The 140,728-nt window shown below is 45.5% G+C and overlaps 8 protein-coding genes, 8 non-coding genes and 1 pseudogene across 25 annotated transcripts; 9 read left to right on the forward strand and 8 right to left on the reverse strand.

Annotated features, from left to right (window-relative positions):
* Positions 1–3,430: 3,430 nt before the first annotated feature.
* On the reverse strand, positions 3,431–10,222 carry LOC114696005 (angiogenin-like). 3 transcript variants are annotated; one of them, XM_037208566.1, is made up of 3 exons: positions 8,668–8,845; positions 4,713–4,793; positions 3,431–4,052 (listed from the first exon to the last, which is right to left on the reverse strand). In XM_037208566.1, the coding sequence occupies exon 3, from the start codon at positions 4,027–4,029 to the stop codon at positions 3,532–3,534; it is 498 nt and encodes a 165-aa protein (XP_037064461.1). In that variant the 5' UTR covers positions 4,030–4,052; positions 4,713–4,793; positions 8,668–8,845; the 3' UTR covers positions 3,431–3,531. The 3 variants fall into 3 exon arrangements, with proteins under 3 accessions (XP_037064461.1, XP_037064462.1, XP_028729354.1); XM_037208567.1 differs by lacking the exons at positions 4,713–4,793; positions 8,668–8,845 and adding an exon at positions 10,102–10,222; XM_028873521.2 differs by lacking the exon at positions 4,713–4,793 and having other exon boundaries at positions 8,668–8,843.
* Positions 10,223–27,758: 17,536 nt separating this feature from the next.
* LOC114696006 (histone H3.3A-like) lies at positions 27,759–28,207 on the reverse strand. Its single transcript, XM_028873522.2, has one exon. It carries the CDS (start codon positions 28,182–28,184, stop codon positions 27,774–27,776), a length of 411 nt encoding a protein of 136 aa, XP_028729355.1. The 5' UTR covers positions 28,185–28,207; the 3' UTR covers positions 27,759–27,773.
* A 4,445-nt stretch (positions 28,208–32,652) lies between these two features.
* On the forward strand, positions 32,653–32,755 carry LOC114696067. The gene has a single exon (XR_003734955.1). It is a non-coding gene; the product is annotated as a U6 spliceosomal RNA (small nuclear RNA).
* A 674-nt stretch (positions 32,756–33,429) lies between these two features.
* On the reverse strand, positions 33,430–50,347 carry Rnase4 (ribonuclease A family member 4). Of its 4 annotated transcripts, none has more exons than XM_028873525.1 (2): positions 49,994–50,347; positions 33,430–34,572 (listed from the first exon to the last, which is right to left on the reverse strand). In XM_028873525.1, the coding sequence occupies exon 2, from the start codon at positions 34,553–34,555 to the stop codon at positions 34,112–34,114; it is 444 nt and encodes a 147-aa protein (XP_028729358.1). In that variant the 5' UTR covers positions 34,556–34,572; positions 49,994–50,347; the 3' UTR covers positions 33,430–34,111. The 4 variants fall into 4 exon arrangements, with proteins under 4 accessions (XP_028729358.1, XP_037064468.1, XP_028729359.1 ...); XM_037208573.1 differs by having other exon boundaries at positions 50,031–50,118; XM_028873526.2 differs by lacking the exon at positions 49,994–50,347 and adding an exon at positions 49,882–49,955.
* Positions 39,459–50,118, reverse strand: LOC114696007 (angiogenin). Of its 5 annotated transcripts, none has more exons than XM_037208569.1 (3): positions 49,994–50,080; positions 46,160–46,280; positions 39,459–40,077 (listed from the first exon to the last, which is right to left on the reverse strand). In XM_037208569.1, exon 3 carries the CDS (start codon positions 40,058–40,060, stop codon positions 39,602–39,604), a length of 459 nt encoding a protein of 152 aa, XP_037064464.1. In that variant the 5' UTR covers positions 40,061–40,077; positions 46,160–46,280; positions 49,994–50,080; the 3' UTR covers positions 39,459–39,601. The 5 variants fall into 5 exon arrangements, with proteins under 5 accessions (XP_037064464.1, XP_037064465.1, XP_037064466.1 ...); XM_037208570.1 differs by lacking the exons at positions 46,160–46,280; positions 49,994–50,080 and adding exons at positions 40,746–40,826; positions 44,759–44,817; XM_037208571.1 differs by lacking the exon at positions 46,160–46,280 and having other exon boundaries at positions 50,031–50,118.
* A 184-nt stretch (positions 50,348–50,531) lies between the features above and the next one.
* On the reverse strand, positions 50,532–50,603 carry Trnap-ugg. Its single transcript has one exon. It is a non-coding gene; the product is annotated as a tRNA-Pro (tRNA).
* A 996-nt stretch (positions 50,604–51,599) lies between these two features.
* On the reverse strand, positions 51,600–51,686 carry Trnay-gua. Its single transcript is given in 2 exon segments — positions 51,600–51,635; positions 51,650–51,686. It is a non-coding gene; the product is annotated as a tRNA-Tyr (tRNA).
* An 836-nt stretch (positions 51,687–52,522) lies between these two features.
* On the reverse strand, positions 52,523–52,595 carry Trnat-ugu. Its single transcript has one exon. It is a non-coding gene; the product is annotated as a tRNA-Thr (tRNA).
* Positions 52,596–57,491: 4,896 nt separating this feature from the next.
* Positions 57,492–57,573, forward strand: Trnal-uag. The gene has a single exon. It is a non-coding gene; the product is annotated as a tRNA-Leu (tRNA).
* A 4,212-nt stretch (positions 57,574–61,785) lies between these two features.
* LOC114695952 lies at positions 61,786–65,953 on the forward strand (annotated as a pseudogene).
* An 18,224-nt stretch (positions 65,954–84,177) lies between these two features.
* On the forward strand, positions 84,178–85,335 carry LOC114695965 (olfactory receptor 6S1). The gene has a single exon (XM_028873482.2). The coding sequence runs from the start codon at positions 84,178–84,180 to the stop codon at positions 85,171–85,173; it is 996 nt and encodes a 331-aa protein (XP_028729315.2). The 3' UTR covers positions 85,174–85,335.
* A 12,535-nt stretch (positions 85,336–97,870) lies between these two features.
* Trnat-ugu lies at positions 97,871–97,943 on the forward strand. Its single transcript has one exon. It is a non-coding gene; the product is annotated as a tRNA-Thr (tRNA).
* Positions 97,944–98,236: 293 nt separating this feature from the next.
* On the forward strand, positions 98,237–98,308 carry Trnap-agg. The gene has a single exon. It is a non-coding gene; the product is annotated as a tRNA-Pro (tRNA).
* A 1,550-nt stretch (positions 98,309–99,858) lies between these two features.
* Positions 99,859–99,940, reverse strand: Trnal-aag. The gene has a single exon. It is a non-coding gene; the product is annotated as a tRNA-Leu (tRNA).
* A 6,798-nt stretch (positions 99,941–106,738) lies between these two features.
* Positions 106,739–108,507, forward strand: Rnase12 (ribonuclease A family member 12 (inactive)). Its single transcript, XM_028873483.2, has 2 exons — positions 106,739–107,612; positions 107,868–108,507. Exons 1-2 carry the CDS (start codon positions 107,579–107,581, stop codon positions 108,341–108,343), a joined length of 510 nt encoding a protein of 169 aa, XP_028729316.1. The 5' UTR covers positions 106,739–107,578; the 3' UTR covers positions 108,344–108,507.
* Positions 108,508–113,853: 5,346 nt separating this feature from the next.
* Positions 113,854–115,924, forward strand: Rnase11 (ribonuclease A family member 11 (inactive)). Its single transcript, XM_028873485.2, has 2 exons — positions 113,854–114,046; positions 114,519–115,924. Exon 2 carries the CDS (start codon positions 114,541–114,543, stop codon positions 115,105–115,107), a length of 567 nt encoding a protein of 188 aa, XP_028729318.1. The 5' UTR covers positions 113,854–114,046; positions 114,519–114,540; the 3' UTR covers positions 115,108–115,924.
* An 8,437-nt stretch (positions 115,925–124,361) lies between these two features.
* Positions 124,362–128,744, forward strand: Rnase9 (ribonuclease A family member 9 (inactive)). Its single transcript, XM_028873475.2, has 2 exons — positions 124,362–124,477; positions 127,903–128,744. Exon 2 carries the CDS (start codon positions 127,910–127,912, stop codon positions 128,480–128,482), a length of 573 nt encoding a protein of 190 aa, XP_028729308.1. The 5' UTR covers positions 124,362–124,477; positions 127,903–127,909; the 3' UTR covers positions 128,483–128,744.
* Positions 128,745–140,728: the final 11,984 nt, after the last annotated feature.

The raw sequence follows: 140,728 nt of genomic DNA on the forward strand, positions 1-140,728 counted from the left end.
CCTCTAGAGAGAGATTTTGGACCAGCTGTGAAAGCGTGAACATCACGGCTGGGGCGCACAGACACTCGGTAGCCTTGCGCACCCATCCCCCCAGCACAGGTGGCTTTGATTTGATCACTTGCCAGCTCTCAGAGCCATGGGGACACTTAGTGGAAATGGGTCACTGATGAGCCTTTCTCACAGACATCCACACTTGCTATGGCAGAGCACTTCCCATGTGAGCCCACATGCAATTGGTGAGGCCACAGACCTGGACAGTGGGGGTGGTGTGAGGGCAACTCTTACTAAATTGCTGGACCTGTAGGGGAAAAAAAAAACAAAAACAAAAACAGAAAACTCTCTCTCCAAGATCGCAGACACAGATCCTGCAGGGACTCCCAGTACTTACGTTTTAGCTTCAGCTGAAAGGGGTGCTTATTTGCCACCCCCTCTCATTTTACCTGGGTCTTATTTACTTTCTCTACTCATGCTGTCTTTTAAACTTAAAATCTGGATTAGATAATTGGCTCCACAGAAAACCTAAGGTATTCATGCAAAAGCAAACACACACTTCAGATACACTAACCAATGAGTAAGTAAGACAAAGTACGACATCCTAGGGGAGCAGTCCAACGTGGACACGCTTAGGTGCATCTCAAAGGCTCTCGCTATCAGAGAAAATGAAGGAGCTAGAGATAAAGCTGTGATGGTCAGCAGAGGGCTTGCCTAGCATGCATGGAGCCCTGGGTTCTATTGCCAGCAGCACACGCAGCCAGGCACGGTGGGGCACACCTGTAATCCCAACGCTTAGGAGGTAAAGGCAGGAATAGCAGAAGTCCAGGCCAGCTCTGGCTCCAGGAAAGAGAGAAGCTTTCCTATTTAGTATAGTTTTAACCAGGACTCTCCCCGAAGGCTCTCCCGCTGTGTCAAAGATTCTCAATAAGAACTTCTTTTGACTCCATGAGTCTCCTGTGCTATATGCTACACAGTTCAGAGTTTCAAAGTTCCTCAAAGGCCCATGTGTCCAAGGTCCCCGGGGAGGAAGTGAGGTCACTGAGGGCATGCCCTTGAAGAGTCCTTACATCGACCTCAGCTCCTTCCTCCTTGTTCTCCTGATGCTGTGAGGTGAGAATCCACTCTGCCATGCTCTCCTGCTATAATTCACCATCTCTCCATAGGTACAAGAGGAACGGGTCCATGTGGTAGTATTCTAATTGTACTGAAATGTGATTTTGATTGTATGTTAATAAATAAAGTTGCCCGGGGTCAGAGATATTAGAGCCATAGACAGAGTGTGGCGGTGGTGGTGCACGCCTTTAACCCCATAGATCTCTGTGTGTTCAGGGATACAGCCAGCATTGGAGACATATGCCTTTAAGACCTGGGGGGCTGTACATACAGACAGTGACGAGGCAGTCACGTGTTTGGGTTTACAACCAATGAGAAGACAGAATGACTATGAAACGACTTACACACAGGAAAATAGCTCTCTTTCGGGAAGCTGGGACACCACAGGAGGAAGGGTGAGATTTTAGCTCTGAGCTCTGACCTCTCGGCTTTCTCTTTTACATTGGTTCTGTGTTTCTTATTTAATAAGACTGTTGGATACATCTACAGGTCCAAGTGTTCTTTCCTCTTTCTAAGCTGATTAGCTCAAATATGTCATCCTAGCAATGGAAAGAAGACTTTGGAAGATTCCTCAACTTCTCTCAGCGTATCACTTTGTAAGTTACACAGCCATCATGACACCTGTCTGTTGCAATATTGTGAGAAACAAAATTTAAACAGTTTAATGGGAGGTCTTATCACAAAGCCTAGCACACAGTAAGTGGTCAGTAAAGGCTGGCAATGGCTTCTCATGTGTCCAGTTTTATCCTTGAGCATGTATCTATGAGGAAAGGAGTTGAAAGCAGGGTCACTTTGGGATGGAGGGGGACAGGTCCACTGCTTCCAGGAGGCAGAATAACTACATAGTAATAGGAAGTGCATAGGAAGAACAGGGAAGAAGAAGGCCGTGGGTGAGATGGGCCAGAGACCGACTCCTGCAGAACAGAAAAAGGAATGCCAGCTTGGTCTTCAGAGCCAGCTGTCTTCCCTTTCTTTCTTTTTTCTTCCTCTACTTTCTTCACTTAGCAGAAAATAGCATCTGACTACAGTGTGTTGCGCTCAGTATTATTGACTCTCTTTATTTTAAAGAGTTGATCACACTCTGAAAAAATCGGAGGTCTAGTTATTCTTGTTGTGTCCCCTGGGAGAATTTCCTCTCCAGTTGCATGAAATTTTCTCCTTCACATGGTCACCATTCTGTGAAATTTGAGAGTGTTTCTTGTCTGTTCCTTGCACAGCCAGCAATCACCTATGATTCCATCTTCTGTTTCTCAAATGTCTTATTGAGACACAATGCCTTCCCTGTAAATTGACATTTCACTCTAAATAGCTTTGCATTATGATAGAGCAATAGACTCAGTTCAAAAACACCAAGACTGTGTTGGACTGCTTCTCCATCAATGGGTGAGAAAGACCCATGTGATTTTTATTGTTATTATTGTTTGTTTGTTGCAGGATGTCTCCTTCTACCATGTGAGTCCACGAAAAACCTTGGGTCATCCCTCTTGGTGGCCAGCACGTTACCTCACTGAATGACCTCACTGGCCTTTGAATTTTTATTTAAAGATAATTTTTGTAATGAGAGACATAGGGAAACTTCCTCTTGTTTTCTGAAGAGATGGTGGTGATTCCTGGGCTGAGCATCAGCAGCCGACTCCCGCACTTTGAATACTGTCAGGAAGGCTGGGCTCACTCAAGTACTGGTCCACAGCTTGAGGACTGGAAAAGCTGGACTTTGGGCCCAGTTTAGGGCAACTCGGCTGGGAAGCCCATACCCACATTTGGGATGTTTCACTTTCTGAGTGCCTCTCTCACAACCTTTATGTTGATAGTCTATGTTAAAATTATCCTTGATAAAAATCCCCAACTCTGCTTCATACAGGCTAGTCTTGAAATTCTTTTCTGTGTGTGAAACCATGAATCTGCTTTGGCCAGAGTTGAGGTCCTTAAAGAAATGAATGGAACTCATTAAGTTGCTGAGGATGGGCAGCATGAAGCTGTGTCTGCCCCCCAGTGCTCACATCTCTGCTGGTTTGTGTGCTGTGTGTAAGAGAAAGGAGGAGTGGGTGGGGAGGATATCTTTGGTGTGCCAGCATTTAACTGTAACTCCTTTCTCTAAAGGCTCCTTTGGTGACCTATTACTTGACTCTTTCAAAAATTCTCATCTGTCCCATCTGTAAATCAGTTATCATCCTCACCACCACAGAAAGATGAAGTCCACAGTCCCACTGACTGGCAGGTAAGGAAGAACATCTCTGCTCATGCCCCTCCCCACAGGGAGCAGCTGAGTAGAAAATATACGAAAAGGTAAATTATCTAGGAACTAGTGATTCTTCCAGACGGATTGTTAATGGCTTTAGAGACATCTTTATTTATGTGCATCATCAATCTGAGACCTAAGTTTCAGATACTTCATTTTCTGGCCATTGACAGTGAAAGTTGCCATCATTGTTCTGGGTTAAGAGGGGATAAAAAGGAAGCAGAGCCATTTCTGGGTGAGGGGCCTGCCTGTCTTGGACTGATGATAGACTCGTCAAAGTGGACAGGCAAGCCGTTTTCACAGGCAATAACAATGCGTCTGAAATCTTTGGAGGCTCGGTACCGGCACGGAGGCCGGGGAGACCCTCCTGTATGCCTGCAAGTGGTGACCTGGAATTCAGAGATGCTTATTCTTAAGTTATTTTCGTAAGGGTTTCCGTTTTCTCCACAGACGGCCTTGATGCTGTTCTTGTTGCCATGAATAAAGGTGTTGCGTTCTTTGCAGGGAGAGGTCAGGTGTCGATCCGCCATCACACGATTACAGTATCTGTCGTCCCGGCCCTTTGGATTGGCATCATAGTGCTGAGTCAGGAATTTGATATACCTGGCGTCATTTTGAGCCAGAGTTGATGGGGTCACAACGAGACCCAGCACAAAGACCAACAACAAGGGGCCCAGACTCATGGTCGTCGTTCCAATAGAGATTCCTGCCAAAAACAAAAAGGTAGGAATGGTAGGGTCTTGGAACCACATTCTAACTTAGGCTAGAAGTGTGGGGACTTCCCCTCTGATAGGACATGATAAATCAGTCGTCCTCAGTCATCTAACTCATCCTCTGCTTGGGCCTTCCTAATGGACTGCAGGACCCAGTCATCTTCCTCTGTCTTTCAGGATCCGCCATAGCACAGTTAAAAACTAGTTATGTTCTTAGTCACTTATTACTTAACTTGATAACTACTATTCAACTCCCTGTTGGGCCCAGGAACTGTGCTAGATCCTGGGACACAAAGACCTTTAAGATATACCAAGGACAGGGGCAGTGGTGTGTGTCTGTAAGTCCCAGCTACTTAGGAAACTGAGGCAGGAGGATTACTCAAGCCCTGGAGTTCCACACAGGCTTGGGCAACATAGAAGACTCCCTTTGGGGAAGACAGAGAAGAACGGAATAGAGATGTGGCATCCAGGGGAAGCAATGGGGCCTCCTGAGGTGAGACAGGTGCTAACACAGGAGCTGAGAGCCATGAGGAATGACATCCGAGGACCATGAGCACAGGGGCAGCCGATCCCCAAGGCTACAGAGATGGGCTTCCGGGCACTTGGGTCTCCCAGTTCCACACCAATGAGGAAAACTGTTGAGAGGAAGTCACCCTGGTGTGAAGGGGGGCAGGTCTGCTTCTCCCAGAGGGCAGAGTTGCCATTCAGTGCACAGGAAGAATGGAGCAGTGGACCTGGAAGAGAAGCTTAGGAGTGAACGGGGGAATTCCGGCTTGTTCCTCAGTCTCTTCAGAAGCCCTTGGACGACTCGGGAGAACAGTTTCTAGTCTGCCCTGGGTTTGTAATGTGGTCAACACAGACACAAGACCTTCCAGTGTGGTAAAACAAACCATGACAAAAGGAAACTGAGACCTCTTCATGAAGCCAAAGGACTTACAATATGCTGTAAGATCTCTCTGGAAAGAACAGAGCGAAGACCACTGCCTTCATCTTCAAGAGCCTCTCAGTTCACCTGGCACCACATGCGTCCATCACAGACCACACACCTTAGGGCCAAAGGTACCTCTGCTGGAGCTTGACCCCCTTGTGGGCTTTGAAAAGATGTTATTTCTCATGAAATTTGGAATTCAGAGAATCAAGAGGCATTAGGTTGTCTGTGCTGAGCAGTGTCTGATAATACCCTTAGGTCTTTGGAGAAAAATGTAAAGATCACCCCAAAACCTAACAGCCCTCCTCATAGTGGGTCTGCAGAGATGGCTTGGCAGTTAAAAGCACATACTGCTCTTGCAGAGGACCTGAGTTCGGGTCCCAACACTCACACTGAGCAGCAGCTCACATCTATCTGCAAACCCACTCCAGGGGATCTAATGCTTCTGGCCTGTGTGGGCACCTACACTCTCTTACACATACCTGTCCACAGACACGCACGCATACACTTAAAATAATATTAATAATAATAATAATAATAATAATAATAATATATTTTTTTAAAAGCTCTATAAGGAGAAAGTGGTTCAGTAGGTAAAAAGCTGAGCTTGAGGACCTGCTGTGAAAGGGAAACATGGGGTTCCCCTTCTCCCCGGCCCAGTAACTGGTGAGTTTAGGGTCCTAGAAAACATGGTAGATGGCTTCTGAGGAACATATATCTAAATATGCGCCTCACTACAAAACCCATATAGGCCTATACCCCAATATACAAATGCCCCCACATTTAACAACAACAACAATCAACTTTTAAGTTTTGAATATTTTTTTTTTGTATACAGGGTCTTGCTCTGTAGCCCAGGCTGGCCTAAACTCTTGATTAAGAACCACCAGGCCCAGTTAACGTAGTTCTGGAGAAATGGAGGTAGGAGAATCGTAAGTTCAAGTTCATCTTGGTTCTATAGCCAGCTCAAGGGCAGCTTGGGATACATGAGACCTTGTCTGTAAACAAATAAATACCAAGAACGTTGCATCTTTCAGCCTGAAGATATGTTACTGAAAGGGAAGATCAGCCCACCAAAAAGTTTTTTTTTCTTCATTTCCCTATAATGTACATTTCAGCTGCTTTGAGTTAATCATTAATTTTATTTTGTGTTTTTCTTGCTTGTTAGTCTGAACAGTTTTACTTTAACCGTGTGTGTGTGTGTGTGTGTGTGTGTGTGTGTGTGTGTGTGTGTGTCTGAAGAAGGCACTCAGTATGTATGTAGTGCAGGGCCAGGAAGGTGGCGGAATCTCGAGGCCAGGGTGTCTAAGACCTTACTGAGCATGTGGGAGACAAGTGATGGAGAAGGAAATGTGCTGTCTTCCTAATTAGCCTCTGACGCTAACCCACCCTATCTGTTTCACGATAACTGTAGACCATCTCGGTACATGGCTAAAGAACACCAACTTCTTGTGATTTCACAGTCCTGAAATAACAAGCTTCCCTTAAGCATGCAGATGATAATCTGTAACAGAATCAAACTCGAGTGTGTTTTGTTGTCTATTGAGAAAAGATGGTGCCCGAGTGTAGAAGGGACAGCCCCCCTGAAGAATATCCAGCATTCACGTGCAGCGGCTGCTCTAGCAGAGCCGCTTGGCAGAGAGAAATCCAGCTGCTGGAAACCCGCTTGCTGAGCTCTTCACGTTTGTCTTGGGGTTATCTTTCCTGGAGTGATATCTCTTCAGAAATTAGGAAGAATATATGCATGCAAGCAATCGTAAAATAGGCAAAAAGGGCTGATGGAAGATTGGGGCTAGCCTGGCTACCTAGTGAGCTCCATGCCAACCTAAACACATAAATTAACAAATGCTGGTAATACCTGAAAGAATCAGCAGGTGGAAGCAGTGGCTAGGATGTTGCCATTTGGTAGGAGGACAGTTGACCTTTGTGGAGGCCCCAACCTGTACTTAAACCCTTGTAGGAAGGAGTACAGGTTGTGGGGAATGTGAACTGGCAAGCAAACTTGCCAGGCTTTAGGTAGTTAGGACACCAAAGCAAAAGCCATATGGTGGAGGATCCAAACGCTAAGGAGATCACAAAGCAGATATTTACTGGCTATCAGATTTCATGGCCTCTGTTTCCAAGCACACCATTACTCATGTGATCTTGGGCAAACAACCATTTTCCCGTCCATTTCTCCTGATGCTGTATAATCTACAATTGAGCGGTATTTGTATTCTTTACCTTGAATCATAGTGCTGGCTTCACAGCAGACTCTCAATAATCCCCTTGGTGAATTACTTCCTTTTCCTCTTCAGGTCTTTTACCTTCATAAACATGAGGGGTTCTAGCTTTGAAAGCCTGGGAGTCTATGGTTCTCACTAGGCTAACAGATCCTTTATCACGATTCAGCAGTGTTGGAATTATGGAAGAAATTTATATAAATTAGTTGATGGTACAAGACACCCACTGAAGGAAGAGGTGATGGGACAACCTTGGTCTAGATGGCAGAAACACATCTTCCATGAAGGTTGTCTGTGTAAGCCAAGCCCAAATATCATCTGTAGACTAACACTACACGGGAGGCTTTACCTCCAAAAAAGACCCTTGCTTTTTAGACTTCTGAAAGCACTCAGGTCTATGTGGCCAGGTAAAGCGGTTACTTGTTTCTAATTTACAGAAATTGCACATTAATTTTTACCAACTCACCTAACGCAGTTCTCAGGCTTATTATAACTTCATTTCTCTAAAAGATCCAGAAACCGAATCCCAGCGGCACACCATCACCACCAATGTCTACTGTCCACTCTTGTGACTCTCTCGCTAACACAGTAAATTTCCCCCAAAGCCAGGTGAAGTATAATAGTGAGAAAACAAGTGACAGCTAGATTATTTGGGGTGCAGGTGTAAATCTGCCAAGGCCAAAGGTGCTGAACTTAGTCCCATCCACAGCACATGACGGTCATTCAGATTTCTGACAGGAGAACACCTTCCCACTCTTCTCTAGACTCATTCTATCCGTTCTTAAACTAATCTCACAGTCCTCACAAGAACCCATGTTCCCTGCTTCTCCCCATTGGCAGCGCTTTGTACCCAAGAGCTGCAGCAGCGTTGACAGTCCGGGGGCAACCTTTCCTAGCTGCACCCTCACTGACTTGTGTATCTCCAGCAACACTCCCAGAGGGAAGCCTAACACCAGATGCCTAGTCTTCCTTCCAGTCTTTCCTCCTTCCTTCCCCCAAGCTACGGTCTTTGGATCTTGGGACACATTCCACTTTGTTTTTAAAGAGCATCCTTCATTTTTGTAAAGGAAAGAAATGAGTAAAAAACAGTGCTGAAAGCATACTTCCTGGTTCGGGGTTTTTCTTTTTATTCCTGCCAAGCCATATGCTTGTTATGGAGGGTACAGGACAGTTCAGATACCCTTGGGCAAAGGGTTTCCCAAGCCTTTTGGAAATTTATCACAACTGAGGAATCCCTCCTACGCCTCTGTCAACTGCTCTCAATTCCATTCACTTATCTTCACCCAGGTCCAAACTATCCCCAAAGAAACCTGCTTTCATATTAATTAGGCTCTGACTCATTTTCTTTTTAATGCCTGAGCTTGGGTCCAGAAGTCCTAAGGAGGGATGATTGGTTTCATTAAAATAGATGAATGGCTAGAAATAGAGTAGTCAAGTACCCAGGAGGAAGAGTCTTACCAAAGCTGGCCAGCTTTCCTCCCACTGGAGTGGAGTCTGGCTGTTTGCTCCTGGAGACCAGGTCCAGCAGTGTGAAGCTAGAGGCTCCTCTCAGTCTGGTTATATAGAGGGCTCATGAGAGGGGGTTGGGGAGAGCATTTCTAAGGACGTACTTTGTCAGAGAGATGTAAACCAAGACACCAATAGTGGACAAACAAGGAGTCATTCCCTTTTCCTGGGCATGCCCGGGCCAAATATTGACCACCTAGTGGATCAGATGTTTGCTCAGAGATGATGTTTGCTAGGCATGGTCTTCTGTTCCAAAGCTGCCTCTTCCTAATGTGCATGGTCCTTACCCTTGCTCACAGTAGGACTGAGGTTCCACTCTTCATATGGCATATGGTAGATGCAAAACCATTATCTCTGATCTTAAGGTCAATCTCAAGAACTTCTTGGAAGAAGTCTAGAGGAAGGAGAGTGGCAGCTGTGCCCCCACCTCTGGAAGCCTCAGAAATACCTTAACAACATTTCCCGGGCTTGACTTCCCTTCATCCACCCAGAAAACAAAACCTGCTACCAACCTTCTGTTCTTCAAAGTACAATTATAAAATCAATAGCCTACATGTAACCATCACCGAAAGTATGTAAAGAAAGTATTGTGTACCTTTGCTCTGCTTATTAGGAATCGCCAAGACTACACAGTAGATAAACCACAGGGTCAGACTTCTGACATAGAAAGCAAACAGGGAGGTAGTATGGAAGTTCACTAGAATTGTTACATATTAATCTTCAGGGCTGGGCAGATGCTCAGTGGTTATGGACACAAGCTCAATTCTCTGCACCAACATGGCAGTTCACAACCATCTATAATGATGCCTTCTTCTGGCTTCCCCAGGCATTGCATATGCCTGGTACACAGACATACATGCAGACAAAATACCCACACACAGGAAATAAATAATATGTAAAATTGAAAGAATTGTTACACATTTATCTTGTATGGAGGGCAAGATTGAAATATTTTAGCTTTTTGTCATTTTCTAGATTTTGCTCCATCATTCTGTCTAGATATTTGTGGGTAATTTAAGCAGCACTAATTTTTTTTAAATAAATAAATAAATAAAAAGTGAAAAAACCAACCCACCTCCAGGTTGATAATGAGGGGGTAGAGGCAGAGGCGAGGACAAAGCGCCCTGCCCCACATGAGAACCCTGGTGGGGATGTTGAGTCTGGGCACAGGAACAAGGGCATCATTGACTGACTTGCTCTAGCAGGAGGAAGAAGACAGCCTGTCAGCATCCGCAGACGCCCTCTGCAGGGCTGTTCCTCTGTGTAGCAGGAAAAGAACTCCCTCAGAAGCTGGGGCAGGACAGATGCAAACAGGCAGCCCTGGGGCGCTGACTTGCAGGCTTGTTCACACCTAGACAGGGCACACTTGGAGAAGACTGCTCTTACCTAGAGTTCCCACAGTGTGAGGGGGATGGAGCTGGTTTCACTTCAGGTTGGTTGCACTGAGGACACAGGCTGTCAACTCTGCTTTGGGAGTTAATCTCATTGTCTCTCCATTAGGGGGAACCTTTCCAGAGAAGACTTGCTTACTCATGTCTGTATTCTGAGTGATTGACACCTAAGTCCTCATCAACTGACCTAGAGCCATGAAACTCTCTGGGCTTCTCTTGAAAGGTTCAAAGATGCAAGATTTGTTAGCAGTTATTAAATAAAGCTTGATCGTTAAGGAGAGCAATCTGGCTAGAGGGGTTGGCTGATACTGCCCTGGGGACTGATGGGGCCATCCAGGTGTTGCAATAGATCCGGGAAAGCTCTGCTCTTCCTGCAAATGCTGCTGAAGTTGGCTCATTTGCCTTTGTCAATGAGCTATTGTTCCCGACTGCAGTTTAAGATCTCTAGGAGTCTAATCTCTCTCTCTAAAAATAAATAAATAAATAAATAAAATAAAATAAAATAAATTGTACCCCTTTAATCCCAGCACTCGAGAGGCAGAGGCAGGTGGATATCTCTCAGCCTGGTCTAGAGAGCTAGTTCTAGGACAGCCAGGGCAACACAGAGACACCCTGCCTCAAACAACCAATCAATCAAATGAACAAAAAGAAGCTGCCCAGAATGTGCACATCCTGAGGGATGCCCTTCCAGTGAACAGCCTTGCAGCTTGAGAAGGATGGTGGCATGGGGACCTGGAAAGGACAAGCCTCCACACTTCAGCTTTGTTGAGGCACAGCCCTCCTTGGAGTTCCCCTTTGTCCTCATCCCTTCCCCTCCCCCTGCACTCCTAACCCCACTGTGACTGAAAGGGAAAGGGTGGGGTTGAGCTTAGCTGACTCAGCCAGCTCTTGTGGCCTGCCTTCCCTCTGCATTGGTGACTTGAGGGTCCTGGAGTCTCTGGAAAGGAAGGCACAAGCACACTTTCTGGCCCACGTGACCAGTGCAAACTTTGTTCTGCCAAATGCCCAAATAAATGTAAAGGCTTTCCGAAGTCCAGAGAGGCAAGAGCACTGAGGACCTTCAGTGTGAGTAAGACCTCTGCTGGTACCCAACTGGGCACCAAAATGCTTGGTGTGCGGACACACTGTGTGTGGTGGGGTCTACTTTAAATGAATCCCACATCACTGTTTAAACAAATGTGGAAGAACAGAATTCCAGAGTCGTCAATCACCCATTTGTTAGAAGGGAACAGCCAAGTTCATTGCCAAACCTGATGGCCTCATCAGTCGCCAGGGGAAGTATCAGCCAACTCCCTTAGGCAGAGATGACCTGTCAATGCGAGACTGCCTCCCCTTCCTCTACATCTATCAGGAAATCATAGACAGCCTGGCTACAGGAAATCTTCCCCTTTCTCTGATACCCTAAGAAAGGACACCCCACTCTGTCCCAGAGCTTGATCTCTCCTCAGAGCCCCTCCATGCTGCCCTCTGTCTGTGTGTCCACCCATGTTGTTAATAACTCTTCTAATGAATCTCTTACCAAATGTGCCCCCAGGTCCCCCTGAACTCCAAACCACACACTAGGGATCTGAAAGCAAGCCTTTCTGCTTGTGTATCAAGTACTTCACCAAGTAACCCATCTCTCCAGGTCCTAAGACAAATGTTCTAGTGAGTGAGTCAGTAAATGCTGTCTGTTCATCTGTGATTGATGCAAGAAAGGTTTTAAGGGTTTTTTTGGTGTGGGCACCATGGGCCCTGGCCCCCGACTGTGAGTGGCTGCCGCCTTGCTTGCTGACCTCGATCAGATGTCCTCCCTATTCAGATTCCCTGCCGGTATCCACCCTTCTGAATGCTTAAGGGAAGTTCCTGTTTGTGTATCCTGCATATTGGGCGTTAACAACTTAGATGCAAGAATGTAGAACATTGGGTCTGGAATGTAGACCATTGGTAGCGAACTTTTGCCCTCCGGGGGTTCCTCCATTTGTGTTGTAAGCCTGTATTTAAGGTTTCTTCCCTCTTTCAATAAACGGCATTCGGCATTCAGTCGTGGCGAATGACTTGCTGTCTCTTGTCTCTATTTTTAATCCGCAGCCCTTCGATCGGACATGGTGAACGGGTATCGGTATGCAGGCGTTACCGCTACAAATGGAGGTTCCTACCGAGATCTGAGAATGAAGGACCGAGCTGACGGACACTCTTGGAAGTCCGGCCGGCATTTTAAAGAAAAAAGAAAAAGGTAAGAGTGAATTGAAATGGGTGCAGCTAGCTCATAGTCAGTTAATTGGACTGTTGAAGCAGGAAGGCACCAAAGTTAAGTAAGGGCAAGACAGCTAAAGTTTTTTTTTTTTTTTTTTTTTTTTGGTTTTTCGAGACAGGGTTTCTCTGTGTAGCTTTTTGCCTTTCCTGGAACTCACTTGGTAGCCCAGGCTGGCCTCGAACTCACGGAGATTCGCCTGCCTCTGCCTCCCGAGTGCTGGGATTAAAGGCGTGCGCCACCACTGCCCGTCCAGCTAAAAATTTTAAATGAAAAAGGAAATCTTTCCAATTAAGAAGATGGAAGGAAAGGAAATTTCCCGTTAGAAAAGGGAGCAAAAAAATTTAATCAAGAAAAAAAAAAGAATTTTCCCGGTAAAAAGGGGAAAAATTTTTGAAACTAGGCCTAAAGATTGGTGCCCTGTAGAGGAAGGATGAAGGAAAGAGAGAAGCCTCTTCCCAGTGGTAATAGAAGATGTAAAGACTTTTTCCAGTTGTAGAGTTTTCAGGATAGCTGAAAACTCTTGAGTTTTTTCTTCCTGCCAGTGCAGAGCGGCAGCATCTGAATTACAAAGAATCGGCAGGTAGGCCTTATTTCTGCTGGCTGAACAGCAAGGGAGCCCAGAGCTTAAAATTTGCTGTCTGTTTGCTTAATTGTGGTTCAAATGTTTTTTATTTTTTCCCTCAGAGTGGGAATAATTCAATATTTAGGATCCCTTCGTGGGAAATGTTTTTCTGTTTTTTCCCTTATGGTGGGAATAACTCCTTATTAGGTAGTCCCTTCATGGGAGTAGGAAGTTTAAACGTGAGTTTGTGTGTGCGGGGCACGCCCAGCGGCTGTGGCGGACAAAGGCATGCATGAGATAGCCCGAAGCAGCGGGCGGACAGGTACACGCCGGTGGGAGCCAGAGCCATGATGGAGTGCGGCCCAGGCAGGTGCTGGCAATAGAGCCCAAGCAGTGGGCAGAGCAAAGCTAAGCTGCAGCCTCAGCTCTCACCAAGCGAGCAGAGGCCGGGAAGGGACTAGCACTAAAATTTTAAACCGGGCCTAACTTCTGGTGAAAAATGGTTTCGGTCAGGACATTGAATGCTAAGTCAATGCTGTTTGAATAAAGGATGTTCTGTTCTTTTGATTGTCTTGATAAATGTTTGGATTTTCATGGTAGATAAACTAAAGGAACAGGATTCATAATTTTGAACTATATATTAGGTGTGCTCTTGTCTGTTGATCATTACTGAAAATTTGGCTCTGCAATTTTAGTTGCTTTCTAGAAATTGTTGGTTTAGTTCTATAAAAATATAACACCTGAAATGGTTTGGGTTGTTAGCTTATTAAATAATGTTGCTAAGATAAACCCATAAATGATAATCTCTTCCTGATAAAGAGGTTACAAAATTATTTTTCCAGTAAATAAAATACAGGTAAATTATTTGGTCCACATTGTTAATAATTGGCTATTTGTGTTAATGTATTACTTGAAATCTATAAAACAAGAATCCTCTTTTTAAGATTTTATAAAAATACTCGAGTATTACCTAAAGTTTACCTTTTCAAATCCTATAGAGATTGTATTTAATGCTTTTATAATTGGTATATGTAATAAGGACCATGAAAACAAAAGCTGGTGATAGAATTGCTCAATTACTATTTCTTTCATATTTTAAATTCAATATGGTGCCGATATATAGAACTGGAGGCTTTGGAAGTACAGGAAAAAAGGTGTTTTGACAAACAGTTATCAATGATAACAGCCTAAATTAAAAATAAAATTATATGGGATTGAGATTGGAAGATTATTGGATTCTGGTGCTGGATAAATCTATAATTTCACAAGAATCCTGAGATCCCAATTGGCCCCTTAAAAATTCTACCTCTAACCTACAAGGTATCAGCACAGCTCAGACGCCATTGCAGAGCAGGCTACTTTTAAATTGGAAGGATGAGGAAGGTCATACAGGAACTTTTCAACCATTTGTACTACCTGACATTCCAGTGAACTTGTGAGGACGGGATGTGTTAGATGGTGTGAGACCAAAATGAGCCATCTTAGAAATAAGACCAAAATGCTTTCACCCTAAAATTAAGGCCTAAGATTTCTCCTTTTGAGAACAGGCCAAAAGTTACTGAGACCAGTCAGTTCAGATTCCAGAAACCAGGAAGTGTAAAAGTACAGAGTCACAAGGTAGTCAGGAGGTAATGGTTGCCGGACTATGGAATGTCCTCTCCCTGGCCCCCTAGGCAACTGCTTGACCATAGAATGTCCCAACCCTAGTTTCCATAGTGACTGTGTAATCACCAGATGCCCCCATCTGGGGCAGCCAATGAAAAATGGTGGTGGGCAACTACTTCCTTAGAAGGAAAACTGAATTGTGATTTCTGGAATTCCTAGACACAAGCCAATCAGAATTGTACCTGTACTAGCACCCCTAAATGATGTAACCTTGTGACTTTTCCCTTTAAAAACTGAGCTTGCAGACAGGTGGGCGCTTCCTCCAGCCTCCACTGCGTTGGATGTATTGGACGAAGTCCCTGCCTAGGCTTGTATTGCTTTTGGATATCCAAAATTAAACCTTGCTTTTGCATTCCGGCATGCTCGTCTTTGGTGGTCTCTCTGGGGGTCACGATCTGGGCACAACAATGGTATGGGAGCGGTGCTTACTACACAGCCTGTACAACAGATGCTAAAGAGACAGGACTACTGCCCAGACAAAGGCTTAGGGAAAATGTTACAAGGAGGCCCACAACCTGTGACAGACAAAAACTATGTCACTAGAGGTCCTGGGGATACTAGAAGATTAGGGTCTTTTCCATAGAGGTCACTACACAACAGCCTTCGATTATGCAACCGATAAAAATCACTTGGAAAAATGATAATCCTGTGTGGATGGAACAATGGCCCCTTACTAAGGAAAAACTGGAGGCTGCGTATGCATTGGTTAAGGAGCAGTTAGATGCTGGACATATCATTCCTTCCACTTCACCTTGGAACTCACCTATATTTGTTATTAAAAAGAAATCAGGAAAATGGAGGCTGTTACAGGATCTTAGAGCTGTAAATAAAACCATGCTTCTCATGGGAGCAACACAGCCTGGCTTGCCTGCCCCTGTGGCAATTCCTAAACATTGGCACTTAATTGTGGTTGACTTGAGGGATTGTTTCTTCACCATTCTTTTACATCCCGAGGACAGTCCTTGCTTTGCTTTCAGTGTTCCTTCAGAAAATCTTAAGGAACCTTATCAGAGATATCAGTGGGTGGTATTGCCTCAAGGAATGGCCAATAGCCCTACTATATGTCAAATTTATGTGTCTTTGGCCCTAGCTCCAGTTCGAAAAGCTTTTTCAGGTGTTTATATAATTCACTACATGGATGATATATTAATGGCTGCTAAAGATAAAAACTTGTTTTTGATGCCTTTTCTAATTTACAAGAGGTTCTTAGCCTGGCTAATTTACAGATAGCCCCAAAAAAGGTACAGGTATCTTTTCCCTATCATTATTTAGGTCATGAATTGTTACGCACGGGCATACGCCCACAAAAGATTACTCTGCGTATGGATCAGCTACGCACACTTAATGATTTCCAAACCTTTCTGGGAGATATTCAATGGCTTCGGCCCACTTTAAAAATTCCAACAGGTCAGCTTCGCCCCTTGTATGATGTCTTAAAGGGCGACCCTGACCCTTCATCTCCCCATAAATTAACAGCTGAAGGACGTGTAGCCCTACAACGTGTGCAAGAGGCCCTGGAACAGGCTCACGTATAGTATATAGATCTTAATTCTCCCTTATTGTATTTGATATTTTGTTTTACTCATTCACCTACTGGAGTGTTTTGGCAAACAGGTCCTATTTTATGGGTACATTCCCCAGCTTCTCCAGCAAAAATCATCACTCCTTATCCACAGGCTGTCGCTCAGATTATATTTAAGGGAATCAAGATCAGTGTTCAAACTTTTGGTAAGGAGCCAGATATTGTGGTGACCCCATACACCCAGTCTCAAGTAGCATGGTTGCAAGCTAATGATAATGATTGGGCCATATTGACATGCTCCATGCAGGGTCGATTTGATACTCACTACCCCTCCAATGATGTGTGTCAATTTTTTAAATTGCATCCTGTTATATTTCCCAAGATAGTACAAATGACTCCTATTCCTCAGGCCCGCGTGGTATTTACTGATGGCACTTCACGTGGTTTTGCTGTGGTGGTTTCTGGTAACATAGTAAAGAGAATAAAAGTCCAGGGCTCTTCTGCCCAGGTGGCAGAGGTACAGGAGCTGTTGCTTGCTTTACAAATGTTTTCAGATGAGAGTGTAAATATTTATACCGATAGTCAATATGTGGCACATGCCATTATGCCTTTGGAGACAACAGCCTACATACCATCCATTTCTTCCATTCATAAATATTTACTACAAGTACAAGGACTTATAAAGTCCCGCTCACATAACCTTTATGTGGGCCATATTAGAGCTCATACTCAATTGCCTGGACCTCTAAGTGAAGGTAATCAGAGGGCTGACGCCATTACTCGTATGGCTGTCACATTAGGCTGTTCTGCCTTTGATAAGGCTACTCAGTTACATCAACGTTGTCATCTTAATGCTGTATCTCTCTGTTATCATATAGGCATAACCCGGGAACAAGCCATCCAGATAGTTAAATCATGTCCTATTTGTGTGGAATTTTTACCTGTTCCTCATTTGAGAGTTAATCCTCAAGGACTTTTGCCTAATCATGTGTGGCAGATGGACATCACACACATGCCTTCCTTTGGAAAATTACAATATGTCCATGTGTCTATTGATACATATTCTTCTCTAATTTTTGCTTCTGTCCATTCAGAAAAAAAGGTTAAGGATGTAAAAAATTATTGTCTTCATGCTTTTGCTTACATGAGAGTGCCAAAATGCATAAAGACTGATAATGGTCCCGCCTACAGTAGTACAGGATTTTCAAAATTCTGCCAAGATTTTTCTATTGTTAATAAGACTGGTATTCCTTATAATCCTCAAGGGCAGGCTATAGTAGAACGCTGCCATCGTACCTTAAAAACTTATATTGCTAAAGTAAAAAGGGGGGAGCTAGGGGCTCATCTCTCCTCTCCACATTCTATTCTTTCCCTTGTTTTATATATTTTAAATTTTTTATTGGTGGATTCTGCTGGAGTATCCGATGCAGATAAGCACTGGAGGGCTCCTGTTGCAAATCATCCTCTGGTTTGATGGAAATATCTTTCTACTGGCACTTGGAGGGGACCTGATCCGGTGTGGGCCTGGGGATCTGTTTGTGTCTTTCCGCAGGACAATTAAGTTCCTCTTTGGGTTCCTGAATGCTGTGTGCACCCTGTAGCTGCTTCTAAATCCCAACATTGCAGAGACCTATTGGGCCTTCGTAAAAAACTCTCCCCTTCTTTTGCCAATGGGGATTGAGAGCCCAATACGGCCAGTCTTGGCAAACATTATTGTAAGCCTAGGAACTGTAGCCATGTGGTTGGATTCTTCAGAAGGTAATGTATGGTAACTTTTTTTCAAAAACGTTGAGAATGTATCACACCTTGGAGATTAAGGATAACTCTGAAGGTCAATGAACTTCATTTGCTAACAGTAGCATGCCAGCTAAGCCTTTTTTGCATTTTGCAACACCCCTCAAGCTGGTGTAGTACCTACTTTTCAGGAATGGCTCTGTGCAACATTTATTGGCCTCCTGAAATTCATCTAGCCTTTTTGAAGATACCTCAAAATTTGTGAGCCTGAATGTAGCCATTATTGAGACCATTAGTTCTGCTCCTTGTTTGCTGTTTTTGTTTTTTGTTTTCTTTATGTTTCTCAGTTGTTCTCTTGCAGACCTGCCAGCCTAAGTAGTGCTGGGATCAAGAAAAATGGGCCTTGGTGGTTCGTGTTCCTGGAGCCGTGTCCATGCCACTGGACCATGGCAGCTAGACACAGATGATGCTCACATGCTCCAGAAGAGACTCTGACATCGCTGTTGCCATTAGGCTGTTATAGCAGTGGTGGCCACTGCTGCTATTGTTTCTGGGATTGCTATTTCATAATTGGTTACTACAGCTAGCACAATGGAGACCCTGGTAGCAAAAGTAGCTACCACAGTTAGTTAATCTTTCTTCTTATTGGGCATGATACATTTAATTCCACTATTATATATTAAAATTGGCTTTGAAAGTTGTAAATTATTAAAACTCAAGTTCCATTTGCTTATGGGATACCACCTTACAGGACTCCAATTTGCAGTAAGGCTCGTTTAAGTAGGGAATGGTTCAATTGCCTTTAGCCTCCTGGCTATGGGTGGGTTAGGACTTCTGTTGGTCTTTTCTGTGTCGCACAGATTGCAAGCCCAGTGCCACTTTGAGATCTTTGGCAGCAGTCACTCTACAGCTCACGTGGTTGAGTCTGTATGATAATGAGTATTCAGAGACAGGTAATTCTTGGGGGGCAGCCATCAACCTAAGATAGAGCACTTGTGTGGCCTGGACAGGTGTCTCTATGACGGGTAAGGTGGTCTGCTGACGTCCCTCGCAACCTAAGTCAGAAGCTCATTTAATAAAAAGGGGGGACCTGTGGGCGCCATGGGCCCTGGCCCCCGACTGTGAGTGGCTGCCGCCTTGCTTGCTGACCTTGATCAGATGTCCTCCCTATTCAGATTCCCTGCCGGTATCCACCCTTCTGAATGCTTAAGGGAAGTTCCTTGTTTGTGTATCCTGCATATTGGGCGTTAACAACTTAGATGCAAGAATGTAGAACATTGGGTCTGGAATGTAGACCATTGGTAGCGAACTTTTGCCCTCCGGGGGTTCCTCCATTTGTGTTGTAAGCCTGTATTTAAGGTTTCTTCCCTCTTTCAATAAACGGCATTCAGCATTCAGTCGTGGCGAATGACTCGCTGTCTCTTGTCTCTATTTTTAATCCGCAGCCCTTCGCTCGGACATGGTGAACGGGTATCGGTAATGCGGGCGTTACCGCTACATTTTGGTTTGTTTGTTTTATTTTTTAATGTTTTTATGGATTTGAGAGATTCATCAGTGGTTAAGCGTACTTGGAGAAGACCTGAGTTTGGTTCCCAACACCTATATTGAGTGGCTCACAACCACCAGTAACTTTAACTTCTGGGGATCCAACACCTTTTGGCCTCCACAGGCACCCTTCCACACATGCATACACCCCCCCACACACAATAAAAAATTTTAAAATTGTAAAAATGTATTATTTTTATTATTTATTATTATTGTTATTATTTTGTGTCTATATGTGACGTGCATGTGTGGTGTGGTGTGTGCATGGCATGACATGATGCATATGGAAGCCAGAGGACAATTTTGTGCCATTAGTTCTCTCCTTCCACCTTTGGGGTAGTTTTCAGGGATCAGCCAGGTCACTAGGCCTGTGAGCACTATCCCTTACCTGTTGGATTAGTTACTTTTCTGTGACTGTGAGAAAAGACCATGACCAGAAGCAACTGATGCAAGAAGGAGTTTATGATGACTATGGTTTCCAGGGAGAGAGTCCATGAAGGTGGGGAAGCATGGCTGCAGGTAGGTGGAGCAGGAAGCTGAGAGATCACAACTTCAACCACATTCAGAGAGCAGAGATCAAACTGGAATTTGATGAGATTATAAACTCTCCAAGACTGCTCCAATGGTGTGGTTCCTCCTGCAAGCTCCACAGTCTAAAGGTTCCACAGCCCGCCAAAGAATACGCCAACTGGGGACTAAATGTTCAAGTATGTGAACTCTTGGGGACATTCTCATTCAACCCTCCTTATCTGCTCCTAAACCACACAGACTTCTTGTAGGGACCTGGCTCCCATTTTGGGTAGCTGTTGCCTTGGTTGTTGACCTTGAACTTGATGTCCTCCCTTTGCTGATCCCCTGCAGGTTTCCTCCTTCCTGAATGCTTACAGGAAGGTTCCTTGTCTGTGTATCCTGCATATTGGGTGTTAACAGCTTAGATGCAATGATGTAGAACATGGGTAGCAAACTTGTGACCTCCGGGGTTCTCCCATTGTGCTGTAAGCCTGCATTTAAGGTTTCCTCCCTCCTTCAATAAATGGCATTGGTCATTCTGCTGAAGCGAATGACCCGCTGTCTCTTGTCTCTGTTTTTTGATGCACAGCCCCTTGCTTGGACATGGTGAATGGGTGGGGGTAGTGGGGGTGTTACCGCTAAAAATGAAGGTTCCACCGGGATCCGAGATAGAAGGGACATCGATGATGTACACCCGAATTTTTTTTTTTTTTTTTTTTTTTTTGGTTTTTCGAGACAGGGTTTCTCTGTGTAGCTTTGTGCCTTTCCTGGGACTCACTTGGTAGCCCAGGCTGGCCTCGAACTCACAGAGATCCGCCTGGCTCTGCCTCCCGAGTGCTGGGATTAAAGGCGTGCGCCACCACAGCCCGGCTTACACCCGAATTTTAAGGCTGGCCAGCATTTTAAAGAAAACAGGGTTGGGGATTTAGCTCAGGGGTAGAGTGCTTGCCTAGCAAGCGCAAGGTTCTGAGTTCGATCATCACTCCAAAGAGAGAGAGAGAGAGAGAGAGAGAGAGAGAGAGAGAGAAGACATGTGCCACCAAGTCCACCTGAAGATTTTATTGCTGGGCGGTGGTGGCACACGCATTTAATCCCAGCACTCGGGAGGCAGAGGCAGGTGGATCTCTGTGAGTTCGAGGCCAGCCTGGTCTCCAAAGTGAGTTCCAGGAAGGCCCAAAGCTACACAGAGAAACTCTGTCTGGAAAAACCAAAAAAAAAAAAAAAAAAGAAAGAAAGAAAGAAAGAAAGAAAGAAAGAAAGAAAGAAAGAAAGAAAGAAAGAAAGAAAGAAAGAAAGAAAGAAAAAGAAAAAAGAAGGTAAGGGTGAATTCTCATGGGTGCAACAGGGCACCACCAGTAAGAGCAAGACAGCTAAAGATTTCATGAAAATAAAAAAGGAAATCTTCCCAATAGAGAAGACAGAAGGAAAGGAAATTTCCTATTAGAAAAGGGAGAAAATTTTAATCAAGAAAAAAGGATTTTTCCGGTAAAATAGAAAATTTTTTAAACTGGGCCTAAAGATTTTGGGGCCCTGTAGAGGAATGAGGAAGGAAAGGGAAAAGCTTCTTCCCGGTGGTAATGGAAGAAGAAAGGCCTCTTTCCGATATAGAAGTTTCAGGATAGCTGAAACTCTGAGCTCTTTCTGCCTGCCAGCACAGAGCGGCAGCCTCTGAATATAAAGAACCAGCGGGTAAGCCAACAAGCAAGCGTACCCAGGGGTTAGAAGTTTTGTTGCCTCTTTGCTTACCTCTGGTTTTAATGTTTTCTTATTTTTCCCTCAGAGTGGGAAAAATTCAATATTTAGGATCCTTCATGGGAAATGTTTTTCTGTTTTTTTGCCTATGGTGGGCATAATTCATTATGAGGTAATCCCTTCATGGGAGAAAGAGGAAGCTTATATGGGCACGGGCAGGGAGGGCACCATCGCTAAGAGCCCGAACACCAGGTGGAGCTGAAGCCGCAGCCGCAGCCTACACAAAGCCAGCAGAGGCCTGGGGAGGGACAGGAGCTAAGAGTTTAAACGGGCCCAACAGCTGACAAACAATGGTTTCGGTCAGGACACGGAACGTTAAGTAAATGCCGTATAAATTTCCAGGGATATTAATCACTCATTGTATAAAGGATGTTCTGTTCTCTTGATAGTCTCAGTAAATGTTTGCATAAATGTTTGATTTTCACGGTAGATAAACTAAAGAAACAAGATTCATAATTTTAAACTATATATTAGGTATGCTCTTGTCTGTTGATCATTACCAAAAATTTGGCTCTGCTCTTTAAGTTGCTTTCTACAATTCTATAAAAATAGAACACCTGAAATGGATTGGGTTGTTAGCTTATTAAATAATGTTGTTGCTAAGATTAAACCCATAAAATATAATCTCTAACTGATAAAGAAGTTACAAAGTTATTTTTCCAATAAATAAAATACAGGTAAATTGTTTGGTCCACATTGTTAATAATTGGCTATTTGCACTAATGTGTTACTTGGAATCTATAAGAAAGGATCCTCTTTTTAAGATTTTATAAAAACACTCCAGAGTATTACCTACAGTTACCTCCTCAAATCCTATAGAGATTGTATTTAATGTTTTTTATAATTGGCATGTGTAAAGAGGACCATAGAAATAGAAGCTGGTGATAGAATTGCTGAGTTATTATTGCTTTGATATTTTAAATACAAAATGGCGTGTATATGTAGAACTGGAGGCTTTGGAAGTACAAAAAAAAGTGTTTTGACAAACAGTTATCAATGATAAACAGCTTAAATAAAAATAAAATTATATGGGATTAAGATGAGAAGAATATTGAATTCTGGTGCTGGATATATCTATAATTTCACAAGAAACCTGAGATCCCATCTGGCCTCTCCAAGAAGTCAGGACAATGGAGGCTATCACAAGATCTTAGAGCTGTAAATAAAACCATGCTTCTCATGGGAGCAACAATACCTGGTTTGCCTGCCCCTGTAGCAATTCCTAAACATTGACATTGAATTGTGATTGAATTTTATGGATAATATTTTATTGGCTGCTAAAGATAAAAAACTTGTTTTTGATGCCTTATCTAAATTACAAGAGGTTCTTATCCTAGCAAATTTACAAATAGTCTCATAAAGGGTACAGGTATCCTTTCCATATCATTATTTAGGTCATGAATATTTTGTTTTTCTCATTCACCTACTGGATTGTTTTGGCAAACAGGTCCTATTCTATGGGTACATTCCCCAGCTTCTCCAGGAAAACATTACTCTTTATCCTCAAGCTGTTGCTCAGATTATATTTAAGGGAATCAAGGTCAGTGCTCAAACTTTTGGCAAGGAGCCAGATATTGTGGTGATCCCATACACCCAGTATCAAAGAGCATGGTTGCAAGCTAATGATAATGATTGGGGCATATTGACATGCCCATGAGGGTCAGTTTGATACTCACTACCCCTGCAATGATGTGTGTCAATTTTTTAAATTGCATCCTGTTATATTTCCCAAGATAATACAGATGTCAAGCCCATATGGTATTTACTGATGACAGCTCATGTGGTTTTGCTGTGGTGGCTTCTAGTAATATATTGAAGAGAAGCCTGAATATAGCCATTATGAAACCATTAGTTCTGCTCCTTGTGTGCTGTCTGGTTTTTTTTTGTTTGTTTGTTTGTTTGTTTTTTGTTTTCTTTGTGGTTCTTAGTTGTTCTTTTGCAGAGCTGTTAGCTTAAGTCATGCTGGGATCAAGAAAAGTGGGCCTTGGTGGTTCATGTTCCTGGAGCCATGTCCATGCCAGTGGACGGTGGCAGTAAGACACAGATGGTGCACACATGCTCCGGAAGAGAATTTGACATCGCTGCTGCCGTTGTTACTATTATAGCGGTGGTGGCCACCATTGCAACTCTTTCTGGGATTGCATTTCATAATTGGTTACTACAGCTAGCACAATGGATACCCTGGCAGCAAAAGTAGCTACCACTGTTAGTTAATCTTTCATTCTATTGGGCATGATAATTTTGATTCAACAGTTATATACATTTCGATTGGCTTTGAAAGTTATAAAATTTATAAAACACAAGTTCCACTTGCTTTGGGGATACCATCTTATGAAGACTCCACTTTGCAGTAAGGCTTGTTAAGGAAGGGAATGGCTCAATTGCCTGTAGCCTACTGGTTATGGGTGGGTTAGGACTTCTATTGGTCTTTTCTGTGTCGAACGCACAGATTGCAAACCAAGCACCACTTTGAGATCTTTGGCAGCAGTTAACTCTAAAGCTCACACTCGATTGAGCCTGTATGATAATGAGTCTTCAGAGATTGGTAATACCTGGGGGGCACTCGCAAACCTAACACAGGGTGCCTGTGTGGCCTGAGCAGATGTATCCATGACGTGTAAGGTGACCTACTGACATCCCACCCAATGTAAGTCAGAAGCTCATTTTTTTAGTAAAAGGGTAGATTTGTAGGGCCCTGGCCCCCATTTTGGGTAGCTTGCTGACCTTGACCTTGATATCCTCCCTATGCTAATCCCCTGCAGGTTTCCTCCTTCCTGAATGCTTACAGGATGTTCCTTGTTTGTGTATCCTGCATATTGGGTGTTAACAGCTTAGATGCAAGAATGTAGAACATGGGTAGCAAACTTGTGCCCTCCCATTGTGCTGTAAGTCTGCATTTAAGGTTTCCTCCCTCCTTCAATAAATGGCATTGGGCATTCTGCTGAGGCGAATGACCCGCTGTCTCTTGTCTCTGTTTTTTGATGCAGAGCCCCTCGCTTGGACATGGTGAACGGGTGGTGGTAGCTCGGGTTTTACTGCTACAACTTCTGTCTTGGTCAGGGTTACTATTGCTTGATGAAACACCATGACCAAAAGCAAGTGGGGAAGAAAGGCTTTATTTGGCTTACACTTCCACATCACTGTTCATTATTGAAAGAAGTCAGGACAGATACTCAAACAGGGCAGGAACCTGAGGCAGGAGCTGATGATGATTTCATGGAGGAATGCTGCTTACTGGCTCAATCTACTTGTTTTCTTACAGAACCCAAGACCACCTTCCCAGGGGTGGCCTCACCCACAGTGCACTCAGCCCTCCCACATCAATACAATCACTAATTAAAAAAATGACCTAAAGGCTTGCCTGCAGCCTGATCTTAAGTAGCCATTTACTCAATGGAGGCTCCCTCCTCTCTGATGACTCTAGCTTGTGTCAAATTGACACAAAACTAGCCAATCCAACACCCCAGGAAAGATTATTTTTGATCAGGCAGTGTTTATGGCTTGCACACCAACGACAACCTAATATCTGTCTTGTTTTTAAGAAAAATTCATTTTTATCATTTTTACCTTGTATAGGTGTGTGTCTTCATGCAGTGATGTGCACAGAGTGCAGGTGTCCTTGGAGACTGAAGGTGTTGGATGCCCTAGAGTTGGAGTCATAGATGGTTGCAACGCCCCTGATGTGGGTGCTGGGAACTGAGCTCGGGTTTCCCGGAAGAGCAGCAAGTGTTGTTATCTACTGAGCCATTTCTCCAGGACCCCTAATATTTGTTTAGTGTTAGAAATCTCTGCAGTCGGGGAGAGCAAATGATTGGAACACCTTTTATGTATGTTTTATCAAAGCTAAAATTAAAATCCCAAGCCAAAAACTAAGAGAGAAAAAAAAAAAAAACCTAACTTCCTGGACCACCGCTTATGAGCCAGAGACCTACCATGTTACTTGACCGAACATGTTAGTTCCCTGTTCCCCTCTGCCCTGATTTCCCATTTGGGTAGAGCCAAAGATGCCACCACAGTCACTGTCCAAGTCAAGACTTGACTCTACACATAGGTATATCCACATGTATGGAGGTGCCTATATAAAATGCACCTTGAGTCAAAGTATAAAATATTCACGTCTAGTCATACTTCATATGACATTCAACTTCACTGCTCACACCAATACACACCACAACTCAACACACATGATGTGTATATGTCCGACACACAGTGGAATAACAATTTATTTGTGGAAGGGAGGATCATGGGGTTTGGATAGGCATAAAGATGATGACTTGGGGGGGGGGACACCCTGACTGCGTCAAGAGAAGATGCTGTGTGGTTTGGCTGTCCAGTGTCCTCCCACAGGCTCCTTTGTTGAAGGCTTACTTGCTGGCTGGGTAACGAAGGCTGTAATTAGCTTTGGCAGCGGGTTAATCCAATGATGAACCCATAGCTGGGTGGGTTCGAGGACACAGTTGGAGGGGGCAGGCCACTGGAGCCACAATTGTCACATCTTGTCCCCATGCCCTTTCCTGTCCTTCTTTCTACTTCCCAGGCTCTATGAAGTGAGCAGCTCTGCTCGTCCACATTTCTCTCATCATGATGTTCTGCCTCACTCTCCCCCACGGACAACAGAGCCAACAGACCACAGACTGAAAGCCCAGAGACGAGGAGGTGAATCGCTCCTCCCTTGAGTGGGTTCTCTCAGACATGTTTTCCCAGCAGCAGAAGCCGTGTGAGCCGAGTCATGAAAAAGGTGAATAGAAGTAAGTAGACAAGGGAAGAATGTTATTTTAGGCAGAGATCAACATCAGCATGATCATAATACTGAGAATCAACATGGCTGGGAAACACTGACATTCAATTGTGAAGTGGAGTAACGGTAGCCATCGTAAGCAGGGGGTTGACGTTTGAGAATTACTAACGGCTTGCCCAGAGCTGGCCAGCTGGCGAGACTTTCTCGTCAGTGATGGGCTCCAAAACTGTCACGTCCTCTATTCTGTCGACATAGCCCTCATCACCACAGTGAAACAGAACGTGGTTGTAGCTCTTTGTGTCTTTATAGGTATACCTAACCCAATTGCACTGCAGAACCTTAATCCGCACCCGAGGCCAAAAATAGGGTTTTTGAGGTGATCTGTCAAGTTGCCACTAATGCATACCTGCTCAAGTTCGTACTGTGACATATAAAGAAATGTGTATGAGATCCTTCTCATCAGACGTTTCTCTTTCACGATCTCATCACATCTGTATGCACTGAATGCTCTGTTTGGATTCAGGTGATGGTATTCCATGAACTCCCTCCTGGAAGTGCTCTGTGCAAGCAGGCTGCACTGCAGGCCCAGCAGGAGCAGAAGCGTGCCCCAGGACTTCAGAGAGGACGCCATAGCAGGCACCAGGGCCACCTAAGTGGGCACAGGAAAGAGAAGGGACAGTATTGAAGCACTAACCTGTAGGCTGAGCTGCACTTTACATTTCTATTCCCACATAATTTTGTTTCCCAGTGATATCCCTCTTGATAGTAATGATAATTGCAAAAAAATATATTTTAGACTGAGTGAACCAAGAAAAAATTGCTAAAAAAAAAAAAAAAGATGGAATTTATTTTGAAAACTCTAAGTTCCTTTTATATGCCCTCACTTCTACTCAGTGGAAGGAGTCCATCACTCTCTCACGAGCTCTAGCTAACTCCTCAGCGCTCAGAAGATCGTATATCCAAGAGACTTGTCTTCAGAGTTCACAGACTAATCCCCAGTGAAGGAAACAGAGCTGCCTGGGAGATACTGCCAAGCAGGAAGGCTTTGGTCCCTGAAATTGTAGCCCGGGTTGCATGTCACACTGGTTGCACCATGATGCTTCTCATGTCTTGACCCCCTCAATCAAATGTGTAATATTAATGTCATATTAATATTCAATTAACCAAATGCCAAGACGAAAACTGGCTTCACAGGAGTGAGTCTGGGTAGAAAACAGAGTGTGATGTTTGCAAAGACTTCTGCTTAAACAGAGTCTGCCCTCATTTACAGAGTGTACCTGGTCTTTTGAATCATTCCTTTTACTCACAGCCCTTACCTCATACAGGCCTGATAGATCTTTGAGAGCCAACAATAAGAGGAAAAAAACTTTTGAGAATGAAATATTTCCCCTCATAGTGGACTCTTAAGCACGTTCTCCGCGTATGCGGCGTGCTAGCTGGATACCTTTTGGCATATTTGTTAAACGTTTGGCATGGATAGCACACAGGTTGGTATCTTCAAAAAGGCCAACCAGATAGGCCTCACTTGCCTCCTGCAAAGCACCAATAGCTGCACTCTGGAAGCGCAGATCCGTTTTGAAGTCCTGAGCAATTTCTCGCACCAGACGCTGGAAGGGGAGCTTGCGAATCAGAAGTTCAGTGGACTTCTGATTACATCTGATTTCACGGAGTGCCACAGTACCAGGCCTGTAACGATGAGGTTTCTTCACCCCTCCTGTAGAGGGCGCACTCTTGCGAGCAGCTTTAGTAGCCAGTTGTTTCCTGGGTGCTTTACCACTGGTGGATTTGCGGGCAGTCTGCTTTGTAGGAGCCATGGTATGGGCACCTCCTTACTTACCCCCACCCCCACCCCTTCTCCTTCGGCTGGAGCTCTGCAAGCGAGAGGCGGCGCTGGCGTGAGGGAGCGGCGGCGGCGCGGAGATGGCTGTGAACACAATTCAGGATTTTTTTTTTTTTTTTTTTTTTAATTTTCACTAAACTACAGCTAGAATTCAATAATTGCTTCGATTCCTAAGGGGGACGTGCTGGGTAGAAAGGAGGCTGTCACTGCAAGTCCGGGAGAATTTTCAACCACCATCTCCAGGTGACCTTCTCACCAGGGCCAGGAGTTCAAGGCGGATGTGGGTGTTTGCTCAGGACTGAGGACAGCTGCTGCCAGGCCGTGCTCTGCCCTGTCCCAACTGCTTCAGCCAGGCGGCCCCTGAGAGGACATTGTCCAACAGAGAAAAGAGAACATGCAGGCTGCTCGGGAAGGCTCACATGAACACTTCATTTTGGCCTTCCCAGACTCCATTCCCCTTGAGGCTGGGACACCTTGAAGCTCCATTTGGTTTGATTCACCATGCGCCTTTCACCATCCGAAGACCGGTTCCTCTGGGGTCACTCTCCCGCGGTCGGGTAGTGTCGCTCTTGCCCGGGTGGACTTGGTCTGTTTGACCTAATCCCACATTCAATGGGGAAATCTGGAATAACTATGAATCTCCTTCAAAAACAAACAGAAAACAGAGACAAACAAACAAAAATAGCTTTCGGTCACATCTGAGTAATAAGAGAGCTGGAACCGGAAACAGGTGGGCTAAGACAGGATGGAGTTTATTATTAAATTCAACTCTCTTTCTGCTCTCTGAACACTGGCTATCCTTTCAATGCACTGCCTGGGCCAGTGATGCTGAAGTCAGAATTGGGCTCATAATGTCTGCCGGAATAAACCAATCCTTCCCATCTTTAAACTCTGCTGCTCTCAGAGAGTTGGCTGTCTGGGAAATCAGAGGGAAGTCTGTCTGTCTCCTAAGTGTATTTCCTAGCAAATGAGAACAAAAACCATTCCAAAGTCTAGGCTTGTCCTTCTGTCCACGTCATCAGCCTTGTGTCTGAGATTCCCTTGGTCTTCATTATCTTCTCTTTTTGTGTACTGGAGGTAAGTTCACCTACACCAAGGCCACCGAGCCTCACATTCCTCCTGAACCACTGTCTGGATACCGTCCTAACTGAAAGGCTGAGGACAAATTGCTAGATGTGAGCGGCTGCACTACTTAGAAGGTTTGTGGGAAGCTTTCTTTCCGCAGAATGAAAAACAGATTATACAGAGAAAGAACGACAAGGAATCAGGCTAACTAATCTTGGTAGAGGGAATTTTATCTGGTATTTAGTTGCCTTCATCTCCTACCTTCACCCCCTCACCCCCACCCCCCCCCCCCCCTCTCTCTCTCCTGAAACAGCTTCTAAGTGCCTGTTTCAAAACCATTTTGCAAATTAGGATTGTAACATTGCTATCATTGATGTGCAGGGTGTTTCCCACGTATAATCTCAGCACTCAGAAAGTGAAGACAGAAAGACTGATGCAAGGTCAGCCTCGGCTGCACAAATAAATTCCAGGATAGCCTGGGCTACAGCATGAGGCATTTTCTTAAAGAATGATATAACATATAATAAGTATTATTGTCTCCTTTTTTATTTTAAAATGATTTTATTATTCCGTGCTCATGAGTGTTTCCCTGCATGGGTATCACGTGTGTGCCCGGTGCCTACAGAGGTCAGAAGAGGGAGTGAGTTTCCCTGGAACTAGAGTTACAGACAATTGTGAGCCACCATTTGGATGCTGGGAACTGAATCCCTGAAACTGGTGTTATAAACAGCTGTGAGCTGCTGCTCCGGTGATGGAATCAGAGCTGGGTCCCCTGGAAGAGCAGCCAGTGCTTTTAACTGCTGAGCCATCTCTCCAGCCTCCAGCACCTAGTACTCTTGATTAATAATACCATATATCTATTATATATATTATATGTATATATATTCTATCAGTTCTGCTCCCCTAGAGAATACTGACTAATACAAACACAGTAGAAGGAATTGGGGAAAATAGGAATTTTAAACAAAAGAAATACAGGTGAACAGCTTCAGAAAAGCTCATAGCCAGGCATGGTGGCACACCTTTAATCCCAGCACTCCAGAGGCAGAGGCAGGTGGATCTCTGTGAGTTCCAGGGCAACCTGGTCTACATAGTGAGATCCAAGGCCGCCAGGACTACATAGGTGAACCCTGTCTGGAAAAACACAAAACAAACAAAACCAAAGTTCATTGCCTCAGGAGCACATGGGAAAAGGTGGCGTTGCTGGAGACGGCCATTGGTAGGCAACCATCCTGGCTTATCTGGAATACTGCAGGAGTTCTGGGGCTAGGCCTGTTACAAGATGGCAAGCAAGAATTTGAGGATTCCTCGGAAACACTTGGTGAAGCTGGGCCTGGTGGCACAGGTCTGTAATGCCAGCTCCGTGGGAGCCTGGCGGAAGGTCAAGGCCTCCTGGACTGCAGAGAGAGGAACGTGCATGCAAGCTTCTTGTGCACCTCTGTGGCTCCGCTTGTAGGATCTTGATGTAAGAAGTCCATTGTGTATTGTGAGCATTTCCACTTCCACCGGCAGAAGTGATACATAAGGCAAGGTATAGAGCATGGAATGCAGCTTGTCCAGGTTCGTTTGGGCATGTCACTCATGCAGCATCTCCACATACTCAGTCCTTAGAGGCTCAGCAAAGGGCCTTGTCCAGGAGATTTATAGAGTTAAATCTCCACCCTAATTCCTGGAGACTGGTGGGAAGGGCTGTGTATTTCAACTGTCTCAACAATGGGTGTTTTTCCTGACTTACTTATCTTGAGATTTTTAGGTCTTTAAGTCACTTCATTAGCATAAACTCAGGCCTGATCAGTGCTATTACTCGGGAAACAGCAGGCAGGAACTCTGTGTCCGAACTAAGGTGACACATGAATGACCAGCTCTCATGGCTGCCTGGAGGGTGCCCAGGAGAGGATTTCTCTTCCCACCTTCTCTCCTCACTCTAATGTGTTTATGCAGATATGACATTGGGAGGAAAATCTTCTCTTGTATCAACTGGCATCCCATGCTTCAAGGACCGTGGGTTTATTTACATAATTGTCTTGGCACACTTCCTGGGCTGCACTTCGGGGGAGACTTTCACTTAAGTCAGGGAAGGGAAATTCAGATAAAGTCTCTTTTTCTAGTTGCTATTATTCAAATGTCATCTTTTTTTAACATAATTTCTTTATTTATTCTTTGGGAATTTCACATCATGCACTTTAATCCCGCTCATGTCATACTCAACTCATGTCTTCCCCTCACGAATGCAGCACCCCAAGAGAAAATATAGAAAAATCAAACTTAAACAAAAAAGCAAGCAAACCAATAAAAACAAAAACAAAACAAAAAGCTCTTCACTACTCTGTCATTCCTGCCTCTCACCACCTCTTGTTTGTCCTGGTGAGCAGCCAATATTTGTACACTAATGTCCCGTTAAGTGTGCAAAGTGGGAAGGAACAGGTGTTATTGGAGCGCTGGGCTCGGGGTTTATCTCTTGTGGTCCCAGTATGTGAGGTCCTGCCACTGAATCACCAAACCAGACAGGAAAGGCAACATGGGAACCACAGAGGAGCTCTAAGCAGTGTCAGGGTGCGGAGAAGGCAAGGACCCTGACGTCTTGATCCTGTCTGTGAGGGGCTGCCAAAGCGCTGAGATTACCAGGGAATGGATGGAGGCAGGAAGTAGTGAGCAGTTTCTGTCCAGCTGTGGTCAGGCAACTGTGATGTCTTGATGGTCAGACGCATTGTCTGAGCCAGGGAGATGGCGCGGTGGGGAAATGTTTGCCCTGCAAGCAACAACCTGGGTTCATTCCGTGGAATCCATGGTGAAAAGAGAGCACCAACTCCCAGAGTTGTCCTGTGTCCTCTTGCTAATACCTGCGCACACACTCACCACACACACACACACACACACACACACACACACACAGCACACACACACACACACACTCACACACACTCACACACACACACTCACACACACACACTCACCACACACTCACACACACTCACACACACACACTCACCACACACACACACACTCACACACACTCACCACACACACACATACACACACACAAACACCACACACTCACACACACACACACACTCACACACACACACTCACACACACACTCACACACACACATACACTCACCACAAACACACACACACTCACATACACACTCACACACTCACACACACACTCACACACACACTCACATACACACACTCACACACACTAACATACACACACACACTCACACACACACACACACACACACACACACACACACACACAATCCTGAAGAGGAAAGCCATTACTCTCTACCCATCTGTTGATCTTGGACTCCATTTCACCACAGAAGACTCACGAAGGACAAATCACACTCGGCCAGAAACTTCAAACTGGTTACCTTACTGTCAGGCACACAGTAAGATTGAAATGACACAGAGAAGATTAGCATGGCTTCTGTGCAATGATGACACACAAATCTATGAACTGTTCCACACTTAAAACTGGGTGGTGGTGGTACCTGCCTTTAATCCCAGTACTTGGGAGAAAAGGCGGGTGGATCTCTGAGTCTGAGGCCAGCCTGGTCTACAGACTGAATTCCCGGACAACCAGAGCTCCACAGAGAAACTCTGTCTTGACAAATCGAAAAACCCAAAAACCCCCAAAAACAAACAAGAGAGAGAGAGAGAGAGAGAGAGAGAGAGAGAGAGAGAGAGAGAAAGCTGGGCGGTGGTGGCGCACGCCTTTAATCCCAGCACTCAGGAGGCAGATCCAGGCAGATCTTTGAGAGTTTGAGGCCAGCCTGGTCTACAGAGTGAGTTCCAGGACAGCCAGGACTGTTTCACAGAGAAACCCTGTCTTGGAAAAAAGAAAAGAAAAGAAAAAGAAAAATGAAAAAAGAAGAAAGAAAGAAAAATGCCAATAATGCAGCACTCTGATTTGCCACGTGAAGACCTGGAGGTGTTAAGCAAGGCTGCCTCCAGGTTCTTGTTCCAGGTCTCGTCTTGAGTGGGATCACGTTCTGTGCCGTGAAGGAGACAAAGTTTCTCTGTTGTAATGGATCTGATGAGTATTTGTCTGTGACCAGGTGGATAGGGACACTCAGGGGCAGGAGTGTTCACAGACTGGAGGGTCACTGAAAGAGAGCAGGGAACACAAATCCATGACACAGTGGGTTCCACAGACAGCTCTTTATTATGATGAACACGCGGGAAATCTGTCAGTTAAGGGGAGGGGTAAAAAAATCCGGGTGATCTACTACATTTTTGACACAGCATTTTAAAAACCTTAGTAGCCACATGCTATAATAATACCAAGTAACTCATATCTTTCATTGTGCCAGCATGTTATTTCCAAGTTCTTAAAGGTTTCCCTAAGGAGGACATTTAGGAATGGCAGGACACATACATAGTGAAGAAGGGGGAGCCCTGGGTGAGTAGCCAGTTCAGCTGGATTTTTGTCTGAGATCTTCCACTGTTCTCATGGGCTTCAAATCCCTTAACTCTAAACTTCTGAGCACAGTAACGGTTTTGGCATCAAGGGAGGGGTGAGGGCATTGGAATGAAACATCAGGGACAAAAAAGGCACTTTGTAACAGTTGAAATACTATCTCAATACTTGTCTCGGGTACGTTCCTCAGGATAGAATCTGGGAGAAGCAAGCTGTCAGGGGAGGTTTTCTTCCTCTCTTGGATGTGCTGCACTTCATGCAATGGGTTACAGTGGGTATCTGTGGGTATACGACATGGGCAATGGGAACAAAGCTTGAGGCCTTTCAATACATCCCTCATCACGACTCTCACTGACTCCGAGGTCAATCACCGGTTGGTGACCTGCTGCAGCAGCTGCGGGATGACCTCTATCTGTCAAAGTGCACCGGGACCTCTGGGTTACCCTCACAGGCTATGACCACCCGCCTGGTGCTGGCCCTGGCCCTGTATCTGCAGTTGGGAGCCCGAGAGCCCCCTGTCTCCCTGCAGTCGGTGACCTTCACCACGCCCTCGTGACAGTTCATATTGCCGTTCTTGCACTGGATATTGGCGGTGCTGCAGATGCCGCGGATGTTCCAGATGTCTTCGTGGATGAAGGTGTTGAAGCGCTTGCACTGAGGAGCGGTCATCTTCCTTCTCTGCATCATCACGTTGCAGTACCTGTCATCGCCACCCGTGTCCTGGGGGGCAACATGCTGTCTCAGGAACCTCTGGTACATTCGATCTTGGCCAGAGGAGGGCTGCACAAGCCCTAACCCCAGCAGGGTCAGCACCAAGAGCAGAAGCCAAGTCCGGGTCCTCTGCAGAGCCATCACCACCTAGGAAGGGCCTGAGAAGGAAGCAAGAAGAGGAGGAAAGGGTAAGGACTGGGCACTGGAGATGGTCTCAGAACGGCAGAGTGAAGTCTCAGGAGACTCTTCCCTTCCCCCTTCCTTCCCCTTATGATCTGCTCGCTTTTTCCTGCTCCCACCTTGTCCACCCTTTTCTCTGAGAATGAATAGTTTAGCAACATGGGCCTCCCTGAGAAACGACCCATTCTCTTTACTAAATGACACGTGGTATAGCCAGCCACCAGAGGAAGCCAGGGCAGAACTGACTGGGTGGTTAGTTTAGTTATCCAGGCCTGTGTGACAGGAGTGTAATACAAGGAAAGGTAAATCTGCAAAGAGCTGGAGTTTGAGGTTTGTAAGAGCATTAGCTAGTAGGATCATTAGGGAGTGTTGGGTGTCCCAGAAATTTCCATTCCCAAAGGTGTAGACAGACTGGAGTTCAAGCAAGTCTACCTGTTGCCGATTTGAATGCCCTGTGTCTAGGAAATGAGAAAGATAAAGTAGAACAGACTTCCGTCTTGCCTTTCCTCTCCTGTGACTATTTTGTTAGTGGAGTAAATGAACACATGTTCCAGGGGTGTTTGGGGGAAACGCTTTACACCTCTGTTAAAAACAAATACTCGTCTCTGTGAGTTCGAGGCAGGCCTAGTCTACAGAGTGAATTCCGGGATAACCAGGGCTGTTACACAGAGAAACTCTGTCTCAAAAAACCAAACCAAGCTGGGCGGTGGTGGTGCATGCCTTTAATCCCAGCACTCAGGAGGCAGAGCCAGGCGGATCTCTGTGAGTTCGAGGCCAGCCTGGACTACCAAGTGAGTTCCAGGAAAGGTGCAAAGCTACACAGAGAAACCCTGTCTCGAAAAACCAAAAAAAAAAAAAAAAAAAAAAAAAAAAAAAAAAAACCAAATACCCCCTTCCTCCCAAAGCTCAGGGATCATTGGGAGGGAGGGAAGAGATTGAAAGGCAAGGGGTGACTGCAGTGAAGCAGTGTTTTCTGGGCACAACAGGCGACTTGAACATATGAACTCACAGCTGTTTAGACAGCATGCACAAGACCTATGCAGACTCAAGCCAGACAAAATCCCAACCTGGAGGGGAGAGGTAGGCATGAAGTCTCACCCCTAAGTCAGGAGCCATTGGCAAGTGATATCGGCTTAGAGAAGAAGAGTCAGTTTTCTTTAAGGATGTGTGACTCCTGGTACGTTGATCGCTCCAGAGGATAGTCCGCACCCAAGAGGATTTTGGCAGAACAAACTGGACTCAATGGGTTTAAAAAATAAAAAAAGGAGGCTATGAAGCTGGGTGGGTGGGATGAGGGGGGTAGATCTGGGAAGAGCTGGGAGAGGACAGTGAATAAGATCAAAATACATTCTATGAAATTCTCAAAGAATTAATAAAAAACATTATTTAAACAAACAAAACAGGACCATAAAGACATGGCCAGTACTTTTCATCAAGAATGGTTTAAGGAATGGCTATCAGATGCTGCCCTCTGGCGGTCAGCCCTCAGATTGACTCCCAGGCACATTGACAAGAGCAAATAAAAACCATCCCTGATGCAAGAGAAGTGGACACCTCAAAGTAACAGGACAGTTGTTTAAGATTAAGCAGACTTAACAATGCAAGCACAGCCCAAGAGCTGCCTTCCTCAGAGCTGGTTTGAGTACAGAGATACCATTGTCCTTCTCTTCAAAGATGCGGCTCCAGGATGGCAGATCCCGCACATGGCTGAAATGACTTATGGTCATGTGTACTTCATCCTACCTGAAGCCTATGCTTTGGTAAGTGATAATTACCAGTACCAAATGCAAGTATTACTCTTTAACACTCCCCCCAATTTCACAGCCACGTCTATGCCCTACTTCTGTGCCCCCAGCTACAGATTTGAGACAGCATTACCACAGTTATTAGTGGCCTTGAGGGACTTGAGGTTGGGCCCTCCCTCATGTTTGGTTTGGGGCCTACCTCCTGTTTCTCTGGTAACACTAGACAGGTGAGCATCAGCTGAGCACTCTGTGGGCTTCCTGGTCAAGAGTGGAATATCTGCCCTGGGTGGTTACGTGATATTCTGTTCCACTCCAAAGATTAGAACATAACCTACTATTTTCTCCTCCTTAGGGGTTAATCCAGCTCTACTTGTCAATCACCTGGCCAAGAAACCAACCCTCAGAAAGACTGATGATCTAAAAGCACACTAAGGAGAGGGATGGGCGATTATTCCTTTAATGAGCTAGTGCAGTTAACCTTCCCAGAAGTCCATCCCTCAGCACAACCACTTACCGAGCCGCTAGCCTGCAGCCTGCTAACTCTTCTGGATTACTCAGAAAGCCGTGTTTTCTTTGTTGTCCATTCTATCCCTTTCTTTCAGATACTGGCCAGATTGCTAACCATGCCTTCCTAGAACTCTGGGCTTTCTTACTCTTCCCCTAACCCTCTGCCTCCACCCCTACCTTGTGCTGCTTGCTGAACTCCACTGCTGGACATGGCTGCTTTCCTAGACCCTAACTCAAAAGATATTCTTTTTGTCTTCCTCTTCTCCATCTTCTTCCTCTGGTAGCTGCCAAGGTTTACAGCTTGCCCTCCATTATTTTTTTTAAACTCAATAAAATGTTCTCAAGCTTCCTTCTGAGTCTGTTTCTAAGTTCTTTTTTTAATCAAGGGCACCCAAAAGAGGGAACAGCACATTCTGCTAACACCATGTCAGGCAGAGGGGAATTATGATTCTGTCTTCTGTTTCTCAAATGGCTTATTGAGACACAATGCCTTCCCTGTAAGTTGACATTTCACTCTAAATAGCTTTGCATTATGATAGAGCAATAGACTCAGTTCAAACACACCAAGACTGTGTTCGACTGCTTCTCCATCAACGGGTGAGAGAGACCCATCCGGTCATGTGATTTTTGTTGTTATTGTTGTTTGGTTGTTGCAGGAATAGGATAACTCCTTCTACCATGTGAGTCACTGAATAAACTGGGTCATCCATCTCAGTGGCAAGCACCTTTCCTCAATGAATGACATCACTGGCCTTTGAAATTTTATTTTTCAAGGTAACTTTTCTAATGAGAGACATTGGAAAACTTCCTCTTGTTTTCTGAAGAGATGGTGGTGATTCCTGGTGCTGAGCATCAGCAGCTGACTCCCCAAATTTGAATACTGTCAGGAAGGCTGGGCTCACTCAAGTACTAGCCCACAGCATGAGGACTGTAAAAGTGGGACTTTGGGCCCAGTTTAGGGCAACGACAGCAATCAGAGACATGTTAGATAAAACTGCAGCCCTGATATTCAGACATCCACAGGACAGCCCAAATGGTGGTTTTCATTTATTAGCAACTGTTTTCTAAATACAACATTTAGGTATGTGTTCATACGTCTTCCCTAGCAAGACACCACCTACAGAACCTGTAGGCGGGCCAGTGTACCAACCGCATCCCCCAGGAGGCATTTCACACTTGAAGACAAATTTGGCTGAAGAATGCAAAATAAGCTGGGAATATTTCTATAACTTCCTCAGGACCCCACAGTTGTGCAACATCACTCAATAAATAAAAGATTAATGATAAAAAGTATATAAAGTAGCCAAGTTTTTAAATTTTAAATAAATTAACGGTGACAAAGCAATGTCTTTGGAGTATTCCCTTACCATCAACAATAAAACCATTCCTTAGGACAAGAGGCAGACACTCAACGGATAAAAGGGGAAATTGGATGGGCCATGAGAAGGGAACGCAGTCCCGACTCTGCAGTCTGGGAAGCACGTATTTCATCACAAGTCAAAACTGCTCAAGGTCTACCTCCCTCGCCAGCTGTGAACCCACACTTCCCAAGAATCCAAGAGGAAACCTTATTTCCAAGGAAAGAATGTGTGCTAAATCGGGTGTGCCCCTGGTGGTTCCTGACTCTACCTTTTCAGATGGGAATTCCATTCAGGGCATCTTCTGAGTCACCTTATGACCCCACTTATCAAAAGATAGAGAAAAGGGGCTAGAGTGGCTGGATCAGCAGTTAAGAACTGGCTGTTCTCGCCAGGACCTGGGTTGGGATCCCAGCACTCACAACGACCATCAATAACTCCAGCTCCAAGGTATCCAGCAACTCTTCTGACCTCCCTGGGCACCAGGCACACATGTGGTGCACATACATACATACAGGCACAAACACATATATTAAAAGAAAATACACATAAAATAAAATAAGTCATTTTTTTTTTAAAAGAGAAAAGGGGAGATGTCCTAGCATCCTTTTAAGAAGTGACTTGAGAGGCACCCAAATTGTACATAGGACTAATCCAAGACTCTCGGTTGGGAAGCCCATACCCACATTTGGGATGTCTCACTTTCTGAGTGCCTCTCTCACAACCTTTATGTTGATAGTCTATGTTAAAATTATCCTTGATAAAAATCCCCAACTCTGCTTCATACAGGCTAGTCTTGAAATTCTTTTCTGTGTGTGAAACCATGAATCTGCTTTGGCCAGAGTTGAGGTCCTTAAAGAAATGAATGGAACTCATTAAGTTGCTGAGGATGGGCAGCATGAAGCTGTGTCTGCCCCCCAGTGCTCACATCTCTGCTGGTTTGTGTGCTGTGTGTAAGAGAAAGGAGGAGTGGAGGGGGAGGATATCTTTGGTGTGCCAGCATTTAACTGTAGCTCCTTTCTCTAAAGGCTCCTTTGGTGACCTATTGCTTGACTCTTTCAAAAATTCTCATCTGTCCCATCTGTAAATCAGTTATCATCCTCACCACCACATAAAGATGAAGTCCACAGTCCCACTGACTGACAGGTAAGGAAGAACATCTCTGCTCTTGCCCCTCCCCCCAGGGAGCAGCTGAGTAGAAAATATACGAAAAGGTAAATTATCTAGGAACTAGTGATTCTTCCAGACGGATTGTTAATGGCTTTAGAGACATCTTTATTTATGTGCATCATAAATCTGAGACCTAAGTTTCAGATACTTCATTTTCTGGCCATTGACAGTGAAAGTTGCCATCATTGTTCTGGGTTAAGATGGGATTTAAAAAAAGCAGAGCCAACTCAGTGCCAGGGGCCTGCCTGCTTTGGACTGATGACAGACTCATCAAAGTGGACAGGCAAGCCATTTTCACAGGCAATAACAATGCGTCTGAAATCTCTGGAGGCTCGGTACCGGCACCGACGCCCGGAAGACCCTCCTGTATGCCTGCAAGTGGTGACCTGGAATTCAGAGATGCTTATTCTTAAGTTATTTTCGTAAGGGTTTCCGTTTTCTCCACAGACAGCCTTGATGCTGTCCTTGTTGCCATGAATAAAGGTGTTGCGATCTTTGCAGGGAGAGGTGAGGTCTCGTTTTCTCATCATACTACCACAGTATCTGTCGTCCCGGCCCTTTGGATTGGCATCATAGTGCTGTTTCAGGAATTTGATATACCTGGCGTCATTTTGAGCCAGAGTTGATGGGGTCACAATGAGACCCAGCACAAAGACCAACAACAAGGGGCCCAGACTCATGGTCATCGTTCCAATAGAGATTCCTGCCAAAAACAAAAAAGGAGGAATGGTAGGCTCTTGGAACCACATTCTAACTTAGGATAGAAGTGTGAGGACTTTTTCCTCTGATAGGACATTATAAATCAGTCGTCCTCAGTCATCTAACTCATCCTCTGCTTGGGCCTTCCTAATGGACTGCAGGACCCAGTCATCTTCCTCTGTCTTTCAGGATCACCATCGGCCATAGCACAGTTAAAAACTAGTTATGTTCTTAGTCACTTATTCCTTAACTTGATAACTACTACTCAACTCCCTGTTGGGCCCAGGAACTGTGCTAGATCCTGGGACACAAAGACCTTTAAGATATACCAAGGACAGGGGCAGCGGTGTGTGTCTGTAAGTCCCAGCTACTTAGGAAACTGAGGCAGGAGGATTGCTCAAGCCCTGGAGTTCCACACAGGCTTGGGCAACATAGAAGACTCCCTTTGGGAAAGACAGAGAAGAACGGAATAGAGATGTGGCATCCAGGGGAAGCAATGGGGCCTCCTGAGGTGAGACAGGTGCTAACACAGGAGCTGAGAGCCATGAGGAATGACATCCAGGGACCATGAGCACAGGGTCAGCCGATCCCCCAAGGCTACAGAGATGGGGTTCCGGGCACTCGGGTCTCTCAGTTCCACACCAATGAGGAAAGCTGTTGAGAGGAAGTCACCCTGGTGTGAAGGGGGGCAGGTCTGCTTCTCCCAGAGGGCAGAGTTGCCATTCAGTGCACAGGAAGAATGGAGCAGTGGACCTGGAAGAGAAGCTTAGGAGTGAACGGGGGAATTCCGGCTTGTTCCTCAGTCTCTTCAGAAGACCTTGGACGACTCGGGAGAACAGTTTCTAGTCTGCCCTGGGTTTGTAATGTGGTCAACACAGGCATAAGATCTTCCAGTGTGGTAAAACAAACCATGACAAAAGGAAACTGAGATCTCTTCATGAAGCCAAAGGACTTACAATATGCTAGAAGATCTCTCTGGAAAGGACAGAGCGAAGACCACTGCCTTCATCTTCGAGAGCCTCTCAGTTCACCTGGCACCACATGTGTCCATCACAGACCACACACCTTAGGGCCAAAGGTACCTCTTCTGGAGCTTGACCCCCTTGTGGGCTTTGAAAAGATGTTATTTCTCATGAAATTTGGAATTCAGAGAATCAAGAGGCATTAGGTTGTCTGTGGTGAGCAGTGTCTGATAATACCCTTAGGTCTTTGGAGAAAAATGTAAAGATCACCCCAAAACCTAACAGCCCTCCTCATAGTGGGTCTGCAGAGATGGCTTGGCAGTTAAAAGCACATACTGCTCTTGCAGAGGACCTGAGTTCGGGTCCCAACACTCACACTGAGCAGCAGCTCACATCTACTTTCAACCCCACTCCAGGGGATCTAATGCTTCGGGCCTGTGTGGACACCTACACTCTCTTACACATACCTGTCCACAGACACGCATGCATACACTTAAAATAATAATAATAATAATAATAATAATAATAATAATAATAATAATAATAATTTTTTTAAAGCTCTATAAGGAGAAAATTGTTCAGTAAGAAAAAGGTGGGCTTGAGGACATGCTGTGAAGGAGAAAATATAAGGATCCCCTACTACCCAGCCCAGTAACTGATGAGTTTTGGGTCCTAGAAAACATGGTAGATGGCTTCTGAGGAACATATATCTAAATATGCGCCTCACTACAAAACCCATATAGGCCTATACCCCAATATACAAATGCCCCCACATTTAACAACAACAACAATCAACTTTTAAGTTTTGAATATTTTTTTTGTATACAGGGTCTTGCTCTGTAGCCCAGGCTGACCTCAAACTCTTGATTAAGAACCACCAGGCTCAGTTAAGGTATTTCTGGAGAAATGGAGGTAGGAGAATCGGAAGTTCAAGTTCATCTTGGTTCTATAGCCAGCTCAAGGGCAGCTTGGGATACATGAGACCTTGTCTGTAAACAAATACCAAGAACGTTGCATCTTTCAGCCTGAAGATATGTTACTGAAAGGGAAGATCAGCCCCAGGTAAAAATTTTTTTCTTTCTTTTCCCTAAAGTGTAGTACATTTTCAGCTGCATTAAGTAAATCATTAATTGTATTTTTGGTTTCTCTCATGTGTAAGTCTGAACAGTTTTACTTTTACCTCGTGTGTGTGTGTGTGTGTGTGTGTGTGTGTGTGTGTGTGTGTGTGTGTGTGTCTAAGAAAGGCGAGGTCCTGGCACTCAGCCTGTATGTAGTCTGCTCCTCAGTGCAGGGTCAGGATGGTGGCAGGCATCTCGGAGGTTTTCGGGGGTCTAAGACCTTACTGAGCATGTGGGAGACAGGTGATGGAGAAGGAAATGTGCTGTCTTCCTAATTAGCCTCTGACGCTAACCCACCCTGTCTGTTTCATGATAACTGTAGACCATCTCGGTACATGGCTAAAGAACACCAACTTTTTGTGATTTCACAGTCCTGAAATAACAAGCTTCCCTTAAGCATGCAGATGATAATCTGTAACAGAATCAAACTCGAGGTGTTTTGTTGTTTATTGAGAAAAGATGGTGCCCGAGTGTAGAAGGGACAGCCCCCCTGAAGAATATCCAGCATTCACGTGCAGCGGCTGCTCTAGCAGAGCCGCCTGGCAGAGAGAAACCCAGCTGCTGGAAACCCGCTTGCTGAGCTCTTCACGTTTGTCTTGGGGTTAACTTTCCCGGGAGTGATATCTCTTCAGAAATTAGGAAGAGTGTATGCGTGCGTTCAATTATAAAACGGGCAAGGAGGGCTGATGCAAGTCAGGGGCTACCCTGGCTACCCTGTGAGCTCCATGCCAACCTAAGCACACACAAAATAACAAGAGCTGGTAATACCTGAAAGAGTCAGCAGGTGGCAGCAGTGGCTAGGATGTTGCCATTTGGTAGGAGGACAGTTGACCTTTGTGGAGGTCAACCTGTACTTAAACCCTTGTAGGAAGGAGTACAGGTTGTGGGAAATGTGAACTGGCAAGCAAACTTGCCAGGCTTTAGGTAGTTAGGACACCAAAGCAAGAGCCATATGGTGGAGGATCCAAGCACTAGGGAGATCACAAAGCAGATATTTCCTGGGTATCAGATTTCATGGCCTCTGTTTCCAAGCACACCATTCATTACTCATGTGATCTTGGGCAAACAACCATTTACCCACCCATATTACCTGATGCTGTATAATCTACATTTGAGCAGTATCTTTACCTTGAATTCTTTAGTATTCTTTACCCTGAATCATAGTGCTGGCTTCACAGCAGACTCTCAATAATCCCCCTGGTGATTGACTTCCTTTTCCTCTCCAGGCCTATGTTTTACATGAGGGATTCTAGCTTTGAAAGTCCAGGAGTCTATGGTTCTCACTAGGCTAACAGATCCTTTATCACAATTCAGCAGCGTTGGAATTATGGAACAAATGCATATAAAGTTAGTTGATGGTACAAGACACCCACTGAAGGAAGAGGTGATGGGACAACCTTGACCCAGTCAGCTGAAACACATCTTCCATGAAGGTTGTCTGTGTAAGCCAAGCCCAAATATCATGAGTAGACTAACACTGGGGGGGAGTCTTTGCCTCCAAAAAAGACCCTTGCTTTTTAGACTTAGAAAGCACTCACGTCTATGTGGCCAGGTAAAGAGGTTTCTTATTTCTAATTTGCAGAAACTGCACATTAATTTTTACTAACTCACCTAACGCAGTTCTCGGGTTTATTATAACTTCATTTCTCTGAAAGATCCAAAAAAACCGAATCGCAGCAGCACACCATCACCACCAATGTCTACTGTCCACTCTTGTGACTCTCTCGTTAACACAGTAAAATTTCCCCCAAATCCAGGTGAAGTATAATAGTGAGAAAACAAGTGACGGCTAGATTATTTGGGGTGCAGGTGTAAATCTGCCAAGGCCAAAGGTGCTGAACTTAGTCCCATCCACAGCACATGACGGTCATTCAGGTTTCTGACAGGAGAACCCGTTCCCACTCTTCTCTAGACTCATTCTATCCGTTCTTAAACTAATCTCACAGTCCTCACAAGAACCCATGTTCCCTGCTTCTCCCCATTGGCAGCGCTTTGTACCCAAGAGCTGCAGCAGTGTTGACAGTCCGGGGGCAACCTTTCCTAGCTGCACCCTCACTGACTTGTGTATCTCCAGCAACACTCCCAGAGGGAAGCCTAACACCAGATGCCTAGTCTTCCTTCCAATCTTTCCTCCTTCCTTCCCCCAAGCTACCATCTTTGGATCTTGGGACACATTCCACTTTGTTTTTAAAGAGCATCCTTCATTTTTGTAAAGGAAAAAAATGAGTAGGAAACAGTGCTGAAAGCATATTTCCTGGTTTGGGGTTTTTCTTTTTATTCCTGCCAAGCCATATGCTTGTTATGGAGGGAACGGGACAGGTCAGATGCCCTTGGGCAAAGGGTTTCCCAAGCCTTTTGGAAATTTATCACAACTGAGGAATCCCTCCTACACCTCTGTCAACTGCTCTCAATTCCATTCACTTATCTTCACCCAGGTACAAATATCCCCAAAGAAACCTGCTTTCATTTTAATTAGGCTCTGACTCATTTTCTTTTTAATGCCTGAGCTTGGGTCCAGAAGTCCTAAGGAGGGATGATTGGTTTCATTAAAATAGATAAATGACTATAAATAGAGTAGTCGAGTACCCAGGAGGAAGAGTCTTACCAAAGCTGGCCAGCTTTCCTCCCACTGGAGTGGAGTCTGGCTGTTTGCTCCTGGAGACCAGGTCCAGCAGTGTGAAGCTAGAGGCTCCTCTCAGTCTGGTTATATAGAGGGCTCATGAGAGGGGGTTGGGGAGAGCATTTCTAAGGACGTACTTTGTCAGAGAGATGTAAAACAAGGACAGAAACAGTGGACAAACAAGGAGTCATTCACCTTTTGCCTGGGCATGCCTGGGCCAAATATTGACCGCCTAGTAGATCAGATGTTTGCTCAGAGATGATGTTTGCTAGGTATGGCCTTTGTTCCAAAGCCGCCTCTTTCATGTGTATGGTCCTTACCGTTGCTCACAGTAGGACTGAGGTTCCGCTCTTCATATGGCATATGGTAGATGCAAAACCATTATCTCTGATCTTAAGGTCAATCTCAAGAACTTCTTTGGAAGAAGTCTAGAGGAAGGAGAGAGGCAGCTGTGCCCCCACCTCTGGAAGCCTGAGTACAATTACAAAACCTGCTACCAACCTTCTGTTCTTTAAAGTACAATTACAAAACCAATTGTCTACCTGTCTAACCATCCCCAAAACTATGTGAAGAAAGTATTGTGTACCTTTGCTCTGCTTATGAGGAAATACCGAGACTACACAGTAGATAAACCACGGGGTCAGACTTCTGACATAGAAAGCAAACAGGGAGGTAGTAAGGAAGTTCACTAGAATTGTTACATATTAATCTTCAGGGCTGGGCAGATGACTCAGTGGTTATGGACACAAGCTCAATTCTCCGCAGCCACATGGCAGTTCACAACCATGTATAATGATGCCTTCTTCTGGCTTCCCCAGGCATTGCATATGCCTGGTACACAGACATACATGCAGACAAAATACCCACATACAGGAAATAAATAAGTATATAAAATTTAAAGAATTGTTACACAATTATCCCCTATGGAGGGCAAGATTGCAATATTTTAGCTCTTTGTCAATTTCTAGACTTTGCTCCATCATTCTGTGTAAATATTTGTGTGTAGTTTAAGCTGCACTAATTTCTAAACAAAACAAAACAAAACAAAAAAGTAAAACTCCCCAACCCCTGCCCTACAGGTTGATAATGAAGGGGGTAGAGGCAGAGGCGAGGGACAAAGCACCCTGCCCCACATGAGAACCCTGGTGGGGATATTGAGTCTGGGCACAGGAACATGGGCATCATTGACTGACTTGCTCTAGCAGGAGGAAGAAGACAGCATGTCAGCATCCGCAGACGCCCTCAGCAGGGCTGTTCCTCTGTGTAGCAGGAACAGAACACCCTCAGAAGCTGGGGCAGGACAGATGCAAACAGGCAGCCCTGGGGCGCTGACTTGCAGGCATGTTCACACCTAGACAGGGCACACTTGGAGAAGACTGCTCTTACCTAGAGTTCCCACCGTGTGGGGGGGATAGAGCTGGTTTCACTTCAGGTTGGTGGCACTGAGGACACAGGCTGTCAACTCTGCATTGGGAATTAATCTCATTGTCTCTCCATTAGGTGGAACCTTTCCAGAGAAGAAGACTTGCTTACTCATGTCTGTATTCTTAGTGATTCACACCTAAGTCCTCATCAACTGACCTAGAGCCATGAAACTCTCTGGGCTTCTCTTGAAAGGTTCAGAGATGCAAGATTTGGTAGCAGTTATTAAGTAAAGCTTGATCGCTAAGGAGAGCAATCTGGCTAGAGGGGTTGGCTGATACTGCCCTGGGGACTGATGAGGCCATCCGGGTGTTGCAATAGATCTGGGAGAGCTCTGCTCTTCCTGCAAATGCTGCTGAAGTTGGCTCATTTGCCTTTGCCAATGAGCTATTGTTCCCGACCACTGCGTAAAACCTCTAGGAGTCTAATTGCTATAAAAAAGCGCACCCCTTTAATTTCAGCACTTGGGAGGTAGAGGCAGATGAATCTCAGTGAGCCTGGTCTAGAGAGCTAGTTCTAGGACAGCCAGGGCAACACAGAGACACCCTGCCTCAAAGAACCAATCAACCAAACAAACAAAAAGAAGCTGCCCAGAATGTGCACATCCTGAGGGACGCCCTTCAGTGGAAAGGCCCTGCAGCTTGAGAAGGATGGTGGCATGGGGACCTGGAAAGGACAAGCCTCCACACTTCAGCTTTGTTGAGGCACAGCCCTCCTTGGAGTTCCCCTTTGTCCTCATCCCTTCCCCCCTCCCCCTGCACTCCTAACCCCACTGTGACTGAAAGGGAAAGGGTGGGGTTGAGCTTAGCTGACTCAGCCAGCTCTTGTGGCCTGCCTTCCCTCTGCATTGGTGACTGGAGGGTTCTGGAGTCTCTGGAAAGGAAGGCACAAGCACACTTCTGACCACAAGCACACTTTCCTGCCCACGTGACCAGTGCAAATTTTGTTCTGCCAAATGCCCAAATATAAAGGGTTTCCAAAGTCCAGAGAGGCAAGAGCACTGAGAACCTTCAGGGTGAGTAAGACCTCTGTTGGTATCCTACTGGGCACCGAAATGCTCTGTGTGTGGACACACTGTGTGTGGTGGGGCCTACTTAAATGAATCCCATATCACTTTTTAAACAAATGTGGAAGAACCGAGTTCCAGAGTCATCAATCACCCATTTGTTAGAAGGGAACAGCCAAGTTTATTGCAAAACCTGATGGCCTCATCAGTCGCCAGGGGAAGTATCAGCCAACTCCTCTAACCAGTGAGGCCCTTTTTTTGGTAAACAGGGACAAGGCAGACAATTCACTATAACATACAGCACAAAATCTACTAGTCTCACACAGCACCTTGCCCAAAGAGTGCAGCCTTCCTTTTTTTAGGACTATGCAAGAGTGTGGCAGAGCAGCCAAAGACTCACAGGGGCCATGCCTCTTCTCTGAAGTCACTGGCCCTTCACCTGGCAACTCTGAGGGTTTAGAACCAGCTCAAGTCCCTGATGAAAACCCAGGCCTTTTTTTTTTTTTTTCTTTTTTTCTTCCACGTTGGCACATATTGAAATAGAAATGGATATTTTTAAAAGTTTTGTATTTTATTAAGACGCAAAGAGTTATAGTCTATGAATAGTGAACAGTGTGTGTGTGTCGCTAGGGCTCAAACCCAGGGCCTCACACATGCTATGTAGACTACCACTGAGCAACATCTCTGGGCCTGAATATTATATCTTTGTCGGTAATTTTAATTTATATGTAACAAATGGCAATTTTAAAAAGTCTTCATTTAAAAAGACATTGTTTTAACCGACCAGACAATGGTTGTGCAAGCCTTTAATCCCAGGACTCAGGAGGCAGAGGCAGATGGATCTGTGTGAGTGAGCCCAGGTTGGTCTATAGAGCTAGTTCCAGGTCAGGCTCCTAAGTTTTAACCTCCCAAAAGCATTCCCCTTTCCTGGAATTTTTGTCCGTTCTTTCTCCAAGCCAGTAGTATCTATGGACACATGAGGCATGAAATTCTCCTTCCCAGAATTCTAGTGTTGGGTCATTTTCCCTTTGCATAGAGTGTATGTTTGATTCTGTCCTTAGCACTCATTGTAGAACCAAGTGTGGACGGCTGGGCGAACTGTGTAAATTCCTTTACAATGCTAACTTAACACTTAATCAGTGGCAGAAGTAGCAGCTGAAAGAGAAAAAAGCTCACAGGACTAGAGCTTGAGGAAGTCGGGACACAAGTGGTTGAGGGAGAATGTGAACAAAGTCCTCCCAACTTCCCTGAATCTCCAAACAAGACACAAATTCAACATCCACTTCCCAGCATACTGGGCTTTGGCCTAGTCCTGGCTTCCAGTTTTTCTCAGAATAACTGTTTATAGAGATTGTTCTCTGCTCAAACATAGATACAATGGAAAATCTCAAGAGATGTTTCTCCAGCTTGCATCAGTACACTTTTTAATCTGTAATTGGAGGCAGTAATAATGCTTCCAGAGGAGCTCCACAGAAGGTCCACGGGATGCAGAGAGAAGGATGAGAGAGCTCCCGCAGAGCTCTGCATCCCTACAAAGCGGAGACACTGCTGCTTCACTGATGACTCTTTCAGACCTCGGCTCTGACCCTGGCCATAGCTGGTCCACTTTTTCTAAACACCTCCTGTTAAACTACAGTTCGACTCCACATTATCCGAATCGTGTTACTGATATCCCACCACTCCATGAAATCAAGATGAGAACGGGGCGGGGCGGGGGGGGGGCAGCCTGTGACAATCTCTCGACCTTCATTTTACAGGTGAGGAAATTGAAGAACAAAGAAAGGAACATTAATCGACCGAGGAACATTTGACATTCCTGCGACCATAAGCTTCCTAATGCGCGACACGACTTTTATATCCCATTGGAATGATTTCTAGAGAAATCAAAACTAATTTTTAAAGTAGTACTGAAAATTATTTAAAGGAAACCAACACTGATTATTTCCATTAATCTCCCGGACATTTGACTTCCCCTTTTATTAGCGAAGAGTTTCTTGAGTTAACGCCGCTGTGACTAGCAAACTGGCTCAGCGCTGAGTGGTGCGGCTGCTCTTTGAGCAGCTGAGGCTGCTCTCGGGAGCCGGCCAGCGGCTGTTCCGATAGATACACTGCTGAGGTTTTCAGCGATGGCATGCATGAACTAACTGTAAAGATTACTGCCGTCACAGAGGGAAGATGCTGGCCCCCTGGAGATGTCCCAGTATAAGGACATGGTTCCTACGGTTCTTCCTGAACAAACATGTTCCATCATATTTGCACTGCCACGGTTTGGTGTGCTGTCTCGGAGCAAGAGAATCCCAACCGCCCACTAACAAGGCATGGAGGAGCTTGTTGACGCTTGCCTCCAAAAATTTCACAACACCACTTAAGGGTGAGTTAAGGGCGGGAGACAGGAAATAGAAAACGACAACACCCGTCCTCAAATGTTAAAGTTCCGCGTGCACAAACAACCTTCACAGGACTTTTTCACAGATCTGATACCAACCTAGGAACCCTCAGCTCTTCCTTATCTGAGCAAGCGCGGGCGGGGTTCCTGGAACTCCTCCCTTCGCAGATTTTGTGGTCCCCTCCGAGCCTGGGCTCTAGACAGTGGCCATCCACGCTGGACTCTGCCAAGCTGTGGAAAGGGAACTCTGGAAAGGGTATCGCCGACTCTGGCAAGAGCTGATGCCCGCCTCACCTCACTCAGCTCCGCAATCAGACTCGAGATGTCGTCTCCTCCCAGGAGCCCCACCACCGCCCTCGGTTGGAAGGGACTTCCAAACCGTGGCGGAGCAGGAGGAGGGACCCACCTGGCGCGCAACTGGAGGCGGCGGCTTCGTTTCTCACCCTTGTTTTCCTAGTGGGATGCCGAAGAGTAGAAATGAAATGTCCTTCGGAATCTCGTCCGGGATATGGGTGAGGTCGGCTTCGCCTGGCCACGCAGACAGTTTGGGGCGGGGTGCAGAGGAGCGGAGGGTGGGCGTTCCAGCCTCGGCGGCTGGGACCAACCGCACCCCATTTCTCCAAGGATGCCCCTCCCCGCTGGGCGCTGCTTGCAGAACCCAAAGAAGTGACCCCAGCCTCCAAGCAGGGTACCAGTGTGGGGTTCTGCGCAGAAACCAGACTGGCAGATGTCCCGAGGACCGCCACGAGGAATAGGAGCCGCTGATGCTACAGAGACGCTGAGGGACTCTGGGAGGCCCCCCGGGGAGCTCTAAGAACCCAGAAACTTGGTGTTTTGTGCAGTCCTGTGGTGCCATCCCCTTTCGCAGGATAGTTACAGCACGAGAAAGTTTGCAGACAAGTGAACTATTTCCAGTTACTAAAGAAAGGAAGTGTAAAACTACAGGGCTCGTCCGGGATTTGAACCCGGGACCTCTCGCACCCAAAGCGAGAATCATACCCCTAGACCAACGAGCCGTGATATTCTGATATCATTTGCAGTCCCTCGGTCTACTGCTAACAACTCAGTAGTTGTCAGGACGCGCCCGCAGTTTCTTTTCTCCTTTTTCTTCTCACAGGGGCATTCTCTTGCGTGTTATTTAATTATCTCCTCATCTTTGTCAATTCCCATCTCTATCCACGTCCGGGACAACTCTCGGCTCAGAATGGGATCAGAGGAGGTAGCTTTTCAGATTTCAAGTCACACGCCTCTTTATTCCAGGAGCCAGAGGCGAGCCTGTTCGGCGCTGCCCGCTCCGGGTGGAGCGCGGCTGCAGAACAGTGGAGTCAGGAGCCCCCGGCAGGCGCAGGACGCGTTCCGCACGCTTGCGAACCACCCCTGCAGCCACGCAATACTGGGGGCAGGAGGAGGCTGCGGGTGGCCAGCTAGGCTGGAGGAGAATCCGTTTGTTTGCTCATGCTCTGACAGTCTGCAGACTCCCCCCACCCCGCAGTCTTCCTGCATAGGAATTGCGTTTCCAACCTCACTTCCTTTGTTTGAAGAGTTTGACCCATCTGAACTTTATACTCTTGCAATCTCATGTCCAACTCACGTCCAGTGCTACACAAACACCTAAATGAATAAAGTGCCTCTTTGCCAGTTAGTGGGGCAATCACCGGGGTCAGTTACGGTTGTTTTTTGGTTTTTGTTTTTGTTTTTTTTCTCCCCCGCAAACCAGAGTCCTGCGGGCCATCAGAGGACTGAGAACATGCACACAAGCATGTCCACAAGGTTGTTACCTTGTGGTCTTTGGTGTCTGGGCTTAGGACATAGGGCAGCCAGCGAGGCTCAGTTAGGAACTAAAAATAAACAGTGAGGGGAGGGCCAGGAGCCAAGAGTCTTGTTTTTCTGTTTCTAACGATGCTGACCAGGCAAGGACAACTTATTGTGTCCATTTTCCGGGAAGGGTTGTCAATCAGGACGATCTATGTTCGGACCTTCAACAAAGGAGGAGAACCCAAAAGACAGGCTACTCCTTCGAGCCGGAATCGAACCAGCGACCTAAGGATGGCTATATCTGCCACTACAGTCCTCCGCTCTACCAGCTGAGCTATCGAAGGGAAGCACGACCGCAGTACCCCAGAAAGCCGTATTCAGTGGGTAGGAAACCACCTAGCGGTGGGGACTCGGCCCTGCCGACTGCACCCGCTGTGCCGGACGCTGCAGACACCCCACCAAGGCCGCCGTCCTGCCTCACCGGGCCTTGCCAGACGCAGCCAGGGCTGCGGATGCCCGCCTGCGGGGTGGACGCCCGCCTGCACCCGGGGACGCGCACGCCAGCGATCCCAGAACGCGCGCTCCGCACCCGGACCGCGCGGCAGTCTGCGCACCCCCTCGGCGGGCGGGACGGCGTGGCATGCCACGGCAGCAGCTCGGAAACCCGGGGGCTGGAGGCGTGGCTTGGTGGTAGCGCCGTTGCCCGGCGTGAGGTTCTCCAAGTTCAACCTCAGATCCTAAAAAAATAAAAAAGCTCTCCTTGGAGAAAAAGCGTTCTTCTTAAAAGGAAGCCATACCCACAGCGTCTGTGAGTTCAGAGCATGGTTTAGTGACCAAGGTCTCACCCGCGACTGCAGCAGCGCTTTGTTGCCTGCTCCAGACTGTGCAGTACCGGGGTCCCGCGGCCCGGGAGGAGGCCCGTTCTCCTTCCTCCCCTCCCTCCCTCCCCTCTCTCCCGGCACACCCGGCGCCGGCCCAGTCCTCCCTCCGTCCCCTCCGCTCCCTTTCGCCGTACGCGTAACAGGCTGAAGGCGGAGACCCCGCCTTCCCAGAGTGCAGAGAACTCGGGGGTGACGGACCGCACTCGAGCGCCGCGAGCAGAATTAAAAAGGAACAAAGGGGTTGAGAGGCGAGCAGCACCATATTTTCAGCAAGCCTCCTCAAAAGTTTGCTTAAGCCTAGGCCCCAGCGAGATTTGAACTCGCGACCCCTGGTTTACAAGACCAGTGCTCTAACCCCTGAGCTATAGGGCCACACGGAAAGCCTCGTTCTCTCTTTCCTAGAAAAGGACAATTTTGCTGGCTCTTTGGCTGCCCGACTGTAGGAAAAAAGGCAAATTTGGATTATATTTTAGTCCATTCCCATTCACAATATATTCCCGTATACACTCTATTCCCGTATGCAATATGGGAATTCAATCTACAGACTCTGGACTTGGCGTACTGGTGGATTCTGATGGGGGTCACTACTATCCTCAATTTGTAGAAATGTGACCACTCCGACGACACCACCACCACCACCACCACCACCACCACCACCACCACCACCACCACCACCACCACCACCACCACCAGAGTCTTGCTCTGATGGTGCTTCCTTCACACAGTGAAATCTAGAACAGATATCCAGCGTAAGGAATAAAGCCTATTACAAGTCTGGGCGGAACTGACGCGCCCACATCTGGATTTTCTCCTGGACTCCAAACTTCCGCCGTATGCCTCGTTAAAGATCCTTCCCCTCAGGTCAGAACAAGCAGTCCCTAGTTCGCCATTTAATTCTTTTCTCCATTCAACAGGCTCCGAGTTCTCCAATTCCAATTCTGTGCTAGGTTCTACACTCGCAACTAGACAGGATTCAGATTTTACTACTATTAATTTGCTTCACTGATAATTCTTTTATTTTCTTCCCTCGTACTTCTTTGTGTACCACGTGGGTGCCTGATGTCCACGGGAATTTTTTCTCAGTTTTTGTGAAACCAAAATGAAAAGCAGGTGTACCAGGTGTAACTTGCAAGGAAACCATGTGGAAGGCCCTTGGAAGGGGCGGGCTAAGTCTCAGGCTGAGATTTGTGCAATCCTGGGGTGAGGGGGAAGTCAGATGATTCCTGGTAGAAGAAAATTATGAGTGAAGTCCAAGGAGGACCAATGTTTAAGGGTACACTGTTAGAACATGGTGGGTCCACCCTCCTCCATGCGCCAGGAGCCGACTCAGGCTAGGAGACAGGAATGCCGTTAGACCCTCCGGGAAAGAGGAAACGGAAATTGACGGAGCATGGCGTGCAAGGTAAACTCAAGGGAGAAGAGACTGGAGAGTTAGGACACCAGAGCCGTGCGAGCCCAAAGCTGTAACAGCCGCGGGCTACAGAGGAAAGAATAAAAGACGCGGGGAAGCGAAGGTCGGCTGCCTTTAAATACGGCGGACAGAAAGGAGAGGAGACCCAATCATACCTTGATATTTGCAAAAAGGGGCAGATGTGCAGAGATGCCAGGGTTTGGGTGGGATAAATAGGAGGTGCTCTTCACAGAATACGCCTGAGTTTAGAGTCTATGGGCTAAGGTCATGATGAGGTTAAATTAAGTCTGGGAGTAGAGCTGAACGGTGGAGCTCTTTTCTGAACTGCAAAGTCTTGGGTTCAATTTCCAGGGTCACAAAAATAAATTAAAAAAAAAAAAGTTAAACTGGGAATAGTAAACCTCGCTGTAGGGACTGTGACCTAAGGATCCGGAGATCAAGGCCAGGCAAGGGTACACACACAGAGTGAGACAGTCTCCATCAATCGATAAGTAAAAATTAACTTTCCAAAAGGTAGGGGTTGGGGATTTAGCTCAGTGGTAGAGTGCTTGCCTAGCAAGCACAAGGCCCTGGGTTCAGTCCTCAGCTCTGAAAAAAAAGAAGAAAAAAAAAAAAAAAAACACCTCAGGTCATCAAGCTTGTGTGACGAAAAGAAATCAAAAGGTTACTTTCTGTTTTAATTTTTTTTTCCTTAGGTTACTTTCTGTTTTAATTTTTTTTTCCTTAGGTTACTTTCTGTTTTAATTTTTTTTCTTAGTTTATGTATGCGTTTTTTGTCTCCACGTATGTTTGTCCACCACTTGCTCTCCTGGGGCCAGTTGAGGCCAGAAGACCCTGGGAACGGATCCCCTGGAACTGAAGTTACAGACAGTTGTGATCCATGTGGGTGCTGTGTAGGGGACCAGCCCCCACACTTATTTACCCCAGGAACTCTTGAGGAATGAGGGATAAGAGACTTAGTTAAAAAGCAGAGAGAAAACACAGGATAGACTCGGATGAGCCTAGATCTTTATCCAAATGGGCCCAGAGCTTTATTCCAAAGGTCTATTTATAACAATGCCAAGGGGTGGCGCAAAAGACCTCCCGCTTGCTAGTTAGACCCATACAAACACCTGGTGCCCTGGCGGGTGGTCCAATCAACCTCCCATGCAGTCTTGCTGGGTACAGCCACTAGGAAACCTACGGGTTGCTGATGAGGTACCATCTCTCCAGCCCTTAACTATGTTTTGTTTTTTTTTTTTCAGGTAGGGTCTTTATGTAGTCCTGGCTGGCCTGGAACTCACAGAAATCAGCCTGCCTTTGCCTCTGCCTCCATTACACCTGACTCTACAATTAATTTTTTTTTCTTTTAAATATTTACCTGCTTTATTGTCTGTATGGGGGCCATTGAATGCTGCAGCTGGAGTGTGGAGTCCGAGACCAACCTTTCACCAAGTGAGTCCCACCCAGCCACGTTGCCACCTCCCACCAGAAGTTTTATTATTATTCATTGTTGTTCTGTTTGTGTCTGATAGGTTTGTGGAAGTCAGAACAACTTTGTGGAATCAGTTTTCCTTCCATCTTTATTTACATGACTTCTGGGGACCAAAACTCAGATTGCTGGGTAAGCAAGCCAAGAAAAGACTCAGCAAGCCCTCACAAATGCCCAAAACTTATGGGCTGGAGAGATGGCTGCTCTTCCGGACGACCCAGGTCCTGTTCCCAGCACTCACATGGTGGCTCACAAATGCTTGTAACTCCAGCTTCAGGGAACCCAGTGACCTCTTTTGGCCTCTGAGGGTTCCTGCACACACTAAAGACACATATTCTTGCAGGCTCACACAGGTATCCATAAATAAAAACATGATTTTTTTTTTTTTAAGTTATGCACTCTTGAAGGAAGATAGTAGAAGTATCACCGGGAAAATCTCTGAACTGGGTATTCCCAGGTTCTTGGTGTCTTTCAAAGAACAACCCGCCCTGTGCACACAACGATAGTAAATCCCTTCATTGGAGGAGAACAAGAGATTCAGAAACAATAATAATTTTCTAGTCTTAAAGAAGTGAGGGACTGGGAGCTAGGCAGATCTCTGATAGCCAGACAGATAGGGGAAAGGGGGGGGGGGGCACAGATAGACAGTAAAGACGGCAAACTTCTAGTTTCTTCCTCTTCCCTCTGAGCAGAGACAAAAGCTACCAGCCTGACTCCCCTTCTGTTTGACTGATTCAGGCCGATCAGGATTGTTCAAGGCCAGTCTTGATTACCTGAAGTTCTGGGTCTATCAGCAGCAACCCCGGACCCCCAACCCTCTGTTTAGACCTTTCGATCCAAAACAAGAGGAATGGTCCCATCCCATGCCACCAAAACAACTTAAAATTCCTAGCCCTCCAGGGGATAACAGATTTCAGTTTCTAGACCCCCTTCCCATTTTTGTGGGGAGCCTGTCTCCTGTATGCGCCCCCCGCACCCTGGGGTGTGTGTGTGTGTGTGTGTGTGTGTGTGCACGCGCTCACTTCTTCACGCCTAATAAAGTTTGTTAACTTGTTGCTGCCTGCTGCGTCTGACGTTTTTTTCCTACCTTTTAATTCTTTAATAGGTGGAGAAAAAGAAGTGGATCATGACCCCTAGAAAACAACAGAGTTATGCTAGGTCTGGGTGCCTTTTCTTCAACTTTGCACTGTTTGCAAAAGAGTAAAGCAAGGATCAGGGACATATACAGCCTCCAGGCTTGCTGCCTCTTTGTGGAAATTTGCCTCTAAGTATACTGAATTTAGTCAAATGGAAGATGTAATTTGAATATTACCAGGGAACCACAATTTCCTTTTAAGGAATGAAAAAAAAAATTGTTCAAACATTCCCCAATCCCAACCCCAGCCTTTTTCTGGGATAGTCACCCGTTTTTCTAGATAATAGTAGTGGGGTCAATTCTCAACTACTGCCACGCACAAACAAAAGGGTCAGATCAACAAAGTGATATTCCGTGATTTGCACCAGCTGCAATTAGGAGGCGCGGGACGTCTTTCCTGGGCAGGGAGTATGGAGGCTCGTGTTTGGTGGATCCTACTCCAGAAACTAACGGGTGACCTCTGCGGTGTGGTGGCCACTCTTCCCGAAGTCGGAGGACCTGTGAGCTTCGGGAAGGAGGGGGAGTGATGGGAGGGGGAATGTGACCAGAGCACGCCGACATCTCAGAATTCTGGATGCGTGGAGCACCGATCTGGTTCACTCAGTTTGGGCTGGGTCCGAAGGGAAGGGGGCCTCTGTCATCTCCTCCTGCAGCCACCAGCCAGCACGGCTTCCACGCAGTGCACAACGCGTCTGCAGCCGCCGATGACACACTGGACAAACGCCAAGATACCGATTCTCAAGAAAGGGAACAGGGCTCTTCAGCCTGCAGACAGCCCGGGGCGGTGGGGAGAGGCAGGCTGCGGGCAGGGGCTCTGGCTGAGGCTGGGGCGCGCTCCGCTTCTGCGCGCGGGTTTTCGGGAGCACCCGGGAGCTGGGCTTGCCTCGGACCTTTCGATGAAAGCGTCTCTGGCCCTCCGAACCAAAAAACTCCAATTCCAAGACCAGAAAAACACTTGGAGTCGCCCAGCCCCACCGTGGGGGGCCGCGGGGCTGAGGAGAGCTGCGGCTGCACCCCGCAGCGGTCTGCGTGCGTCGGGAAGCCGCCGCGGTCCAGCTCCGGGTGCGGCCAGCAGGGTGCGGGGCTCCACTCCTGAGTCTAGTCTGTTTCACCCACTCCCTCCAGAGCCTGGCTAGCGGTGTGGGAGCGCAACGCGATAGGACAATCCTCTAACTCCGGATTCCAGGGCACGAGTCAAAGAGAACGGAATAATGTAAATAGCTAGTGTACACGGGAGAGCACGGACAGATTGGTAGTGTGGCCGAGCGGTCTAAGGCGCTGGATTTAGGCTCCAGTCTCTTCGGAGGCGTGGGTTCGAATCCCACCGCTGCCAGTGTTTTCCTTCCCAGGGCTTTGGTGATTTCGGTGCTCTTCCACTCTGTCCTTGCTCTCCCGTGAAAATGCGATTGTATTTTCTGAACTCCTGCCACCAGACCTAATGTGTGAACAGAAAAAGGACTCAACCTAACGAGCCGAAGGGAGCTCACAATGTAATCAAACGCCCAGTCCTCTGCCAGGCACACTACTGCCCCGGAGTGTGAAGCTCTCTTTAAGGTCAGGCAGACGGTAAGGTAAGGCGAGCGGCATTGCAGAGCTGAGAGTGCGCGCGCGGGCTCCTGACTGCCTCTGGACTAAATCGCAGTGTGGTCTTTCTCACCCGCACCTCCCACCTGCCTCCCCCATCTGTCCTCCCTTTCCAACACAAACCATCAGGAAGTGATGCCAAAGAACTGAGCCGAACTAAGAACACCGGAACCAAAGAGTCCTAGGATGAGCACGCCCCCCGTTGGCTTGTTTGAGGTCGCTCGTTTGCTTTGTTTTGTGTTTTCAGAAAGGCAGACTCTCATGTGGCTCCAGCAGCTCTGGAACTTGATATGTAACTGAACATGACCTTTGAACGCCAGCCTGCGTCTTCCAAGCGCTGAGACCAGAGGCCTGGTCCACGGAAAGCTGCCAGAATTGGAGGTCTTTTATAGAAACATTCTCTCATTGTGTCTTTCCTAACCAAATGTGGCAAAACTGTCTCCAAATAGTATCTAACAGGACCTTGAAGAGCCATTTTGGTCTTTATCTTTTTATTTTGTTGGTTTTAGGAGTTTTAGGATGTGGTGCTACAGCCAAACCTGGAAATCACGGAATAGCTCAGGCTGGCCTCTGGCGTACAGTGGCCAGGCGGACACGGACTGGGTGCAGGCTGTGGTGGTTTGGAGAAGCGATGCCCACCACAGGCTCCAGGACTGGAACGCTTGGTTACCAGTTGATGACACTGTTTGGAGAGGAGGTACAGCCTCGCTGGAGGAAGTGTGTCACCGCGAGCAGGCTTTGAGTGTCCATAGTCTTGCCCGCTTCCAGTTTGCTCTCTCTGTATCCTGTTCGCACTCGAGGTCGTGATCGGCCCATTTCCGATTCCATGTGTTCCCTCCTTACTGGGCCCGGATCCCTCTGGAACCGTGAGCCCACATAAACTCTACCTTCTATAAGTTGCCTTGGTAGTGGTGGTTTATCACAGCAGCAGAAAGGTAACTAACACAGGATTAAGAGCCGTGTTTCTTTCTCCCTCTAAGTATATCCTTGTCTCCCCCGCTCTCTAATCTCCTCCCCAAATACGCTTTGTGTTTTCTCCTAATTACTCTCATCTTCATCTTCCTGTGCCTCTGTTTTGACCTCGACCTCTCTCTCAATCAGTTAACCTCCCTCCCTCACCCCTCCACTCACCCTCTGTTGGTAGTTTGAACGACAATGGCCCCATAAGCCCATAGGGAGTGGCGCCATTAGGAGGCGTGCCTTTGATGGAGTAGGTGTGGTCTTGTTGGAGGAAGTGTGTCATTGTGGGGGCGGGCTTTGAGGTTTCCTGTGCTCAGGATACTACCCAGTGTCTCAGTTGACTTCCCGTTGCCTTCTGATCAAGATGTAGCCAGCACCCTGCCTGCCTGCACACCACCATGTCTCATCATGATGATAATGGACTGAACTGTGAACAGTCACCTCAATGAAAGGTTTCCTTTATGAAAGTTGTTGTGGTCACGGTGTCTCCTCACAGCAGTAGAAACTCTAAGACACCCTCCTTCCTAAGACACCCTCCCTCCTCTCTTCTTTCCATCAAACTCTATGACTCTGTGCTTCCTTACCTTCTACTTCTCCTCTCTGCTGTCTTTCCCTCTCCCTGTCCTTCCTCCATTTCCACCTCACCCTCTCTCCTTTCCTCATTTCTACTCTCTTCTTCCCCTTCTGCCTTCCGACCTTTATTCTTTCTTTGTCTGTCTCAGACTCCTTCACTTTTCCTTTCCCTTCCACACTTCTCCTCTCCTCCGTCTCCCTTTTAGTCTTGGGATGGGGATGCTAGTGGTTGTCAAGGGGATCACTGAGCTTATCCTGTGCGATGGACAAAAAAAATGGATATCTAGGGAAATCAGAAGAGAGAGCCATGGAGAAAGCAAAATTAACGGCTTTATTCAAACAACTCCCTTTGGGGTGGGTGGGAGTCCACTAAGTGGGTTCTGAGTTGAGTGTTTTATATGGCCCCTGGGTCCTCCCCTTTCCCTGTTGGTTCTGTTTGGATACTCCCTCCCTCTCCCCTTGCTTTTCCACCATTTTTCCTCATAATGACTTCTGGAAACAAGAAGCTGCCATCTTACTGAGGCTGCTTTCGCTTTCCCTGTCTACCTACATCCCTGTAACTCTCCCCAAGTCCTTTGTCTGCCTCCCTCCTCCCCTGGGAGACCTGGATCTCACTCTGTAGACCAGGCTGGCTTTGAACCCACAGAGATCTGTCTGACTCCATCTCTTTGGGATTACGGTCATGTGCCCATTCTGTCTCTGAATCTGCTCTCCTACTCTCCTCCTCAGTCCTATGTCTCTTTTCTTTTTTTTCCCTCTGGTGCCTCTCTTCTGATGTAGGACCTCCTTACTTGTCTCTCAAGACACCTCTCCAGCCCTGTTTATCTCCAACCTCTCTATGTGTGCATTTTCCCCCTGCCTTTCTCCCTGTCTCGTTTTCTCTCTTCCTTTTGCATTCCTGTCTCTATTTTTTTTCCATTTTGTTCCATCCTCTCAGGACTTGTTAGCCTGTGTATCTTTGTCTCTGACTCCTTATGTGTTGCCTTGCAAGCATGTACCACTTCCCTCCTCCCCCTTTTCTCTTCCCCACTTTCCCTCTCCCTCCCCCATCCTCTCCCATCCCAGTCCCTGTCTTTGTAGTTTATTTATTCTTTCTGTCTTTTTGTCTCATATTATCATCATGTGTGGAGGAATAGAGAAAGAAGGCTCACTCTTGCTATTTCTTGCACTTATGTGAGAGGTCTGTCACTGCTGACAAGATGAGGTCACACCTCAAAGTATGCATGGTGGTATGCCCTTGTTTGTACCTACTGACCTCAACTCGTGTGCCTTAGCTTTGCCAAGCTCACTCACACACTGCTGTGCAGAGGAAAGGACCAGCATGGAGAGCTGAAAGGCAGCGGAAGACACAGCCCAATGAGATCCGGCTGCTGGGTTCTCAGGGGAGCCCTGCTGGGGTGCTAATGCCAACAGCTACTTGGCATAGCCCTCACCCAGCTCCTGCAGCTTGCTCCACATGGTTGCTCCCTGCATACTTTGGAGCATGGAAGCATCCTGGCAGATGACACGTAGAAGCATGGGCTTAGGTGATGCACACTGGCTGGTTTTGTGTCAACTTGACACAAGTTAGAGTCAGTCAGAGAGGAAGGCGCCTCAGTTGAGGAAATGCCTCCTTGAGATCCAGCTGTAAGGCATTTCCTCATTTAAGTGATCAGTGTGGGAGAGACCAAAGTATGGTGGTTTGTGCCATCCCTGGGCTGTTGGTCCTGGGTTCCATAAGAAAGCAGGCTGAATTTTTACTGATACTCATAGGAGACCTGCCCTATCCTGGATGGAGACAGAAGAGGAGGAAATTGAAGGGTGTGGAGGGAAAATGGGGGAAAGGGACAGGGAGGAGATAAAGAGGCCAGGATGTAAAATAAATAGATGAGTAAAAAATAAATTATAAAAAGAAAGAAAGCAGGCTGAGCAAGTCATGGGAAGCAAGTCAGTAAGCAGCACCCCTTCATGGCCTCTGCATCAGCTCCTGCCTCCAGGATCCTGCCCTGCCTGAGTTCCTGTCCTGACTTCCTTCACTGATGAATGATGAAGTGTAAGATAAAGAAACCCTTCCTCCCCAACTTGCATTTTGGTCATGTGTTTCATTGCAGCAATAGAAACCCTGACTAGGACAGGTGAGGAGGCCCCATTCTGCTTGGGGCCAGGCCCAGAACTCTCCTGAGGCACCTAAAACAGGAACCTGGATTAGAGACAGTCTGGGAGCTTGACTCCCAGCTCCAGTCTCCTTGCTGGCCTCTGTGGATGGTGTCACTCAGGTAGCCCTTTTTTGTTTGGTTAGTTTTTTTTTTTTTTTTTTTTTTTTTTTTTTTTTTTTTTTTTTTTTGAGATAGGCTCTATCTTTGTAGTTCTGGAAGTCATTGGATAGAACAGACAGGCTCAAACTCACAGAGATCCACCTGTCTCTGCCTCCTGAGTGCTGGGACTAAAGATGGGTACCTCCACACCTGACCTGAAGGCTGGAGCCTTTTGAAGGCTACAGAATACCAAGACCCTACTGAGGCAGGGGGAATCCCCTGGCCTCCCAGGGACACCACTTTCCTTCAGCAGTGGGATTCTTGGCTTGATGTAGAAACCACAGTATAACACTGAGAGGAGCTGCTTGGAGAAAAAAAAAAAAAATGAAAGCTCATAAGGTATCCTGCCCCAAAAGGAAATGACCCCTCTCTTTCCATAAGCATCAGAGAGCTGAGCTCCTGTGGAAGAGATTTTTCTTAAAGTCCTTTCTGTGGTCAGTTCCATTTGGACACACATGTCTAGGATCGATCCCTGGCGTTCCTGTCAGGTAGCCGTTCCATCTCCTCAGAGGCCATCCCCCTCCTGATCCTGGCAGTGCCCTTGTCCTCCTGACAACTCTCTGGTTGGGCCTCTGCATCTCCCAGCTAGGGTCTACTCTCACCTGGGCACAAAAGCCAGCAAGAGCTCCCACCAACCTGTGAGAAGGATGCAAATTTGGGTGCTTCTAGAAGGACACAGTTGCTGTCCCATCTAGCTTGGCTCCCTGCCCTTCACTCAACAGGCCCTACCATCTCAGGACCCTTGACCTCTTCCCAAGTCCCTGCTTTAATTCTCTGTTCTTCACCCTGGCATGTAGCAAAGCAATGGGAGCCGCTGACTGAAAGCTGGTGGTCCTCACTCTTCCCTCAAGTGTAGTAAAACCACCTGTCCCAACATGCAAAGGTTGGTACAGGTAGGAGCCATGCATCGGGCCAATCCTACCTCCTCTCCCTCTCACCCACCCCTGCTTTCTTAGCAACAAGAATTAGTCTCCTCACTACCAGGAGAAAGAGGCTGCAGAAGGACAAGAGCCTTGCCGAGGGCACCCAGCAGCCGTGGGCAGCAAGCCTGTCCAGAGGGTTTGCTGCCAACTACCCCAAGGGCCTGAGGCATGGGAAGCTGGAAAGGTTCTTTTTTTTTTCTTGCCAGGGGTCAAGTTTCCAAGTGTCCCTAAGCATTAGAATTTTCCAGAGTCCCCAAGGAGGGACCTTAGGGCCTTCCACAATCTCACTCCTTTCAGCCTTTTCCAAGGTAGAGTGGAGTAAATGCGCAGATGGCTATGGATGTTCTTGGGCTGCAGAACAAACCTGCAGCTTTTGCCCACATAGTGGTACCTAATGTCTGGTCTTTTAACTTGGCCTTGTCATGAAAGCTCTGTGCTTTTTCCTTGTGTTTGCTTACTGTTCACTCATGGCTGTCTGGTGATACAGTTACACACTCTTAACTTTATGAGGATTTTAGTGTTAAAAGTCCTCATTGGAAGACACCTTCCAATATGACCCAGATGGGAACCTTGCAATAAATGGATATATTATACCATCTATTGATTGAACCAAGGCAAAGCATCTTCTACTGTTTGGATGTTCTTGTGTGTGAAAAATCCTGTCAAGAATTAGGGAGACTCTCTGGAGGTCCCACCCTCCCTAAAGATCTGTAGGCAAATAATGGTTGATGGGCAAGGGAGGGACATTTTCTTCAGTTCTGTAGCCTTGGGCAAAGTGCCCATGCTACTGTGAATGACCTCTCACCCACGCTACTGTGAAGACCTCTCACCCATGCTACTGTGAGCATTCCTAATGAAACTCCCTGGGTCATAAAGAAATTTTAAAGAGTTCTCAGTTACTTAAATTTTCCTGCTTGTCACTCTACATTGCATGTGGAGCAAGATCTTTGATATCTGATGGCAACACCTTTTTTGTTTGTTTTGTTTTTGATATGTCAATCTCCAAACATAATTTTTTTTTTTTTTTTTTTTTTTTTTTTGGTTTTTCGAGACAGGGTTTCTCTGTGTAACTTTGCGCCTTTCCTGGAACTCACTCTCTAGCCCAGGCTGGCCTCGAACTCACAGAGATCCACCTGGCTCTGCCTCCCGAGTGCTGGGATTAAATGCGTGCGCCACCAACGCCCGGCTCAAACATAATTCTTACTTCAAAAAAAATAATAAAAGAATATTCTGGAGCCAGATATGAGTGACTGTCACAGCATGGCAGCAGTTTTGTGAAGTTTTTATGGTAACAGAACAAAGAGAGCTATCAATCACAAATTGTATAAAGTGCATTGGTGGCAACATCTGGAAGGTGTATCAACAGGGAAATCTCTGTTAGAGGGCTCTGTTCCTTTCTGGGACATTCTTAGCTTTTGGGTTGGTGGAAGCAAACTAGTGGTGTGTTAAGAGTGTGTGTTAGGTCTGGGGAGACATTCAATGGGCAAAGCCTTTGCCATGCAAGTGTGAGAACTTGTGTTCAGATCTCCAGCACCCGAGTCGAGCTGGAAATGATATCATGCATCTGTGATCCCAGCACTTCTAGAGCGAGATGGGAGGTAGAAACAGGAAAGACCTTGGAGAACAATGAGAAATCCTGCCCCCAACAACATGGAAGGCTGGGACTGACACCAGGGTTGTCCTCTGACCTCCACATGTGCACCATGGCATGTACACACACACACACACACACACACACACACACACACACACACCTATAAAATCATAGTCAGAAACCATAATATACAAATAAAAGACCAGTGAAGTAAAAAAATAATACCCAAACAGAGCAATATGAGACAAAAAAAAAAATCAACAAAAAGCACCATTAAGTTAATTTTGTGTTGGCCATCTACTACTGGGCATGGGGTCTCCCTAAAATGTGGTTAATATGCCCAGTGAGACTCCAGTGGAGAAAACTGATTTCTCCATTGAAACTGGTTGTCAATCGGAGATAGCTTCTTGGTTAGGAATGGGAGCACATGTCCAGTTCTCCCTCTCAGTGCTGAGACACCCCCCACCCCATGCAGTTTGAACCTATATAGGCTCTGTGCATGCTTTCTCTGTGTGAGTTCATATGTCCATCAATACTGATGGGCCTGGAAGGCACTATTTTTCCATCTCCATGGGCTCTTACAATCTTTCTGCCTCCTCTTCCACATAGTTCCTTGAGCCTTGAGAGGAGTGATTCCGTGAAGATATCCACTTACAACTGAGTGTTCCCAGGTCGCTTACTCTCTACGCATTGTCCAGTTGTGGGTCTCTGTATTTGTTCCCAACTACTCAGGAGGAAGCGTCTCTGGTGGTGGCTGAGTGAGACGCTGATCTATCAGTATAATAGAATGTCTATAGGAGCCAATTCATTATAACACTCCTTTAGCAGAATAATAGTATTTGGTTCTTCCTAGACCCATTGAAGGGAACTCCCACACAGCAGGGGCTCCCTTCCAGACCCCGGGTTAGGCACAAACCACAACCAAACACCTGTTTTCACAGAGAGATCCTTTGTTAAGTGGGGAAGAAAAGTTAAAGTGGCTGCTTTCTGACTCAGGCAGAAAACAGCAACAAATGGCCTTGCAGGTGCCATTTTTTCTTTTGAATTTTTATTATTAAATTTTTAAAATTTGAGACGTTCTCGCCCCCGCGGTTTCTTGCTTCAACAGTACTTGAACGGAACCCGGCGCTCGACCCTTCCGACCCCAGCTGGCTGCTCCCATCCAGAACCCTTTGCAACTTCGTTGCCCCGCCGCCGCTCCAGCCGCTGCTCCAGCGTCGCCACCGCGCCGCTGCCATGACCACCGCGTCTCCCTCGCAAGTGCGCCAGAACTACCACCAGGACTCAGAGGCTGCCATCAACCGCCAGATCAACCTGGAACTGTATGCCTCCTACGTCTATCTGTCTATGTCTTGCTACTTCGACCGGGATGATGTAGCTCTGAGGAACTTTGCCAAATACTTTCTCCACCAATCTCATGAGGAGAGGGAGCATGCTGAGAAACTGATGAGGCTACAGAACCAACGAGGTGGCCGAATCTTCCTGCAGGATATCAAGAAACCAGACCGTGATGACTGGGAGAACGGGCTGAATGCGATGGAGTGTGCACTGCACTTGGAGAAGAGTGTGAATCAGTCACTACTGGAACTGCACAAACTGGCTACTGACAAAAATGGCCCCCACTTGTGACTTCATTGAGACCCATTACCTGAAGGAGCAGGTGAAATCCATCAAAGAACTGGGTGACCACGTGACCAACCTCTGCAAGCTGGGCGCCCCTGAAGCTGGCCTGGCAGAATATCTCTCTTTGACAAGCTCACCCTGGGACACGGTGATGAGGGCTAAGCTGACTTCCCCAAAGCCACAAGTGACTTTACTGGTCACTGAGGCCGTGCATGCTTGTCGGGCTGCCTTTATCTTTTCTAAAAGTCGCACCAAAACATCCGCTTAAGTTCTTTAATTTGTACCATTTCTTCAAATAAAGAATTTTGGTACCAAAAAATTTTTTTTAAAATTTATTTTGCATATCAACCATGATTTCCTTTCCCTCCTCTCTTCCTGCCCCCCCCACACCTCCTTTCTATCTTCCCCCATCCACTCCTCAGAAAGAGTAAGGCCTCCCAAGGAAGTCAACAAAGCAGGGATATCAAGTTGAGGCATCCTCCCACTAAGGTCCTCCTTGTGGGTATAACCGTCTTATTAAATAAGAAACACAGAGCCAATGCGAAGATGAAAGCCAAGAGGTCAGAGCAATAGCTAAGAGCTAAAAATCTTACCCTTCACTGTCGCTTTTGTCTCCCTCAGCAAGAGCGCTACTTCCTGCCTGTCGTTTTTATAGAGTTTCTATTCTGCCTTCTCATTGGTTGTAAACCCAACCACATGACCTCTTCATCACTGCCTGTCTGAACAGACCTCCAGGTCTTCTATGGTTGGTATTGAGATTAAAGGCCTGTGTCTCCATGATGGCTGTATCCTTGAACACACAAAGATCCGCCTAGCTCTGTCTCCCAAGAGCTGGGATTAAAGGCGTGCATCACCACCGCCCAGCTTCTGCTATGGTTTGCTATTAGCTCTGACCCCAGGCAACTTTATTTATTAACACACAAATGAAATCACATTTCAGTACAATTAAAATATCACCATACCTCCCCTCTGCATCAAGGCTGAGTGAGGCATCCCACCATAGGGAATAGGTTCCAAAAGGCCAGCTCATGTACCAGGGACAGATCCTGGTCCTACTGCTCGGGGCCCCACAAACAGACCACACAACTGTCACCCACATGCAGAGGGTCTTGGTCGATCCCATGCAGGCTTCCTAGCTGTTGGTCCAGAGTCTGTGAGTTCCTACCAGCCCCGGTCAGCTGTCTCTGTGGGTTTCCCCATCATGATCTTGACCCCTCTGGTTCCATATCTTGATAGAGGAGGGCATTATAGGGCTAGGGAGAAACCTGGTGCCAGGGAAAATCCCAGGAATCCACAAAGATGACCCCAGTTAAGATTCTTAGCAATAGAGGAGAGGGTGCCTGATCTGGCCATCATCCTGTCATCAGATTGGTGACGACCCTAATTGTCATCATAGAACCTTCACCCAGTAACTGATGGAAGGGGATGCAGGCTTCATTCTTAGGAAGAGAAAAAGAGGGGGTCTGTGTTAGAGTGGGCTAGATTGTGGTGGTAAAGGAGCTAGAAGATGAGGAAGAAGGGGAAAGGGACAAGGGAAAGGGCCAGGGATATTTGTCCCAGAGGACAAAGGACTGCCTCTGGACAGAGAGGACACAGAAGAGGCACATAGGAAAATGGTTTATAAAGGTAAAGGGGGAAACCCAGTGTCAGGATGAGGTGTTTAGTTTTAATTGGCATGCTAATTAGGTGAGCCAAAGGGGGCTTCCAGTTGCCGGACCTTGGTAGTCAGCCTCAGGAGGAAGAAGTGGCCCAATACGGAAATAGACCTTGGTGGCTAGCTTTAGGAATGTAATTTAACAGTCTTTAGCAAGGCAGAGGGAATGGGGGAGAAAGGCAAGGCCTGCCGGAGCCACATGCTCCAGTGGGTAGAGTCCCTTCACCCATGACCTATCTAGTCTTAGGTTCTTGGCCACTGTCAGGCATGGGTTCCATTTCATGGAGTGGGCGGGCCTTAAATCCAATCAGTGGCTGGTCACTCCCCCAATGTTTGGGCCACTGTTGCACCAATGTCTCATATAGACCAGTCACTGTTGTAGATCCCAGGGTTTATAGCTGGACTGGTGCTTACCTTTTCCTCTAGTAGCTTGCAGAGTGCCTTCCAGTCCTATGAACACTAGTTTGTAGGGATGAAGGTTCTAGTTAGGGACCAGCTCAACTTCTCCATGTTCAATGAGATATGTAAGGGTTGTCTTCAACAATAGGGCCTTACCATCAGTTTATGGAGAGAAACTGCCCTTGGCAATAGCCTGAGATGTTTAGAGATTTCAATAGGGCCCATTTGTCCGATAACTCAACTAGTTGTAACCAATTCCTGGCAGTGGAAGTTTTAGTTGGTGAAGAAAGATGTCTAGTTGGGTCATTGTCTCTCTATAATTTGGTAATTCCATTTATATTACACACACACACACACACACACACACACAAACACACACACACACATACAGAGTATTAAGTTTCCAAATGACCTTTTGGTTTTTTTTTTTGTTTTGTTTTTCGAGACAGGGTTTCCCTGTGTAGCTTTGTACCTTTCCTGGATCTCGCTCCGTAGACCAGGCTGGCCTCGAACTCACAAAGATCTGCCTCCCGAGTGCTGGGATTAAAGGAGTGTGCCACCGCCACCTGGCCCAAATGACCTCTTAAACAGTCCTTAGTGTTGTTTATCCCTCCCTGTATTGTCTCCCTTACCCCCTCGTTCCCTCCTCCTTCCCATTAACCCTCCTGTTCTAGTTTTCCCCTGTCTTTCCATAACTATATATTATTTTTTCTCCTTTCTTGGAAGATTCCCCCCCCCCACCCTCAATTCCTTCACTCTATACCTAATTTCTGTGGTTATATGTACTATATAACATTCCCATCAAATGCTACATCCACATATAAAAGAATCATACCATATTTGTCCTTTTTGGGTCTGGGTTACCTCACTCCAGATGATTTTTTTCCTAGCTGTGTACATTTACTTGTGAATTTCATGATTTTTTTTAACAGTCGAATAATATTGTATAAACATACCACACTTTCCCTTATCCATTCATCTAGGATAGCTAGGCTATTTCCAATTTCTGGCTATTAAGAATAGAGCAGCAATGAACATGGATGAATGAGTGTCTCTGTGGTAGGATGAAACATCCTCTGGGTATATACCTAAGACTGGTGTAGCTGAATCTATTCCCAGCTTCCCAAGGAACCACAACACTGGTATCCACAATGACTGTACAAGTTTGCACTCCCACCATCAATGGATGAGTGTTCCCTTTACCCCACATCCTTACCAGCATAGCTGCCCTTTGTTTTACTGATCTTGGCTATTCTGACAGGTGTAAGATGAAATCTCAAAGTAATTTTGATTTGCATACCCCTGATGATTAAGGATGTTGTACATTTCTTTAAGTCTTTCTCAGCTATTTGTGTTTCATCTTTGAGAAGTTTCTGTTTAGTTCTGTACCCCATTTTTAAATTGGGTTATTTGTTTTCTTAGAGTTCAGCTTTTGTTGTTGATCTTTATATATGTTAGATATTAACCCTCTGTGTGATGTATAATTGGTAAAGATCTTTCCACTTCTGTAGCCTGCTGCTTTGTGTGATTGATGGTGTCCTTTGCCATATGGAAGTTTTTCAGTTTCATGGGGTCCCGTTTATTAATTGTTGGTCTTAGTGCCTGTGCTATTGGTATCCTGTTCAGGATGTTGTCTTCTGTGCCAGTGAGTTCAAGACTATTCCCTACTTTCTCTCCTATCAGATTCAGGGTATCTGGTCTCATGTTGAAGTCCTTCACCCATTTAAAGTTGAATTTTGTGTAGAGGGATAAACAGGAATCTATTTGAATTCTTCTACATTCAGCCACCCAGTTTGACCAGCACCATTTGGAGAAGATGCTGACTTTTTTCTCGTATGTATTTTTGGCTTACTCAAAACTTAGATGTTCATACATGTGTGGACTTATGTCTGGGTCTTCAATTTGATTCCACTAATCAACAGGTGTGTGTGTGTGTGTGTGTGTGTGTGTGTGTGTGTGTGTGTGTGTTTGGTCAATACCATGCTTCTTCTTCTTCTTCTTCTTCTTCTTCTTCTTCTTCTTCTCCTCCTCCTCCTCCTCCTCCTCCTCCTCCTCCTCCTCCTCCTCCTCATTCTCATTCTCATTCTTATTCTTCTTACTATAGCTCTGTAGTACAACTTGAAATTGGGAATGGTGATACCTCCAGAAATTCTTCTATTATTCAGGATTGTTTTAGTTATCCTGGGTTGTTTTTTTGTTGTTGTTGTTATGTTTTGTTTTGTTTTTTTGAGTCAGGGTTTCTCTCTTTAACAGTCTTAGCTATCCTGGAACTCTCTTTGTAGACCAGGCTGTCCTTGAACTCACTGAGATCCACTTGCCTCTGCCTTCCAAGTGGGATTAAAGGCATGCACCACCACCACCTGGCTTATCCTGGGCTTTTTATATTTCCATATGAAGCTGAACATTGTCCTTTCAATTTCTGTGAAGAACTGTGCAGGAATTTTGATGTAGTTTGCATTGAATCTGTAGACTGATTTGCTAGGATGGCCATTTTTACTATATTAATTCTACCAATCCATGAACACGGACATTTTTTTCCATCTTCTGATATGTGCTTCAATTTCTTTCTTCAGTATCTTAAATTTGTTATTATTTAAGTCTTTTATTTGCGTGATTAAAGTTTTCTCAAGGTATTTTGTTATTTTTGAGACTGTTGTGAAAGGTGTGGTTTCCATGATTTTTTTTTCTCAATCTGTCATTTGTATATAGGAAGACTATTGGTCTTTATGTATTAATTTTGTATCCTGATGCTTTATTGAAAGTAGCTATCAGATGTAGACATTTCCTAGTGGTGATTTTAGGGTCTTTTAAATATAAAGTCATATAATCTGCAAAGAAAGATACTCTGTCTCCTTCCTTTCCTATTTGTATCTCCTTGATTCCTTTTAATTTCTTTATTTTTTAAATTTTATGTGTGTATTTTGCCTACAAGTATAGCTGTGTACCACATGTGTGCCTGATGGCTTCAGAGGCCAGAAGAGGGTGTCTGTAGATTTTCTGTAATGAGAGTTGCAGATGGTTGTGAGCTGCCTTGTGGGTTCTGGGAATAGAACCTGGGTCCTCTGTAAGAGTAGCCAGTGTTCTTAACTTCTTAGCCATCTCTCAAGTCCCCTCAGTTGTCTTATTGCTCTAGCTAAGTACGATGTTGAGTAGATATGGAGAAAGTAGGCATCTTTGTCTTGTTCCTGATTTTAGTGAGATTGCTTTGAATTTTCTCTGTTTAGGTTGATGTTGGCTGTGTGCTTGCTGTAAATCACCTTTATTATGCTGAGTTATGTCCCTTGTATCTCTAATCTCTCCACGATTTAATCACAAAAGGATGTTAAATTTTAGAAAATTGTCTTTTCTGCATCTAATGAGGTGATCATGTGCTTTTTGTCTTCCAATCTGTTTCTATGATGGATTATATTTATTTGCATATTTTTATATCAAACCATCTTTGTACACTGGGATGAAGCTTACTTGATTATTGTGGATAATCTTTTTGATGTGTTCTTGGATTCAGTTTGCAAGGTTTTTTTTTTGTTTGTTTGTTTTTTTGTTTTGGTTGTGTGTGTGTGTGTGTTTTGTTTGTTTGTTTGTTTGTTTTTTGTTTTTTTGAGGTAGGATTTTTCTGTGTAACAGCCCTGGCCATCCTGGAACTCACTCTATAGATAAGGCTGGCCTCAAACTACAAAAATCTCCCTGCCTCTGAGTTTGCAAGTATTTTATTCATCAGGGCAATTGGGCTGTAATTCTCTTTCTTTGTTGGGCCTTTGTGAGGTTCAGGATAATTGTGTCCTCATCAAAGGAATTAGGTAATATTCTTCTGTTTCTATTTTGCAGAATAATTTGAGGAGTGTTAGCATTAATTCTTCCTTTAAGGTCTGATATAGTTCTGAATTTAGTCCTTTTGACCCTGAGCTTTTTTTGATTGGGAGACTTTTAAATACTGCTTCTATTCACTAGAGGCTATGAGTCTATTTAAGTTGCTTATCTGGTCTTGATTTAACTTTGGTAGCTAGTGTGTATTGAGACATTTATCCATTTCTTTTAGGTTTTCCAGTTTGATGGGGTTCAGAGTTTTAAAGTGTGTCCTTATGATTCTCTGGATTTCCTCGGTGTCTGTTATGATGTCTCCTTTTCATCTCTAATCTTATTCATTTAAATCTTCTCTATCATTTAGTTAATTTACCTAAGCATTTATCAATCTTATGATTTTCCCAGAGAACCAACTCTTTATTTCATCCAACTGTTCTTGGTATTCTGATTTTTGTTTTGTTTCTATTTTATTGATTTCATTCCTGAATTTGACTATTCTGCTATCTACTCCTCTTGGGTGTTAGTTCTTTTTCTTCTAGATCTTTCAGGTCTGTTAAGGTGTGTTGTTAATATGAGATCTCTCCAAGTTTATTTTTTTATTTAGGCACTTGGTACTATGAACTTGTCTCTTAGAATTGTTTTCACTGTGTCCAATAGGTTTGTTGTGATTTTCTTCTCACTGAATTCTAAAAAGTTTTAAATTTTTCCTTAATTTCTGACTTGACAAGTTTTCACTCAGTGGTGAGTTGTTCGGTTTCCCCAAGTTTGTAAGCTTCCTGTTGTTTCTGTTGTTGTTGGTATCCAGTTTTAATCCATGGTGAGCAGATAGGATGTAGGGTGTTATTTCAGCTTTTTGTATCTGTGGAGACTTGCTTTGTGTGCAAGAATGTGGGGTCAATTTTGGAAAAAGTTCTGTGAGCTGCTGAGAAAGAAGTATGTTCTTTTGTGTTTGGATAAAGTATTCTATAAATACGTTCTAAGTCTATTTGGTTTATAACATTATTTAACGTCAGCATTCGTCTGTTGAGTTTTTGCCTGGACAACGTGTTTATTAGGGAGAGTGGGGTATTGAAGTGATCCACTATTACTATAGCTATCGTAGTGCTTCCGTTACGAGCTTGGGTGCCCTGCGTTTAGTGCATGAATGTTTAGAATTGTGATGTCCTCTTGGTGGATTTTTCCTGTGATGAGCATGTTGTGCCCTTTCCTATCTCTTCTGACTTCTTGAAGTCTATTTTGTCAGATGTTAAAAGGGCTACACCAGGTTACTTTGCTGGTCCATTTGCTTCTCCTATCCTGTTTCCCCAAGGTCATGTCTATCCTTGCTGGTAAGGTGTGTTGCTTGGATGCAGCAGAAAGATGGAACCTATTTTCTAATCTAATCTGTTACTCTGGGTCTTATTTTACTCGGGGAACAGAGGCTATTGATATCAAGAGTTATAATGAGCAGTACTTATTGATTCCCATTATTTTTTTTTGTTATGATGTGCCTCCCGCTTGATTTTATGGCTTGGGATTATTCTTCTTCTGTCTTCTTGGGTGTGGTTAATCTCTTCAGATTGAGGTTTTCCTTCTAGTGCTTTCTGTAGAGTTGGATTGGTCAATAGATACCGCTTAGTTTTGGTTTTATGGTGGATTTCCTCCCTCTCTCTCTATTGTGATTGGTAGTTTTGCTGTATGTAGTAGTCTGGACTGGCATCTGTGGTCTCTTGGAGTTTGTAGAACAGTTGTCCAGGCCTGCATTGTGACTCTGGGTGCTATTCTAATGGATCAGCCTTTGTATGTTACTTGATGCTTTTCCTTTGCAGCTTTTAATACTTTCTTTGCTCTGGACATTAATGTTGTGATTATTGTGTACTGTGGAGAATTTCTTTTCTGGTCCTACTGACTTGGTGTTCTGTATGCATCTTGTACATTGATGGGCATCTCCTTTAGGTTAGGGAAATTTTCCTCTATGTTGAAACTATTTTCTGTACCTTTAACCTATGTTTCTTCTTCTTCCTCTATTCCTATTATTCCTAGATTTTTGTCTTTTCATAGTGTCCCAGATTTCCTTGATGTTTTGTGCCCAGATTTAACATTTTCTTTGACTGAGGGATCTATCTTGTGATTCTTCCATCTCTGGTATTCTGTTGGTGAGGTTTACCGCTGAGGTTTTTTTGCTTGACTTCTTAAAATTTTCATTTCCAGTTTTAACTCAGTTTGGGTTTTCTTTAGCAAGTCTATTTCTACTTTCATGCCTTGAACGGTTTTCATTATTTTGTTCCACTGTTTTTGTTCTCACAGACTTGATTAATGGATTTATTCATATTCTCTTTAAGGTCCTTGGACATACTCGTAACTGCTATTTAGAAGTCTTGTGCTTCACTTATATTGCATTTTTCAGTGTTTATTTTGGGAGGATTTCTGGGTTCTGGTGGTGTCTAGGCATCTGGGATTGGGATGAGTCAGGTGATTGGAAGGCTGATATCTGGTCTTATCACTGTTGGTGGTTACTCTGGTCCTTGTTTTCTTTTGCTCTCTCTGTGGACCTCTGGATCTTAGGAAAGCCTTGGGTCCCTTGGTAGGTGGCAGAGAAGAATAGAGCTGGGCCAGCAGGAGAAGCTGAGAGAGGCCCTGGGGAGGAGCTAAGGGGACCCTGTCCACACCAAGAGGCAGGGTCCCTAGGTAGCTGGAGGTTTGGTGGGAGGAGGGATTCCCTCAGGCAGGCTGCAGTAGGACAAAGAATAATCTAGAGAGACAGGGGTGGAAAATCTTTGGGGACCTGGGTCTGTGCCAAGAGCTGGAATCTCCAATGAATGGAGTTGAGGTGGGAGGAGAGGAGCCTGAAAGCAGTCTGAAAGAGTGAAAATCACCTCTGTGAGTCCCAGCCCAGTGTGGCCACTGGGGGTCTGGGGGCCCTAGAAAGGCAGTGAGTGGACTCAGCAGGTTGTATTTATATGTTGATTCTTTTATATGTACATATAACAACAGTGGTAAAGGAAGAGGAGTCTGTGAATTTGGGAGGAAGCAAAGGAGAGGCAGAGATAGGAGAGGGTGGGAGGAAAGAGAGGAAGGAGAAATGGTGTAATTATATTTTAATTAAATTAAAAAATTAATCATGGAGTATTCGATACCCCTTAAAAAATAACAGCGTTATTTGGCCATGAACTGGAAACCTCTGGAACCATGAATCAAAATTAACTTTTTTTTAAAGTTGTTTGTTTCAGTCATTTTGCTACAGCAACTGAAAGTTTATTAACACAATAACCAACCTAAAAACTAGAAAGATTTATTTGGGATTATAGTTGGAGGGTCTATCCATCGCCAGTCAGTTTGCTGCGTTGGGGCTTGCTGTGAGATCACATGTCACTGCGAGACTATGAGAACATGGTCAGGACTGCAGTTGTGACCTGCTTGCCGAGCAAGTGCAAGGTGCTCGGTTTTATCCTCAACACCATGGAGGCTTCCAAATCCAGGACTAGACTTCAAAAACTGAGCTGAGCCAGGCATGGTGATGCTCACCTGGAATTTCAGCACTGAGGAGGCAGAGGTAGTGAGATTGAAGCCAGCTTGGTCTAAAACCAACCAATCAAAGAAAAACTTGTGAGCTAAATGAAGCTTTTTTTTTTCTTATAAAAGCTTATACATTGATTATCTTAGGTTTCTGTTACAGCCATGGGAAGCCGGTTAACGTAGGGTAGAACGCTCCTCAGTGGAATTAGTGCCTGTGTAAGAGGAGGCCAGAGAGCTAGCATGCTCTCCATCTGTGAGGGCAAGTAAGTAGATGACTAAATCAGAAAAAAATCCTCTACACAGGGAGGACCTGCCTGCTATGACCCTGGCTCCCAGTTTCTATCTTCAATAGTGAGAAAATAAATGTCGTATCACTTTGGTTTTTGCAGTGCTGTAGGCCAAAACTAGAGATTCGTCCATGCCAGGCAAGTGCTCTGTCTCCAACCTATACCTTCAACCCTCCTGGTTCAGGGCAACTTGTCACAGCAGCCTGCACTGAGCTGAACGTCTGTTGTATCATTTTGTGACAACATTTTTTCTTGCTTTCCTATGCTGTTAAAAATTTTAATGGGACAAAAGGAAAAATTTAATTTCAAGGAATCTGTCATAATGAAAAAGAGACTTCTGTATTCCAACCATTATTCTCATTTAGTCTCCGCATTCTAAACTGTGATTCTCTGTGTTCTTGGGCTTCTACCTTGCCTCTACAATGTTTGGACCAGAAGCAGTTGCTTCGGATAAAATGGAATTCCTTTAGGAGTTCATTATCAGTTTGCATTTCCTGGGATCTGTATAACCCACATGTTATTTGACATTCCCCAGAGAGTGGTTGGTTAAATCTGCAGAATTAGTTTCTATCTTTAGGGGGGTATTTCTGACCTTAATTTTTTTAACCAAGGAAATACTTTATTTCTAAAAACTCAATCATCACTCAGATTGCCACTGTAATATATTTTTATTCCCTCTCCCTCTCTGCATTTAGAGCATGAGATGGTCTCAGTGAGAAGCTTCTCCCATGGGCTTGGGGAATTTGATTGATTCCAATTGGTGGCTCCGTTTGGGGGAAGGTGTGGTTAGGTGGTGTACCTGGCTGGAGGAAGTGCGTCACTGGGGCCTGGCTTTGAGATTAAAAGTCTGATGCCAGTTCCAGCCCCCTTTCTCTGTCTCCTCTTTACCGCTGGAATTCTCAGCTTCCTGCTCCTGACACCACGCTGGCCACTGGCTACCGTGCCTCCTCACCACCAGAGACGCCTATCCTTGCCGTGCCTCCTCACCACAACAGCCGCCCGTCCCCCTGGAACTGTAATCCAAACTGTAATCGGTTCTTCCTGAAGCTGCTTTGGTCATGGTATTTTGTCACAGCACCAGAGAAGTTACTAACACAGAGCAGGTGGGAGAGGTTTAAACTAAGGCAACCAGTAGCATGGAGCAGGCATTATTAGTTACTTCCTGCGTCCTTGGGACAAAATACCTCACCAAGCAACTTAAGGAAGGAAGGGTTTATTTATTCTGGCTCACAGTCTGAAGGTGCAGTCCCTCAAGGTGGGGAAGGCTTGATGTCAGGACTTCATGGCAGTTCACGTAAGTATATGGCAGCCAGGGGTTAGTGCCGGGTCTCTTCCTTTATTGCTCTCTACCTACTTTTTGAGGCAAGGCTTCTTTCTTTCTTTTCTTTTTTTTTTCTTTTTTTCTTTATTAAGAAATTTTCTACTCACTCCACATACCATCCACAGATCTCCTCTCCTCCCTCCCCCCCCCAGCCCTCTTCCCGAGCCACCCCGCATCCCCAACATCCCCCAAATTGAGGTCTCCCATGGGGAGTCAGCATAGCCCAGCACACTGAGCCTAGGCAGGTCCAAGCTCCTTCCCACTGCTCCAAGGCTGCGCAAGGCATCACACCACAGGCACCCGATTCCCAGAAGCCTGCCGGTGCACCAGGGACCGATCCCGATCCCCGTGCCTGGGGAGGCCAGGTCTCTTACCGAATCTGGAGCCCACTAATTCTGTAAGTCCAGCTGGCTAGCACCCTCCAGGAATTCTCCCGTCCCTTCCTTCCTGCACTAGGCGTGTGCTACCACACTCAGCTTTTACGTAGGTGTAGGGGATCCGAACTCGGGTCCCCGTGCTTGCACAAGAAGCACTTCACCAACCAAGCCTCCTCCCCAGCTCTACTACCTTACGTTTCTGAGGCTTTTTGTTAGGAAAATTTCGAGACATACTAAAAGTAGCTAGACTACATAATGAATTACAGTGTTAACCAGCATGTAATTCTACAAACTACTAATTCATGGCCAAGCTAGTTTTATTTATACTCCCCGTTTTATTTTGAAGAAATATGTGAATTTGTTGTTATAACTAATTTTTATATAGTTTTTTGTTTATAGTTCATAGCAATAGTTGTTACTGATGAGGAAAACTGCAGGTAAAGGACCCAATAGGCAAGGATGAGAACACCAGTCTAGTTTAAGGAGGTTGCAATTCATTTAACACAATAGATTTGTTGTGATCGCTGACCTCGATGTTCAACTTGATGGGACTTAGAATTCTCATGAGAACAAATCTGTGGACATATCTGCAAAGAAATTCCTAGGTTGAGTTCATGGATGTGGGAAGACCCACCCTAAGTGTGGGTGGCATCATTCCTTAGGTCTGGAGTCCTGAACTCCGGAGGGAGAAAAGGAGCCAGGTGTGGTAGTGCACACATTTAATCCCAGCACTTGGTAAGCAGGGGAGGGGGATCTCTGTGAGTTTGAGGCCAGCCTGGTCTACAAAGTGAGTTCCAGGTCAGCCAGGGCCACACAGTGAGAGGTGAGCCTGGCATTCACCTCTCTCTGCTTCCTGCAGAGTCTTTGCAGAGGTCATGTGACCAACTGCCATGCTTTCCTTCCCATGATAACCTTACCCTCAAATTGTGAGTCAAAATAATCCCTTTCTTCCTTCAGTTGCTTTGGCTACATATTTTGTTCCATAAAGTAACTAACAAATTTTTCACATTAATAATCTGAGTTAAAACATTTTCCACCTGTTTTCAGTCTACAGAGAGGGGAGATTTTACAGGATATCTTAAAAGCAAGAAACAGCAGACTCTAGGAAAATCATGAGTAAGCATAGGAACATGTCTGCCTTTTGCTGTCATATAACAAAAAAAAAAAAAAAAAACATTGGAAGAATCAACACAAAAATAATGAAGTGGTTAATTAGATGACAGGGAATGAGTGGGTCTGGACAAGGAGGGAGTAGAAATTAGTTTCTCCTTGTGTTTCTGGGGATACAAGTGGGTTTGTATGTGCAGTTAGCACACTCCCATTGAGCTACACCTAGCGCTGTTAACCTATATGTTTTTCTTTGTTTTTGTTTTTTGTTTTGATTTTTTGGTTTTTGGTTTTTCGAGACAAAGTTTCTCCTTGTAGTTCTGGAGCCTGTCCTGGATCTTGCTCTGTAGACCAGGCTGACCTCAAACTCACAGAGATTCACCTGCCTCTGCCTCCTGAGTGCTGGGATTAAAGGCGCGCGCCACCACCGCCCGGCCCTATATATTGTTATAGCTTTACTTTTGAACCATGTGCATATACTTAAAGGTGAAATCTAAAACATCATAAGCTTATAAAGCCACAAATATAAGCAAAACTTTTTCTAATATGCTCTACTGTTATATGATCAGTTAGGTTTGACTGTATTATTAGCTGAATGCCAAAGCTATTTTCATACAAGTAGCTCTCTAATTTTAATATTTAATCTTTAACAAAGGCATCATAAACATGTTCTGGCATAAAGGGTCTCTTCAAGAAATCGTTCTGGGAAAACTGTGTGTCTGCATGTAGAAGAATGAAACTACACACCTCTTACCCTGCAGAAAAACGCATTCAAAATGGATCAAATACCTTATGGTCAGACCTGAAACTTTGAGATTGCTAGAGGACGCAGGGGAAATGCTTCAAGAATAGGTAAGAGTTTCCTGGAAAAGATTCTAATTGTACAGGAAATAAACTTAAGAGTTGACAAACAAGATTAAACCTCTTCAGCACCACAAAGGAAGCAGTCATTGGAGAGAAGAAACAGCCTGCTGAATGGGAAAAAAAAAATCTCTGCTGACTCTGTCTGATAGGAGATCAATGTGTGAACACTATACAGAACCCAAAAACTAAATACCGAAAATCATATAACTCATGCAAATGAGCTAATGAATTGAATAGATAGCTCTCCAAGAAACCAAAACACAAATGGCCAATGAAGATTTTAGGATGTGTTTAATATACTTAGCCACCAGGAAACAAATTGAAATTACTTCGAGATTCATGTCACTCCAGTTGGAATCACTAAGCAAACAAATGACAACAAATGCCGGCCAGAATGTAGGGAAAGAGGACTCTTTCTTTACTCCAGGTAAGACTACACTGATGCAACCAATATGGAAATCAGCATGGAGACTCTTCAAATTACTAAAAACTCCCATATAACCCAGCCACACCTCAAGGAGTCCAAGTCAGCACACCACAGAGATCCTCGCACATCTGTGCCCCTTGCCGCTGTATTCGTGACAGATAAGAAATGGAGTTAAAGGACAATCTACAGACAGACAGAAAAGGAACACATGGGTCAAAACACACAATGGAGCTGTCTTCAGCTGTGACATAGAACAAAATCGTGGCATTCAGAGGAAAATGGATGGAAATAAGTCAAACTCAGATGTCAAATATTGTGTTTTCTTTCATATGTGGAGTCTAGATCTAAATTTATACACACATTGTACACACACGTGTTTGTGTATGTGTATGTAGGATGTGGAAGTAGGAACGTGACTGTGAAAGAGAGAAAGATCTAAAGGCAGGGGGAACGAGAGAGGGTAATAGGAGGTGTGTGCCACGAAGTTGGAAGGTGGGAGGGGATTCATTCACAAGACACTGAGAAAGGACATGGGGAGGGACAAGAGGGCAAATAAAAATAAGCACATGACAATAATATGTGTTAAGGAAATGTCTCAAGGAAACCAACTCATTTGTGTGCTAGCAAAGAAATTCAATTTTGAAAAACTAGTTCTGTAATTAAAAAATATGATCTCGCCTCATTCTTTTTCAGTAGCTTTAGTATTATAGTTCAATCAAGAAGTTTTCCTTTGAGACAGGATCTTATTATACTTCCCAAGCTGGGCTCAAAATCATGGCAGCCCTCCCATGTGCTGGGACTACAGGCATGAGCCATATGCTCATGTTTCAGTGAAGGTTTAGAATTCTGTGTAGAGTTCCCTGGACAGCTCTCATACTTCTTGGGTCTTCTCTTCAGATGCATCCTTCCCTTAGCTTAGCAAGTGAGAGCCCTAGCTTAGAGCCTGATTCGGTGTGGCAGCTTTGACAGTCCTCCAGTCCACTCTCGCCTCTTCCTTTACAGTCTAGTGATGACTTGTCTCACTTTGCCCAGGATTCTTTATGGCTGTCTTTTATGCTCTCAGAAGCATTATGTCCAGCAAGGATGGAATCCAGTCAAACTGACCCTAGAAAGCCCTGAGTGCTCTTGGCTCAAAACCCAATTCACATCTATTTCAGAAGAGCAGCTGCTCTTCCAGTCTGGGGTTCAGGGCAGGTTAGCACACGTGCTGTTTTTAAGCATCTAGTATGTTCCAAGCATTGAGACTCATGCCAGAAATGCAGAGGTAAAGACTTGGAGCACTACTGATAAAGAGAGTAGAAGATGAACCAAGGAAGAAAAGTCATAAGGCAGCGGGTTGGAGGGAAGCCAGCAGAACGGGTCATAGTCCTGGTTGGAAAGTGGTCAGAACGATAGGATGGAGAGGAATAGGTAGAAGGACTGAGTAAACTGGTTTGAACCTGAACAAGAAGTCATCAAGTCTTTAGTAAGGAGCGTATAGTTCATAGAGATGGGAACATGTGAGCAGCTGTCCAGAATCCTTGACCGTGTTTTGGGTGTGTGGAATTACATGGGATTGGTAGGGTATAAAGTAGATGGCCGGGGAAGCAACAGAAGAGAGTTGGTACAACCTTTTACTGTCTTATCACACCCTTGAGCCTCCCATTATTTTCTGCCTTAGAACCCAAGGGAAAGATTCACGCTATTGTGTCAAGTCCTCGGGGTAAAGAGATGCTGTTTGTGTTACTGGGGTTACAGATATCTCCCCCTGAGTGTCATGAGGAGAGAGGCAGTTGGTGCTGGTCGGATGCCATGATTGCCCCCATTTCCATAGTTAATGCTTCTTTTACAGTCGCCTCATAGGATGGTTGAAGGCAAATGAAGAAATCATTCCTTGTCTCCTTTTCAGATTTACCAGGCACAGTGTCTAGAAAGTGGCCATAGAATTAGAGATTTCTCCCGGGCGCCTTGGGCCGTGTTTGCACCCCACCTTCTCTCTTTTCCTTTATCTTATCACTGTCTGGGTAACCTCTCTCTACACGGCACCACGGCTTGGTACGCCCCTCATGTCTGGATCAAGTCTTGTTTCCCAACCTGAAACTGAAGTGGTTCATGGTGAATTTTGGTACAGATACTTACCAGTGATTTCAAGTGCTCTTCCCTGCACTCTAAAACCAGGAGCCAGGAAGAGCCGGGTCTAAAAGTAGACAATGGACACTCTACACCTGAAATCCATCAGCAAGACAAGGGAAAAATGGAGTGTTTTTCAACCCCTAGAGATGAAAACAGCGATTGGTAAGTGTGTTGTATTCTCAAGGCAGAAGGAACCCTCGATGTTTACCTTTGCCTTCTAGCTACTGTCCTGGTAGTGACATTTTAGAGTGCCGAGACATTTGTCTTTCACATGCCTTGTGTCCAGTACTGACTAGAGTTCATGTTGTCCGAGCTATTCTTTCTACACAGAGAAAACAGGGCCCTGATGTTTGACTTGCTCGTGGCAAAAGAAGGGGCAGTGTGTCCGGGAAGGGTGGCTTATGCCTTTGACCCCAGCATTCAGGAGGCAGAGGCAGACCCCTCTGTGAATTCAAGGCCAGCCTAGTCTACAGAGCAAATCCCAGGGCTGTTTATCAAGACCCTGTCTCAAAACAAACAATCAAACAAAGAAAGCCTGTGAAGGAACAGTGTAACACCCTCCTCAGGGTCAGAAAAGCCCCATGCTCGCTAGGCAGAAAATTAGTACCAGAGGTTATGCCAGGGCAGAAAGCCCAAGGGAAGAGGCCAACTCCTTGTTTTCCTGAGTGTAGCATCCATCCCTTGGAACTCCACGGACACCAGGCTATCATCAGCTTCACAGTACAGGGTGCCGGAAGGGCCATAGGATGGCAGGGACATTGACTCATATCGGGAAAGATAAATATTTCAGGGTCCTACACTTGTGAAGGTATCAGTGGCATTTGGGAGCAGGTAAGTCACTCTTCTGTCCCTTCAGATAAAGATATGCTCAGGCCAGAAAAGTGGTTTCCTAGGGAATGTCAGAGAGCAAGAAAATAGGTCTGTCTTTGGATGTCTGGTGTTGTCTCCTTACTTTCTGTTCTCAGGTTGAATGCATTGCTTCCGTGGAAATGTCCCTCTCCCCTCAAGCGCTCATTTGAGACCGTTTATTTTAGGCATTTCTTTCTTGAGAACACTGTTTTCCCCTCCCTGTGAGGCTCATTTCTGATATCCTTTTTGGCATTCTCCACACACCAGTAGCATTTCCTCTGGTCACGAACGCTAACTTTTCTGTCACATCATTAGGCATTGAACAGTGAGTGACCCAGCAATGTGGCCTGTCTCTGAATCACCGAATACAGACTGTGGTACGTGAGGAGAGCAGAACTAACACGGCAGTCCTAACCTACACAATGGGATTTCTGTAGAGGCTGGAGGGAGGACACCGGATGAGCCCCTAAGGTGAAGGATCACCAAACTGCTGTGTCCCAGACAAAAGGTACAAAGGCTTCCCACTCACACATCTAAGATTCAGAGGTGAGAAAGGATAATAGAGCAGAACGTAAGGAGTCTAACGTTTGCTGGGAATTGGATGGTTGGGGTGTTCAGAACAGTACAGCTGGAGAAGAATCAATGCTTTTAAAATCAATTCTGATGTGTTGCTACCGAGAGTTTTTAATTCGTTTTTTCTTTTGTGTTTTCCTTACCTTTTAATGGAGACTTTTAAAGACAGCACTTCAGAATCTCATCACTTTGGCTATTTTTATTTTTTTAGTTGGTGGAACTGGAAAGACATGAATCAGCTCATTTCCAATTTAATTAATTATAGCCAGGAATTAGTAATTCTGTTTCTGACAATTCAATGGTGCCCGGTTTTGGGAAGGCTTTGGACTGTGGTTCAGTGGAGAAAGTGTCACAAATTGAAAAAGGCTTCATGAATTCATATTAATATTAACAAGCGTACTTAACTTGAAGACAGCAGACTAATTAAACAGAATCAACATGGCTTACTGTTATATCTTCCTTTTTCGTATTACAACTTACTTCAGAAATGCAAACATTTTGTGGAGATCTGAGTTTGCTTAGATTCTTAATTCTCCATAAAAAGGGAGAACTGGTGTATAAAATGGCCCAGCTTCGACGGCCAATTATGTGGCTAGGTTATTGAAATGCGAACAAAGCTCCATTCTCGATCACCTTCCAAATATGGTGGCAAGCCAGGCCTAGATTTTGACTTTCATCCTAGCACTTTCTCTGCCACTTCATTTGTTAGGTTGGCATTGGAAACGCTTTTGAACTCTTTGTCCTGTTATTTCACTCCCTCCTTACAAAAAATCGCAGCCAAGGAGCACAGTGGCCTCAGCCCAGAGAGTAGGAACACAAGAACTCAAAGGCAGGAAGTCAGCGGGAGCCTGTTTCTTCACAGAACCATGTTCTCATATTTTCGCCCAATTCAGATGTTCAGAGAGATTTTCCTCATCATCACGAGGAACCATCAGTCAAGATTTGAGAGTGAGATATGTGGAGATTCAGGCTCCTGATATTTTCTCAAGGCTGAGCTACTCTTTAGGGAAAATTTCTCCAGCTCTGTCATCAGATAATGATGTTGAGTTTCAGGACGAGTAATCGGACATTCCTTCATCATGACCCCGTTCATACTGTCTTACAGGTGGAAGAGATAATAATGGCCCCATGTGGGAACCACAGTGATGGGACCACAGAGTTTGTCCTGGCAGGTTTCCCAAATCTTAACAGCACAGGAGTGGAACTGTTTTCTACGTTCTTTCTTATTTACCTGTTGACTCTAACGGGCAACGTGTTGATTGTGGGGGTGGTAGGAGCTGATCATCGTCTGCAGACGCCCATGTATTTCTTCCTGGGTAACTTGTCCTGCCTAGAGATTCTGATCACCTCTGTCATCATTCCTAAGATGCTGAGCAATTTCCTCTCAAAGCAACACACCATTTCCTTTGCTGCATGCATTGCCCAGTTTTATTTTTACTTCTTTCTCGGGGCCTCTGAGTTCCTCCTGCTGGCTGTCATGTCTGTGGACCGCTACCTGGCCATCTGCCGTCCTCTGCACTACCCCTTGCTCATGAGCGGAGCCGTGTGCTTTCGTGTGGCCTCCGCCTGCTGGGTGGGGGGACTCCTCTCCGTGCTTGGCCCCACAGTGATGGTGGCCCTACTTCCTTTCTGCAAACAGGGTGCTGTGATACAGCATTTCTTCTGCGACAGTGGCCCGTTGCTACACCTGGCATGTACCAACACCACGAAACTGGAGGAGACTGACTTTATCCTCGCCTTTCTTGTCATTGTGTCCTCGCTCACGATTACCGCGGCATCCTATGGCCAGATCGTCCTGGCCGTCCTGCGCATTCCTTCCGCGTCAGGCCGGCAGAAAGCCTTCTCCACCTGTACCTCCCACTTGATGGTGGTAACCCTCTTCTATGGGAGTGCCATTTTTCTCTATGTACGGCCATCACAGAGTGGCTCCGTGGACACCAACTGGTCAGTGACGGTGGTAACAACATTTGTGACTCCTCTGCTGAATCCGTTTATCTATGCCTTGCGCAACGATCGAGTCAAGGAAGCATTGAAAGACATGCTCAGAAAGGTAGTAGCAGAGATTTCCGACAACTCTTTGCTTCCGGAAAGTCCAAGGAAGAAGACAGTAAGTTGAAAGTAGAGGGACTCCGTCTCAGATTCACACAGCTCCACTGCCAGCTCTTCCTTCATCTGGACCATCATGAAAGCACCCACAGTGAGCTTCAAAGATACCAACTCTAAATTCCTTTTTCACGTGAAATGTGTTGACTCTGCCTGATGCCGAGTAATAACAACTCACGCTATTTTTAATATCTTATTTTTATTTTAATTGTGTGTCTATGTGGGGGAAATGTGGGGTATACACACGAGAGACCAGGAGTTAGACAGATTCTCTGGTAGGCAGACAGGGAGAAGGGCCATGGCTAGGTAACACAGGTGACCAACTTCCAACATGGCTGCCTTCTTCCTCACCTTCTGGTCTGAGACAAAAGCCGGACAGCTTAAAACAAAGTCCTGGAAGGCCTTTTGTCCTCTGCCAATAGGCCCTCAATCCATCAGCTGAGGGCCAATTGACTATTCTACCTTTCTTCAGAGTGATCAGCCCTAAGCTAGGGGAGGGAAACTCTTCAGAGATTTCAGCAACCCGAGCCCTGGACAAGAGCCTGGGTTTTTTGGCTTCCTGAATGCCACCTCTGCTTTGCAGAGGGTCTTTTTCTTTGTGTGTCTGCTGTATGCATGTGTTCTCACCTCCCGATGAACACCTTCCTTCAACTGAATCTGTCTGCTCCCACTTTCATACTTTGAGATTTCTCTGCTGCCACGTGTCTCATTTGAGAGATTTCCCCCACCCCTGCCTTATAATTCTTTAACTGGCTGAGAAAATGAAGCTGATCAAGACCCTTAGATTGTATCACACACGTGAGTACAGATGCCCACAGAGGCGATCATGGGTGCTGGGAACCAAACTCAGATTCTCAGGAAGAGCAGCAAGTACTCTTAACCATTGAGCCATATCTCCAGTCCAACTCATACTATTTGATATATCAAGACCCCAATGATGGTTTCATCTCCCACCCATCGTCATATCACCTGCAGTGTTTACACATGTGTGCATTTGTCTGGGAATGGGATCTGTTAAAATATCCCTAAGTCGACCTTTAGGAATATCCGTGTACATCCTCTGTTCAAAAGTAAAGACTGACTACACTTTCAGTAAAGGTTTCCAAATATTTATGCAAAGCAATAATACTTGAAAAAATATCAAAAGGAGGCCTGAGGTTGTAGCTTAATTGGTAGAGGGCTTGCCTAGCATGAATGAAGTTCTGGGTTTGAGCTCGATCGCTTTGTAAACTAAATGTGATAATGTGTGTCTGTAATCCTGATACTTGGAAGGGATCAGAAGTTCAAGGTTATTTTCACCTACATAGAATTTGAGGCCAGCCTGGGATACTTGAGACCCCATGGATGATGATGATAATGATGATGATGGTGATGACGATGATGGTGATGATAATGATGATGATGATGATGATGATGACGATGATGATGGTGATGATGATGATGACAATGACGATGGTGATGATGATGATGATGATGGCAGGGAAGATGACTCAGTGGGTTGACGCACTTGCTCTGCATCCACGACTATCTGAGTTCAAATCCCTAGCACCTATGTAAGAAGCCAGCATTGCCTGTGAGTAGCTGCAGCTCCAGCTCTGGGAGGGAAGAGAGATGGATCCCAAGAGTGCACTGGCCAGCCAGCCTAGTGACAGTGGTGAGCTTCCAATTCAGTGAGAGACCCTGTCTCGGGGTAATAAGGAGGAGAGCGTTTGGAGATACTCAACATGTACCATATAAACACACACACACACACACACACACACACACACACACACACACATCCACATGCTGTGTACATCTTCCCCATACACACAATTAAACAGGCATAAAAATAAACTCATGTGAGATCCTTCTGTCTTCATCCTCCTTTGTCAGCTTTTTTTTTTTTTTTTTTTTTTTTTTTTTTTTTTTTTTTTCCGAAACAGGGTTTCTCTGTGTAGTTTTGGTGCCTGTCCTGGATCTCGCTCTGTAGACCACGCTGGCCTCGAACCCACAGAGATCCGCCTGCCTCTGCCTCCCGAGTGCTGGGATTAAAGGCGTGCGCCACCACTGCCCGGCTAGCCAGCTTTTCTTATTTCCAGCTGTTTTCTTTTGGTCTGTTCTTCTTATTTTTGTGTGTATGTGTATTTATATATGCATGATTATGATTTGCATGTGTGTGTGATGTGTGCACGCATGTTTCTGAGTGTGAGTGCAGGTGTATACATGCCATGGCACGTATATGGAGGTCAGAAGACAACTTTGGCGTTGGTCCTTGCCCTCTGGCCAATGTGCACACTCGTAGGCTGAGAAGCTCCCGCCTCCACCTCCCCACAGGGGCACAGGAATTACAGATGTGTGAGCTGTACCCCTACTTCTTAGGTTTGTTTGTTTTTGAGACAGAGTTTCTCTGTGTAGCCCTGGCTGTCCTAGAACTAACTGTAGGCCAGGCTGGTCTTGAACTCACAGAGAGGCGCCTTTGTCTGCTTCCTGAGTGCTGGGATTAAAGGAGTGCACCACCACCGCCCGGCTCTGTACCCTGCTTCCTGCCTGGCAAGTGCTTTCCCCACTAAGAATCTCTCCAACCCCTGCTTTTCTCCTCCGTGTGTTGTTAAATAATGGTGACTCAGGGGCTTTTTTCTTCTGACTTTATGCTCCCTTTAGGAATTTTCATTTACATCCCAGATTTAATAACTGCATATTGGTGGCTGAGATATTTTTATCTCTAGGCCCGATCCCTCACCACCAGACTCACAGGTTCATTGTCAAGCTAACTCCGTGGAGGTATCTCCCACTCAACATGCTCAAGACTCAACCTGCCATTTCCTCAGCCCTTTTCTCTAACCTTTCATTTCTACCTCAGTACACAGTCTGACCACTTCATTATTGCATTCAATCTCCTGCCAAGGCTTGTCCTCACTGCCTGGTCAGCCCCAAATCTATCCAGTTCTCTTCAGTTCTACAGCAACCTAGGTGATATTTTCTTTCTTTCTTTCTTTCTTTCTTTCTTTCTTTCTTTCTTTCTTTCTTTCTTTCTTTCTTTCTTTCTTTCTTTCTTTCTTCTTCTTCTTCTTCTTCTTCTTCTTCTTCTTCTTCTTCTTCTCCTCCTCCCTCCTCCCTCCCTCCCTCCCTCCTTCCCTCCTTCCCTCTCTCTCTTTTTTGTTTGTTTGCTTGTTTTGTTTTTTTGAGATAGAATCTCTTTGTGTAGCCTTGGCTGTCCTGGAACTCGCTAGGTAGACCAGGCTGGCCTCAAACTCAAAGATCCACCTGCCTCTGCCTCCTGAGTGCTGGGATTAAAGGTGTGTGCCACCACTGCCTGGCCTCTAAGTGGTCCGTTCAAATGCACATTTGGTTGTGTTACAATCATCTACTCTAACACAGGCCACTTAAATGTCTTCCCATCCTTTAAGATAAACTTACAAACCTGCTTACACTTATAAACAAGTTCTCTCCTAACACACTCTTCTCCACAGCGTCCTTATGTTCCATGTTTCTTGTAAATTAGCCTCCATGTAATTGTTTTCTCCTATCAGTGTGGAATTTGTGTTTAGTCCTCCTTAACCTTAGGTTCACGTGTTCCTCCAATCATTATGTCCTCTATAAGTTTTCCATATTGCACACTTCAGTATAGGACAGATTTCTGTTAAAATAAAATTTCTTGGGCTGTTGAATGTGGTGGCTCACATCTTTATTCTTGGTACTCAGAAGGCAGAGGCAGGTGGATCTCTGTAAGTTCAAGGCCACCTTGGTCTACATAGTGAGTTCCAGGCCAGCCATGGATACACAGTGAGACCCTGTCTCAAAATACAATAAATAAAATAAATTCATGAACTGTGCATTTTTCCAGAAACAGGTATTTCTGTTTTAAAATCACTGCATTTTCATGCTGGAGAGTTGGCTCAGTGGTTAAGAGCACTGGTCACTCTCTTAAAGGACTGAAGTTCGGTTCTCAGCTCCCACATTGGGTAGATCCAATGACCTCTGCAGCATCTGGACTCACATTCACATACCTACACACACACACACACACACACACACACACACACACACACACACATTATCTGTACTCATATTCACATACCTACACACACACACACACACATACATCATCTGCACTCATTGTCACATACCTAAACACACATATATACATTATCTGCACTCACATCATATACCTAAACACACACACACACACATATGTACATTATCTGCACTCACATTCACATACCTACACACACACAAACACACACACATATACACATCATCTGCACTTATAGTCACATACCCAAACACACACATATACATATCATTTGCACCTACAGTCACATACCTAAAAACACACACAAACACACACATATGCACATCATCTGCATTCATAGTCACATACCTACACACACACACACACACACACACAAACACACACACAAACACACACATATGCTCATCATCTGCATTCATAGTCACATACCTACACACACACACACACACACACACACACACACACACACAAACACACATATGCACACCATCTGCATTCATAGTCACATACCAAACACACACACACACACACACAAACACACAAACACACACATATGCACATCATCTGCATTCATAGTCACATACCTATACACACACACAAACACACACATATGCACATCATCTGCACTCATAGTGACATACCTACACAAACACACATAATTTAAAATAAAAATAAGTCTTAGAAAAAGACAAAATTATTATGCTTTCTATATTCTTTTTTGTTTCTTTGTTTTTGTTTGTTTGTTTTGCTTTTCGAGACAGAGTTTCTCTGTGTAACCCTGGCTGTCCTGCAACTTGTTCTATAAAGCAGGCTGGCCTTGAACTCTTGATCTGACTGCCTCTGCCTCCCAAGAGCTGAAATTAAAGGTGTGGGGCACCACTGCCTGGCTACATTTTCTACAGTCTTACCATCTCGATTCTAAATTCCACGAGGTCAGGTCCTCCGGAAGAGCAGCAAATGCTGTTAACTGCTGAGCCATCTCCCTGCCCTGTTCCAGATCTTAAAGAGCATTTTAGAGCTGGGTGTATTGGAGCATAGCTGTAATCTCTGCATGTAAGAGGCAGAGCTAGGAGGACTTTGAGTTTGAGGCCAGCCTGGGCCAGTCTGAGTTGAGGCCAGTCTTCTTCCAGAGAACCTGACCTGAGTTCACCACCCAGCTCACAACTGCCTGTGACTCCAGCTCCAGGGTTCCCACACCCTCATCTGGCCTCCAAGAGTACTTCACATATAGAGCATAGTCTCATGTAGACATACATAGTTTTATTTTAAAGATTTAGAACAAATAAGAACTCCTCTCTAAAGATTTCTTTCAATCAAAATCAGAATTAATTTAATTTTTTACATTCCACATTCTTTTCATAAACAAATAATGATTGAGCACATTGATGAGATGAGATCATCTTTTCATTTTTGTGGAATTTAGAATTGAGATGGTAAGAATATAGAGATCTATAGCCTTGTCCTGCTTCCTCTTCTCTCTCTGCTTCCTGTGTGTGGATGAAACGGGATCAGCCTGTTTCCTGAATGACTTCGTGCTCCTCTGGCCATTACGCTGTCACACCTAACAAAAACCAAACAAATAAACAAGCAAAATGCCACATCTCAATGTGTTTTGTAAAAGAAAGTTCTTACAGCATCTCATGTGCCGTATACTGTGAAGGTGATTTCTGGTCTTTATCGCTTTCTGCATTAGTGATGGCAGTTGCATCCTGGCTGGCCGGCTCCCATGCTCTACATGCCTGTCCTGTCTCTACACTGGCATTAGAATGTACTTGAAACGCATACATGTGAGCAGGGTCATGGTCATCATTTCTAGATTCAATGGCCTTTGTAATTGGACCTGACACCCATGTTCCTTTTGTAATTTATCCGAGTCAGACATCTTATATAAGGAAGATACACTGAAGTATAAAAATAGGTATGGTGAGTCACGCTGAAGAGAACATTCAGAGATGAAGAGCACTTGCTACTCTTGTAGAAGATATGAGTTGGGTTCTCAACACCCACGTCAGGTAGCTCGTGACCACCTGTGACTCCAGCCTCCAGGGATCCAACACTCTCCTCTGGCCTCCACAGCCACCCACATACATGTGGCGCGCGCGCACACACACACACACACACACACACACACACACACACACGGGGGCTGTAGAGATTACTCAGTGATTGAGGGTACATACTACTCTTCCAGAGGACCTGAGTTTGATTCCTAACACAACCTCTGTGACTCCAGTTGTTCGGGCCTCCTCAGGCACCTGTACATTAGCTTTGTGCCTTTTCCTGGAACTCACTTGGTAGCCCAGGCTGGCCTCGAACTCACAGAGATCCACCTGGCTCTGCCTCCCGAGTGCTGGGATTAAAGGCTTGTGCCACCACCGCCAGGCTAAGTAAACAAATCTTAACTCACACACAAATAAAAATAAAATCTCAAAATGAAAAACAAAGCAAAAAGAAACAAAAAAGTCTAGTAAGCCTTTGGATACTTACCCACTTGTTTAAGCGCTGGCTGACTGGCTGGCTTCTTTGTTTCTGTTTCCAGTCCTGGGGATCACATAAGGCCAGAACTCCCCATAACCTTCCCAAACAGCACTACCAACTCCAGACAAGTGTTCAAATACATTAGCCTGTCTTTTTCAAATCACAGCAGTGTGCAAACTTTTCAGAGAACCTCACCCTAAATGTAAATAGCACAAGATGAGCCCAGATAAAGGCTTCTTAAACACAGGAGCACCTGGAAAGCACTTCATCAAGTTAATGTGAGGCTCTGTTAGATTGTTGCTGTGGATGGGTCTCTCTGGAACCGAGAGACATGCCTCTGGAGGGTCTGGCAGGCATTTCCAGGAAAGATTATATGAAGGGAGAAGACTCTCTTCCAGATGGACGGCACCTTTGGAGGAGGGGCTCCAGATGCAGAGAGCTCTGAGGAAAAGAGAGATCTGCTCGCTCGCCTTCATTGCCTCCCTGTTGGTGCGGGTGACCAGTTCTGCAGTTTGATACCACTCTCCTCAGATGTTAAACCCAGCGTCTCTGTGGTCCAACAAGGATAGAAAACCAGCAACCAGCTGGGAATCTTCCAGGCCTTTAGCACCAAATTAGGGCTGCTGGCATCTGCTACCAAGTTCTTAGCTCCTCCAGCATGTGAACAGTCATTGTTGGATTTAGACAGGATGTGTAGACAGGAAGAATTTGAATGCGTTTCTCCTCATCCCTACTTTTTCTTATAATAGATTTATGAAACATTTTAGTATCAGACAAAACAGAAAACAAAATCTAAAGGATCTTGGAAAACTTTCTCAGACACTCCTGGCAGTTCCTGGTCTGTAAGGATGAGCTGTTGGTTCTGGGTCTTGGATAATTGTTGATGCTTGCTTAGCTAGATTCAAAGTAATGGTCATCTGTGGTTTGGGGATGGCTTTTCTGGTTCTGTCTGCTTCCACAATCGGCTCTAAAAAACTGTCAGGAGCCAGGCCAGGATGGTGCCTGCCTGTGATCTCAGCACTCGGGAGCCAAAGCTGTATCTCAAGACCCTGTCTCAAACAAAATAACAATAAAACAAAACCTGTCTTGGGCTGGAGAGACGTCTCTGTGTTAGGAGAATGTGCTGCCCTTCCAGAAGACCCTGGTTTGTTTCCCAGCATCCACATGGTGGCTTTTAACCACCTGTAAGGACAATTCCAGGAGCTCCAACACACTCTAGTACCCTCTTGTGTCCTCCAAGAGTACTGCATACACCTAAGATAAAATAAATATTAGGCCGGGCGGTGGTGGCGCACGCCTTTAATCCCAGCACTCGGGAGGCAGAGGCAGGCGGATCTCTGTGAGTTCGAGGCCAGCCTGGACTACCAAGTGAGTTCCAGGAAAGGCGCAAAGCTACACAGAGAAACCCTGTCTCGAAAAACTGGAAAAAAAATATAAAAATAAATAAATAAATATTAGAAAACCAAAACTAAACCATCTGGCTTCATGAATAGAGATACCAAGTTTACTACCCAATAATTAGACCGCGTAAGATCGTTCCTCTGCCTCTTGACTGTGGGAGAAGAATGGCTGTGGGACAAATGGAAACTAATTCTTCCATGCCCACCTTGGTGCAGGTTTCTCTATTGTGCAAAATGCAGCACTTTTTAGGGACCCTGGGCCTTTTGCTCCATGGGTGGAGTCGACAGGCTCCCCATGCAGTATTTCAGGTCAGTAAATTCTTAAAGACTTTTAATCACAAACTTCCAAAAGTTTGTCTTGGGGGATTTTAGTATACTCTTCATTTCTGGTTTTCATCCGACATAAAGTACAAATAAACCAAGACACGTGTCTGCACAGATGATGCTAACGGAAGTCTCCTGTTGTTTATTTTGTAGGGTGTGATGCATTCGCCCATTCCTTGGGAGTTCCGCTTGGAAGGCAGTGAGTTCCTGGCCAGCCAGGGTGACATAGTGAGACCCAATCTCAAAAAGGAAAAAGAAAAGAAAAGATGTACTTATTTTTAAAGAGCAAAAGGCATCTTCAAAAGTTAGCCTCACCAGCTTGGTCTACATAGTGAGCTCCAGGATAGCCAGGACCACATAGAGAGTCCTGTCTCAAAAACCAAGCAACCAAGCAACCAAGCAACCAACCAACCAATAAATAAAAGTCAGCCTCAGCAGTCTTGTGCTATGGTAAGGCTGTCTAGACCTCAGCCTCCACAGTGTTGCCTCGGAAGATCCTGACCACCCTGCTGGTTGACTTTTTCCCTTGATATTTCTCTTTGGCCTTTCATTTCTTTCTTTCTTTCTTTCTTTCTTTCTTTCTTTCTTTCTTTCTTTCTTTCTTTCTTTCTTTCTTTCTTTCTTCCTTCCTTCCTTCCTTCCTTCCTTCCTTCCTTTCTTTCTTTCTTTCTTTCTTTCTTTCTTTCTTTCTTTCTTTCTTTCTTTCTTTGTGAGAGAGGAAAAATAAGAAAAATACCCTGTGGTGGTCTGAAAGAAAATGGCCCCCATAGCAAGCGGCACTATTAGGAGGTGTGGCCTTGTTGGAGGAAGTGTGTCACTGTGGGGGCGGGCTTTGAGGTCTCCTATGCTCAAGCTATGTCTAGTGTGGCACACAGTTCACTTCCTGTTGCCTGCAGATCAAGATGTGGAACTCTCAGCTCTTTCTCCAACACCACATCTATCTGCCTGCATGCTGCCATGCTTCTTGCTATGACAATAATGGACGGAACCTCTGAAACTATAATCCAGCCCCAGTTAAATGTTTTCCTTTGTAAGAGTTGCCATGGTCATGGTGTCTCTTCACAGCAATAGAAACCCTAACTAGAACACCCCTCCCACCAGACTGGTCTGTGAGCAAGCTTGTGGTGCATTTTCTTGCTTGATGATGGATGTGGGAAGGCCCAGCTCATGATGAGTAGTACAGGGAGCTCCCCAGAGACGACCGCTCAGACAAAATTTGTAGCCAATTGGAAGTCTTTATTCCAGCCTGCTGGGACTGTATGCAGGAATTCAGGACTTAAGTGTAGCCCTGAGTGTCCAGAGCACAGGAATTTTTGAAATCAAACACCATGTCCCGGCATTTCACTCAGCAGCTGCAGGGGGTGGGCGGTGCTCCGCAGAAGGAACAGTTTAACAGAAGCAACTTGACCCCAGGTTCCTAGAACGGAGCTGGGTAATTTTCCGTGGGATTCTCCATCAAGGAGATCAAATTTAGACAAACCTGAAATGGCCTCCTCAAGACTACGAGATGGAGGAACCCCTGCACTGTCTTGCCTCATTACAGTACCATCCCCCGGGCAGGTGGCCCTGGGTGCTGTAAGAAAGAAAATGGAGCAAGTATTGAGGAGCAAGCCAGGGAGCATCACTCCTCCATGGTCTCTGGGTCATCTCCAGTCTCAGGTTCCTGCCTTGAGTTCCTGCCCTTTCCCTGGATGATGGAATAGAAACTATAAGATGAAATGAACCCTTTCCTCCCCAGGTTGCTTTTGGTCATGGTGTTTTATTATGGTGGTCTGAATGAGAATGGCCTACACAGGCTCATGTGTTTGAATGGTTGGCCCCCAGTTGGTGACCTGTTTAGGAAGGATTAGGAGGTGTGGCCTTGTTGGAGGAGGTGTGTCACTGGGAGTGGGTTTTGAAGTTTCAAAAGTCCCCTCCAGGCCCAGTCTTGAGCCTGCTCTCTGCTTGTAACTTACAGATCCAACGTGAGCTCAGTACTCTAGCTCCATGTCTGCCATGCTCCCCACCATAATGTTCATGGACTAAACCCTCTGAAACTGTAAGCCAGCCCCCAGTTAAACGCTTCCTTCTTTAAGCTGCCTTGGTCATGGTGTGTCTTCAAGTAATAGAACTATAAGACACTTACCATAGATACAAGAACCCTAACTAAGACACAAGCTCCTCAGGCAGCCAGACCCTAAGCTAATTAGGCCACAGGTGGCAGGCACATTCTGTGTGATGGATACCAGTTTGACTAAGCATTCTGGGCTTCCCACCTTCCCCCACATCTTCAAAGTCACATATTGACAAAACGTCTTCCTCACAGTGTAGGACCCCTTCTCTCTCCTGAAGGCCAAAATGGCCACCTTTGCTCTTTTCGGTGGTCTGAGGTCTTTTCCTTTGGAGCTCACCACTCTGTCTGGCATCAAATAAAGCTTGGACAGTCTGCCTGGTGTTTCTCTTGAGCCCAAGACTTTACAACAACCTGCTTCAGGAAATAAACCCATTATCGACAGTGACCAGCCAAGGAAACCACGCATCAACCCTTTAAAAGTCAGAGCCAATCTGGGAGGAGGGGAAACGTTGATCACAGACCAAAACGTCAGCCCTAGAGGATGGGGATTTGAGTAATGACCAACGGCCCCTCCAGTTACAAGTGATGACCGACTAAGGAAAGGCAAAAATTACAATCTTAAACACGTAGGGTGCCTTCATCAGTATAACTCCTTCAGCTTCGTGTGCCAATAGTCACAGCAGACCCCAAGCCTCGTCCTTGTCTGCTAACAAGCTTCCACAATCTCGCCTGCAACTACGCCCACCAAAGATGGAGGCCGGGCAGCCCGCTGTCTTGCTGGACCACATTCTGAATGTTTTTGGTGTCTCCCTGTTTAGAGGATCTTTGCTTATTTCCATTACTAGGATTAAAGTATTTCAGGATAAAAATGTAAGGGGAAATGGAAGCCAAACAAACAAGCAAAAACGTAATAAAATATTCTTGTGATTCCCAGCTAGGAGTCAAGTTGCTCAGTGGAACCTTAGGATGTCCAGGCACACTTGAACACAGAGAGATGGCGCAGATCTCAGCTGGAAGGGGCCGAAGTAAACGGTGAGCTCTGGTCGACTAGGAAAACGTGGGAGTTTGGCAAAGATACCGGTATGATTCCTAGGAATAGGAAAGGCTGAATGTCGATAGGATCTATTGGTGAAAAGTTGATTTGTTTTGACAGACCACTGTCAGGTCCGTGGTTACTGCCCTGACTTCTTTTTTTGGAATGTTCTTTTAATTATTTAAAAATTATCTTAAATATGTAACAGATAATCAGTAAAGGAGAATAAATCAGTCCATGTAGAGAATGGAAATGCGCCCACCAAATTGTGACCCGGGGAGGGTGTAGGAATATATTCTAGGAAAAGGAGAGGCGCCAAGAACATGACCAGAGGATGATGAGGGAGAGGAGAAACAGCGAGGTGGAAGGGCAGTTTTGACTTACACTGATTTTGTCCAAAGCCCCTCTCTGAAAATTATAACAATAAAGACGACGAGGATGACAGTGAGCTCTCATTTCCGAACGAGCGCACTAGGACCTTAAATAACCAAGTGACGTAGTAACTGAGTCTTACAGAACGAACCCTGTGGCTCCCTTGGGGTGTGGAGGACAGGGCCACCGTAGAAAGGCTGAGGGCCAGTGGCCAGGGAGTGCCGGGAGACGCAGGTCCAGGTGGGCCACACAAAAACCCTGCGTGCCCTACTCTGTGCACAGGACAGCTTGGTGAGGCCTCTTGGACTCAACCCCGGATCAAGAACTGCAGATGCCTTATTTTCCTAATTAACGGAGCTCATTCATTTCTTTTAAAAAAAAAAATTGAGGTCAGCAGCATCATTTACACAAGACAGGAGGTAGGGAGTGTAATGAGTGACTGTATTTCCGTAGAGAATAGCCGTGGAGTTTTTCCTAAGTTAATGCATGTTTTTGTTCTTGTTTATAGAAACAAGGATTTGAAAAAGCTTTCAAATGCAGATCTTATTTTGTTCTTTAAAGCAAAGATGTGTCATTGTGCCCTTAAGGAAGGGATAAACTTGTGCAATGCATCGATTGCTCCTGCTCCTGAGCCTTTGAGAGAGGCGTTCACGGCAGAAAAGCAGGCTAAGCTCAGGTTTGCTCCATCCAGACAGGCGGGCGCGGGCTAAGCCTGGCCGCGGTCCTCGGGCGCTGCACCTCCTCGGGGTCGGTCCCCTCGTGTCTGCAGCTCCCGTGAACACTGGCCGGGTCCTTTCCGCGCACTTGCGGGAGGCCCCGCTTCAGTCACCAAGACTGAAGACGGAGATGCCGGTCCGAGGGCGGCTCTGCTCGAAGCAGAACACGTCAGGAACGAACGGGACAAGGGAACGTTCCGTGTTTGCATCGGGAGATCTTAGAACTTCCCAGGTGACGAACCCCGCCCAGCCCTGCAGACGGACAGGTTGACAATGCATATCTATAAGAAGAGGAGCAGGAAGGCACCGCTCAGGTGAGGGCTCCATAGCTCAGGGGTTAGAGCACTGGTCTTGTAAACCAGGGGTCGCGAGTTCAAATCTCGCTGGGGCCTTCGGCTCTCCTTTTTGTTTTCAGGTCTGCGCAGGGGCCGCCCTTGAGCAAACGTGCGTCCCCCCGCCCGTCCGCCCTGCACCCGGGGTCTGCGGCCTCTCAGCCTCGCGCCGCGCTTCCGCCACCGGAAGCTGCGGGGCCACCCAGCCGGGACTCCGCGCGAGGCCGGCGGTTAGCTTTGTGAGTGGGACCCGGCGCTCGGCCTTCCAGCAGAAGGCGCTGCGCCACCGTGGATCCCAACACCTACGACCGAACATGAGCCTTGGGGCAGAAGTACAAGCCGAGTCTGCCGGCGGCTCGTTGGTCTAGGGGTATGATTCTCGCTTAGGGTGCGAGAGGTCCCGGGTTCAAATCCCGGACGAGCCCTGTTTTTGAGTCGTGAAATCCGCTTGGAAAACGAACACGGAAGTCATTCCAAGTATCATTAATCAAAACAAAGAGCAATCTACTTTTCTGGGAGAGGCCGCTGTGCTTATTACGCGGCAGTGGGCTTCTGTCTCGGTCCTCTTGTCCACAACAACCCCTTCCCCTTCTTTTCTTTTTTTATATCATGAACCGGGTCCCTTTCCTCGCTGTCCCCGCGGCTGCCGTCCGCTCTCCACAGACTCCACAGAAGCCTTGTAGCCTCATCTCCTCAGGCTCTGTTCTCCATTCTATAGAATGGAGTGTGTTCCATTAAACAAGAGAAAAGGCAGCATTTTCTGTTTGGATCTCCTCACCACCTTTAGGACAAAACAGATTTTGTCCTTGTATGGAAGATCTCAACTCCTAACACGCGCCCCGACTCTCCCCAATTCTAGCTATGCTGGTCCCCCACCCACCCCACCCCTGTTTTTCAAATACAGGAACCTAAATATTTTTCTGTCCTAGATTATTATCCCGTCGGATATTTCTATGACTTCTCTTTACTCCTGTGTTCAAACATCACCGTTTTAGAGACACCTTTTTTTGAGCACTCCTTTCAAAGTAGCCCCAGCAGTCACTGAGCCTTGTGATTTTTTCTTTACGGCACGTATCACTACTGAATACTATTAATAATTAGCTTTTCTTTTAAAAGGCATGGTCTGACAGAACTCAGTATAGAGCCCTGGCTGGCCTCAGACTCAAAATCCTCCTGCCTCAGCTTGCCCAGTGCTGGGGTGTCTCACCCTTCCCAGTTCACTACTGGGAAGTATTATTGTATATTGTTTGTTGTTCCTTTCCTCCCAAGCCCAGACGTGCTGTCCTCTCCTTTCTTTGGATAGAGCCCCACGAGACAAGCATTTTATTACGCTGGCTGCGGTAATCCTCACACTTCGCAGTGTCCCCGACACATAGTAGGTGATTAGTAGTGAACGCACACCTTTGCTCTCCTCCTGCTCACATCTACCGGTTTCTACAAGTCTCGAGTAAATAGTATTGATCTTTGGTCTTCGGTTTTCATAGGTAGAGGCCGGCGTAGGGGCCGAGAGCAGGGGCCATGCTGTGATGGGCTTGCAGGAAAACGAGGAAGCCTAAACCCGCTCCTCCCGGTACGGTGCATGTATGTGTGGATTCTGCCATCGGAGGTTTGTGCTGTTCTTATCCCGACTTGACGAGGAGTGTCCTGGACAGGTAGTGTGTGTTCGTCACCTTCCTGTCGTCCTTGCCCCACAGGACACTGCCCGTGGCAGAGAAGGGCTCGGAATGTGCTCCCGAGTTGTGTCGTGTCCCCCTTTAGCTCGTTGTCTTTGGGAGGCCGAGCATTTAAGGACACGCGGCGAGGGCGCCACTGTTTAAACAGCTTGCATTAGGAAAGACCAGGTTAAGAACGTGCATTCAAAAGGACGCCCACCCACCCACCCACCCACTCTTTCTGCCAGCTGGAAACAAACGCTAGGCTCCGGGGAAGGGAGAGCGGGGTTTAATTTTCAACACACTTGTGCAAAAAAAGCAGATGGCAGCGGTGGGATTCGAACCCACGCCCCCGAAGAGACTGGAGCCTTAATCCAGCGCCTTAGACCGCTCGGCCACGCTACCGATAAAACAAGTTCCTGCATTCTCTCTACTTCTCCTTTCCATCGACCACGGTGCACGGTTAGGTGTTTGTCCCCCTCTTTTCCTGTTTGTTCAGCTTTCGGCTTTTTTGTTGTTGTTTGTCTGTTTTGTTTTTGTTTTTTTTAGCCAAAGAGTCTGACACTATGGAAAGATCGGCGACCCAGAGCGAGGAGCGCAGCCCCGCGGGTACACGCCGCGCCCTCGGAGCGTCCGCGCAGACTCCCCTTCCCGCAGCATCTCCATCCGGATTCTGAAAACCCACAGAGGTCCCGGTACCGCTTCTTCCCGGAAGGATTCGGGGTTTCGGGGTTCCGTGCCTTTGCATTTGGACAAGGAGTGACTTATTTCTTCCACCAGAGGGCGCCCCATGCCTGTAGTTATCAAAGGAAAACTGAAACCATCAGTGGCCGAGGCCGAATCTAGCTAAGGTCACAGTAAGAAAGACATGGTTTAGGATGGCTGGGTGGTCCAAGGTTATGACCCTCGTTTAGTGTGCCAGAAGCTCCAGGCCCTCCTCCCGGGGTCGGTCCTCTCGGCAGTAAACCCAAACGTTTTTTTTGAAGCGAAACAAAATCATACTAAATAGGAATAATCTGATTTAGTGTAACCACGACATAACAACTGTGTCAGACGCATGTATTTCACCTTTAGGTACACTCTCTTCCTGTGAATTAACAGCGAGAGTAACTACCAGACACTACCACCCACCGTTTACACACACTCCCGAGTATCGTGACACCCATCTCTCTTCTGCAGTTTCCAGAAAATGTTTCCAGGACTTCCTTAGAGAAGCGAGTTTTATGTCAAGGATTTCACCATGCCCTCTGATTGCCTCAGCTGTCATCTTTGAATTCTGGAACATCAGGAGGCCGCAAATGGGAGGCGTCCTGCTTCAGGAAGCCTGGGCTCCTCCCTCCCTCCCTCGGGCCCTTTTGTGCGGGGATGCAAGAGTCCTAGGCAGTGTCCCTCCTTGGAAACCGCTCTCACCAGAGCTTTCCTTACGAGGATTTTTAACCTCTCACTGCTGGAAATTCTGAAGCAGGGGTTCTGGGCACAGAGCTTTTTGCAAGGCTCTCTGGTGTGCTTAGGGGTGCCCGCGGAACTAAAGATGCTACCAAGTTACTCTTCAGGCCCACCGGAGGTTGTACCCAGCCCCATCTTCCTTGAAACCACGCTCCTCCACTGCACTTTGCCTTCTCTAGCTGAGTTCTAGGCCCAACCCTCAATCCAGCTTAGTTTCTCTTGGAGACTGTAGTCTCTTGCCAAACCACAGAAATGCTGGGCCACGTCTCTTCCAGGTGCTAAATCAATCTGGATTCTAAGCCTTTGTGGGCAAAGAAGGTACTGTTCTGAGTCTTCCATGAAAGGCCCCGAAGGAGCCTAAATGGTCTGCTACGTTTTGCTCATTTTCCATGTGCAGGAAGTAGGAGGTAGAATTTATCAGGAAGGAGCTGTGTGGCTTCCCAGGGAAGTGGTGGTTATGCAACTAGATAAGTGTGTGCTTGTGTGTGTGTGTGTGTGTGTGTGTGTGTGTGTATGCGTGAGTGTATATATGTGAGTGTATTGCGAGTGTATGCATGTGTGTGACTCTGTGTGTGTATGCATGTGTGAGTGTATTGTGAGTGTATGCATGTGTGTGACTGTGTGTGTGTGTGCGCGCGCGCGTGCGCGTGTGTGTGTGTGTATTGCGAGTGTATGCATGTGTGTGACTCTGTGTGTGTGTATGCATGTGTGAGTGTATGCATGTGTGTGACTCTGTGTGTATGTGTGCGCGTGTGTGTGTGTGTGTGTGTGTGTGTGTGTGTGTGTGTGTACTCCTTATTAAAGTAGATCACATTACACAGGCAGGGAGGGAGAAGAACACAGAGCTAATAGTTATAACCAAAATCTCTAAGGGGTTGCCAGCAAGTCAAGTGAGGGATTCAGAGGCACGGTAATCAATTTAAGGCCTGGCAGAGTTGGAAATCAACATGTTTCCCTCCTTGTTTTTTTTTTTTTTAACTTTCTCATGTTATGAGCGTACAATGCTGGAGGATTTCATCCAAGTAATCCCCCCAAAAAGATGATAGTAAAGCCTTCAGGGAGGCTCATCATCCCGTGAAGTTGCTGATGCTAAGCCTGATGACCTCGTCCTGGGGATCCACACAGTGGAAGAAGAGAAGAACTCTTACATGTTGTCCCCTGACCTCTACCCAATCACCATGGCACAGGCACCACCCTCGCACACACTAAATAAATACATAAGATTTGAAATTATAAAATGGGCTGGAGAGATGCTTCAGTAGTTAAAAGAGCTTGCTGCTCTCCCAGAGGAACCGAGTTTGGTTTTAGCGCCCAATATAGGTGGCTCACAACTGATTCTAACTCCATCTCCAGGAGATATGACATCTATTGGGCACCTGCACTTAGGTGCACACACACACACACACACACACACACACACACACACACACACCGAATAAACCTTAAATCCTGGCATGGGTGGCACATGCCTTTAATCTCAGCCTTTAAGATGCAGAGGTAGGTAGATCTTTGTGAGCTTGAGGCCAGCCTAGTCAATATATCTGATGTCTTCAGACCTAACAATACCAAGCTCCATGTCTGTCAGGGTTATATAGTGAGACTTTGTCTGGAAAACAAAACAAAACAAAAAATCAAAAAACAAATATCAGAAATTCTTACAAATTAAAAATAATGCAAGTACGGTCCCTTTAGACCACCCATTCACATACTCCTTGTGCAGTTAATGTTTACTGAGCTCAGGGGTCATAGCATCAGTTCGGGGGACAGGAACCAGTTTTAAGGATTCCTAAGTGGCCCTAGTGGGTGCTGATGAGCCGGGATTTTTATTTGTTTGTTTTGTTTAAAAAGTATCTGGATTCTCTAGAGCCATGATGATTATTCTAGTTCATCTTTTCCAAGGATTTATCTTATTTTCTGCTCCAGAGAAGAAAGCAGACCCCAGGAGTGCAGGGAGGGAAGAATGCCCTGGGGGTACAGGGAGGAAGGCGTCTTTAATGGTCCCTCCATTCAGAAGGCTTGGGCGAGTGCCCAGGCTGCTGGTACAGAAGAGAAGCCGGGTAAGATGTGATCAGAGCACTTCTTGAACTTGAACATGGAAGGGACTGTCCTACCCTTCAAAGAGTAGGCTTTGGGCAATTTCTCCTCATCTGGTCATTCTTGGGTTATTAGCCTGTGGCGGTTGTTATAGGAACCCAAGGAACATCTTGAGACACGAAATGCCTGCCCCTCCCACGGAAGGAATTTGTGTGCACAGCCTGGGGCTCTAACCGTTAAACCCAGGTTGACTGAAGGTGTCCAACTCAGAACACCATGGGTCTGAGAGCCGGAGCTCTTGGGTGTTTGCGGGGCCTCTTGGTTCACCTGGGAGGGGAGTTCGAATATCGCCCAGGAGCTTGTAGCAGGGATCAGCTCTGAGGAGGTGTCCCTTTGACCACGTTGCCAGTTCCCTAAGCTGTTTCATAGGAATACTCCTCTACTCCTAAGTCAGACCCCGCTTTTGGGTCGGGACCTAGCAGCTAACGCCTTGCTTTCTCATTGCTTGTTTCCAGGAAACATTTCACCTCTCCTTCCTGGGTAGCCAGTCATATGAGATCAGCCTGTGCCTGCCTTTAAATGAATCTCAGTGACCTTGGTGTGTAAAAGCAGATTGGAGTCTCACTGTCAAGCTTCTTTTTTCCTAGCACTCCTGTTGGAGATACAGAAATGGAAACCCTTGAAAGTGACGTGCGTGGTTTCGCATGCTAACGTAGGTAGTTGATGTCACTAAGGGGACAAGACATGACATCTTTTACCCATTTGCCTGTTGTGCCCAGGTCGCAAGACCCCCAAGCAAGACCACCACAGAGCCAATATCCGATGCAAGCACACAGAGGTTTTTATTAACAAAACAAGCAAGCTCGGTCCGCCATCCAACATCCGACAGAGCAGGTGGAGGAGAACGGCCCCGAGCACTCACTTGAAGGGGTTTATATAGGAAAAGTTTACGTGCAGCTTGGGATTGGACGAGGGGGCTAGGGTGAGGTAAGCATGTGATTACTAATTGCTAACAGGATTCAGGGTATCTATAGAGACAAAAATTTTTATTCCCTCTGTCCTGCTTTTGTTGACACATTCAGATTTATTGTTAGTGTTCCTACTCTCCTCTAGGGTCAATGTCTGGTCAGTTGAGTCCATTACTCCCTCTATCTTGTTGTGCCAAGTCCAGGAAGCATAGATTGATTGTCCCAGCCTTAAGTTCAACCTCTGATCACTTCTAAAACTGCTGGTCAGCAAATCCCTTTGAAGGAGGGGAGGGGGAAGCGTCTCTCAAGATGGCTGCTGATTTCTCCCTTTCAGCCTCCCCTATAAACACGTGATCTTAGCGGACAGTGTGCTAAAGATGGGCTCTCTTCTCCATATGTGCACAGTTTGTGGAGAGGAAGCCAGGCAAAGCCTCTACAGCACCATGTGGCCAGTCATTCACAGGAAACTCACTTCCCCCAGCAGTGGCTGTTGAAGAAGATTCTCCAGGCGGTGGTGGCGCCCGCCTTTAATCTCAGCACTTGGGAGGCAGAGCCAGGCAGATCTCTGTGAGTTCGAGGCCAGCCTGGTCTCCAAAGCGAGTTCCAGGAAAAGTGCAAAGCTACACAGAGAAACCCTGTCTCGAAAAACCAATCCGTTGGGGAGTTATTTCTGGGGAGGGTGGCCATGGAGTGCAAGTACAGTTTACCTCCAGAGACTCAGTAATTGCAGGGTAAGTCTCAGGCTTTTGTGTTTGTAATTAGTAGCCAAGACGTTCTGATGGATTTTGCACAAAAACTACCTCCTCTTAATAGCATGTATGTTATATGAAAGCAGACAGAGGGACTATTCGATAAGGGGAAGGGGACTAGGAAGTGGGTCAGAGAGGAGATCAGTGTGTGTGTGGTGGACAATAATAGCCAAGCATGTTGATATCTATGTATAAAGATGTTACCATGGAAGCTATTGCTTTGAATGATAATTAAAAATAACAATACCCCGCTCCCACTTTGTTTTCAATCTAGAAAAGCCAGAAAACCCTAGTCTTAGGAGTGGCTGAAAAGTGGAGCTGAGGGCATTGGCCTTTCCTGATTACACTGTGAAGCTCCCCCTCGTTAGAATTCCTAGCCACTCCCCCAGCTACATGACCACGTGTATGATTGTGCAGCCGCACTGTCCAGTAGCCAGGCAAGATGTTTAGTCATCCTTGGGCCTTACGTCCTATGTAATCCATGTGCCGCATGCAGTGTGATCACGTATTTTATGCATGCGTGGCATGGCTACGTAAGCCCAGATGCGCATGTGCAGGGGGTGGGACCTATAAAAGCAGGTTCCACCTATTCCTCAGCTCTCTTCCTGCATGTCATTCCGTAGGCCTATGCACACCCCCTATCTATTCCCTTCATAAACTCTTATAGTGGGTTTTGTTCTGCCTTGTGGCTTTTCTTGCATGGTAAACAGCGCTGCTTAATAAATAACATCGCACCACTTAATAAATGACACCCCTTCTTTCATATGGATAGCCATGTATTTCAGTTTGATGTGAATTGATCAGATGAGGCATCTTCAAAAAGAGAGTGATGAGCCCTTAGCCCTTCTTTAGGGCACGATCTCCATCCCAGGTGCCCTTAACCATTGAGCCATCTCTCCAGCCCAAGACCTGGCAAATTCCTAAACAACATTGAGATTTGTTAAACAGAAAGAAAAGGAAACAGGCCTGCTCTGACTGTCCCACGTAAAACTGCACAGTGTCCATCTTCTAAAACACCCAGTATGTTTACTTTTCATTGTCAATCAGCATCTACCAGATGTAAACTCCACGAGAGCAAGAATTTAAACTTTTTATATAAATAGCTGCAGATATATACAGAAAAGAGAGAGAGAGAGAGAGAGAGAGAGAAAGGATGGTGGATCCCATCATACTCGTTGTCTAAGTTGTTTTTCTGTTTCTGTGCTAAGACATTATGACCAAGGCTACTTACAGAAGAGTTTACTGGGGACTTAGAGTTTCAGGAAATTGGAGTCCTTGGCCATCATGGCGGGGAGCATGGCAACAGGCAGGCAGGCAGGCATGGTGCTGGAGCAGGAGCTGAGAGCTCACACCCTGGTGGAGATGATGGAGACAGAGGCAGAGAGAGAGAGAGAGAGAGAGAGAGAGAGAGAGAGAGAGAGAGAGAGAGAGAGAGAGAGAGAGAGCTGGGAATGGTGTGGGCTTTTGGAACCTCAAAGCCCACTGCTAGTGACACGCCTCACAATCCTTCCCAAACAGTTCCATCAAATGGGGACCAAGTGTTCAAATGTACAGGGCTGTAGGGACCATTGTCATTCTAAGGATCACACTTATCTTCCTAAAACAACATCGGAGGCTGGAGTATAGCTCAGGGGCAAAGCAATGGTCAGCACATATCGTGCTTTTGATCTTTTGCCCCAACCCCAACAGACTGTCTCTCCCTCTCTCTCTCCTTCTCTCTCTCTCTTCCTCTCTTACACACACTTAAACATTTGCGTATACACACTAACACAAACACACACACAATCTCACATAATACACTCACATCACACATTTACAGTCACACATACATATACAATAACACGCTCTCACATAAATGTACAACACACACATTCATACACACTCTCACACATGTACGTTTTCACACATATATACCATTCCGCGTACTTATAGTCATACACACACATGCACCCTCACATAATCACACACACATTCTCACATACACACATCCATACACTCAGACACACATACACGCACACACTTCCACACACATGTTCATCCGCACACTCGAGCTAAAGGCTCAATGTCAGAGCAAGACTACATCAAGTGCTGTTTTCTATGCTTCCCCCCCCCCCCGCCCCCGCCCCACATCTGTTCATCAGACATTCTGAGATGGACGGTGACACACTTTTTCTATTGCCCCAGCATCCGGAACCACATGTCTTACTAAGTGCCCATCCACTAATTCCCATGTGGAAGCTGATGGATGATTTGTGTTTTGTTTGTTTTAACACCTGATATGGTTCAAAGATTCAGCAGAGTCTGGGAACTGTTGCCACACCTTCAGAAGCTCAGGGCTTTAGCTAGATGAACGCTCAGTCCAGAGAACTGATTTTACGCAGTCCCAGATACCATATGGGAATCAAACATGCTGAAACTGGTGTTTGGAGCTGGCAGGATGGAACTCTTGCTATGCTTCCTGATTTTATGTCCCTACCATGACCAGTCTGGAACTTCTATCTCTATTAGTGGAGTAAAAAGCACAGCTCTTTCACAGATTTGTAGTTAGGACTGATTAAAAACTTAGATGATGGGCAAATCTGTGGTTGGCATACACCAGGATTACATGTTTCCACAGAGTCCACAACTGTTCAACGAGAACCTCTATCCAGGACCGGCCTCACCAATGTCTCACTTTGAAGGCAAAGTCTCTTCCTCCCCGAAGGCATCCAAGCACACTGTTCCACGGGTTCCTCCCTTTCTGCCCTCTCCTCTTCTGCCCTCCCCACAGTCAGCAACTCCTTACCGGCTCTTATCTGGGGACTGTGAGACGCAAAGGATTTCCTCACATACATGATTAAAGGGACATGTTACCTGTGAGAGCAAGAGCAAGAAGGGCAGGTGAGGGGAGCTAGCAAAGACCGCAGGAGAATCCCTGCAAGGGAAAGAAAGAACAGATGGTAGCCAATAGTCTGGACAGCGTGTGGAACTGGGTGGAAAGGAAGCTGATCAGTAATAGGAGTGAGAGCTTTCTGACGGGCAGCCTTTGCAATGGGGTCTTCTATGGCCAGTGTGATTTTAAATAGCAGGACAGGATAATATATCCTGGAGGACTCTCATCACCCTCTCCTCCTTTCTGTTCCCTTTGTTTACTAGGAGTTAAAGCCAGAGATGTGAAGGGAATCTTGCCCCTGATGGTACTAATGGTGATCGTTTTCCTGCTGCTCCTGTTCTGGGAAAACGAGACGACTGAGGATATTACGCTGACCTCCATAGAGCATTTGCACGTGGACTATCCTCAGAACTCTGCCCTTCTGAGGTACTGCAACTACATGATCCTACAGAGAGTCATCAGGGAACCTGACCACGCGTGCAAAAAGCTGCATGTCTTCATCCATGAGCGGCCTCAGAAAATCAACAGCGTTTGCACTTCCTCCAAGCAGATGACATGCCCAAACTATTCTGAGAGCTCCTGCTTCCAGAGTGAGACGAGATTCAGAATGACCGTCTGTCAGCTCATCGACGGTACCAGATATCCAGCCTGCAGGTACCAAATCGCCCCTATAGAGGGCTTCATTCTTGTCACTTGTGATGACTTGGGGCCAGTTAATTTTCAGGGGTATATTGAATAGCTCGCCAGCAGCACAGGATGTGCGAACCTCTCTCCGGTTGACCTGAGCTGTGGCTGTGGTGTACCGCTGTGAGCGGAATGGGGCCGGGGGTGGTGGATCCTGCCAGTGTGGCTGAGGAGGCACCACTGATTCTGTGTCAATAAAGACATCTTTGCTGAATGAAACCACAAACTCCGCACGTGTTTTCAGTTCTTGCTCCTTGCCAGTGAGTCATTTGATGAGAATCGACAGGCATCTTGTAGGACTGAGGAAAAGGGAGAAGGGGAAAAAGTGACATGATCTTATTTTAATTAAAAATGAATTAAACATATCAGCTTCACGTTCTTTCTTTCTCTTAAAAAAAAAAAAAAAAAAAACATGGAGTCCAATTTGGGCTGGCCAACTACTCCTGAGCGTGAGGCCTGCCCTGAGGTATGGCTGTCATACCCAATGGCACTCCATTAAAGAAAACTGAGGTTTCCTCTTCCAGCAGCAATCAATTAATAGATTTTTGCCAGGGCAGGGGGGGGGGGTTGTCTTCACTTCCCCTTCAATTTACTTGTTTTATTTTGTGTGTTTGTGTCACATTTATGAAGTGCCCAGAGAGGTGAAAAGGGGGGCCTCTAACTCCCCGACACTGGAGTTACAGTTGGTGTGAGACTCTCTGTGAGTTCTGGAAACTGAACCTTGGTCTCTGCAAGAGCAGAAAGTGCTGTTAACCTCTGAGCCAGATCTCCAGCCCTCAATTTATTTTTTTTTAAGAAAAAGCAATTGGGGTCACCTCTTAGGAACCTTTCTCCTTTAATATATATATTTTAAACTTCTTGTTTGTTTTGACCAAATCCACCCAACTCGCTCTCCTCCAACTCCTCTCACGCCCCCTACGTCTCCACCCACAACTTCATGCATTTTTTCTTTCTCAACCCAGAGCCTACTTTCCTGTGCGCCACCAAGTCTAATCAGAGCCATCTGTGAGTTTGGAACTCACCGTCAGAGCCTGAACCTGTGGGCTCCCAGGGTCGGCCATGTGTGGTATGGCCCATGAGTCTTTCCCCCTCCCTGGTTGACTGATAAGAGGACCTGACTTTGGTGCACCCAGTCCCAGGAGGCCAAGCTGCAGCAAGTTCATGGTTGCCATAGCCAAGTTGTGTACAGAAGGTGGTATTTTGCATCCCCTCTTCCTGTCCCATGGCCCTTAGACTCTTTCAGTCCCGTTTTCATAATGCTGTGTGAACCTTAAGGGGTGATATAAATGTCTTGCCTGGGGATGAGCATCCTTTATTCCCAGCATCTTGTTCAGCCATGAGTACTTGTGTTTACCTTTGTTCACTGCAAGGAGTGAACAAAGCCTTTGTTTAAGGAGGAGAGTACCCTTTGTCCGTAGACAAATAACAGTAAATAACAATAAACAGAGCTATTCAGAGGGTGGTTTGACGCTGTGTTGATTCAGCCAAGCAGCCAGATTAGGTTCCCCTCCGGAGTCGAAGACCTTTTCGGTGGTGGTTGACAGTATTAGGCAAGACCAAAATCCAATTAGGAAGCAGTGGGTTCCCCCCCAACAGTCCTGCCGCTGTTACACCGATAGGCACATCTTGCATGGTAGGTTGGGGTGTCAGTTCCCATCTGTGTTGACTCATCAACGCCTTTGCCCCACAGCACCCTGCACAGCACTGCCTGGCACACTGAGAGCGAGCCAGCAGGGGAAAATCTTCCAATCAGTTCCAGCCTAATTTCTCTACAGCTTTCATCCAACAACAAGTCTGTGTTGTCTACAGCAGTAGGGTGGGTAACCAAGAGAAGTGAAAGGAGCCTATATTTTGTGTATAGGGGTACTTCTGGGATCTTTAAGGCTTTTCTAGAGACAGATTATATGACTTATACCGCATCTGTTCCAGTTCATCAGGTCCCCCAGGTTGCAAAAGAAAAGAAAAGGAGATTGGAAGGCACCTGACTGGTCAGAAACCATTTCCCAGAAAGACTGTGGAGAGATACAGATACCAATGTCCCAAGGAAGGACTGAGCCTCTCTGAGCTAATGTTTTTCCTTTTCAAAGTTTTGGAGGAAACAGAGAGGGCTTTGGACCAGACTGCCAGCTCCTTCCCCTTTTGGTTCTTGCTGTTAAATTCAATGTGTGGACACCCCATGTTCAAGTATGGACATGACAGCCTCACAGCCAAAGGAGAGAGGAAGACAAATAGAGGCACCCAATTCTGGAAACTTTATCAAATCTTGACTATTAGTTTCCTGTCATTAGTCTTCTAGTTGTTAGTTTTTCCACCCATAAAGCTAGGTAAACTCGGAGGTTGTTTCCAAGTCTGTTACCCTATCATTCTATTTCTTAGGGAGTGCAGAGAGCAGCTTTGCTTGAGGGAAGGCTTGGGGTTGGAAAACAGTAAGGAATATGGGTAATGGAGAAGTAGGGGCCAGTTTCTGGGGCCATTCATTCTGCGTGATGTAGTTTCAGTCCTGTAGGTGAGAAGCAGGACTCAGACAAGTGAGTGGGCCGGAGCAGGGTGAATGATTCCCAAGCTTTCCAGGAAAGGCGCAAAGCTGCACAGAGAAACCCTGTCTCAAAGAACCAAAAAAATAAATAAATAAATAAAAATGATCCCCAAGCTTTAGAGAGCTCGTTCTGTCCTGATCGTCTCAGCTGAGAGGCTTCGGCTGTTGCCTCAGCCATTTGGACTTAACTCAAGGTCGTATCAGAAGAGGAGGTACATCTCCGTGGGCGGCTAAGCCTGTCTTTTCAAGTCGTTAAGTTGTAACTGAGTAGGTGGGTTGAGGGGGAGGAGGGTGACCATCCCAAGCGAAGCACACGTCACACCCGTCTCATGGCTTCTTCCCCACGGGGCAGCCCTTCTCCAGATGAATATTATTTCCTAGTTCTCTGGTGGAACGCCATCGTCTTGGCTGCCCTGTGGAGTTTTGAGTGCTACCAAGTGAGCAGAGCGCTCGGTGTCTGAAGAGAAAGGGAGCCGCAGCAGGTGCCCTGAGAAGTGACGTCCACGAGGGTAGCCTCGCCCTGAAGCAGACAAAGTAGTCCATGGTGCTGTTTTCTTACGCCATCCCTAGACTTCAGTGTCCTTCCCTCTTTCTTATCACGTTTTCTTCCCTTCTTCCCTCTTTTCTCCGTCCTACTTAAAAACAAATTTTGAAGATAAATAAATCCCCTTTACGCGATACAGGGACAGCATCCATCTATAGGAACCCATCTCATAGTATTTTCACTCAGTGAAAATCAAAGCCAAATTCAAATGAATTATGACATTTTAGATCGTAAGTGCCTGCACTTACTACCTGGGCCGACATCATCTGATATGGCCTTGAGGAATGAAATCAGGCCGGGCTGGAGGGGCTGCAGCACAACTGAGGCTGTGACAATTTTATTGAGAGCAATCCGACTTTATCAGAAACAGACTATAATGCCAGTTTCCAGGATCGATACTGCTGCAGTTGCCAGGATACAGTGAAGCTTACAAGTCATACCGAGTATGCAAGATTAATGTCTAAGACCAATTGTCTTCTCGAGCTCCCATGCCCCCTTGACGACCAAGGGAATATACAGGGAAACACAAGGCAGCCTGAGTGCTTTGCTGCCTTAGGGAGTGCATCAGTCTCTCAGGAACCGGAAGGGACCCTGTGCCCCAGGAGCCAAGGACTCTAATCTGAAAAACCTATGACAGAAGCCTCTCAAGGCAGCTAGGCCAAGCCAGCTTCATGGTTCCCCCGCATTTGATGTTTTACTTTGTGTGTGTGTGTGTGTGTGCATTTTTTAATGAACGTCTAATAGTTCGAAATCAAGCACAGGTAGCTATGAATGCTGTTCGTGTGAAATATGTGTTTCACAAGGACAGGATCTCTGTACTGCTCTTCCTCATTACTTTGCCATTTGCCTAATATCAGCTGATTAAGAAAGGCCAAAGCAAAGGATTTAGAGGTTCCAGAAAAAAAAAAAAAAACATAAGTTATTTACAAATTCTTCCTCCATCCAAAATCTACCAAGTCTATGCCCAGAGAACACAGTCTCAAGGAAGACATGTGGACTGAGTTCTTAATAATCTGCCAATGGTCGGGTGTTTTAGCACATGTCTATCATTTTAGCATTCTGGAGGCTGAGGCAGGAGGATCAGTTATGAATATGAGACCAGCTTGGACTATTTAGCAAGTTCCAGGCAATCCTGTTTTAAATAGTGAGACCCAGTCTTTAAAGACAAGTGTGGGGCTGGGCTGTGACTCAGGGCTTAAGAGCATGTATTGACTGCTCTTTCAGAGGAACAGAGTTCAGCTCTCAACACCCGTGTCAGACTGCTTACAAGCTCCTGTAACTCTAGGTCTATGGAGTCTAATGCTCTCTTCTGGCCTCAAGGGCACAGGCACTCATGTGCACACAACTATGCACACACACACAGAACTAAAAACAGTAAAAACACATATTTTTTTTAAAGTGAGTTATGAGAGATTCACAGAAACGAGAAATGGATTTGGTAGGTTTAAGTGATCAGAAAGGTGTGTCAAAGAAAGAATGCAATCTGGATTTGGCTTTGGGGGCTTCCACGAGGCAGAAAAGGAGGGACCCAAGAGGGAGAGCCATGGGCTGGAGAGATGGCCCAGTGGTGAAGGGCACTTGTTGCTCTTTCAGAGGACCTGAGTTTGCTTCTTAGCACTCACATCAAAGGGCTCAGAACCGAATGTTACTCCAGCACAAGGGGATCTGACATCCTCTTCTGGCCTCTGTGGGTACCCGTATGCACATGACATATACAGACACACACCCATAAATACAAAATAAAATCTGGGGGAAAAAAGGGAGAGGTGGAGGCTCCTGGTGTATTTAGAAAGAGTTGGTCACCCTGACTGATTAGGGCAGGTTTGTTTAGCAAAATAAGGAGAGACACTTGGTTTGTGGGCCTCCGTGGTTAGGCTTCCTCTGGTCCTGGAGCCAAGGAGAGACGGGTCAAGAGTCCCGAGACAAGTTCAAGTGGGGTTTTATAGAATTGGGGGTGGGGAGGAGCACAGGATGGTGATTACAAAGAAGCTAAAATGACCCTGCGGAAGACACATGGGTGAGGGGAACTTTTAAAGGGGGAAGAAGGGAAATAAAAACCATCCTAGTGTGAGAGTGTTATCAACATAAATAACCAACTGTGTGGGGACTCTCGTTATGAAGTGTCCAGCACTGACATTACTAAAGGGTTTTCACCCTGACTAGACTAGCCATGCTATGCCTCTGGCAAATGCTGCCAGGAAGCGGTGTTTGTTCGAGCCCCTGTGAAGCTGTGTCTGCCGGCACTGACCAGAAAGGGTGTGTCAGGATCGGGGAGCTGTTAGCCTTAGACCAGCGTTCGTCCCACGGGTCACCTAACTAGACAGTGAAAAGATGAGATATAACTGAACTCAAAGAAAGGTGTGCAGTAGGCTTTCAGAAAACAAAAACAATAAAGCACTCTGGGTTTGAGGAAATGGTGAGATCTGCAGAAGAGGAAGCAGGGTGCTTCCTGGTCCCTGAGTCCGACTGCTGTGTGCACATTCTGTCCGGTTCCCCCTGAGTGTCCTTGGCTCCTGGCTCCCTCATCAAACCCACACACATCTCTCTACCCCTTTCTTGCCCCTCCTTCCCTTGGTTAGATCCAATAGCAGAAACTCAGAGTATGAGACACAGTTTCACTGCCAGCCCAGTAAGAAGCTGGACTCTTTCTCTGCAAGATCCACTGGCCAAAGGAACTGGTAAAGACGGAGATTTTCTGACTGAGAATGGGCGGGGAAAGAATCGGGAGCTGGAGAAAGGCTATCGCCTGTGCTTTTTGTTTGCGTGGCTGTCGTGTGCCGGGTCCTGCGTGGGCAGTAAGACACAGGGATAGTGAGAAATGTGGTGGGTGAGATGACTCGGACCTACGTGGAGACTGTAAACCGCTCTAACAAGAGCAGACAAAAGAAAAGTACTTGGCTCCAGCACGTTAGATTTAGCTAAGGTTTTGTTTTGTTTTTCTTCAGTTGGGTAGACTAATGTCGAATGAGACAGACTGGACTGGTTGTAGCTGGACATTTTAGCCTGGGTGCTCAGGCTCCTCAACTGATTGTTATTTTACTATGTCATATTTCGTTAATATATATGTAGGAGTCTTATATCGGAGGGGTCGTTACTGAGAATAACTGCCGTACGGAAGAGGAAAACTTCCCTGTTTTATCTTTCCTGCAGACAAGATTACAGTGTACATGAGATGGCGATCTTTGTGCTGTTGCTTGGCCTCGGGGTGGTTCTCGTAGCGCCTTCAGAAAGCACGGTGAAGGGCATCAGAGAAAAATTTTCACAGGAGGAGACGCATCCTGCTGCAAAACAGACTGTTGGGGCATCAGTGAACTCAACCCTGTCAGATAAAATTATCAGCCTCAGCATACCCAAGAATGGGATGTCTGCCTCACCCCCAACATCTAGAGGGTTATATTTCCTCATCCCCAAGGGAAACACCTGGAGTAATGACCAACACTGTCTAAACGGCCCGAGAGTCTGGAGAGAGGTTTTAGACACGAATGCGTCATGCCAGTTGGGCAATAACTTTGGGCACGGGTCCCCCGATGGGATACACGGAGCTCCCAAGGCCACCCGCTGGAAATGTGGTCTAAGCTACTGTGAGACCCTAGGACTGGAACACACCATGTGCAAGATCACTGCAGGCCAGCGGGGCCCCCGGTGTCAGGAGCACCGTGTCACCTCCTTAAAGAGAATCTTGACAGTGCTGACAAGCCACTCCCTGATGAGCTGGCTAGTCAGCGGCTCTAAATTGTAAATCGCAGGGCTTTGAGGGTAAAGAAGGACAAGTTCACGATCATTGCTGCTTCTACCCTTCCGCTACACATGTCTGTCCCCTGGTACGCAGTAAACACTGTTTGTGCTAAACTGGATAAACGGAGGGCGGGGGGGAATGGCCCAATGCAGCACAAGCCAATTAAAAATTGTAACTGATCCTAGAATCCAGACTCACGTTCTTGCTCTCACTCTCTCTCTCTCTGGATGCCTTCCTAGTTTAGCTATAAAGCTGTTCCAACGCTGAGTCTAACCCAAGTGGACAAAGGAAGGAAACCCCAAGCCAGATAGTGAATGAGGGTGAGACATACACTCAGTGCTGTTCCTCCAAGGAGTGCGAGCTTAAGTGTGAGCATATGTGTGCGCCTGAGTGCAACTGCCTCCACCAGTGGGCTGCCGGTCCTCCAGATGTCTCGGCATCACAGCGGCAGCACTGTACAATCTGCATTCCTCCGCCAGTGTTCCTATCTCAGGGCTGCTGCTGCAGGGAGACGAAACACAGCTCTTCTCGCAGCCGAGCACCGTCTCGCTGCTCCAGAGCTTCGCCGGCACAGCGGCAAACGACGGGACATACAGGAGGTGGCGGTGGGAATATGAGTTCCAGGCAGGGTTGTCTTCAGCCTTGATGCTTTCTCTGCCAATTTTAAGTCCTCGGAGTTAACAGAGCATGAAGCACAGACGGTTATCGTTATTTGCTGTTGTGCAAATGTATGCTCCCGTTTCCCCTCTTATTTCTTTCCTTCATGCCGAGCCCACTCTTTTTTTAAATGTTTAATTCTAAATAAACACGTGCAAATGAAGGCCATGTTGTTGTAATGTTTTTCTTGCAGTATGTGGTTCGTTTTACCTTGATATTCCCTATGTTTTTACACTGATACAGAATTCTCAGTCTATGGAGACTACAAGAGGCTGACAGTCAACCAACACAGACCATCAGAACAACATGTGAGATCTGGGGGCTTTTTAACTGGATTCTCTTTGTCGGCATGATGGCTGCTTAAACCCTGCCGACATTCACTGTTAGTTTGGGTCGCTGGTATACGATCAGAGTTCAATTTGTATTTGGCAGTAAGAGGAGAGTGATTTAGGTAAATGCCTGGGTTTTGAACAATAAATGAGGCTACAGGTAGGCCGAGGTGCTCGCTCAGTGAGCCCATTCTAGGGTCATTTACGTGTGGCAGGTCTGATACTACACTCATTCACCAAATAGAAGAGTGGATTCTCCAACAGCACAGCCCAAGTTGTCTCTTTGTGGTTCATATTCAGTTCATATATTAGTGACTTCATTTTTACACCATTCATTTATAGTAGAGGGGCCAGTCAGCCCTAGGGAATAACTTGTTTTGGTTGTTTTATTTTGTTTTACAATATGCAAGAAGAAGCCAACCCATCTTAGCACATATCTTCTCTCACCAGGAAAGAAGAGCAAAGACCCAGGACAGTAGCTCTTTTTCAGGCTGGGAGCATCTTCCAGAGAGGTGTGATCAAGAACACACCGTCCACCTCTCTGAAGGAAGCAGGAACTCTGGCTTCTAGCCGGCTACGGCGACCTCTCAGAATCTATCACTTCATCATCATACTGTGGTCTGGAAGACACAGAAGTGCCTTAAAGCACACGTTCCTGACTCCAGAGCCCATCACTTCTCTGATGTATGTGCCACAGGTTCCTTGTGAGGCGTTGAGCCCGGGATTTGAGGCTTTCAAATACTGGGTTTTCATCACTCCCCATTTCTGCTCACCAAACCTGCAGGGGCTCCTTTGGTTTGGTTTTGTGGCTTTGTATCTCAGTTGATCAGACTGGTTTTCAGGGCTCCAGAGTCCCCTTTCACCATCCCCAGTCTTCCTTCCTGCCTCTGTGGTTTTGAGGATGCTGTCCTCCTTGGCCATTGCTTCCCTCCTACAGAAAGGGTTTGCTCCCTGCCTCCCCGGTCCTTCCTTTCTTTCCCTTCTCTTACTTATCTTAACCCTTAAGCACATGAGCCACACCTGCTAAGAACCAGTCCCAGCATCCCTGGTACTTGTTAGGGAAGTAACTGAAAAGTAAATACGCCTTTGTAGCTGAAAGGCAAAGTGAGAGGCAGATCCGATTCTGAAGCAGCCACGGGAGGTACCCGGATGGTAGAGACGGGGTTCAATACCCTTATCCGTGCAGTGTGGATGTTGGGTGAGATCTGGCCCTGGGCATTCGTGAGGATCAATGTGGAGGAGTTTCAGGTCACCCAAGCCAACTCTCCTCACTGTCAAGGCAAGGCACCCAGACTCACTTCCTCTCTCAGGCTCTCTGAGCAGAAGTGATGTGAGCAGGGTCCGAGTCCAGGTTTCATCACAATATACTGAACACCTTGTCATTATTCAATAACTAGATCCCCAACTGGACTACATCTTCACTTAAATATTTTATATAATAGCAATCGTAATGGCCCAGGAGTAAGCTGAACTCAGAGGGAACCATGTCCCTAACGGCTGTGCTATGCAGTTGTTCCGCCAACCTGCTGTTGACAGGTTGTTATATGAGAGGGGAGTAAAGGTGTGTTTTAAAGCCCTGTTCTCTGAGATTCCATCCCTTGAGTTTGGCCTTCACATAACAAAGTTCCTAATTATAGGAACTGTTGTTAAGCACAAGCCCCTAGGCTGGAGGTCTAGGAAGAACCTGGGTTCTGTAGACAAAGGGCAGGATCGAGTGTGTGGTCATTTTGCAAAAAGCATCAGGGTTGCTGAAGGGCCCAGAGTTTCACTCCCACTCAGCCAGACAGATCAAAAAGCTTTCTTTCTAATTCGAGTTTCAGTGAGTAGGGAAAGGTTGCTGCTTATGTGTTCAGTGCCTTTGAGACAAAATAATTCAGGGTCACTTCGAGTGCCTACCTCCTCGCCAGTCCCCCAGGGCAGCCAGGCAGTCTTTTTATCCTGAAAGCTCCTGGACAACAAACGTTTCTGAAAGCAAACACAGGACACTGTAACAGCCACTCGCTTCTAAACAGAAGTTCAAAGAGAGACTGAACGTCTGAAATGCAACTTCATTCCCCTCCCCACCCCCCTAGAGACTTGGCAGAGCTGGGATAAGATGGCTTGAAAACTCTTTCATCCTTCTTGTTTTGGAAGCCTGCTAAGGTTTTCAGAGTCACAACAATGACAATTGTCACAAGGTTGTTCGTGGCCATGGTGATTGTAATAACAGAACAGAGCACTTCCAGCACGTCAGAAAGATCTACAAATTCTCTTATTACTCTCAAACAATCCACACGGAGTGGAGTCGATGACGTTACCTGCAGACAGTAGGCAGTGTTCAAAGTCATGTGTATAACTGCTCTTTGCAGGAGCAAACAAGGACAGTTTGATTTCATAGGTCACACTTCTAGCCTATCATCTGTATTTGATAGAAGAAAAACACACTTGTCAATAACTGTAAGGAAAGACAATTCTGACTGTTCCTGAATAAAATATACCTTACCACTTACCATTTGCTTTGATGATGAAATGGTAGCTGTCATCACTATTATTTTTATACAATTAGATTGTTCAGTAAACAGCTGAAGACAATTTTCCACATATAAGAGTTTACCATATATCTTAAACCTATAAAGCAGTCTGTCAGAAAGATGAAACATACTTACGGAAAAAATAATCAGAAGACATTATCTGAAAATTAGCCAAGGAAGAAATAATCATTAAACATTTGAAAACATTTCTTTCTCACTAAATGGAAAAATGATGTGCTGTCATTTTTAAACTGTTTAAACCAAAGTCCGTGTGTGTGTGTGTGTGTGTGTGTGTGTGTGTGTGTGTGTGTGTGTGTGTTTCTGTGTGTCTATTTGAGTGCGGGTCCCCACAGCAGCATTAGATGCTCTGGGGCTGGAGTTACAGGTGGTTGTGAGACTTGTGATGTGGATGCTGAGAACCAAACTCTGGTCCCCTGCAAGAGCAGAACTGCACTCAATCGCTGAGCCATCTCTCCAGCCCCTATCACTTTTTAAATCAATCCAGTCAACAGGCACAGATTAAGAAACTAAGAGTGTTGGCATGAACATAGGAAAGGATGCGTTCATGTTTGGTTGACATTCCTGGGAGGCCTGACCTTTTCTGAAGGGAAACGGTGGAGGAGTGGATCTGGGGGAGAGGGGAGTGGGGAAGCGGGGGACTGGGAAGAGAAGGGAGGGGAAAATGCAGCCAGGATGTAATATATGAGAGAAAGAAGGAAGGAAGGAAGGAAGGAAGGAAGGAAGGAAGGAAGGAAGGAAGGAAGGAAGGAAGGAAGGAAGGAAAGAAAGAAGAAAAAGAAAATAAATAGAAAAGAAAGAAAAAGGGACATTCTTAGCCTCTCTGAAAAAACAAACTGGTTTCTGTCTTGCTGCCTTTCACAAGGACAATTTGGAGCTAAGTTCTGAAGCAGGCTCTCTGCACCTCTGGAGCTAAGTTCTGGAGCAGGCTCTCTGCACATCTGGAGCTAAGCTGCTGGAGCAGGCTCTCTGCACCTCTGGAGCTAAGTTCTGGAGCAGGTTCTTGCACATCTGGAGCTAAGTTCTGGAGCAGAGTCTCTGCACATCTGGAGCTAAGTTCTGGAGCAGGCTCTCTGCACATTCAGCTGCTTCACCTGGTGGCTGCTGATGTTCTTTCTTTCTCTCATATGTCCTCTAGGTAAGGAGCTCAACTCGGCCATCCCTGGCTCTGGTGGTCTTGAAGGTCAGGACGTATCTGAGGGCCTCAGGAGGCCATAGACTTTTCTTGCATGGGCCATAGTGCTGGGCAGGTGAGAGCTCTGAGTGTCCTCTCCTTGCCCCCAGCTCAGACTCTTCAGGAACCCCACATTCTGGATGAGAATGTAGACAGAGACCCCTGAGGCCCTCCTGGATATGGGGAGCAGGGGCCTGTTAGAGGGGAAATGGGTGAGGACAATGGCCAGTGTAACCTAACTATGCTCAATTCCACTTTCTTTCCTCCCAGTCCATTTTCATATTTTTTCTTCTTGACCAGTGTCTTAATTAGGGTTTTTATTGTTGTGAAGAGACATCATGACCACGGCAGCTCTTATAGGGAAAAGATTTAATTGGGGTGGCTCACTTACAGTTTCAGAGGTTCAGTCCATTATCATCACAGCAGGGAGCATGGCGGTGTGCAGGCAGATGTGGTGCTGGAGCTGAGAGTCTTACATCTTGCAGGCAACAGGAAGTTGACTGACTGTCACACTGAGGGAAGCTTGAACAAAAGAGACCTCAAAGCCCACACCCACAGTGACACACTTCTTCCAACAAGGCCACATCTCCTAATAGTGCCACTCTCTTTGGGGGTTGCTTCTTGGAGGTGGGGAAGGGGAGCCATCTACTTCTCCAGAAAAGAGGACGCTCCAGGCTCACAAAGGCAGAAGTTAGCAGTTGGATTTTGACTATGTTAGAAGCAGAACAGACTTAGTCTGTTTTCTTATTAAGCTTGCTAATTATGCTTTAATTAATGTTAATTATATTTAATTAATCCTAAAGTTTGCTATTTTCCTTTCCCTTTTCAACATGGATGATGGCTCAGGAAAACTGGAAATCTAGGACCCTCTGCACAGGCTGAAAGCAGCTTAACAGGTTGGAGAGTATCACTTATAGGCAGCTTAGCTAGTCCGAGTGCCCCTCAGCATCCTTTAGTATTTAGATATGGTTCTCTCGAGGACTAGAACTGATAAAATGAATATATAGGGATCTATTAGAGCAGCTTATGGGCTATGGTCCTGCTAGTTGAACAATAGCTGTCTCCCAATGGAAAGTCTGAGAATCCAGTAGTTCTTCAGTTCACGAGGCAGAATGTCTCAGCTGGTCTTCCATATATATACCCCAAACCCAAAGAAGTAGGCTCTAATACCAGTGAAGGAATGGACTTACCAGAGAGAGAGGGGGCAAGCATTAAGTATTTACTCCAGCAAGGACAAAGTATCGCCCTTTCCATGGAGGAAGTGGTCCAATGTAATCCACCTGCTACCAGGTCGCTGGCTGGTCACCCCGGGGAATGGAGCCATATTGAGTGCTCAGTGTTGATCTCTGATGTTGGCAGATCTGGCACTCAGCAGCAGCTCTATCCAGTCAGCCTTAATGAGTGGAAGTCCATATTGTTGAACCCATGCGTAACCTCCATCTCTGCTACTGTGGTCATAGTGTTCATGGGCCCATTGGGCAATGACAGGATGACTGGGCAAAGAGGCTGAATGTCCATAGAATGGGTCATCCTGTCTACGTGATAATTAAACTCCTTCTCAGCTGAAGTTACCTTTTGATGAGCATTTGCATGTGACGCAAGTAGCGTCATCTTTTGCCCGTATAGAGATCTAGCCACATAATTCTTTCCCAATGTCTTTCTCATCAACATCCCAATTATTCTCTCTCCAAGTTCCTGGTCATCCAGGAAATCCACTGGCTACATACATCCCATGAACCAGTGAATAACTGCATATCTATCCATTTTTCCTTCCAAACAAAATGTGTGACCATGTGCACTGCCCAAAGTTCTGTCCACTGTGAAGATTTCCTTTGGCTGGTGTCTTTCAGGGTTGTCCTCAAAAGGGTTGTAATAATGTTACAGCAGTCCGCTTCTGAGTGGTGCCTGCATAATGTATAAAATTCTCTTTCTCTGTCAACTGATCATGGTGTGCACCCCACGACACACACTATGGCTTCTATTCCTGTTACAACGCCTTCTGCCACCAAGAGTGCATTCAGGGGGTCAGCTTTGTGCAGCAAGTGCTTTTACCCTCTGAGCCCTCACAGTGGTCCCCGTGGAATTGATCTCAGAGTAATGCCTTTTTTAAAAAAAAAAAATTTCAAGGTTATTATTTTCATGTACTTTGTAGTAAATAATGCAGAGCAATCGTCATACCTTTAATCCACTTTCACCAATGATAACATGATGCAAAATTACAATACTGTATGAAGACCTGGGTATTTACCTTGATACAGTCAAGAACATGCCAAACATTCCCTAAACAGAATATTTTCATAACCATAAGCATCTTTCATGCTATTTTAATGTAGTCAAACCTGTCCCTTTTGTCTCATTAGCTTCATTTTTTACTTCAAGTCCTACACACACACACACACACACACACACACACACACACACACTATACACATATATGCACTTATGCACACACAAGTGGCACATAAAAACACACAAACACACACCGACATATTCACATACACACAAAGACTGCCTGTCTTTTCCCTAAATTGAGAAGTAAATAATACACTGTACGCACAGTTACAACCCCACACTTGTGTTAAGTTTCTCTCTTGCTACTTATTGGCTGTCAGAGTATTTCCTGTTTTTGCCACTTACTTTTGATGTGATGTTGTGTGTCCTTGTCCAGAGAGGTATGTGATTCCGTTCTTGAGTGTGGGATATCATCTACCATAATTTCTTTTATGCCTAAATTTTTTCTTATATAGTAAGAGTATTTCTTACCTCAAATTATGAAAAAGATTTTGTTTCGTTCTAAAAAAATCCCAATTTTTATCTTTAAAAGTTACTTTACTTTCTAAGCTACATAAGTTGAGGAGTGAGTGTGTTTATATGGTGTGTGTGTGTGTGTGTGTGTGTGTGGTGTGAGGTGATGAGTGCATGTGAGCGTATCTGTGTCTGTATGGCATGTGTGTGTGTTATGTGAGGTATGGAGGTCTATAGTACTTTTTTTCTTGATATATCCATGATTTAACCATATTCACTATTATTTTACAAAATAAAATTTGTCAGAATTTTAACCTTATGCATTATGTATTTCATCTTCGTTCCATCTCTGACTTCGGGGAGGAATGAAACTATTAAGCAAAACATAACTAGGAGTTGAATAAATCAGTCTATATTGTCCAGGATCATATTGACTTACAGGAAAAATGTAGCAGATTTCTATTTACCACAATCTTTTAAAATTTTATATAACCTTATACTTTAAAAGGCTAAACAAAGCACTAGTAAAAATTAATTTGTAGAGAACTTTAATCGCTTGTGAAGAGGTTTCTGTCATTTGTTGGAGTGACTTCTTTTTTTCCAAAATAAGATATGAAAATGACTCTGTGTTTGGAAAGCTGATTTTCAATTAACGAGAATTTTGTTTTGCTCCTTATGGTGTATCTTGTGTGCTGCTGGATATTCACTTGGGCATTCACCTTAGAGGAAGAAACGCTCAGAATCACATAAACAATGTGCTTGACCGCCTTGCTATCCACACTGGTGTGTCTGTCCAGATTTTCTTGACTCAGTGTGGTCCTCACTTAGGTTATGAGGTAAATGTGCAAGTGCCTCAAAATGTTTGTGAAAAGAACACATTTGGTGCAACTAAAAACTGGAATTTCCTCATCAAATTGAATCAGGAATACTTGAGGTCTTGAAAGTATATTGTACTATTAAAGTCTTTTTTGAGTTGCAAAATTTATAGTTGTAAAACTAAGATTAAGAAATTATCAAGAGCCCAGGCAGTGGTGGTACCCACCTCTAATTCTAGCATTTGGGAGGCAGAGTCAGGCTAATCTTTGAGTTCGAGGCCAGCCTGCTCTGCAGAGTGAGTGTAGGACAGCCAGGGCTACACAGAGAAACCCTGTCTTGAAAAGCAAAGCAAAGCAAAACAAAACAAAAGAAATTAGCAAGAAATAAGTTATTCATTAATAACACTTCACTAAGATTTTTTTTTCTTTTCTCCTATGTAATCTCCTTGTCCATTAATTAAGATGGTGAGGTGGGGCTGGTGAGACGATGGCTGAGTGGATAAGGGCACTTGTTGCCAAGCCGGAGAACCTCAGTTCAATTCCTGAAACCTATGCAATGGAGAGAGAGAATCAACGCCCACAACTTGTCCTCTGACGTCTCCGCGTGCACCATGGCTCACATGCACCCGTACCTTGCAACACACCCAATTAAAATGTAATAATAATTAAAGACTATGAGGTAGACAGAGGTCAGTGTTCTGGTTTCTCCACCCACACAACCACACTTCTTTTGCCCGTGGTCCTCATTGCTTTGCCGTTCAGTCGGAGCAGCTCTTTTATTAACCACTAAAGTACGGCTGGGGTTTTAATCACAGGGCTTTGCTTTGATGTCCCCAATAAAAGCATGTGTTTCTGGCTGACCAGTCAGAAGTCCCCACATCTCTGATTTACTCAAGTGATGGAAGCCAGGCCGATCCGAAGCGTCGTTTTCCTTGATGGAATTTGGTGGGGGAGGGCCGCACAGTGGGAACACTGTGACCCTCTGATAGGGTACAAAAGTGACAGTCCACAGAGCACCCACACAGGAGCAAATCTGGTCTGCACAGACGTGGAACGGAGTGGGTGGCAGGAGCCGGGGAAGACCTTTAACTTCCGCCTTCTGTGCCCAGTGGACTGCCCTCTTCTGTGAGTCAATGCAGCCCCTCTGGAGTTTAAGATAATGTGTTGAGGATTTCTCTCCCTGTTACCTAGACACTCCCAACACTGTGCTATAGAAGCACAAAATTCTTCACTATACGTCTCTAAAATGCTGTAGCTTCGTGTATGTACAAAGACTGGAAAGCGGTCTACCCAAAGAAAGCATAGCCCCATGAATATAAAATACCTTCTCAATAATAGCTACTCATTTACAATTATTATTACTGGCATGGGTAATTGTTACAATTTTGAATGTATTAGACTCTGTTTAATCTTTCCCACTCTAGTAGACTTTCAAATTTCCAAAGTTTTCTGCTTAAGTAAATGGCTGTTTTCCATACATGTTACTGTAATCCCCTTTGTTAAATCATCCATTTAAAGTTTAAATAGTAAAAAAAAACTTTCTACAAAAGCCTTATGACCTTTAACCCTTTTGTCTGCCACCTTTCCTTTTTTCACAAAAGTATTGTAACAATTTCTTCCTGAATTTTTCTTCCATGAATGCTTAATATATCACATTCTCACCATATATATATATATATATATATATATATATATATATATATATCCCATTAGATATGGTGCTAATATCTTGTAAACCATTTTCTCGGTGAGTTCTCAGTAACTTAAAGGGTAGGGCCTAGAGCTTCAGACTCCGCTGGCCATGTGTGTGCTGACTTTGCTCACTCTACCTCAAGGTGCTGAAGGGGCTCTGAGTTCTCACTACAGAGGTTCTGCATCCTCACTGCGGAGCTGTGAGCCGAGCTCTCTGGCTGTGACAATGTGATATTGATGGACGTGTGAAAATGGACATGGAGGGATGGGTTATGAACATATTCACATGGGATGAGTGACCGCTCAATACCACCAGTTTGGAAGATGTCTCTTCTTCTTCCTGGTGTACTTCTGTGCTCAATTTTCCTATTCTCTTCATTTCCCACTGTGTGCCCCTAACTTCTGACTCTCTCTCTCTCTCTCTCTCTCTCTCTCTCTCTCTCTCTCTCTCTCTCTCTCTCTCTCTCTCTCTCTCTAATTCATAAGAACAGAATCCAAACCTGCGATTAGCTACAATCGTCTTCCCATGTCCCTTCTATATGGGCCAGAATTTCTGGGTTATGACAATTATATTCCAGAGTGAGAAAATGCTAATAACAATACACAAAGTAAACAATGTTTCTATCCCTTGGTTGTTTCAATGTTGGTAATATATAAGAAGTCTTTGGCATAGCTTATAGCATAGAGCTTCTTACACTATATCTGTGTTACCTTTTTAAGATTTTAAATGAGCTTCAACAATGTGCTTCTGAGCTGCTCAGATTCATTCTCTGTTCCAAATTCAGAAGGATTTCTTCTCACTGAAGATCAATATCTCTGGTATCAAGTTCTAAGTCCAGCAACCCAAACACCTATTCTCTGAAGAATAGATAGCACAGGGTACAGATGAAATAAAGAGGCGACAGACACAGTCAGGCTCTGAATCCTGCTCTGAATTCAGATAAGGTCATTGCTCTCCACTGAAAGAAAGATCTTGGAGAATTAATGAGAAACAGTCAGATTTGGGATAGGGATGCAGAAGACAAATGAGCCCAGAAGTTCTCTACAAAAGATGATTCTCTGGACTAAAGCATAGACTATGCCTCATTGCTTATTTTAGTAAATGGGAAGAATCTCTGGATAGATGTTGTTGGTCCTCAGTTTCTTATAAAAAGACCTTTAAAACTTAGCACAGTTAACCAGACAGTTTTATGATATGCATCACCAATATGGGCACAATAACTTCTTTTTAAATTATCTTCTGTTCTATGTCATTGGCTTAGCATTGAATTGATAAGCAAAGACATTTGCTCATAAACTTGTAAAGACCTGTCTGTACATGGAAACAGTAGGCAGCAGATTGGGTCTAGGGTGGGGTGACTAGTAGACATAGAGAAAGTCGAGTAGTGTGGTAGCTGTGAACTTTCTACTGATGAGATCAGCATAACTGCAGACAGTGATTCGAATTTGGAGTGAGCTTAGGGAGGTTAAAACCCAATCTAAACAGGAACCATCAAGTTTGCCTAAGAGGCAGGAGGAAGCATCAATGAAAACACCAGAAAGTAAATGATGTACTTTGGTGGAAGAGTGGTACAACATGGCAAGAGGCTTAAAACGGACAGAGCAGTTAGAGACACTGACGTGGAGGTCCATGCTAGAATTCTGCCCTCACTCCAACTGCATGATTGCACATTCCCAGTTCAGGGTCTTGTGTCTTATGTCATCGGTGTGTGCTGGTGACTATGTATGCGTGGCGTGGTCACACAATCTGCGCCTTACAAAGCCAGACACAGACCCCACCCTCTCTCTCTCTCTCTGCTCTGCTCCCTCCCCCACCCCACCATCTTTCTCCCTCTTTCCTCCCAAGGTCTGGTTCTCTTGTACCCCAAATCCCCTTCTTCCTCCCAATAAAGCTCTCTGTAACTAGGTAGTTGTGGCCGTGGCTCATGATTTTTCTTTTCTTTTCTCTCTCTCTCTCTCTCTCTCTCTCTCTCTCTCTCTCTCTCTCTCTTTTAAATTTTATTTTACAATACCATTCAGTTCTACATATCAGCCACGGGTTCCCCTATTCTCCCCTCCCACACTCACCCCTTACCCCCAGCTCACCCCCCATTCCCACCTCCTCCAGGGCAAATCCTCCCCCGAGGACTGCAATCAACCTGGTAGACTCAGTCCAGGCAGGTCCAGTCCCTTCCTCCCAGATGGCTCATGATTTTTCACACGGTAACCAGCGCCGCCACTGGCACTACTTATCATTCATTTCAGTACAGTCAGCACAGCAGCCAGCTTAGTGTACGTCGGCTGTGCCTCTGTGGACTTTTGCTCGACTCGTCAAGGACATCTGTGGCCAGATGTGAGCAAGATGAAAGTGAAAGCCCAAAGACGGAGAGTGTTCCTTGTCAGAGCAGGATCAACAAGGGGAAGCTGGTTCATTTCTGTGCATGTTATTGGTTTCTGGGAATGAGTAAAATGTGTTTGTTCTAGACAAAAGGAGCACGTGCTGCCCGTGGCCCCTCTCTTCTCTCACCGTGGCCGTGATCTCCCCCAGCCCTTCTCCCATCCTTCTATTGGTTTCCTTTACCCCATCTCCGCTTCCTCCCACCTCCCCCACTTCTTCCCTCTCTCCTTCTCTAGCTCTGTCTCTCCCTTTCGTTCACATCCCCCACTTTACCTACTATCCCCAAGACCAACGCGGTTGTTTTAGAGTCAATATTGGGGAGGCCTTGAAACAAATTCTGAAGTCTCACCTAACAGTTTTCCAATGGGCCACCGACTCAGACTGCAGAGAAGAGGGAGAGTTGGTATAAGTGGCCCGTGTGTGTAAAATACAAGCATTGCGTCCTAATAGAATGTCTCTCTTCACTGCTTTGACTCTACAGGGAAAGAATGAAGTCTCTGGTCACCAAGTACCCATGGGTGTTGACGCTGCTGCTGCTGCTGCTGCCGCCAGTCAAGCTGCGAGGGGAGTACGAGGATTACACGGAATATGAAATGATGCCGGTGTTAGTTGACTACCTAAGGGAACTCCGTAGCACAGGGCCTACCAAACCACCTACCAAAGAAATAATCATAGAAAAGATCATTGCTGATCCCGAGCGACCTTTGGTTGACGACGATTACTGCGACACTGAACTCGTGTTTAAAAATATTCACAATAAGCTTCTCTGTTATTCGGAGTACTACCTTGTATCTGCAACCTATCAAGACCTACAGAAGGCCTGCTATGGCAAACAAGTAAAATGTAAAAAAGGGGCTTCATTTTGCAGAAGAAGCACGGAATTAATGAAAGGAGTGAGGTGTGCATTAGTGAGCGGAGAGAGGATATCAGAGTGCTTGTACGAAAGCATCTTCCTGACAGGTTACCCGGTTGTCACTTGTCAATGGGACGATGCAACCCAAGAATTTATCCCTAACCGTGTACTTGATATAGTGATACCTAGGAGCAAGAAAGTATCATAGGCCAGGAATATGACTCCCCTGACATTCTGGGTTTCTCTAAGTAGTCACATTAGCTACGCTCAGTAGTTATGCTTTAGATGCTGATGCTGTTAGTTGAAAGTGACAACAGCAGTTCCAGTCCATTCACTCTGATCACCCACCTGCCTCCTTTCCCGTTCCCCAAAGCGTCGAATGGCGATGTGTGCTATGCTTACAAGACTCCAGCAGTTGTTTTCATAAAGGTCACAGAATGTGTCATGGCAATAAAAGTCTGCAGCAAACAGATGGTCAGCATGAAGAGCAGCTGGGGGCTGGGTGTGGGAGTTCAAGTTTGTCCTTTCAGCACTTTGGAGAAAACCCTGGCATAAGCAAACAAGCAACCAACCAAACAAACAACAACAACAAAAGACATAGTTTGGAATAGCTGCCTGAAGGACCATCAGAATTTTCACCCAATTTTCCTGGCTCAGCATCAAAAATCAAGTGATTCAATCTTAGTGACTGGCTCTGGGTGCCTATGGGGATTCCCAGGGCTGGACAGCAGTTTTATATTGACAACTTACACTCCTTTCAGACTTTTATGCAGTGTATCTTTCCAATGTTATGTTAGTATATATTTCACTTTTCATGTTCTCTGTATTCAACACAATACATGGTACCGTGAAGGAGGAAACCGCAGCAAGGCGCATCTCAAGATAAAAGCCGTTAAGGACCTAGGAAAGCCAACTCGTCAGAGCACCTGCCAGTTGTTAGCGTGTGTGTGTGTGTGTGTGTGTGTGTGTGTGTGTGTGTGTGTGAGAGAGAGAGAGAGAGAGAGAGAGAGAGAGAGAGAGAGAGAGAGAGAGAGAGAGGGAGCACACTCCTTTCTGGAGCTCAGACATCAGTCTTCACAAAACCAAGCACAGTTCCTGGAGCTCTGGCATCCACGCAGTTCCCCACAGCTCTTCCCTTCCTTTCTGTTAGGCGTGGCTCCATCTGAGTATACTCCGCCTCCGAACAAAGCTGGAGATTGTGATGCAGCAGATATCTGTTCACTTTAAGCAGTGACTTTCTCCTTTCTTTCAAACCTTTTATGTCTTTCAAACATCACTATTAACTAAAACTTTCTGAAAATTCTATTAGAATTAGTAACAGGGGATGATATGGGTGTCCTGACCCACTTTACCTCAAGTCAATCTTCTAGGCGCCTCCTCAGCTCTTTACCACTGTTTTCAGAGTCAAAGTTGAGCTTCTAATTTACTCATTAGTTGATATACTTTAAGGCCTGGGTCTGACAGTCCTTTTTCATTATCCAAAGCAGGGGGTAGGGGGCAGCCAGAGGAAACTGATGGGTGATGTTGTCTGTATGCTGTGAATGTGTTGCTCTGATTGCTGGTAAATAAAATGCTGATTGGCCAGTAGCCAGGCAGGAAGTACAGATGGGATAAGCAGAGAAGGAGAATTCTGGGAGAGGAAGGCTGAGTCAGCAGACACCAGCCCATCATCCAGGGAGCAGCATGTAAAGGCAACAGGTAAAACCCACGGAACATGTGGCAACATATAGATTAACAGAAATGGGCTGAGTTTAAATGTAAGAGCTAGTCAGTGGTAGGCCTGAGCTAATGGCTGAGCAATTTTAATATAAGCTCCTGAGTGATTATTTTATAAGCGGCTGTGGGGTCCATGGGGCTGGGCAGGATCAGAGAAAATACCAGCTACAAAACCATGCTTCCGAAGCCTTAACTGGGAGGCCTTTGACTATGGTGTTGAACGAGTAAAGGTCCTCAGGAGCTCTTTTGAACCTCCATGACACTGCTACACTACAACAAATCCCCGACAGTGAGCTGCAGAAATTCATACATGGTGGGCCTGGTACATGCTATGAACCATATCATCTGGGCCATGATCACATCATTGATCTTTGAATTTTACAATGTACACACAAACACATTTATAGGAGTACAGTATAGCACAACTGAGGCATAGAAAAAGTTCTGTAGCTTCCACTCCAGAGTTACCAATCTTATCCAAATACCTTCTAAAAATATAATCATGGGGCCAAGTATGGTGGCACATGCCTTTAATCTCAGCACTCAGGAGGCAGAGGCAGGAAGATCTCAGTGAGTTAGAAGCCTGGTCTACATAGAGAGCTCCAGGACATCCAAGACTACATAGAGAGCCCTGCCTCAAAAAAGAAAAGAAAAAAGAAATGCAATCACGGTTATATGGATTTTCCTTCTTATCTTTTTTTCTTTATTAAGAAATTTTTTACTCATTTAATATTCCAACCACAGATCCTCCTCTCTTCCCTTTTCCCACTCCCCCTCCAGCCTCCCCCCCCCCCCCCGCAACCCCCCCCATCCCCTCCTCTGACAAGGTAAGTTCTCGCATGGAGAGCAACACAGCCTGGTACACTCAGTTGAGGCAGGTCCAAGCCTTTCCCCCTGCACCAAGGCTGTGCAAGGTGTCCCACCATAGGTAATGGGCTCCAAAAAGCCAGCTCGTGTACCAGGGGTTCCTTCTTATCTTATACAACAGGAGAAATTCAGAAGTTGGCCTCTACTTACTGAATGCCCTATCAAAGCCTGCTGTGCTTTGAATGTGTCCCCACAGGTGTTGCCAATGTGATATTATTAGACGGCCAGGGCTTGAAAAAGTTATTATGTGATGAAGGATCACTTCTCACGAATGGAATTAAGGCTACTATAAAAGAAGTTTCATGTAGGCTTCAGCTGGCTTCTTCTCATGCTTCCCGCCCCTTGAAGACAAAGTCCTCTATAGACGCTGGAGACTAGACATAAGACTCCCCAACTGAATTATGAAAAACATGTTTCTGGTCCTTATAAATTATTAAGTTAATTTTTTAAACCTCATTTTTTTTTTCATTTTGAGAATTACATTGAGAGAGAGAGAGAGGGAGAGAACAATCGGAACATACATGTGAAGCCAAAGGAAATCTTGTGGGAGTTGGTTCTCTTCATCCAACACATGGGTCCTAGAGATTAACTCAGGCCATCAGTGGTGCAGCAGCCACCTTAATTTGTTGAACCCTTCATGGTGCAGCCTATGGTATTTTGGTATTGTGACAGAAAACAAATGAAGACAAGCCTGCACTACGGTTTTCAGTTTTACTGAGTAAGATTTCATAAGCATCATGCTCCAACTTCTATTAGCAATACCTCTCCAAACATGGAATTTCACTAGGTTTTTTTTATTGTTTTGACAACTTTTTATATGCATACAATGTATTGGGATATAATACATTTATATTTAATATATTTACAATTATTTATGTGCATATTTATCCCCATAGCTCAACTTTACCACCCACCACCCACTGTCTTAGTTTCCTATCACTGTGAAGAGACACCAAGACCAAGGCAACTCATAGAAGAAATAATTTGTTGGGGTTTACAGTTTCAGGGGGTGAGTCCATGACCATCATCAATGGGAGCATGGCAGTAGACAGGCAAGTATGGGAGAGAGAGAGAGAGAGAGAGAGAGAGAGAGAGAGAGAGAGAGAGAGAGAGAGAGAGAGAGAGAGAGAGAGAGAACACGCACATGTGAGCTAACCAGCTGGGAATAGCATGAGCTTTTCAATCAGGCAAGCCCACTCCCAGTGACACACCTCCTCCAACAAGGCCACACCTCCTAATCTTTCCCAAACAGTTCCACCAACTGGAGACCACCTATTCAAATGTAAACCATCAGACCCTCCCATTCCTGCTGATCTCCTTTTTCATCCCAACTAGTGCCCCTCCTTCATTCATGTCGTGTGTGTGTGTGTGTGTGTGTGTGTGTGTGTGTGTGTGTGTGTGTGCCTTGATGAGTGTAATTAGGGTGGCTTCTGTGAGCATGGGCAGGAGGCTATTTACTGGAGTGTGGGCAACTTACCGATAGCTAGCTCTACCCCTAAAGAAAGTGAGTATTCCTCCCCCAGCAACCATTAACTTTCGGAAGCCTCCTCAGAGAGGAATGGGGCCTCATGAGTCCCTCACCATCCACGATGAGATGCTGATGGGCCCAGTCTAGTATAAGTCTTATGCCAAGAGCCATAGCTGCTGCGTTCATGAATGCAATAACTCCAATAATAACTCTTCTCTGTACTCCAGCTCCTACAGTATTTCAACCCCCTGTTTCATGTTCCCTGGGCCTGGGAAGGAATGATACAGATGTCCTATTTACAACTAGGCACTCAGTAGTTACTTATTGTCAACACTTTGACCAGTTATGGGTCTCCACAATAACTGTTACTTTCTGTCAAAAGAAGGTCCTGTGCTAGTCTCTGGGTACAAATAAATGTTTAGAAGGCAGCAAGGTTACATGTCTCATTGGTAACAGACTTCCTTACAGAGTCTGTGACAGCCTCGGGGTTAGATTTGGCCAGATTGACAGTACAAGGATGTATTCCCTCTTGAGCCTCAAATCCAATCAGAAAGTGATTGGTCTCCCCATCCCCCACCCACAATCATGGCACTATTTCACCAGTGGGCATATCTTGCCTTGCAAGTTGGCATTTGTTGATTAACAATTTTCTTGAAGTGAAGACTGTCTGTCCACTTTGGAGTGAAGGTCCTCATTAAGACAGAGGATGTTCTGAAGAGAGGTAAACCATTCCTCCTGCAAGGAAGCTCCTTAAGACACAGGACAACATGTGTTCCGTTAATATGGAAAGTCGGCCAAGATTTTCTTGCATTCTGCAGGCTGCCTCTTCAATAGATGGACAGTTTTCTTTACCGTACAGCAGCCTTTTAGTTTCACGAGGTTGCCAAATGGAAAAAAAAATGAGGACATGACTGCTCCCAGGTACGAGTTGAGGAGAAGGTTTATTGTAGATATGAGGGAGAAAACGGCCAGAGTCATCTGGAAAGGTCCAGACTGAACTGGACCTTGAGCAGGGGAGGGAGTAAGAGAGGGAGAAGAGCCAGGAGCCAAGAGGGGTCCAGGAGACCCAGAGCACCAAGAGAGCTCATGTCCAAAATGGCTGAGGTTGTATCGGGATCGGAGGCTGTGGGAGGGAAGCCGAGCACAGTCTGGAGACGTTAGGTAGGGGGCAGGGTGAGAAGGTCTGGGGAGCCAGGACTCTAGCAGGTATTGGCAATGCTGAGAGAGACTGGCAGGCACTTGGATATGTCAACTAGGCATCTTGGTTGGCCACTTGTCCCAGGTGAGACCTAACAGTATCATTTGTCAAATGTTGGCTTATTTCCTGAGTGACCAGAATCCTATTCAGAAAATTTTCAGCTGGGCTGAAGAAAATGCTCAATGGTTAAGAGCACTTATTATTTTAGTGAAGGACCCAGGCCTACTTGGCAGCTTGTATAACTGCCTGTAACGCCAGCTCCAAGGGGTCTGCCACCCTCTTCTGGCCTCGGCAGGCTCCTCCTCTGATTATATGGTACACGATAATCACACAGCCTCACACACATACACATCATTAAACGAATCTTCAGAAAAGTTGAAAACACTTTGCAGGCATGTGAGAGCACATTTGCCTATCTTTCTGTTTATGTTCTCTCTTCAATATCTGTCACCTAAGTCTCTGTGTGTTGATTGCTCAACTTCTCTGTTAAATGTATTTAGGCTTGTCTTTTTAGAAGCTACTGTACATAGAAACATCTCTTGTTTTTTCTTTTTTTTTTGATCATTGATAATATATCCAAACATTACTATCCTTGTGTATTTACTTTATTTCTGCAAATAACTGAATCAGTATATTCTAAAATGTTTTGTAACGTCTAGACTTTTCCGTATATATGATCATACCATCTGAAGAGGACATTTAATGCTTGTTTCCAATGTGAATGTCTTTTGTTTATTGTTCATGCCTTATAGAGCTTACTAGAAATCCTACCACTCTGATTAGAAGCGGTGAGAGTGGGCAACCCTGTATTATTCCTAATCTCACGGAAAGTGTTTTACCATTTCTCTGTTGAGCATGATCTTAACTGTACACTTTTCATGTGGGGTCTTTATAATAGTGAATTACATGACTTTTACACCTACTTTGTGGAGGGTTTTCATCACGAAGGATGCTGAATTTATTAAATACTTTTCCTATGCCTACTAGGACAACCACATAATTTAAACTATTTCTCATTAGTATATTATAAATAGTACTTATTGGTCTCCTTGTGTTGAATCATCTTTGCATTCCAACTGTTGCAGTTTGGATATAAAATGTCTTCACATGCTCTTGTATTTGAACATTTGGCCTCTAGCTGAAGGCACTGTTTTGAGAAGTTGTGGGCAGTGTGGGGGTGCTAACTGAAGGAAGTTAAGCGAAGGCACTGAGGGCCAGGCATTGAAGATTAGACGCCATTCTCACTTCTGACTCATCTCTTTATTCCCTGTCACACTGCCACTGAACCAGCCGCCCTCATGAACTGTGGCCCTTCAAGCCTTGATTCAAAGGAAATTGCATTTGGTCACAGTACTGAGAAAAGTAACTAAGACAGAAAATTGGTACCAAAGGTTGGTCATTGTTGTTAGGAAACTGTTTTAGGAGGACCATAAACTACAGAAGAGTAAGAATGTTGTAAGCAGAGCTTGATGAACTCCCTGGTGGATGTTTAGATTACTGGAATTGTTACTGTCTAGGGGTCTTAATCAGGTTCATTTACTCTGCCAGTTAAAGAATTAAAAAGCAGAAAAAAAGTCTCCGGTGTGACAGGTAGCAGCAGGGAAAACTTCAGACATGGCAGACAGAGCCAGCTGGGAAAGAAAGGCTTTGATCAGGGTGAGGAAACACACATACCTCAGATACACAGAGAAAGAGCCTCCACAAGGCAGAGGGGTACTTGGGGAGCTGAAGCCTGTCCTTTCTCTAAGCCTGGAGGATTTTTACATCTTTGGAGGGTCTGCCTCCCCTAATTTATGGGAGGTCAGTTTGAAAACAGACAGGATGTCTGACTGGTGGTGTGTAAGCGTCTTCCCATCTGGCCTTGAACTTGGTGAGCCAGTCCATCAGCAGAGACCCTGACTAGCTGGAGAAAATGTCTGAAAGGTCATTGTTTTAAGCTGCCAGGCTTTTGTCTCAGGTCAGGAGAGTGAGGAAGAAGGCAGTCATCTTAGAAGCCCGCCATCTTTATTACTTAGTCATGGCTTCTTTCTCTCTCCGATTGCCTATCAGGGAATCTGTGTGACTTCGAGTCCCTCCGACTGCAGAGACAAATGTGGACTGTGGAGGCTGAGGTGTTAGGTTGTAGAGGGTACAAGGTTCCATTTGGAATCGAACTGGAGGGCATTCGTGTTACGTTCTGGCAAAGAACCCATGACTACTTTCTTTTGTGAGAGTTGCCGTGGTCACGGTATCTCTTCACAGCAACAAGACACTGACTGGACAGCTATCTTGTAAGGGAAACTCAGTGTAACACCCTTCATGTGCTGTATGTGACTACAGATTGAACGGTAGCCTTTCTATTTCTACTATCTGACAACCCAGAGCCTCCTCTTCCTCTCTCCAAGAAGACTGAGTTCCACATTGATATGATTAAAATCCTTCTGGAAGGCTCCTCTCCACCCAGCACAACAAATGTGAGGCCTTTCCGAATGATGTCACATTTTCTGGAATGCTGACGCTCTGACTGCTAAGAGTGGTCTTTATTCTCACAGTAGATGTAGCACAGAAGGAACATCTTTCTTCCCCATAATTCAGTCTCGGCTGCTCTTTCACGTGTTTTTACATCAAGCATCCTGTGTATGTACTTGGGAAAGACAGTCTTTTTTCTTGTCCTCAAAGTAGAGGCATCAGGCAATCTAATCCCTTGGAACAACAACCATTTCACTTACAATATGATCAGGTCCCAGTCCGCTGGAGGATGTGACAAGTCACAGCACCGATAATTTTGCTGTTACTACACAGTGAGGTTTGACTTGTCCATGAATCTTTTTGGTAGTATTTTAATTATAATTTCTTATGAAATCAGGGCAAATAGTAAACTTTACTACAGTATTATATCTACCACAATCATAATATCACACATCATATTTTTCTATTATATAAATTTTCATATGCTCTTTCATTTTGTTCATTGTAAGCCTATGTTATAGTAAAGGATGTGGGGCTGAGATTTAGCTCAGTGGCAAAGCACTTTCTGGGCAGCTGTGATGATCTGGATTTGATCTAAACCATAAAATTTTAAAACAATAAAGAGCTAAGCGTGGTGGTGCTTGCCTTTAATCCCAGTAGTGAGGAGACAGAGGTGGATGGATCTCTATGAGTCTAGTCTACGTAGTGAGTTCCAGGCCAATGGGGAATATAGTGAGACCCTGGGTCAAACAAACAAACAAACAAACAAACACAACAACAAAACCACAAGTAAACAATTCATAGTCACTTCTGAGTCAAACAACAAATCAAGGTCAACAATAGGGCAATACATTTTATCCAAATACTTCTTTCTGTCCTTGGGATATATCTCTTAAGGGCTAAGGATGTATGTCAGTTGGTAGAATACTAGACTAGCATGTATGAGACTCTGGGTTCGAGTCCCAACTCTGCATAAAACTGGGAGTGGTGGTGCATACCTGTAATCCTAGCACTCAGGAGACAGAAGCAAGAGGGTCAGAAACTGAAGGCTATTCTTAGCTACATAATGAGTTTGAGGCCAGCACAGGGCATACGAGACCATGTCTCAAATAAAGTAATTAATTAAGTAATAAAATTAAAGATAGTCTTTCTGATGGGTTATAGCTATAATCTTGGGTATATGTAGGAGGTTACGGATGGAGGATTGTTGTAATCCTGAGGCCAGCCTGGCAAGTTGCAGTCTAGTCTTATCTACCTACGCATTGGTTCCGTCTCAAAATAAAATAAAAAACAGAAGAGAGATATGAACATTTCTCATGTCGTTGAGACACAAAGAACTTGACATTTAAGAATAGTCCATGGCGAAATATCACCCACTCATTACATCTGGGACAGTCATTCTTTGATGTGCTCGGACTTTGAGAGTACTTATCACCCTGCGGTTTTTACAGCTGGAAGATTACAGAAGCTGGTGAACACTATTAAGCTCCCCTTACGAGATCAAAGCAGGCATCTCTGTCAGCATAGAGCCCTTGGAGAGTGCCTCTTGTCATATCAAAGGAAATGAATAGGCTCCGTGCCATGTGAGGTTTTTCAATTTGAGGATATCTTCTCCCAAAGCAGGGTTTCTGAAAGACTTACATGTTTTCTAAGCATTTGGTTATAAATACCAGGAGAACAAGGGTGCTCACAACATTAACACCTGAGTGTGTTTATCTACTCCTATTTCAAAATGAGCAAATGTTTAGGCCACCGAGGCCTTATGAGGCCTCAGAGTCTCTCTTCCTGTCTTACTAAAATATGCTGGGTTTAAGTAGGGTAGAACTAAGCTGACACTTTGCTGTATGTGCTGGTATCACAGCCTGGGCATTGATCAATTGAAGCCAAGAAATTTTAGTCTTTTTCTCCTGTTTCACATTCTATCCTCACTTCTTGCCACTAAATATTTAAATATTTAGACCATCATAAGCAAAAAAATCTTTGAAAATCTTTAAATTCTGATGAGTTAATTCCTTTTCTTTCTTTCTTCCTTCCTTCCTTCCTTCCTTCCTTCCTTCCTTCCTTTCTTTCTTTCTTTCTTTCTTTTTGTGGTTTTTCAAGACAGAGTTTCTCTCTGTAGCTTTGGAGCCTGTCCTGGACTAGCTCTGTAGACCAGGCTGGCCTCGAACTCACAGAGATCCGCCTGCCTCTGCCTCCCAAGTGCTGGGATTACAGGCGTGGGCCACCACCTCCCGGCAATTCTTCCCCCCCCCCCACACTTTCCAGCACTGACATTGTTGCCCAGGTGCGAGATAAACAAAAAGAAGAATAAGATACGTTTTGATGTAGATCAAGCTAAAGCCATTATCCATATTGGTTCGGTAACCTGCGTAACAAATACCTAACAGAAGGGGGCCTTCTGACGTGGATGATCACTGATAACACAAAAGGGAGAACTTCCAAGGGAAAATGGAGTAAGAGAAAGGACCTCTCTGCATCGAGACACAGACATGAAGACAGGGTTGACCATGAAAAGCTGTGCAGAAGAGCAAAAACGGGTCGGTGCAGGGAAATGTTCCGGGGCATCGTTGGCGTGCGGGCACTAGAGCACAGTAAATTATGTAAAATACCTGTGCTTTCATATTCCCGGTATCTTTGTGCTCTGGAGATGTGCTGGGAAGACAGGTCTGCATCCCAATGGCAACATGTCCACTTCTTCCTTTTTAATAGGTTGTCGAAGATTTAGTAAGGGATATATTTGCCAAAATCGACTCCAAACTGAGGTATTGAAGGAACATCTAACCTATGATTTATTTTCAGATAAACAGACATTGAACATCTGCTTATACCTCACATGTAGAACGTCTGTTCCCAACAGTTTAAGAAGACTTCAGTGCGAACTAGGTACAGATCTTAGACTACGGACGTGGTAGCCTTCTTCAGGGGACCTCTCTCCATCGCGGCACAGCACACGCAGACAAGGGCTAAGTGTGAAAAGCTACATGGAAGAGCAACAGTAAGGTGAGGAAGGGGCCGAGAGAGAGGTCTGGATGAGAGCCTGGGCATCCGCAGCCTCCGTAAGCCAGGCCCAGCCTGTTAAACAGTCAATGCCAGTGAAAAGCAGAGAAAAGAGAGCCATTCATCGTAACCGCATTGGGAAGAGGAAGACAGGAAGAGTCGGGGTAGCCTTCCAGGGCCATCTTCAGGATTGTGACATGAGGTTTAGAGTTCAACAGAAAACAGAAGCCATGCCTAACCAAGCAGTCCTACCCTTCATCATCCTCACCATCATCGCATTGGCTCTGGTCTCTCTTGCACTGGGGAGTAAATCACCAGTCAGAACAGTGTGACATCTCTTTCTCAGAGACAAGCTCTCCCTTGAGGTGCCACCAGGGCCCAGGCTTTTCCTTTGTCTAGCACGAGACTTTCCAATTTCCAATTTCTTGGGACCTGTTGATTTAGAAGTCTGTTAGCTGAAGGCAGAGGCAAATGGGTCTGCTTAGAATCTCTTCTTCCACTCCAGCACAATTGCACCAACTATACACATTTCCACTCTTGAGCCTTTGGTAATCTCTTTTAATAAATAGACTGGCAAGTAGCCAAAGTACAATATTGTATTTTCAAAGAAACGGACATTAAACCTACCAATACCTCACTTGTAGGATGTCTGTTCCTAGGACTTTTGAGATGATTTATACAGATAAAAATTCAACCAGTGAAAACCTTAGACAGTTAACTCTAGGTAGCTTCTGCAATAACTAAGGTGAATCTTACAAAGGCTGAGCCAAAGAAGTGTCCCAAATATGGAAAAAAGCCAAAGTCTCCAGAAGAGATGAGGGGACTCTAAAGGCTGCATCCGGAAACTCTTAGAAATGATAACACTTTTAGTGAAGTAATAGGACACAAAAGCAACATACAAAAGGCAACAGTTTTCCTAAATACTAGTAATGAACAGGCTGAGAAAGAAATCCTGTTAGCTGCTAGCCACAGAGACCCCAGAAGCCTCCAAAACATCATAAGGTATTGCTAATGCTCTTGGTTGCTTACCAGCCCTGGATCATAAGATCCTGTTACTGAAGACACCACCTATTTGGAATGCTGGAGACTGTGAAATTGATGGACATTTCCTCCCTGCTGGCTAACTTTTACAATTCTATAAAGTGCTACACAAGCTGCAGGGGATGAAAAGCCACCAACTGTCTTACCAAGTTGTGTACCCCACATTCTACAATAACAATCTGCCTGGCAAGCTCTGCCCATTGGCACAGTAGTGGCATGACTATTTTGGGGGGTCATCAACCACTTTCTAATTGGATTTGAGGTCTGCCATACATGGGCGGGAACTCAAGTCTGGTACTGTAAACCTGGTCAAGAGCATGTGATTGGGGAGGTCATAAGCTCTAGGAGAGAACTTACTGTTGTTTTGCTAAATAGAGAAAATGCCCTCTAAATTCTTATGCGTATACCATAGGTAAGTACTGATCTCAATCTTCGTCATCAGAGAAACTTCTTTTTTTTTTTAATCAGAGCAGTGCACTGATGTCTATTAAATTAATAAACTGAATAATAAAACTGTGAGTTAAGGGCTGCAAAGTGAGATCCTGTCAACACAATGAAGAATTTAAAATCCTACCTTTGCTGGGCACAGAAGCAACACCTTAAATTCTAGTACTTAGGAAGCAGAGGCAGGCAGATCTCTGCATTTCAGGCCAGTGAGGGTGTTACAATGAGATCCTGTCCCCCCCACCCACTCACCCCAAAAGTGAGTTAAATTTAGA

This window comes from Peromyscus leucopus, chromosome 9 (assembly GCF_004664715.2).
Source record: "Peromyscus leucopus breed LL Stock chromosome 9, UCI_PerLeu_2.1, whole genome shotgun sequence".
Lineage (NCBI taxonomy): Eukaryota > Metazoa > Chordata > Mammalia > Rodentia > Cricetidae > Peromyscus > Peromyscus leucopus.

What these genes read in the sequence shown, in the direction of transcription:
- LOC114695965 (XM_028873482.2), top strand. Translation starts at nt 84,178, where the DNA reads ATGGCCCCATGTGGGAACCACAGTGATGGGACCACAGAGTTTGTCCTG.
- Rnase9 (XM_028873475.2), top strand. Translation starts at nt 127,910, where the DNA reads ATGAAGTCTCTGGTCACCAAGTACCCATGGGTGTTGACGCTGCTGCTG.
- LOC114696006 (XM_028873522.2), bottom strand. Translation starts at nt 28,184, where the DNA reads ATGGCTCCTACAAAGCAGACTGCCCGCAAATCCACCAGTGGTAAAGCA.
- Rnase12 (XM_028873483.2), top strand. Translation starts at nt 107,579, where the DNA reads ATGTTACCTGTGAGAGCAAGAGCAAGAAGGGCAG. An exon ending in AGCAAGAGCAAGAAGGGCAG is followed by an intron (nt 107,613 to 107,867) that starts GTGAGGGGAGCT and finishes TTTGTTTACTAG; the next exon opens with GAGTTAAAGCCAGAGATGTG.
- Rnase11 (XM_028873485.2), top strand. Translation starts at nt 114,541, where the DNA reads ATGGCGATCTTTGTGCTGTTGCTTGGCCTCGGGGTGGTTCTCGTAGCG.
- LOC114696007 (XM_037208571.1), bottom strand. Translation starts at nt 40,060, where the DNA reads ATGACCATGAGTCTGGGCCCCTTGTTGTTGGTCTTTGTGCTGGGTCTC.
- Rnase4 (XM_028873525.1), bottom strand. Translation starts at nt 34,555, where the DNA reads ATGGCTCTGCAGAGGACCCGGACTTGGCTTCTGCTCTTGGTGCTGACC.
- LOC114696005 (XM_037208567.1), bottom strand. Translation starts at nt 4,029, where the DNA reads ATGAGTCTGGGCCCCTTGTTGTTGGTCTTTGTGCTGGGTCTCGTTGTG.